The 144,179-nt window shown below is 42.9% G+C and overlaps 1 protein-coding gene across 1 annotated transcript; it reads left to right on the forward strand.

Moving 5' to 3' along the window:
* Nucleotides 1-4,108: 4,108 nt before the first annotated feature.
* Nucleotides 4,109-98,550, forward strand: TRPA1 (transient receptor potential cation channel subfamily A member 1). The gene is made up of 27 exons (XM_088471572.1): nucleotides 4,109-4,449; nucleotides 8,135-8,297; nucleotides 11,553-11,734; nucleotides 17,411-17,518; nucleotides 19,940-20,048; nucleotides 20,130-20,278; nucleotides 23,157-23,293; nucleotides 31,386-31,434; nucleotides 46,624-46,723; nucleotides 55,283-55,383; nucleotides 55,474-55,643; nucleotides 58,020-58,184; nucleotides 61,830-61,944; nucleotides 67,046-67,212; nucleotides 69,729-69,819; nucleotides 74,563-74,622; nucleotides 76,242-76,340; nucleotides 77,613-77,683; nucleotides 78,437-78,578; nucleotides 79,986-80,075; nucleotides 82,189-82,364; nucleotides 85,328-85,457; nucleotides 89,616-89,798; nucleotides 90,914-90,982; nucleotides 93,282-93,401; nucleotides 94,241-94,338; nucleotides 98,084-98,550. The coding sequence occupies exons 1-27, from the start codon at nucleotides 4,324-4,326 to the stop codon at nucleotides 98,286-98,288; spliced, it is 3,375 nt and encodes a 1,124-aa protein (XP_088327698.1). The 5' UTR covers nucleotides 4,109-4,323; the 3' UTR covers nucleotides 98,289-98,550.
* Nucleotides 98,551-144,179: the final 45,629 nt, after the last annotated feature.

Here is a 144,179-nt window from a genome sequence, read left to right on the forward strand (position 1 = left end):
TGCCAGCGAGAGCATTGGTGCCCCCCCCTCCATTTTTTTATATAGGGACATAAGATAGTGCACCTGAAGAAGGGCCATGGCCTCTTGGGGAAGGGCCAGGGAAGAGATGGGGTACTCCTGGGGCAGCCAGGAGATGCTGGGGATAAAAGAAGAGGAAGTAGCAAGTGAGAATGCTAATAAACAGGAAAAGTGTTAGGGCCAAATAGCGCCCCCTGCCCTGCGGTGCCCTGTTCCATGGCAATGGTCGCACTACCCTAGTAATGGCCCTGGTTTTACTTATGTGGTTTTCCCACTGCTGTCCCTCTCCCACCTGCTTACTCTCATCTCTGCTCCGTGGCATCATCAGCTCTCCCCTCACATCGGTTCCAACTGTCACTCCTCAAACTGCTGTTATGTTTTTGTATTTAAATAAACTTTATTCAAAATAGCACTGGCCTCTATGTCCTTCTACAGAATAGTCTTATTTTAACGGGATATCACAGGTGCATACCTCCCAACATGACCCTCTCCAGGAGGGACACAATGCTCTGGTCCTGGACTTCCCTGGTAAGAGGTGGGGCTGCAGCACAGTTCAAAATTCAAATAGGGGAGCCACACCAACTGTCATTTCACACGCTGCCAAACATCACTGGCTGGGACTCACTGGCAGTTGGTGTGACTCCCCTATTTGACTTTTGGACTGTACTGCAGCCCCACCCCTGGAGCCACCACCAATCATAAATTACCAGGGAAGTCCAGGACCAGAGCATTGTGTCCCTCCTGGAAAGGGTCATGTTGGGAGGTATGCAGGTGCAAGATATGAGTCTCCACCAGGTAGCTCAGAATTTTGAACACAAAGGGGTCTATTTACTAAGCAGTGTTAGGAGACAGAATGAAAAGTGATAAGGTGCCAGCCAATCAGCTCCCAACTGTCATTTTTCAAACACAGCCTGTGAGATGACAGTTAGAAGCTGATTGGCTGGCACCTTATCACTTTTCATTATATCTCCTAACACTGCTTAGTAAATAGACCCCAAAGTTTTAACCGGCGTCAGCAATTCAATAGCAAAATTAACTTGTTGAAGGACAAGAAGCATCTAGTCCCCATTCTGGGTACTACCCATAGGCATCTTTATATTGGCTGCAAGGTGTGCGGTGCCCACAGGCCCCTGGGTCCAGGAGGGCCCACACCGCACACCCTGCACCCATAAGTAATTATACTTACCTCTCCACCAATCCCGAAGTGCAAACACTCACTGGGAAAATGCCGGCGACCATTTTCCCAGTGATCTGCGCATGCGCAGAAAAGGTGTCCCCAGGAAAGTAGCCGTGGGAGCCATTTACCCAGAGACCCGCGCATGCGCATTAGATTCTGGCAGGAAGCGTCAGTGCGTTGAGGCGAGCCGCTGACACTTTTTGTTCTGATACAAAGTCTACAGTCCTTGCACAGCTGAGGACTCTCCTCACTGTAATTAATCAGCAATCCAGGCACACGAGTCCCTCCTGTCACCAACTAACTGGAATCTATAGCAGACTTTTCACTAAGCTTTTGATGGCAAAGGTCCTGATTTAGATATGTGCGCTAATGCCGCTGCCGCTGCTGTGAATGTGTATGCAGTGGCTGTGCGAAAATATGCAAATGTTGCAGCCACCGGGATATGTATTGAGACGCCCATCGGTGGCTTTGCAAATCCAAGTGACTTTGTATAAAGAGGTAGCATTGGTCAGAGGTCATTTATTGGACTTCAATGGTCGCGGAGAATGGCTGCCGGAATTGAGATGCTGGAGCCATTTTTACTTTGTACGGGGCCACAGTCGCGACACACCTGCATTTGAGCTGACACCCCCGTTACCACCCACAAACGTTTTCTGCCTGTCAATCACATTGCAAATAAATCCTCACTGCAAATGACTTTCATAAAACAAGACACATGCGCAAAACACGATAATCGCTCAACTGCGTAAATATCGAAATTGCATCCATCTTTGAAAAAGGCCCCAAATCCAGTTATTCTGAGACAGACCGTTTGTTTATCTGGCCTCCCATTTCTTAGCTTTCCTGCCTTTTGCTGGACACACCACAGCTCCTCCACTGAGCTCCCCACTGAGCTGCTAATTATGGTCAGACACCTCTTCACTCCTACGGAGGAGGTTCCCGAACTCCAGAACCTAAACAGGTGGGAAACTAGCGCCACCTATCAGCAGTAATACGCATTGCTGAATGCATTTTAATATAGCAGAAAAGGCATCACTAGGATGTACTGTGTGCTTGTGCAGACGTAGCCAGAGCTTCACGCATGCTCACAAAAGCTGAGCTGCGGCACCACTTCCAGATGTCTACAGATGAATTTAAACTGTCAGCCATCGGATGGGCATCAGTAGCAGCATCCGCAGGCTGACAACCATTGCAAACACGCTATTCGATGGAAAAAGTACTTCCATCAAATCAAGAACATTGATGGTTGCTAACCATTGTTTTATGATGTCCATCTCTAGGCTTCACATTAGGTAGTGAATGTGAACATTATATTACATGTTTATTTACAAAAAAACAATAATTGCACAGAAATGCAAATATATTTATAGAATGAATTTGCAATGACATATAAAGCTCATAATTAGCTTTAATAATTAAGATAATTACTATTGTATTAGGTATATATGAAACATTACTTACTAAGGGGTCATGTTACAGGCTGTGTTTGAAAAATTACAGTTAGGAGCTGATTGGTTGGTACTCTATCTCCGTCACCTTTATCGCTCTCTGAAAAGCTTTGTTTATTTGGAATCTAGTACATAGGGGTCAGACCACAGTCCCCATTGATATTAATGAGGACTGCTGCGATATGCTGTGCTAATTAGCACTTTGCCGGAGATTTCTGTGAAAGTGCTAATTGCGTCCCTGGAGAGAAACCCGACGAACTCCAGACAGCCTGAAACAGAGACTCCAACATACAGGTACCCCCGCACTTGTGTTACCCCACACAGTGCAATCATCCTCTTTATACCCATCGCTTCACTTGTTGAAGAAGTGACTGAAAAGGATCAACTCAGGTTGGGACGCCACCTGTTTACTTCCTCTACTATATCAGTATAACCACGTTACCAGTTTTACTTATCACGTGCACTGGGATTCACCTTCCATATTACTGTACCCATATTTTAGTTACCCCCATTGTGACTTTGACTAGCAACAGTATAACCTATTGTATTTTGTTGTGGTTGTTTTACTACATTAAATGCTGTGTACTTTCACTATCTCTAGTCCATAGTGTGTGTGACACATCACCAGGTCACATGGTATTACGCCCACTGTGCTGTACATATTACTCGAGAATCATCAGTCATATACTCCTTAAAATACAGTAGACAACACCAGTACAGCACCAGGGGGAGCGCATTAGATTATTATTGTTTATTGTATTTAACCCCAGAGGGATTGGCACCCTCATATCTAAGTGCTGCATACCCCATCAGATATAATCCAGTGCGCAGGAATACCGAATCTCTGTTTGTCATAAAGTTTCCAACCCTTTACAAGTGCTACATGTACATATATTTTGCTGATTTACGCTAACAGAGTAACAGAGCCCGATGCATACATTATTTTAAGTAACCCATTCCATAAACGTTAAGTATTAATATTTTCATATCACGGAGTGTGTGTCTCCGGTATCCCCAGGTCCTTGTTTCATGTACTGTATGCTGTTTTCCCCAGTGACCACTGCTGGAGAGCACAGTGGCGCCTTACAAATGGACTGTAATAATAATAAAATAGATAAGTAGGTGAAGCTTTAGAGTGAAATGTGCACGATAATTTGGACTAGTCACACTAATGTGTAGTAGTTACTTATCAGTAGTTGCAATGAGGTCCGGTGAAGAGCATATAAGTCCCAGCACATAAGACACAGAGCCTGTCTGTACTTGCTTCTGAAGTACTGTAGCTCACAGCCTGATGTGTTTATTTCCTCTCTCCTCACGTCTTGCCATCTAGGCGGGGATATTGCAAGGAGTGTTTCTGTAATGTAACCTCCCATTCAGCCCATTAAAATATATACAATAGCATGCATTGTACGTTTTACATCCAAACAGAAACCACATGGCCACTTGAAAAGATTTCCACAGTTTTTTTCCTGCTTGCAGTGTCCCCAGGTCTCAGAAGGTGGAAGGTCAAGTACAAAAACACTAAGGAATATAAATAAACCATTGGTATCAGTTCCAGGCTGTTTGCAGACACACGCCAAGAGTGCTGGGCATGATTTTATAAGCTTGACTTCAGCTGTGACCCTGCTTGTTTTCTTGCAGAAAGAACAAAAATACCATTTCCTGATCTACGGTACAAATATGAAGAAATCTATTAGACGAATGTTTCAACCTGCAGGGGATAAGGACGACGGACCATATGATGGAGTAATCCTGCGCTCTGACAGTTGCACCTCAGTGCAGGATGACCCACAGTTCATTTTCAAGGTATGTGATTAGAAAGTGACACTGACAGGTGTGTGTATGTACATGCTGTATAACAATTACAGAGTGTAATTTCCTGTTCACAGATTGTAATGAATCACTAACTACAGTGCAAGTTTATTTATATAATATCTGCATGGCGCTAACAACTTTTACAAATATACAGTATGTGTGAATGAGCCAGAGCCTAATGGTACACATGATCAGATTTTCTGGAAGAGTTGAATGATAACGATTGTAAAAATCGTTACATTGTTCATATCGTTGACATGTTTGGTATGTATCGATGAACGATGCGTGTGCCCGCATGTCAGATAACGATATCTGAAATCGACTGTGTTTGCACTATATCATTCATTTAAATGCTGTCAGAAATCGTTCATCGTTCATGAAATCATTTATTAAAATCGTTCAAATAGTTCTTCGTTGATCTAGCAAGTCTGACTGTGTGTATTCACCATAAGCTGTTATGAGGACATTTTCACTAAACATATTTTACTAAGCAGTAGATTTACAAAGTCCTTGATTTTTACAGATTTTGCCTGCCAGATTTAAAAGGGCAATAATACTTAATGCAAAACAAGCCTGATTTTGCATTTATTATTATTGCCCTTCAAGCAATATACTGTAGGTACAAATCAAGGGGTTTGTAAATCCACTGCTTAGTCATACCCATTTTACATCAAATTCCCGGGTACACTCCAGGTCCCTAAATTTCATGATTTCATGACATATCACAGCGACTTGAAACCCATCATCTCCAAGTGCCGGTGAGCCAGCACTCTAATAGGGCGTTAATGGGACCCAGGTCGGACGACCTGGGTCACTCGTTTGCACTGCAGGGTTACACAGGTCGTTCCCATGTTCAACCCTGCTCACTACCCGGGTTGGATTGCCGGGTCACTCAACCCGGGAAATCATCCCTGGTCACTTTTACATTGAGCAGCGACCTGGCTTGACACAGCAATAACCAGGATTATTTGGCCAGTGTAATACTCCTTTCACACAATAAAACAGATACCGGGTTATACACTTTTACCCGGTAATTTTCTGATCAACACGGGTATTTTTTCTGTGTGAAAGGGTCACCCCGGGATGTAATTCCTGGGACCTTGACCCCTTTTTTACAATGGAACCTAAAGTGAATAAATGGGAGCACACTACAATGGAACCTAAACCGAATAAATGGTAGCACACTACAATGGAACCTAAACCGAATAAATGGTAGCACACTACAATGGAACCTAAACCGAATAAATGGTAGAACACTACAATGGAACCTACAATGGAACCACCTGTACATACGTTTGTTATTAGTGTACTATTTTTAAATGGCTCATTATGAAAATGCAGATTGTGCCTGTTTTATATAAATTTCAAAACAAGACAGAACAAAAAAATTATACATAAAATGATAAATCTATCACCTATATATGCATATTGTTTTTTATGCTTTATATACTGTAAATATGCTTACTTACCTATCACAGGGCCCAATTCAGACTTGTAAGCAAACCTGATGGTTTGTGTACAAGTCCGATGGTGGGTGTACTGCGCTTGCGCCGAAGGCCGCAGTGCACGTGCTGCGATGCCACAAAGACCCTGGTAGGAATGGGCGATGATGGGGGCATTTCCCAAAACAGAGGTCTGCGTCGTTCAATGCAGATTTACTGGCCCCGGCAGAGGAGTTGCTTCACCCATTCTCAGTACGCTTAGCTTACTCAAGGATTGAGATTGGTGATCCAATGCTCCATCTTCAGGCACAGCGCTCGGATCTGCGATGCTGACAGGAGGCATTTTCAGGCGACTTCTGCAGCATTAGCATATTTTAACATCGCTGCTGCATCCAAAGACGCAGGCCCCTAGTCCCAGGTTGTTTCACTGAAAAGTTTAAAGAGCACATCACATAGAGTACACACAGTGATGGCAACAATTTTATTGGTGAAATGTTATTCATGAGACTACAACCCAAAACTTTGCCAGGAAATAGTGTCTTATGCATACTTATTATGATATGCCACAATGATGTCACTGGGTCTTAAACAAGTACATTGATTGCGCGCTCATGAATACAGGTAGCTCACACAGTTACTGCTTCCAGCTATTTTTCCTGTGCCTTTGTTTGGCAATTATTTATTTATTTATTATTTATTTATTAACAGTTATTTATATAGCGCACACATATTCCGCAGCGCTTTTACAGAGAATAGTTGGCCATTCACATCAGTCCCTGCCCCAGTGGCACTTACAATCTATGTTCCCTATCACATGCACACACACATACACACTAGGGTTAAATTTTTTTTTGGGAGCCAATTAACCTACCAGTATATTTTTGGAATGTGGGAGGAAACCGGAGTACCCGGAGGAAACCCACGCAAGCACAGGGAGAATATACAAACTCCACACAGTTAGGGCCATTGTGGGAATTGAACCCATGACATCAGTGCTGTGAGGCAGTAATGCTACCATTACACCATCTGTGCTGCCCTAGATAGACTCCCAGATAAAGAGATCGCCTAGCATGTATAGAATGCCTTATTCTACAAAACCAACCAACCTGCTCTACTGCAGCACAGTACATCAGTTCTATACACTAATAAGTAGAAGAGTATGTGTACAGCTGGAGAGATACTATATATATGTACATTGTTTCCGATTGTCTGGTTAAGAGCCTGACAGTACTACTTATTAGTAAGAGTTAAAAATACCATAAACAAATGTGTTCATAGTATAACAAATCAGTAAACGGATTAGTATTGATGCTGGTTTCAAAAATCCTTCAAGACTGTAAATCAACATAAAGGTATTAATCTAATTGGATAAGAAGACTGTGCTTTGCTTTTTCCCATATAAATGTAACATTCTACCATTTATCTGTATATCTGTCTGGTCCCACACACAGTCCCGGTTAGGTCGCCATTGACCAATGTTTTGGGGACTGTGCAGTGCACATGTGCCGCAATGCTGCTGCAGCTCCAGTCGCTGTGTGATGGAAGCCGCAGTCCGATTGACAGACTGCGGCCATCTGGGGGCAGCGACGAGGAGGAGCATCTAAAACGCAAGCTCGTCTCCAGCATTTTAGGGGTGTATCGAAGCCAGCAACTGGGTTATGGGACACAACCTCACTGGTCTTGGCAGCTGGACATTAAGCAACCTTAGGGTTACGCAGATGTCCAGTGGTCCAGACGTTGGTAGCAATGGTAATATGATGCTGTGTCTTCGGACACCTGCAGTGGATTGGAGAAGCCGGCAGTGAGTGTCTTCTTACAAAAGACGCTTCGTGCTACATTACCATAACTTCTCAGAGCCGCTGCGGCTGAAGACACAGCACCGATTACTCCTGCGGCCATCTCTGAATCCTCTATTCGTTCACAAAAGATGAAAGTCATTACACTGTATCTGCATATCGTTATATATCTCTATTATTGTCATATAAATGTAATAGGTAAATAAATACTAACACAACAGAGATTTCAAATATAAACAGTAATGATGACACAGCAGTTATAGGACTGTTCGTCTTATTACAGTACTGCAAATATACTCGTCCAAATTGGAATATTACTTCAAAGAATTATGTAGAACAGAATATTAATACAACAGTTTATGTAAATGCATCTTAAACTGTATATAACATAAGTATTATTATTACTATAACATAAGCGTAATTGTTGTTTTAACCCAGATTATTCAAGAAGGTAATGTGAACCGTGCTCGGAGTTTCATATTGAAGAATCCTACAAGTCTGACAGCTAAAGATGAGATAGAGGGGACCCCACTTCATTATGCTTCAAAACGTGGCCACTTGGAGCTGATGTTGATGATTATCAATGAAACGTCTGATGACGGTAATACATGAACATTATATTACATAAAGCTATTACCATTATGTACAGTATATAGTGAATAATTTTGTAATACATGGTAGACAATAATCAATATATAGATTTATGTGCATTAAATATGTAATAGTGAACTGTGTTGTTGGAACTTAATAATAACATTATTTTGTATGTTGATGCTTCACTATACAGCTGCCAAGGTGCTCCTGAAATCTGGGATAGTGTTTTGCTTTGACTGATTATTGTGGGTTCAGGGCCCTGTTTAGAATTTCGTGTAAACCCAGCCAGAGAAGTTAGATTTAAAATGTGTGGTCAGATTCAGAGTTTGTGGTGCGTGTCCTAATTTAATTCTAAATATGCAAAAGCTAACAGTATTTTCCCTGTATTGGGAAGAAAACGCATGTGAGCTCCTTGTTTTGTAACATGGTTTTCAGAGTGCAAAATTTGCAACCTTTATCTTAGCAACCTGATAAACTTTAAGGGCCACACACACAACTTTCTAACTTTCCAAAGAGCCGCATATTATTCCTTAAGTTTGGTAATATTTCAAGATTGGCTTACTGACTTTCAAAGCTCTACATTACCAGGGTCCAAGGTACCTGAAGCAGCTTCTGATTCCTTACTGCCCGGCACACTTAGTGCCATTGTAGATGAAGGACTAGTAGCAGTACACTATATAGAATCTCCCTTATTACATTTGGGAGTCATGCTTTTAACTTTGTGGCTCCGACTCTATGGAATCCCTCAAAACCAAACTCAAGGCTTACCTGCAGAGCCTGATTATGTACAAATCGATACAGGTGGCTGCCTAGGGGAAGTTCAGACACGATCAGGGAAGGGGTGCCCGGCTGTGAGTGCAGGGTTTAAGCAACAATTGGGGGAGGGGATGACCATGAGTGGGGTGCCCGCAGCAGCAGTCTGATTGTGCCGCTCACAGACAGTCTCAGAATCTCAGTCTGGGCTCTGGTGGCAGGGAAACAGTGGGAGTGGTGTTGCATTACTGGGTAAATCCCATCAGACGCTATAGTTGGGTCAGAGAAGTATGTGATGATCTCTGATTGGAGGAGCCAAACACTTGTTCCTCTGATCCATGGAGAACATCACTCAGTAGCAGCCTCATGAGAGAAACACAGGGGTAAATGTACTAAGCCTTGGAGAGAGATAGAGTGGAGGGAGATGACGTACCAACCAATCAGCTCTGTCAATTTTCATATACAGCCTGTAACAAGGCAGTTAGCTCATTTGATCTTGATTTTCAGTATGAATACAGACTGCGAAAGTGGGGGCTCACGATCCTTCTGACTTTTTGGGTTTTAAACAGGAGGAGTCAGAAAATTACTTTCCACTTTATCTCTCTCCAAGGCTTAGCACATCTCCCGCTAAGTGATAACAGAATACTATCAGGCAAGTTGAGCTGGGAAGGGGGAGGGGGTGTGGGAGAAGGGGGTGAATTGTCTTTCTGTGTAAATTGAAGATCAGCTGTTTCGTGGTGGAAAGGAAAGTCCACAGCTTTTATTTTCATAAATAATTTTTATAGTTGGTCTTTAGGGTAATTAAATATAGTTACAGGATATAATCAAATATCTAGATGCTCATCTGCTATATGGACATCATGAATATTGCACCTCCTGTCACTGTGCAGGCCAACACTTTCGTCACACCTTCCCATGCTTTACCAGTCAGTGGCTGACATGGTGAGAGGAGTAAGGGTAGGATAGGAAGAAACACTTTAACGCCCTCTTATGTCCCTACACCTTTCATGCTATTGTCATCACACTCGCTCCTGAAGTGTGCGACCTGCCAGTAATGTGATTGGTAGGTAGGGAAGACCATATTGGGGTTCATGAGAGTAAGGGGAGAGCAGGGCTGGTGCAAGGCTTCTAGGTATCCTAGGAATATATTCTGCCTGCGGACCCCCCCGCCTCCCCAACTAAACGCGACATTTGCGGGTACTGCAGCCGGTGGGTATACTGCAGCATTAGCATAAACTCAGGCTTGCGCTCTATAAGGTGATGACCCCTGCACTGGCTGACACTGGACAATCGCAGAGGCCAGCAAAATTTGAATCGCAGCCAATGTAGACCTGCCTGCAGCTCAGAGCCAGTCTGTTACCCAGGCTGATGCCAGCCAGTGCCCAACCAGGAACCCACCACCAGCACCACCACTGCAATGCTCAGAGTCTGCACTTGCCTGCACGTCTCCCTAGAAGTAGACCACATGGTGCAGCTGCTGCCCTCTCCTCCGTGGTGGGCACAGCAATATGTTGTTACACCTGCTGGGCTCAACACTGGCCACTGCTAGCAGCGGGATGGGCTCCGGGGCAGCGCTCACCCCCCCCCACATACGCTCATCACCCCGGTCACGGCCTGGAGCAGCAGACGGCGGGCAGTACGCAGGGTTGGGAGTAAGGTGCACATCCTAAGTGACCAGGAGGACAGGGTAGGTGGAATGCAGTCAGTGAATGGCATAATCACGCCGGAACCACGGTCCACTTACCATGGTAAAGGGCAACTCTCCGGATGGCTTTGAAACTTGGACGTATTGATGGGTGACATTACGCGGAGGGAGCGAAGCACCGGCGCTCAGCTATTGGTTCCACACACTGATGTTCCTCCCCCTCTTCTCTGCTCTTAGCCCAGTATCTGGTGTTCTGCAGTCATGGGGGGGTGGAAGCAGGAGTAGAGAGGCGGCCGCCGCCAGGGTAGGCAGTTTTTCCCAGGTCTCTCAGCTAGCAGGAGTGGCTTCCAGGAGAGAGGCAAGACCATGTTCCCTCTCCAAGGCAGCCTCAGCGGGCCAGTCGTCAGGTCCCGACGCACTTAGGCAGCTGCCTAATGGAAGCGCTGGCCCTGGGTGAGAGTCCCAAGGAGGAAGCAATATGAGCAGGTGCCCCTTATCAGACAATCCCACCACCAGGCTTAGTGTTTATACTCTTCTTATACATTTTTCAGACATGATACTTGATTTTCATTTTTACCTCTTAGGTGTTCCTCCCTAAGTTTTTTCCTCCTCTTTCTTCCTTTAGGAGTCTAGTGGAGGACACATAATTGTAATTTATTTGCCCCTATTTTAACATATCTATTACAATCTCTCTCTCTCTACACACACACATTCAAAGTATAAATAAATATTGACATATATACCCATATATCTAGATATATAACTACATATACATATACTCACACATATATATCTTCCTCTTCCAATAGATACTATCAGATATGTTGATATAGCAAATAATAACATTGTCCATATTGTTTTTAGCCATAGTCCTCAATGCTTTGGATTATAAAGGCTGTACACCGCTGCACTGGGCTGTGCAGAAAAACCAGCTGGAGAGCGTGAAAGTCCTCCTGAGCAGAGGAGCGGACCCCAACATACTGAACTACTACAGGATGTCTGCGCTGCACTTGGCCGTTCACTTGCATCATAACAGCATTGTTGAGGTAGTAAATATAGTCATACTAGGAAGCACACATTTTCTAGTGTTGGGTTTAGCCATATTGGTTCCTATATCAAAGGAGTTGCAAAGGGTTAAGAAATAAATGTTATTATCTGTGCTCAAAAGATAAAACATTGTGTGGGAGATTTATCAAATCTTGGAGAGAGATTCAGTGGAGACGTTGCTCATAGCAACCAATCGCTTCTGTCATTTTTTCTAGCACAGCCTGTAAAATGTCAGTTAGAAGCTGATTGGTTTGTACTTTATCTCTCTCCACTTTATCTCTCTCCAAGATTTGATAAATCTCCCCCTGTGTATGTGAGAAAGCCAGCAGTTTAGGTCGGACACTGTCCTCATGTTACCAAAATAAAGGTAAAATCTAGAAAATCATTGCAGTGGCATAAACAAATGTAAAAAAAATTCTGTTTATCATGGATTGAAATAAATAAAATGATTCTATTTTTAGATCCAATAAGAAAGAGTAGAATGATGTGCCTTGCCTATGGTGGTGCGAGGAGCTATGAACTACTGTAACTGCTGTTATGTGCGCAGCGCACATCAAGTGAGCCTGCACATGTGTAATTGAAGCTGCTTCATAATATCAATACAAAGCAAAAGGATCATAAAAACTTAAAAAGACATAAACCAGAACAAAATATATAATAGCAAATAATCAAAGTAAAGGTTGTTTGTTGGTCTTCAGGAGTGATTGGGAACCAGGTAGGACCAGGATCAATAAGGTCACTATATACATTTAGCAAATTACAAAAAATACTGACCATAAAGAGTAGAAACAACATGACATTTGCCTGTAACCATTCAACATACCAAAACAAGAAGTGTTGCTAACCATTACCATGCATATCATATTTTTGTTAAGATTATTTGGTAAATTCAGCTGTGTGGTATTTTTACAAAACATACTATGGGATGTTTTTGGAAAACTTATTTTATTTCTCCCATCAGGCGCCATTGCCTCTAAGCTGCACCCAGTAAAAATCTATTTTGCAGGGTTGCAGTTGACAGTAGATTCTTAGTTACTTTCATGGAGAAGTTCTCTTAAGGTTAAATAAACTCTTTAATTTCCAGATTGCTCAGTTTAGAGGGAGCATGCACACTTTTCAACATCAATAATTTTAATAATATTTTTAGAAAATATGGGTACCCATAAGATTATGGGTACACAAAAGAAGAATGGGAAATGGGTACAGAAGCATAAATAGGGGAGGTGGTACAAAAGAAGATGACACTTCACAATAAATTACATAGAACTCAACTAGCACAATATCACGGTTAAGCTCCTATAGAGGATGTTCAAACTGTCCTATAAGTTAGGTTTAAATTGAGACAATTGGGATAGCTGACTCACAGTCAGTGATTGGAATGCTACTCAGGCAGGAGGATGCTTGGCTGGGGCTCCAGGGCCTTCAGTGACATATTCGCAGCATTTGGAACCATTGCATGAAGGGTGAGGATGCCAAGGATGAGTAAGGCATGCCTGTAGTCTCCATTTCAAAACTGAATTGTATTCAGCAACAATTCTGGAGAGAGGTGGAGGTATTGGGTTTTCCAACCTTGGGCGATGGCCGTCCTAGCTGGATATATCTGGTACTTTTAGGCACCTGACCTGGATGTAAATGCAGGAGTGTCAATTCTGGAGTGGGAGTTAGATTTAGGTCCAGGACTAAGTTAATCATAGCATTTCTGCCCAAAGTGTTTGTATATGGGGCCAAAAAACATGCATGATGTCACATGGGAGACTTGTACCAACAAAATTTAGAATGTGCCAGCCACATCTTTTGCAATCTGGTTTGAGTTAAATACAGGCATGTAACAGCTTGAGCATCATTTCCATGTGATAAAAACACTTAGAAATACGATGGCTGACTATTTTGTATAGAGGTCAGTTTCCCATTTGGGCAGGAAATTTCAGGGGGAAAGATGAGGAAATTATACATCTAAACAAAAAGGTATTCCCTTACGTCCTGTTTCCAGAAGTTAATTGGTGCAAATTATATTTGCGGGAGATAGTTAGGTTTAGTGAGGGATATTACCCAGTATTTGTAAATATTTGTAATATTTTTTAGGGGGTAGGACCGTAGGACATATTGGGGTTGAAGATCGATGAAAGACTTCAGACCAGTAGAGTAAAACAGGTCACTAAGGGTGACTATAATTTTAGTGCTCCGTGTGAGGAGGTTAATATCTGGGATTAGGTGAGACAGCCCTTTAATAGACAGTTGTCTGTGGTAGGGTGAATCCTGCAAGGGATGCCACTGTTCCTTCACCATGCTGTCAGGGAACTGGAAGTTATTGGAGAGAAAAGTTAAGAGGCTGGTCTCAAGGACTTGGGTATCCATAATAAATCACCAACGGAAAATCTGGATTAAGGGCTTCTCTAGATCCACCCAAAGATTTAGTGTAAGAAAGGAGTGACCTGTCAATAAGCCCTGCAATTACAGATGTATTGTGGTATTTAAATAAATGGGGGAGTGACAATCCTCAAAATCTTTTGGGAAGAGTCATCCTACTATATGCTATCTTGAGGGGTCTTGTTTTCCAAATGTAAGATAACATGACAAACTGGAGTTTGTACAATACTTCCTGGGTATAGTTAGTGGTATCGTACGGAATATATACATCAATTTTGGCAAAAGTTACATTTTAAACATTGGTAACTGGTCCAGCCAGGAGATCTCAAGCTTCGTCTGATTATTAGTTAAATTTGCTAGGTGTATTATGAGGGAGGAAGTGTTGATATTAAAGGTGTTCTCTATATTCACAGGAATCTGTATGCCCAAATAGGCTATGCTGGTGATCTTCTATACATAATTATATCTACTCTTCAGAAGGTGAAATAATTGTGGAGGAAGATTGATCAGCAAGGCCTCAGATTTAGCTATATTCAATATATAATTGGGAGATTTACTGAATTGATTAGGATGTCATGCAGGGAGGGGAGTGAGAGCACTGGGCTTGTTACAAAGAGAAGATTTTCATCTGCAAATAAACATAGTTTATTTATGGTACCTTTAAGTTGCAATACTGAATAGGAAGGGGAATTTTGGATGAGTTCCACCAACACCTTGACATCAAGAACGAATATTAGAAGAGGCCCACTAAATCTAAAATACAAATTGACTTATAAAATACATTTACAAATATATATGAAGAGGTTTTGACATCTATCATAACACAACATATAGTAATTGAGATCAATTTAGGATCATGGCAGAGAATAACAAGCATTCCAATTGAAAGACAAATACAATCAGCCAGTTTTAGGAAACTTTTGGAAAATATTGTTTATTTTCCTTAAACACAACAATATGACTAGACTATAGGGGAATAATAATTTTAATGCTTATACAGTGGGGGAATCAGAGCACTTTAGTAAATCTACACTAGTGACCAATATTAGATTAATTTGCCTTCCTGTTCTTAAACTATTTAGTAGGGCTTCCTCAAAATGTAAATCTGAAATTGTATGTAATAAAGTTAGCATAGTTCTTATGGGACCAAGACAAAATGGACAGTTAGGACAAATTTTCAAATAGGCATGAAAGATACAGACATTGTATTTTCTGTCAAAACAGAATTAAGTATGCTATTTTAATATACAATTAGTGTTTTTTTTGCTTTATTTTACATAAGTCTAATATGATCAATAGTATTTGCACTGAAGATTCTGTATCTTAATCACATGAATTCCAGCACATACCGTACATTCTGTTTCATGTCAGTGGGAAACATACAGTAGTGATTATATTTGCCGATACATTTGCATGCAAAAGTTTCATTTCGGCTAAATGTACAAAACATATAAGAAAAGGAAAAAATAAAATATAGAAGAGATCTCATATGTCATGGGTCTTATTTCCTTTATTTTTAAAGTGCATACATGTGTTGAAAATGTAGTATTCTTTGGTATTATCCTAAATAACAAATATTCATGAATTTGTGGAAGTTCCTGGTCTGTAATGGAAGCACCTAGGGGTAAATTTTCTAAAGTGAGAGTTTTTAGAAGTGGAGATGTTGCCCATAGCAACCAATCAGATTCTAACTATTATCTTCTAGAAGGTGCTAGTTAAATGTTAAGTAGAATCTGATTGGTTGCTATGGGCAACATCTCCACTTCTAAAAACTCTCACTTTAGTAAATATACCCCCAAGTGTCTATGGTAGCAGATGTATCATTGCACATAAACACACTGTTTAGACAATAAAGATTCCATATGCTACTAATGAGGTAAAAGTCACAATTGGCTCCTCAACAAAATCAATGTATCTACACTAACCAGCACAAATCCAGATACTTAATTTGTCTAATCCTATAGGACTGTACAATATGCACAGTCACTCAAAATCCCTGTCAATTTACCTATGTCTTAAGTACTGTATCACTCTACAATATAGTATGCTTACCAAGCCAGTGTACACTTAAATGTTTATGCCAAATACCAGTTAAAAAAAAAGGTTATAATGACTTATGCCGATTTGTTATGATACTCTTGGGCTGATTCTGAATCATAGATAAATATTCTAACTGTAAAACATTTAGGGGTCTGTGTACTAAGCAGTGATAAGATACAGAGTGAAAAGTGATAAGTAAGTGATAAGGTGCCAGCCAATCAGCTCCCAACTGTCATCTAACAGGCTGTGTTTGAAAAATGACAGTTGGGAGCTGATTGGCTGGCACCTTATCACTTTTTTATCACTTTTCACTCTGTCTCCTAACACTGCTTAGTACATAGACCCCTAAGTGCCAAAAATTTCACATAACTTTATTGAAACTATAAAACACAGATTGACCCTATTTCATTATAAAAATGGGGAGGATAAATAATAATGTACTAGGGGTAGGAGAAGAGCAAAGCCTTTTTTTGATTAGCAGGGCATTGAAAGCTTTTCCATCATGTACAAACAAGAGTTTACTACCACCTAAGAATTTTTATTGTCTACTTCCATTATTTAGATGTTCAGTCCTAGACATCATTGCAAGTTCAAAGGGTGCACAAAACTAGAGATGTGCGCGAACCTCCATGTTTTGGTTTTGGCAAAACCACCCTCAAATGTTATGGTTTTGGGAAAACCACCCTTAAGTGTTTTGGCTCCAATTCGGTTTTGGTTTGCTTTGAAAATTGATAAAACAGTTAAAATCTTGTAATTTGAACTTGTTTTCATGAAATCCACAACCCAGATTCGGTTTTTAAATCAGAGTTCCGAACTTACAGCAGACCAGAGCCGGGACTCGATTAGACTTGTAACACTTAAGTTCGGTTGTGTTTGTTTTTCAGGAAAACGGAACCGCACAGCTCTAAACAAAACTATCAGGGATAAATCAAATCCAGATTTAGGGGGAGATTTATCAAAGCTTAGAGAGATAAAGTGGCGAGATATACAGTACCAACCAATCAGCTTCTTACTGACATTTTACAGGCTGTGTTTGAAAAATGACAGCAGCTGATTAGTTGGTATTTTTTCTCTCTCCACTTTATCTCTCTCCAAGCTTTGATAAATCTCCCTCTTAATAGTGCTGAACAATAGGCTTTACATTACATTGGGCTGTCAAGCTTTAAGTGGGTCATATTGGTTATTCTGTGATATATATTAAATATGGTCTTTTTATGTGGGTGCAAATTTGTTTGCATTCATAGCAGTAATGGTATGTTCTATTTTAGACATTACTCAACCATAGCACTACAGATGTCAATCTGGAAGGTGACCTTGGGAATACACCAATAATGCAAGCGTGCGCTAAAGATAATTCAGAAGCCTTACTAATGCTGGTAAGTTTACAGAGCTCATGGAATGTTATGTATACATAGTTATATATTCAATCATTTTAAGTCCTGTGTCTGACAATAAATGTAAAACAGATTCAAGAGATATGTGACATACAATAGAACATACATAATGTATATATTAATATATATGTCATGGATTGTATGGGATTAATTAATGTATCTATCTCTTTTGGAGCCAACCTTGAACATCTTAGTTACTACAGTATATTGCTGCCTGGCAATGTTATGGAGTAAGTAATTATTCTATAACGAGCTTGCCACATTGATCCTTCCTGTTCCCGATCTTTTCCTAATTTATGATAATTGCTTCACTACATATCAAACAATAAATCACAATGCACATTAGTAATAGAAGGCAAACACACAGAACTACTACTAATTTCATTATTAACGCTTATTTTACTAACATATTACACAGCACTATGTTTCATCAGTCACATCAGTCCTTTCTCGAGTGGAGTTAACAAATGTGTCCTTATGCACCTATCGTTTTTGTTCTATATGGCACAAGGCACTTGGCACATTTAGACGCTCTGCCACAGGTAGCAATTCCCATGCTTGCATCTATTTTCCTGAATTTAGCATCTCAATTCACTAATAGTGTACTAAATAATTCAGAGTACTTTTTTCATTGCAAAGGAATTGTTACAAAGTAGCAAATGCAGCCTAACGATGTGGGGAACTAGTCACTCCTATACTGTATCTATTCTGTCTTTTTTTTTTTTTCTGTCTCAGAGATTGCAGACTTTTTCCTGAAGTTTGCATATCACTAACAGTACTAAGTACTCAAAATTAGTATTTTTGAAATGTAGGTAGGGATTTTTCATGCATGGAACTTGTCTATTATAAATGATTAACTGTGTATTTTGCCGCAGATGCCTTTAATTAACAGTTCCTTGAAAAAAATAACAGGGAAGACGTACCTTACAGACTAGGGGCCTCTTTCAGGGATGGACGCTAATGTGGTTTTTACACAGATCGACTGATTGTTTACCATTGTGCATGCGTATGAGCGGTACTTACCACACGCTGCGATTGTCTTTGCGGTCGCAAAGTGAGTGACAGGTAATCAGCATTTGGGGGAGGTAATGGTAAGGGGGTCATTAAAATGCAGGCGTGTCTGACCGCTTAAACGCCGTTACATGGGTGTGCATAAATTATCCCTTGCGATCTCCTACGCATCATGAGAGCCCTCTACGTGTCAGGACAGCTGCCGAGTCTGCGGCTGGTCAGACCTGCTGCAAGGTCAAGATGGTTGGTCGATGTGCATCAATGTTACCAATATTTACGCAGGTAAGCGACGTTGTACGCATATGAGAAGACAGTGGAGGTCGTCCATATGCTCAGGTAAGCTTTGGAACTATGAGCATTTTTTTGCACAGTAGCTGCGATCGCATTAACTTCCATCTCTGAATCAGGCCATAGGATAAGGGGTATATTCTTCAACGTTACGTCTATGGGCCTCATTCATAGTTTACACATCTTTGGATGCAGCAGTGATGCTAAAATATGCTAATGTTAAGGGAGGCTTCTTGGGCAAGTGACGGCTTCTGCTGGCTTCAAGACGCAGCCATCAAATCACTTGCGTAAACATCGGCCAACAATCTTGCAGACAGTGATCTGTGCATGCTCCAATCCCAACATCGAAGTTGTATGCAAATCATTGTGTTTGCGTACAACTCTGAATCAGGCCCTAAGTTGCAGGTTAATTGTTTTGATTGATTTGTTCAGGCTTTTGCATAAAAAATAAAAAAAAACACGTCTCTATACCCATCATTTTAATAAAAAGGAGCTTCTTGGTTTTGGCAATTATTTTATTTATTTATTTATTAACAGTTTCTTATATAGCGCAGTATATTCGGTTGCGCTTTACAATTGGAGACATAAATAGAACAAAACTGGGTAATAACAGACAGATATATAGGTAGGAAGGCCCTGCTCGTAAGTTTACAATCTATAGGGAAATAGGCATTGATACACAAGGGTACTGTAGGTGCTATATATTGCATTTGGATCCAACTAGAATTAGAATGTTAATTAGGCTGTTTTGCATGCTAATCGGCCTAGCTAACATGCTAAATAGCCGATCCAGGTCAATATGATCTTGTTCGCTGCCATCCACTAAAACAGATTACTGCCCGTTATGCTATTACTAATCTGATCCTCAGATAGGCAAATCTGGGAGAGGAGGAGGACATTTCATTAGCGTTTTCTAATATGCTATGCATGACTAAAGAGGGACTGTAATAAAGATTATTTATCTAGGAACTTGGCAGTAACCATCAGAAGATTGTAATGCAATAAAGTTTATAATGTACACAACACACAGCCTTTTTTATGTACTTATTACAAGTCATATAATCCATGTTTAAAGTATCCTAAGTGTTTGATTTTGTCTTACAGTTTAATCATGGGGGAAAGCTGTGTAAGAGAAATAAGATAGGCTGCTTCCCAATACACATGACGACCTTCGCTGGGTCTTTAAAGTGCATGGACCTGGTTTTAAAGAAAGGTATTTGTTTATGGCTATTAGCTATGTATTAGCTGTAGTTGGCAACATCCATGATGTTTTCATTCATCATTTTCTTTTCAGGTGAAGAGATTGGATTTAGCATTGAAGATCACATAAATTTTACAGACAATGAGAAAAGCAGTCCGCTTCATGTGGCAGTCCAGAATGGACGCTTGGAAATTGTGAAGGCTTGCATCGGATATGGAGCAAAAATCGACCTCAAACAGGTAGTTGATATTTGTTCCCAAATACGCTTAAAAGATTAATGGGTAGATGTACTAAGCCTTGGAGAGAGATAAAGTGGATTCAGATAAAGTACCAACCAATCAGCTCCTTGCTGTCACTTTGCAGGTTGTGTTTGAAAAATGACACCTAGGAGCTGATTGGTTGGTACTTTATATCTGTCCACTTAATCTTTCTCCAAGGCTTAGTACATAGATCCCTAAATAAAATATGATCATTCATAGAAGAGAATAGTTTTGCATTACTAGATTTTGCCAAAAGTGTTTATCTAGTTCCAGGTCATAGTTATTTCTAAAGTATCAGCTGACAGTCAGTCAGCAAATCATAATCAGCAAAGTGATGCTATAGATGGAGCGGGATTTATGTGAGTGAATGGTGGTCCAGGGGTTAAAAGGAAGACCCACACTGTCTTGAGACAGATTTCCGGTAGGGTAAGCTTTAGAATAGTCTGTCATAGTTGAGTTAACTGTAATAATCTTGCTGTGCCATTGTGTGCCCTTTGCTATAATAAAGTACTATACATTGGCTCATTCATGATAATGCTGTCAGATAGGACACTTCGTTAAATTCAGAAGAGTAGAGGTTCAGGGCTGGACTAAATGTTTGTGGAGGCCCCAGGGCAACTCACTTGTGGGTCTCCTACAAATAAAATTGTCAAAATGATATATTATTATTATCATTATTATCATTTATTTATATGGCTCCACAAGTGTTCCGCAGCGCCTTACATAGTACATGAACAAATTGTAGACAAGTGACTTACAGAACAATACAATACAGGACCAGGACATGGATAATATACATAGCTACATTAGCGACCATAATACCCAGATAAGCGACAGAGCATAAGCAACCAAGTGTTAGGTGCCCTAGTGGTGAGTAAGAAGTAGATGAAACTAAAGTAGGGAGAAGCACAAGAGGGTAGAGGGCCCTGCTCATAAGAGCTTACATTCTAAAAGGGAGGGGAAGACAAACAGGTTTGACACAGATGGGATAGATGGGAAGGAAGGAGCATGTAGCAGGGAGTTAGAATGATAGCTGGAAGGCTTTGATGAAGTAGTGGGTCTTGAGAGCCCGTTTGAAGTATTGCAAAAAGGTGGAGAGTCTGATGGGGAGTGGGAGAGAGTTCCAGAGGTGGGGAGCAGTGCGGGCAAAATCTTGGAGGCAGGAGTGGGAGGAAGTAATCAGCTGGCATGAAAGGCGGCGTGCATTAGCTGAACGAAGAGAGCGGAGAGGAGAGTGAAAGGAGATGAGATCAGAGATGAATATGGGAGAAGATTGGGTGAGGGCTTTGTAAGTGAGTGTGAGAACCTTAAATTGGGTTCTAAAAGGGAAGGGGAGCCAGTGGAGGGCTTGTAGGAGAGGGGAGGCAGATGTAGAGCATTTGGAGAGTAAGATAAGCCATGCAGCAGCATTAAGGATAGGCTGGAGAGGAGAGAAATGGGATTTTGGGTTGTGGTTTGAAGGAGAGGGATGAGTCCAGGATAACTCCAAGACAGAGCACCTTGGGACTAGATGAGATAGTTATTCCATCAATTGATAAAGAAATAGTGGGAAGTGAAGTTATGTGGGAGGGTGGGAAGACGATCAGCTCTGTCTTAGACATATTAAGTTTAAGAAATCGCTGGGACATCCAGGAAGAGAAGGCAGAGAGACAGTTGGAGATACGAGGCAGCAGAGAGGGGGAGAGATCAGGGAAGGAAAGGTAAATTTGAGTATCATCAGCATAGAGATGATAATGGAGGTCAAAAGAGCTTATGAGTTCACCTAGAGAGGAAGTATAGAGGGAGAATAGGAGAGCTCCAAGAACAGAACCTTAGGGAACACCTACTGTAGGAGGCTGTGGGGGGGGGAGAGGAGTCATGAGAGGAAACTGAAAAATATCGGTCAGATAGGTAGGACGACAGCCAGGAGAGGGCAGTGTCATGTAGACCAAGGGAGTGAAGGATATGCAGCAGGAGAGGGTGGTCCACAGTGTCAAAAGCAGCAGAGACATCAAGGAGAATGAGAAGAGAGTAGAGACCTTTGGATTTGGCAGCAAGGAGGTCTTTGCTGCTGACTTTTGTGAGGGCAGTTTCAGTGGAGTGGAGATGTTATCAAAATATATAATATAGTAAATACTTGGAGGCACCTTAATTTTTTAAACACACTGTATTGCCCCCAGGTTACTTTATGCCACACTATAATGCCTTCAGTTCACATTATAACATAACTTGCCTCCAGTTGACATTTTGACACACTGTGCTCCCAGTTCACATTATTACTCACAGTACCCCAGTTCACATTATTACACAGTGCTCTCAGTTCACATTATTACATACAGTGCCCACCAGTTCACATGAACTCACATATATTCCACAGTTCACATTATACCACACAGTGACCGTAGTACTCACCTCCCTGTGTGTTTCGGGTTCTAGCTGACTCCTTCTTCTTGATCTAATATCTTGGAACCTGCAAATTGCAACAGGACCTTTGAAGAAGCCTCTGCTACACCATACTACTTAACGGCTATTCTTGTTCCTCCTCCTTACTCCTTCCAGCTCAGCTCCTCATGATTATGCTGGAACTGTTGCAGCATCATCTGTTGATGTCCTTGGCTTCTTAAAGCTAGTGCAAAAATTTAGCATACAGTATCTTGTCACTTTAAACTGATGAAATACAGTAAGTCAAGTCCCAGCTTAGTACTCTGGTTATACCAAATAGGTGAAATAATTGTCTGACTTTAATAGCATATTGGGGTCACAGCAGGACTGCAGTGTGACTGCTACATATGCCATCCCTGATCTTATACCACTGTTGACAGAATAAAATAACTTGCATTTTGTTTTCACTGAATCTCCAGTTACAAGTTTTATGTTGCAGAATGACAACGCCACTGCGCTTCATTTTGCCGCTACGCAAGGAGCAACTGAAATTGTCAAGGTAATGGTCTCAACTTACACTGGGGAGAAGATAATTGTGGATCTCCCAGATGGAAATAATGAAACACCACTTCATAAGTAAGGAAGCATATTTTTACAAATTGCATATAACAGATATAAATTTTTAATTATTAAATATTTTCCGTAGGCAATCTACTATTTCTTACAAAATATTGCCGGAAAGTGTTGCAGCTGTTTCTAATTATCTTTCTGGTTTTTCCTCCTTATTATACAAGTTAATTGAATTTAATTTCTGATTTGGTATATACAGTTCTTAAAATGATTGTGAAGTATCTTTTTTTTGGTAAAAATCTAATAATTGTTGGTTTGTCAGATTATTTGCAAATAAATGTAAATAAAATTACTAAAAGCTGTACTTTAAACAAAACATTATATAGCTACTGAGTGATAATAGACTGCTAAATAATGTATCCAAGGGTATATTTGTTTCTAATAAATGTTTTACTAAACACAACATATTGTAAGTATTTATATTTATCATAAATGTATCTTTATAGTTTCCCATTAAGGCTCTTTCAGTAAATAAATAATAATAATAGAAAAAAATTATAGCAATAAAAACAACACGATAGATAGATAGATAGATAGATAGATAGATAGATAGATAGATAGATAGATAGATAGATAGAGCAAACCTTGAAAAACAATAGTACAGAAATCCTTGAAAAATAATAGTATTATGCTGACCATAAATACTAGTTCCAGCCAATTACTGTACTGATTTCATATATCCACCTGGTTTCCACCATTGTAAAAATGTTTGTTAATTTCAACCTATAAACCATTAACTTTATTGACTGTACTCATAAAGATCTGAGTAAATTTAATTAAGTAATTAACTTTATGGTTTAACTTCTCATAATTTGCATTTCCATTTCCATGCTAACCATCTGTTTCTTTTATCCAGTCATTTATGATTATACGTGTAATCTCAAATCAGCTGTTTTGTTCTTAAATTGAAGGCGTTATTGCTCTTGGTTTGTATATTGTATTACTGTACACTTCATTGAGCTTGTTAAAGTGAACCTGACACCCATTACTGTGTAATATTCATAAAACCAGACTAGTATTCATGAGCGTCCTAGTGAATTGATAGGTTACAGTCTTATGAATATTAGATAAGCTCACAAAATTTATGAGCATTTCACTTTAAGGAGCAGGTTTAACAATGGAACAATATACATGCAATACACTAATGCATGCACATAGTCTGTTGTAGTACACTTTAAATGGAATACAGTGAGGCAAGCAGAGTTGGAAAAGAACTTGGGGCACTACCTGTAGAGTGATGTTAAGACCTTTAGAACAGCTTCACAAGATCTTCACCCACAGCAAGCTGCCTCTCCCATAAAGATGTACTTGGATGCCCTAGGTCTTCAATTCCAGCTAGTGAAGACTAACAGGGCAGTAGCTGGCAAATTCTACAGTAAATGGTAAACAATATGAGCTTGCAAACAAAAGAACTGATAGCAGGTATATAGTATAGTACAAGTATACTATCCAATTTTAAATATATATATATATATTAGGGATGTGCAGGCTCGGTTCTACTCGGTTCCGTTCGGTTCTTTTTACCGAATCTTATTGGCTATCCAAAACTCGTGACAGCTGAAACCCAATAAGATCCGGTAAAAAGAACCGAACGGAACCGAGTAGAACCGAGCCTGCACATCCCTAATATATATACACAGGGTATATATACACACACAATCCAAGGTCAGGGCTGGTGGCAGACAAGCTATAGCTAATACCCTGATCAGGTTCAGGGTTGGCAGTAATCAGGCTTAAAAAAAACTACAATCCAAAATTAGGACTGGCAGTAGGCAAGAGACGTAGTCAAAAGGTCAGGACAGTAGAGAGCAGCAAGATCCAAAACAAAACCGAGTCAGAAACTTGATACTGTACAGGGTACAGGAACACAGGTTCATATTGTAGCAATGCAGAAACTATCACCAGCACAGATAAAACAACCTAATAGCTATATAAATCTCCAACAGCCAATTAGATAAGAGCTAAAGGCAAGCCCACTCACTACCAATGAGCATAACACTTAGGGGTCTATTCATTATCACTTGATTTCTACAAAAGCAGATGAAAATGAACATTTTCACCTACTTTTGAAGAAATTAAATTTTGGGGCTATTCATCATAAAGGTAATGAAGGAGGTATCACAGATATTTCTTACCTTTCTCTCCCGATGTGGCCCGCTGTCCCCATACACTACTAGTACAGGGACCTAAATTCATCAAGCATCGAAAATACAATATTTTCAGAGCTTCACTGCAGAGCATTCGCCAGTTGCAGATGGCGTTTGCTCCCGCACATTCGCTCCTCCCTATGGGAAGAAGTCGCAGCTTGCGAAGAGGGTCCATTTGGATCCCTCTGCTTCTGTCTGGCTCCTACTGCCGGAAGCTGGAGCTTTGTGTGCTGCTTGAACTCTAGTTGATGCAGATGCACTAAAGGAGCAGTGAAAACATTCAGGGTGACAGCTGATTTTTGGATCAGCTGTCTCCACGCTTGATCAATGATGAATTGCTCCGACGCTCGCCATGAGTTAGAATACTCTTGGGGTCCTTCTGGACCTGGTAATTAAGATAATGAATAGACCACTTGAAGAGAGAGAGGCTGCCCAATGGAAGAAAAGAACCATGCATGGCTCTCCTTTGCCCAGCAAAGTCTGCATAGAAAACACCAGCATCTGTAACTAAGAGTCAGCACAGGGCGAGCACAGTCACTAATTCTAACACTTCAAATACTAATTGACAGAGAACCGAGTTGCAGTATACAGTGCCAGACTGTGCCAGCAATAGTGAATAAACTCATTGGATGCGTAAAAAGAGGGATAAATGCACCTTATGCAAACCTAGTATTACTAATCTATAAGTTTCTAGTAAGACCAGATCTTATGGGTGAAATAAATAATTAGTATTTATATATTTGATCTAAACATTTGTCTACTCAACTCCTCATGTACAAAGACGAGGACAATGAGATGACTTTCTTAAAGGAAATGGCATACAGTATGTATCTAGAATTAGAAGACAAAATTATTTTAATTGATAGATTTCAGGAATATATTTGACTGATATTTTTGGTAACAAGAGCAATGTTTTTTCTCTCCTTTGAGACTAAGTTGATAGCTGTCACACCAGTGGTTGTATGCTGCCTTTCTCTGGACAAACACAAGTTCAAATTATGAAAAGTTGAACTTGATGGTCCTGTGTTTTTTTTTCATCATTAATGGAAGGAAGAGCATGTGAGAGGCACATTGCAGGGGATGCTCTCCATGTCTGGGGCAAAATGTAATCCCATGGACTAACATCAATGTCCATCCACCACAGCCATCACGCTTTACTAGGACTAATGTAGAGGTTGGTCATCATAGCTACCTTTATAGTAGACCTTGAACTAGGATAATCAGAAAATGTAAAGAACCTTTGACAATGCAGAGTGCAAGGGAATATTACTGTATCTCATGTAACACGCAAAAGTTGCAGAGCAACAAATATAATGAGTTTGAATAGCCTGTGACTTGGATGATAGATGTGCAATATTCTACTCTGTCAAAATATTAAAGGACTGATCCATTTTTTAAATTGCACTAAAATATTGTTGCTCAGTTTTTGTTTTCACCCACAGATTACCCATGTTAAAATATAATTTGTTACAGTGTGTTGATTTAAGTTTAATTTGCTGAGAAATATGAGAATGAAAAATACATTTGGTTCCTTACTTTGGTGTAAACGTAATGCCCTATTCATCTGCTGGTATCGATCTGCTAGCACCCATGTGTCATTATAGTGCATGGGAAGGATTCTGCACCACCATTAAAGGTTGTAAATTGCCTCCTTTCTGGCTAATATGCAATAAGAGCTTGTCATATGAGTGCAGTTCAATTTTTTATTTGCAGGGCTTTAATTGTAAAATGATGACAACCTACCAGGATGATGAGCAGCTACTTATGTTAGGATCAAATGAGACAACTCTAGATATTTTATAACTTGTACACATGACCAAACAAGTCTATCAGTTGGAGTACCGCAAAGCTCAGTCCTAGGTCCTCTGATTTTCTCATTCTATACCACGTCTCTTGGCAAACTTATCAGCTCTTTCGGATAACAGTAACATCAGTATGTGGATGATACTCAAATATACCTATCCTCCGCAGATTTGTCACTATCTCTATTGGTCAGTGCTACTAAATGTCTTTCTGCCATTACATCTTGGATGTCTTCTCAACACCTCAAACTTAATCTATCCAAAACAGAATTAATAATATTTCCACCATCTTATAGTAGTTACCAACCTGATATCTCTAGCACTGTTGATAACTCAACCCTACCCCACATGCTCGCTGCCTAGGTGTCACTCTTGAATCTGAACTGTCCTTTGTCCCTCACATTAAATTTGTTTCTAAATAAAAATGTCCAGAATACGACCATATCAAACAGAAGATACTGCATAAACTCTAATTCATGCACTCATTATCTCCCTGTTATGGACTGGGGAACTTGGAGTTGTGTACCCGAACTGGGTTGTAAGACAGAGACACCTAAATCAATAGGTAGTTTGAAACTGGATGGTTTAATGTAGTTTCTGCTCATACAGTAATAGAGTAGACTGTGATATAAGATGTTATAATATAGTCATCTGTGCAGAGATAAAGCAACCGGAAGAAACTGAATAAAACTGTAAAACAAGAGTCTCTGAATAGTCACTGAACTTTGATATTAACTGTAGGAAGAAACTGTAGACTTGGAACTGAATGAATTTGAAGAATTTTGAATTAGACTCTGGACTGGAGCAACATGGATTGAATTAGAAGAACTTAGAATTTGACTCCTGGACTGGAGTAGTGAGGATTGAACTTGAAGAACTTAGAACTTGACTCCTGGACTGGAGTAGTGGAATGAACTTGTGGAACTTGGAATATGACTCCGGACTGGAGTAACGTGGAATGAACTTGAGGAACTTGGAATATGACTCCGGACTGGAGTAACGTGGAATGAACTTGAAGAACTTGGAATATGACTCCGGACTGGAGTAACGCTGGTAACACACTGGGAACTCAGGAACATAGAGAGGATCAGAGAATCAGCCTTGCTATGCTAGGAAGCATAGGTATCACAATGGGAGCTCAGGAACAAAGGTCATGCAGCAGCAATGGACATTGCTGCACTGGCAACCAGCATGTGTTACAAGAAGGTCTTTTATACCATCAGGCTGAAGCAACTTAAGACAGCTGCTGACTGGATGCACGAGTATCACCTGACCTGGCCCAAGATGGCTGCACCCATGTACTGGGAAACTTGCATACTGGTGTGCCGTGCGTGCATGAATCTGCAGCAGAGGGGCACAGGCAACAGCAGGGATGCTGCAGACGATCCACAAACAGAGGCCCCGCATCGGAGATCACTGAAACAGCAGGTCGATTGCTCAGAGGACAGCAATGGCACAGACGCATGGGTAGATGCAGGGGCTTAGGACGGAGGTCTCTAGCACAGTTTGTGACACTCCCACATTGATTATTGCAATAGTCTCCTTATTAGTGTTCTCTAAAAACAGATTTACACCTCTAGAATCCATTTTGAAAGTAGCTGTGAGGCTGATCTTCCTTGCAAAATGTTCATCTTCTGCTGCTCCACTCTGTTAATTCCTCCATTGGTTGACTTCTCCGAACAGCACAAGATCTGCGTCTCTCATCCACGCTCATTACCTGCTCCCATGCACAGTTACAGGACTTTTTCGGGCTGCACCCACTCTGTGGCATGCCCTCCCATGCACAATAGTCTACAGACCTTCAAGCCTTCCCTGAAAACTCACCTCTTCAGGCAACTCATCAAATTCCAGAACCACCTACATAACCTCCATAAACTTTCCTACCCAGTTACATCCCCTCTTTACAATCCATACATAATCAATGCCTATTCCCTATAGGTTGTAAGCTATTGAGCAGGGCCCTCTTACCTTTATGTCTGTCTGTTATTACTCATTCTTGTTTTATTACTATTTTTATCCCAATTGTAACAAAAGTAACTGTTATAATAATAATAATGATAACTAATAATAATAATAATAATAATAAATACTGTAATAATAAGAGCATACTTGCCTACCCTCCCGGAACAGCTGGGAGACTACCAAAAATCGGGTGCTGCCTCCGGCTGCCCGGGAAGGCATACAAGTATCCCACAGTGCCCCCTGTGCGCCCAGTGCTGCCCACTTTCCTCAGTAAAGTGGGCGGGTGATTAATGATGATGCGATTCACACTAAATGGTGTCATCATAGCCACGCCCCCAACTTTACAATACCATTATTATCGGCAGTGTATAGCGGGGGTGTGGCCACGGTGATGCGATCATACCAGCATGCCCCAGCACCACTCACCTATGCCGCACCACACTCCCTCACTCTCCCCCGCTGTGCCAGAATGTCGGTAAGTATGAGTTAGAGGCAGGTTTTTAAGATCAGTACATATTCATATTATTATTTGTGATAACTTCTAATGAAGCAGCAATGGGGTCATAAAACATGTTCCTGTCTTATTTGAGGCTTTTATACTGATAATTTGAAATCACCATTTGAAGCACCTAGTGCTCTATAGAAAGAATAAAGTAATCAGATTGTGGTCTGCAGCAAAGCAGGGAGGACAAAAGATTAATATTAGTCATAATACATGCTTATAATCAAATATATATTTTGTATATATATATATCTAGAGAGAGTAGTTTATGTGATTTATTTTCATTGTTTCTGTTGAAGTTTCATGTGCATGTAGTCTTGGTCATAAAGGAGCAGCTGACCATGGCATATTAGGGCTTCAGGCATTTTTGGGGATTATGCTATTGACTGTTGACCAAGAAACACTATTGTATGCTATAATTTGAGGATAGTGAGTTTCAGGGACTGGGGCTGTACATAACGCCCCCCTCTCTTCCCGGTCCACTGCCGCCACCCCTTCCCTCCCCCGGAGCTAATACAATGTTTCTGGCAGAGTTGGGTGGAGGCCCTGGTGAGTTTTATTACCTAACAGAAGCCAACCAACCTGCAATTACCTTTGAACTTTCTCATGCAAATAAAGGGGCCAATACATCAGCAATCAGAGAGCAACGATTCTGTTTTTTTTCCACGATTCACAATTCTCCAATCCATCAATATTCATCCATCCATTGCTGATATGTACCAGCGATTCGCAGATCATTTTCAGCAAATCACAGATCTGCCAATCAGGAAAGGCCCATTATTTTGCTTGTAATGGTCAGCAAATCGGCTGATCGTTACCATACACTAGCAATTTATAGCTCCGATTTGTTGGTGAAATTTAACATGTTGGAGAATATGATTTACCAATTCCGATCACTTTTTATTCAGAATCGGCAATCGGTAAATCACATACATTGACAATATTTTTACACAATCATGTATGGGCCTCTTGAGACAATGAAAGCAAAGGTCTGGTTGCTTTGGATATTTCACTTTGTTAGTAAACATTTTTTGAAGTTATCTATAGGGGCTCAGATCATGGTCATCTATGACTAATACTAGATGTTATGTTGCAAATAGACATTTTGATAGAACCGCTTATATTAGCTGATGGATATATGCATTTTGTATTCCGAATAACTTAGTTTTATAACGCATTGACAAACAAATGGTGTATATCAGTAGGTGTAAATTGTTACACAGGTGTTAAAACAAGCCTATACCATTTTACAAAAATGACTGAATAAAATATAAATCCACTGTAATGCCACTATAACATGTACCCATCACTGGTACAGAGTGGGGCTTTTAGTCTATTTTGTGAGCACAACCAGTAGTCATGGCAATACAGCATCTTTGTTTATTGAGAACTCATCAAATGAGGCCATTTGTTGATTGATAGGCTTTACTTATGAATATTAGTTCTGCCAACAAAATGGCTGCCTCCACTGTATTCAGGTAATAGTCATTACTTTCTGTCTCCTTAAAATTAAACAATGCCTATTTTTTCAATCTATGAAAAAATATGAGACGTAATATTCAGTTTAAATTTTGGGAATAAACTTTATTATGCATTGTTTTTAAGTTTTTTCTTTAATTATTATTACCTTTTGTTTATCAATTATATTGTTTGTGCTGATATTCATTCTGTTTTTCACCCATCAGATCATCATTGTTTGATCATGCAGACCTGGCAGAGTATTTGATATCAATGGTAAATACAATCTTTCTTCATTACACATAGTGAACAAATACTGATATTGCAACTGCTCAAAAAATGTTAATAAGTAGCTTTATGTGATTATAGTACAATAAATGAATGGATCAATAATGGTTTTAATATTAATATGTTAAGACCTTTAAGGGAACTAAAGCAGTAATCAAAGTTTGCATTTTATAAAAGCATGAGATCATTCACCCAAACCAATTTTGTTATATGAACAGGTCTGTTCTCTCACAATTTTTTGTTGTCTCATTATGGTTCAATGTTGTACAGATGTGCCCAGCTAGTTTGTTGTTCATGGCGCGTCATTCAGGCCTTTGTGTCGCGCCATGGAACATTACGTGATGGCTGGACCTTGGGTACCGTGGTATTCTACAACTAAGGATACGCTACGGCATGTAATACAGCGCTTAACCGCTGGGTGGCGAGTGCTCCACTGTTGTAATTTGTACTGAATACCATACTGTTAAATTGAATGGATATATTAACTTCATGCACTGTACAGTATTTACATGTTCGCACAAGCAATCATTTTAATATCACATACATAAGCTCTTCGAATGGGATGCAGATCAGTACACATACTGTAAATAACTGTACAGTAGTGTAGTTGCCTCAGTTGTTATGACGGTATAACCGATACTTTAGATTAATGAGATGCACACACAGCTTTCAATGAGATGGGGTGAATTATTCTCTAATGGTGGAGTACTGTGTATATATGTACTAGTATAATATTTTGAAAGGAAGACACATTTTTTTATTATTAAAAACAGCAGCGGGTGGGTGGAGTGCACAAGGATGAGCCTGCTATGTGCGGTTGTTAATATACAGTAGCTGGCTTGTGGGCTAGTGGTTAGGTGATCGCTTTGCAACAGTTCTTGTCCTGGCTTCGAGCCCTGGAAAAGAATAATTTTTTTTGGCACTGTCTGCTCTGGACACTATTGGGCTGTTTAAAAGTGAGGCATTACAAACTGACTGGGCGTTTAAAACCGCAATCTTGCGCCAATGTCGGCACATCTGCGCTGTGGTGGCTGTCAGCTCTGAGGGGTTACAATGGGATCTCTGGCGCATGCCCAGTGGAACCACTCCATACACCATTTTCAGGAAAACTGAACTGCACATCTCTACTTGTAACCCACATGGGGTCTCTTCATCAAAAATAAATGAATTAACAAATATTAGATAACCACCAGCAAGTAAACCGAGCATAACTTAGATGTTAGTGAGTACAAATGTGTCCACATACAGCTTACTTCCTTGTGCTTTAAACAGCCCCTCTAGTCGCACCATGCTGTAGTATGACTCAGTAGCGCAGAGCTTTTTTTTTCACCTTCAAATGTGACTTATTAAAAAAGTGATGTGAATAGTACACACAAGCAGCTGCTGATTAAAATGATATGCGGCATGCTTTTATTCTGTGTGCGACTGCAGCTGTATCTGCATGCGAAATGCTACGTTACAGTGTCACATCCGCTGACACTGTAACGTAGCATTTCGCATGCAGATACACCTGCAGTTGCACACAGAATATAGGCATGCCACATATCATTTTAATCAGCAGGAGCTATTTGTGCATCCTGTTCACATCACTTTGCAAATAAGACATACTTGAAGGTACAAAGTCACACAAAAAAATGATTGGCGGTACTGAGTTGCATGGAGCTCACACCTTATGTTTAATGCATCTTGTAGGGCACGTAGGGAAGATGTATGTGAAAACATCTGTATATTACTCCAGTGTTCAGCAAGTACATAAACTATACACTTAACCCTACCGTACTTATAGAATCCATTTGGTTTAGGTGGTAACCATTAATTGCATATTAAACCTGATGAACTATCTCAAGTCAAATCATTATTATTATTGCAAATGCCAAGAGTTAATCTCTGTTTGAGGTTATACAATTTTCTAAAGACAACTTTGCCATGTAACATAATCTAACTTAAGGAAGGTAGAGTTGTTTTCAAAGATCTTTCGATTCTCTTAAGACAAAGAGTTGAACTCTTCTGTGTCACAATGTTCGTTATGTTTGTTAACAGAATTCTTATCTGCTAGTAGAAGAGAGCTTTGGTCCATGTTCTTAACCTCAGAAAAGGATTTCTTCAGAATCCAGTCTGGATAACCCTGATCTAAAAAGGCCTTATATATATCCATTGATTGTCTGTTAAATTCTTCCTCGGTGGAACAGTTCCTCTTAAGTTATAGGAACTAGCCCTTCAGTATAACCTACTGTATGGAGCAGTGATTTTCTACCTTTTTCATCCCGGGGCACACTACACCATTGTTAAAGACTGCCAAGGCACACCATCCGGCGATGCGGAGTGCGTGACCAGTGAAAAATATACACATTGGCTCCCACATAAAAAAATACATACACATTGGTCTCCACAGGAATAAAACACACTACAATGGCCTCCTCACGACAAAAACACATTACAGTACAAGTGCGCTGAGCTGACTGCCGCGATACACTTGACAACCGCTCACAGTACACTAGTGTGCCACAGCATAGTGGTTGAAAAACGCTGGTATAGAGCATGCGCAGGTCTCCAGTAACATGGTTACTACAACTGTGCATGCGCAAATCTACAGGAAAATGGCCACCATGGCATTTTCCCTGTGGTTTGTGCTGCTGCTGCAGCATCGAAGTGGGACTCCTAAAAAGTCAGTGTTCAAGATAGGTGCATGGTGTGCAGTGTGTACCCCCCTGGACCCAGGGGACCGTGTGCACCACATACACTGCACCCATAATCGATACACCCTAATGAATCTGCTGCAGTCCGTATTTTTTATTTTTTTGTATTTATATGTACTGTTTCTACCGCATTCTACCTTTGTATAGAAGACATTTGTCAATAGGGAGCTGTTGTTCCAGGATCAGAGTTTCAGCAAAACATTTTTCAAGTATGAATACATGGGCCATATTTTGAGAATTTTCAGATTAAGATGGACATCTTCTTCTGCCTGATTATTGGTAAAATATTTTCCAGAAAAATAAATTGTCTGTGGGACATTACTGACCCAATAAATGGTGTTGCCAGGGAATTCCTCTAGTACCACTCCAGCAGGGATTGTTGATCCAACCTTTGCAGCACTAACAAGGAGAAGAATGCAAAAATTTCAACAAGCCAGGTGTGATGAGATCCAGTTAGGGATACACAGTCCTTGCTTCTCAAAAATCATTGTCGTATTGTCCCCGTATGCCTTGCTTGGCATACTGATTGGTTGCCTCTATTATTAATTGTAAAAAATAACTGAAAGTTGCCCAAAATTTTACTTTCCAATGATCCCACATGTAGTTTGACTGTAATGCCCGTAAAATTGAAAACGCAGTGGTGCCGGGCCACGTTACTGCTTGTCTAATACCCAAAATTGGCAACATTTCCAAATCTGTGTCTTCTTTAGAAGACTAATCTTTAAAGCTCAAACATATCTTCTTAAGCTGGCCACACATCTAAAGATTATCTGTCCAACCAGCCAACTAGGTGATTGGTTGGAATAAAAATCTGGTAAGGTATGGGAGTAAATGATGATCAGCAATTTGCTCCTACATGCCAGAAAACAGATGAAAATGGTCGTCAGACAAGTTTGTTAAATGTTTGATCTAAACAATTTGTTCAAATAAGTTTTTGTGTCAATTTTCCGGTGTTTGGGAGCAAATTGGTGATTGTCATTTGCTGTCATACCTTACCAGGTTTTCAATCAACCAGCCAACCAATCAACTAGTTGGCTGGTTGGACAGATAATCTTTAGATGTGTATGCAGCTTTACTGGAATTGATATTTCTTCCACAATTGGCATTGTCTGAAAGGGAACACACAAAGAGAAGAGAATTCTTCTCAGCATGGAGAAGTAAATCTTGTTAGATTAGATTTTAAACTGAATGTATTATTATTTATGTTTGAAGTCTATTTTAATTCTAATAAACACTTTTCCCTTGTAACTGTACTGTATACTAGCGCTTTTTCTTGCACTAGATCACATTATACAATAAGGTCCTGCCTTCACCGATGTTGGGCTGAGAAGCGAGCATGGGATGCGACTGGATCTCTGAAAGCCCGGCTGCCTGTGGTCGCATCTCATGTATCTATGCCAGGCAAGGGGTTAATTTTTAGGTAATGCTGTATGAAGTCTTTCTCTAGCCATTGTATATGAAACATTCCAGTGCTCCATAACAGGGTTGAGGAATATGTTTGCTCAAATTACATCATATAAATTCTCCATCTGGACACCCCACAAGATGCGCTTATTATCAAATGGGAATAGATGTAGCACTAGTAAACTAATGACTATTTGAACATGCACATTGTGTTTTATGTTTATTATGGACATAGCTACATCTGAAGTGACAAGGCCTGCTGAGAGCAGCGGCAGGCCCGGATAAAAAAGGGGGCATGGCCTAATCATGAGAGGCGTGGCCAATCCCCCTTCGAGGGAAAAAAAACAAAAAAGTTTTGCAGCGCTGGGGAAGGGGGCGCTCTCAGCTTGATCGCTCCCCCCACAGGCATAGGAGACTGCTGTAGCTGCTTCTTAGCTGCTTCTTGTGCTGGGCTGCTGTGATGTAAAAGGGGGGAAGCAGTGCCGGACCCGGGCCCCTCCAGCAAGCCCGGGCCCAGGTAATTTGTACTCCCCTGCCCTTCTCGGCGCCCCTGGCAGTGACTACTTATATTATCACTTGAAGATGTACATAGGCATACTGTACAGTATGTATGTGTATGTTGTACTAAGTCTGTATACTGTAAAATATGGTTACATCTTGACTTTATTCTTCATGGTCTTTTTTTTATGCCTTTTCCACTACTCGTTCCTAAACATCCCAAAATTGTAAAGTTTAAGGCAGTGGTTCCCAAACCTTTTCAAATCACGGCGCCCTAGAGTATCAGTATTTTTTCCCAAGGCACTCCTGTGCCAAAAGTTTCTTATTGAGATATTCAGCAATAATTAAATAAAGTAAATTATGTCATCCTTAGGTTCAGTTATGTGATGATTGACAGGGCTGCACTTCTTCTACATATTGTTTGATTGGCAGCCATTAGCATGGGTTTTGCCTATCACACTGAGTTTGTTTGGGAACCACTGGTTTAAGGTATTGCTAATCTGGCAAATCGGCAACTGCCACAACGCTTAATCTAAACACTATTTGACCAAGACAAACTGTTAACATTTGTGGAATTTGAGGAATAAAAACTCTTCTGTCTGCAAATTGCTCAATATTATCATTTTCAGTTTTTATGGTTTAGTAAATCCAAATCAGATACCAACAATGATAGTGTGGGTGAGGGGTGGAAGAAATGTACAGTATGATATTATCCGTCTGCACCAGGGAGGATCTGTATTTTCAGTATCTCTTGTGCTCGCCAGGCCCTTATATTTTATAGGAAATAATTTTTTTTATTTGCACAAATTTCAATGTTATAAAAAATATCAACACGTTCACATGTAATACCTAAAATAGAGACAGCCCCATTGTTCTCTAATAATGAATTAATGAGGGTATTGTAGGAGACAATTAAATATTAAAAGTTGCAATTAAGTGGATAAAGAGGATGGGGGTTGTCAGAAATCCAGCCAAAGCGGTTGCACGTGGCTAAGCAAAAGATAAAGTGGACAATACTAGAATAATCAATAGAATATTATAGCATTGAAATTGTAACCGCATTACTGAGAAATGGTTTGAGGATGATTGGACTAGGCCAAGGTGTAACCAAAATGGTCATCTCTAACAACAGCTCAGAGTTGGTGATGAGATGTAGGACTTCTGCACACTGGACATAATAACCAACACTCAGAACTTGACTTTAAAACACTAATTAGATATGATTAGCCACACAATGTCATAGAAATGGCACTTTAAAAAAAAACATATAGAAAAATAAACATATTCACACATATATCAAATATATATATATATATATATATATATTTATATATAGTATATATTTATATTATACCACAACGACATGTGTTCAGTTTATTGCATATATTCTTACATGACTGGGTCTATAAGCATTGACGTGTTTCTGTGACCAATGACACTTTTCTCATGAAGGTATCCAGGATAGTATTATATGTTTAATGATTTAATAGCCAATGAAAAAGTCCTTCTCACAGACATGAGAGAAGGACTTTTTATTTGGTAATAGAGCCTTAAATATATTTATTTTCCACTCTCCTTGATACCGTATCTTCTGAAGAAACTTTCATTTTACACAGAAATGAGCTAAGGGCCCTAACAGAATACTGCAACATTTGTACAGGCTCGCATTAATCCTATATTCTTATCAAGAGTGCCTGCAGCTTATGGACTTCTGCTGAAACAGCACAGAGCAGACTAAACGGACACTGATTGACAGCACTCCCTGAATGAAGCCAAGTTTGAATTAAACTACAGCCCGCCGAGATCAACTCTGCTTTTACAAAGCTAATCTCTAGACAGGAACAACATCTGTGCCATAATACTGTTTCATTATTTCTACCTTTCAGCTCTGCAATTATAGTTGTTGGCTATTGGATTATCAATCTGACAACTTGCTCAATATGATCCTGCTTCATATAAAGTACAGGAACTTTATGTTTGACAGCCTGGATAAGAACAAGAATAAGAAACCTAGTTATATAAGAATGTCTAGAGCCACACTCATGATATTGTGCTAATGCATTAACTGTTTATGCTTTTTATACTAGATGGATATAGAGGTGAATGATTTTTTTAAAAACCTTTGAAATGCTACAATTTCTGCAATAATCTAATTAGTGTTTAAAGTCAAATTGTAAATGCCAGTTATTATTTGCTTTTTTTTTTAATACAGGGGGAGATGTATCAAGCAGTAAAAAGAGTGGATAAGTGGACAAATGGAAAAGTTGTCCATTTAGCAACCAATTAGCTTCTACCTATCATTTTATAGAATGTATAGATTGGTTGCTATGGGCAACTTCTAAACTTGTCTACTTCTCCACCTTTTTTTTACTGCTTGATACATCTTCCTGATGATCTCACAACCAGCTACTATATTGTCTTTAGAATTAATCATTTGTGTGTAAACTTTGTTTTTGAGATGAATACCACCCATGGTAAGAGGATTTGTTGTTCTGTTTACCAATCTGAGAATATTGTTATGTCAAACAGTCAAATCATCATCTGCAATTTGCTCTATTTATTTGTCACAATGGGTTGGGGTCCAAGGTATGGATGTGACCGGGACTCAGTGGTGCATGTATGGCTTAGGCAAGATAAAGTTTCATATGTAATAACTTCATGCCTGATCAGTTAACATCCCCAAATTGCTGTATTATGTGTCCATATTTCCCTGTGAAGCTCATTAAATTTTTTGCATTGTTCATATTTGCAATTCAAATGTTTATATTTTCATTTGGTATAGAAGAATCATTGAAACATTACCTAGCGTACAGCTGCCAGTGATGAATATTATTGTCAAATTTGCAAAATGTCTTACCTGCTCCAGCTTCATAATAATGACAAAGAAGATGACAGTAAAATATCTCATATAAGCTAAGACCAGTGTATTAGCACTCATCCATTTTTTGTAATAAATAAGGTAGACTTACTGCACTATGGGGGGAATTCAATTAGCAGCTGTACTTTCCCGCCGGCTAATTGATCCCCTGGGCAAATTCAATTAGCACCGAAGTCCGAACTTATCATGAGGCGTGGCCTAATCACGGAAGGCGTGGTCACACCCACATTACAAAAAAAAAGAAAAAACGGTACTGCGCTTTGAGGAGGGGGCATTGTGAGCCCCTCAGCCAGGGGCACATCTAGGTGGGCCATCATCAGTGTGATTACACCCCCCCACCCCAGCAGAGGAGACTGCTGCTGCTGCTCAGTGACAGCAGTCCCCCTGGTCCCACTGCAGCCCAGCAAACAGCAGCGTGTGCTGGGCTGCTGACAGGAAGCTGGCACTTATCGGGAATTTTTGTTCACCTGCTTGGCGCTGGTGAAAAAAATGCCAAAAGGCCAGCCCCAAAAACACATACGTCCGTGTGTTAGCGTGGATCCTAAGTGTTTTTACAACCCGGAAAATATTTTTTCAGGTGGAAAAAGGGAACCAATTGAATTGGGCGTTAAACAAACAAACAAAAAATATTAGGTCTATTTCAATTCCCCCCTATATGTGAATGTGAACTAAGCATAAATAAAATTAAACAACGTTATTGGTCATTTGTTAAAGTCTCTCAGACTAGACTATGTGACAGTGAAAGTGATGCATCACTACCAAAACCAGTCATGTTGAATATGATTTTGGCTCACAACATGCCCCTCACCTGCACACCTATGCCCCTCACCTGCACACCTATGCCCATCACCTGCACACCTATGCCACTCACCTGCACACCTATGCAGCTGCCTAGAACTCTCAACTTTCTCAATCAAATCAGCAAACTGACAGCAGACGTAGACTCCGGGCACTAGTCTGTGCCCGGAGTCTACCGTGCCAATTTCCCATCGATTTCCCTACTACGCATGTGCAAAATCCAGGAAAACGGCCGCAGTGACCATTTCCAGGCGGTTTGTGTAGGGCTACTCCGGCTGACGTGGGACTTTGGAGAGGTAAGTATAAAAAGTATGGGTGCAGGGTGTGCGGTGTGGGGCCCCCTGGACCCAGGTGCCTGTGTGCACCGCACACCCTGCACCCATTATAGATACGTCCCCGGAAGGTGAAATAATGTGAAGTATTGTCTCATCCCTTTTGCTAACACACAGAGACTATACACAGTGGATAACACCATTTTATGGGTTGAACCAATACTAATGAGAATGCACTAGGAATTTGTGACATTAGTCAGCTTGCCTTGATTGCTTGTTGTGGGTTGTTGCACTTTGTGTGCTTTTGCATCTATGTAACAAAATATCTCTCATTCATTATTTTCATCTTTCCAGATAAAGTGGCAGATGTTAGCTTCAGTTTAAGGAGGGTATTCATGAAAGCTTGGAGATAGATAAAATTGTGAGAGATAAAGTACCAACCAATCAGCTCCTAACGGTCATTGCACAGGCTGTGTTTGAAAAAGGAGCTGATTAGCTGCCACTTGGTATTTCACAATTTTATCTCTCTCCAAGCTTTCATGAATAACCCCTAAAAAACAAAATCTCTATATCAAGTCTAAAACACTGCAGATTTTTTAAAACATACTGTAGGGGTCTATGTACTAAGCCTTGGAGAGAGATAAAGTACCAACCAATCAGCTCCTAACTGTCACTTTTCAAACAGTCTGTAAAGTGACAGATAGGAGCTGAATGGTTGGTTCATTTTATCTCCCTCCAAGGCTTAGTACATAGACCTCATAATCACTATCAGCAGTACATACATGTAAAATATCTTATCAGCTTTACAAGTACAGTACAATTCCGGAGCTGGCATTATGGGTGTAATAGACATACAGTATACTAATATCTACTAACATTTATTGCTTGATGATATCCCTGAATGTTCTGTTTGGAAAAAAACTAAAAATAAACAACTACTCCAACACTGTTCCCTTAACCACTTAACTGATGATTTTTCCAGCAAAACCGGTCAGAAATTGCTGGGTCCGCAGGAGAGTCCTGGAGTCAGAGGAGATCCATTCTGTACATGTGTAGAACATATTTCCTCTTCAAAATCATAGACGGGCGGTGCAGTCGAAGCTTGTAAGCTGAAGCACAGCTTCTGCATTCGCATCCCATACGACCACGTCAGTTAAGTGGTTAATGGAACCCTGATGGAGTTTTATATGTAGTATTACAGAAATGTATCCTATCTTCCAAAAGACCTGTAGGAAATGATAATGTTACATTATGTGCATCTGGAAAAATACAGTATATATATATATATATATATATATATACATATATACACATAGCTAGATAAAGATAAGGAGGCTTAGTCCAGCCATTTACTTACAAGTGGTTGTTCCGACCTGGATTTTCCAGACTGGGAACTTGTTACTGTGTCCCCTGAGTCTATCACCTTCTAATTGCCTCATTGGTAAAGAGTAGGTGACCTAGAGCTCCTGTTACTCTTTTCCAAGTCTGTGAGTACAAAGAAGGAGGACCTGGGCAGAGAGAGGGAGAGATGCCAGCCTCTCAGTGTAACTAGGAATCATGTTCCTGTCATTATAATGTGATCACTTCCCTGGTAAACTATTAGTTGCATGTTTACAAACAAAGTTGCACACTCAGGGTCTCATTCAGACCCGCTCGCAAGTGCTGAGCGCTCGCAAGCGGGTCGATGTTGAGGTCCTGCGCAGGCGCAGCGGCCGCACTGTGCATGCGCAAGCCCCGGAGTGAGAAATTCTCTTGCTCCGGGGCTCACTACAAAAGGGGCGGCTGTCGATGGTGATTGACAGCTCGCACCGTTTTGTAGGCATGGTGTGGGGGGGGTGGCTGGCCAAATGGAGGCGTTCCTGAAGGAACGCCTGCCGTTTGGGGGCGGCCCCACTGACATCACTCGTGATGTCAGTGGTGAGCTTCCGGCTCTATTAGAGCCGAAAGCCCACTGGGGCTTGCGGCAGACGAGACCTTACCACAAGGGTCTCATCGCAAGCCCCGATGGTCGTGATGGTCTTGACCATCGTGACAATCAACCTGGCCGCTCGCTAAAGCTGTGAGTGTGATGTTCCAACATGCATAGAAGCTCCATTGAACATAGATAAGTAGTGTAGGTGGATGAACACCTTCAAGAACATATCTTTGGTGGTTTCAATTGTTATATTGCTGTACTAACACTGAAAGGTTGTTACATACAGTACATCATTGCTCTCCCAATCAAACTTGTCTCTTCACCTGATATATACTCCCCCTGAAATGAACTGAATGAGAAATTAACTTAATAAGACTTATATCTCTAGCTATAACAATCTTTAAAGTTATATTAAAAATTAAAGGCAAATGAATACAAAATTTATATGATGGTTTATTGGCAAGGTACATGTCAAGGTTTTGGCAAGGTGTAAATTTGCTCAGTTTTTGCTCCTTTGTGATCGTTTTGCACCTAAAGGTGCTCCATTATCGATATCGTCTAGTGTGTCCCGGCAGGGTGTGCTCAATGTCGTTCATGACATTGAGCACAGCCGCTGAACGATATCATTAACGATAACGTTCAGCGACGGGCTCTCTCCCCCATTCCCCAACATGTAGCAACCTGACGATATCATCAGATTGGCCTGCATGTTATCCCAATGAACAATGAAGACGAACGACCTGCGGGAATGCGCAACGTCGTTATCGTTCATTGCTTTGGTGTTAAAAATGGACTATATAGTGTACGGCTGAACGATATCGTTATCGTTCAGTCGTCCACTTTATCGCCCAGTGTGTACGCACCTTAACTCTCAATATACAGACCCTTAATGTATTAGACCCTTAATGCTCAATATACAGTAAGGCAAGACTAGAAGTAGGCATCACGCTCTCAAATTGTTGCCATCTTAATATTGGATTAGCGTCTTTATTACTTAGGGGGAGATTTATGAAAGCTTGGAGAGCAATAAAGTGGACATAGATAAAGTACCAACCAATAAGTTTCTAACTGTCATTTTTCAAACACAAACTGTAAAATGACAGTTATGCCGCGTACACACTAGACGATAAAAGTGAACGATATGAACATTAACAATATCATTCAACGATATATCGTTCATATCGTCTAGTGTGTATGGTCCGAACGACCAACGATGCGTGCTCCTGCAGGTCGTTAAACGATATCCCCAGTCGGTTGTACATGCAGCTCAATCTGGGGATATCGTTAACAATGTCATGCTGCCGAATGCAGCATGGCCCCATCTCCCCCTGCCATCGTTCATCATTGCCGGCATCGGCAAGTGTGTATGCACGATGCCAGCACCCCCGCTGGGTCCGTCACTGATGACGTTGGCTCATACTCAAATCGTCTAGTGTGTATGAGTCTTTAGGAGGTGATTGGTTGGTATTATATCTTCATTTTATTTCTCCAATATTTGATAAATCTCCCCCTAAAGCATATTAAGGCATTATTAAGGTTTATAGTTAAGCCCTGTAATGTTAATTTCAATTGTATCATTAATGTTACAAAGTAAACAAAACAAAGTCACTCTGGGGGAGATGTACTAAGCTCTAGAAAGTAATAACTTGGAGAGCGTTAAACTATCATCCACTCAAGGGCTCATTTAACAACGAGTTTTATCATTCGCAACCAGCCAATCAGCTCACAACTGTCATCTGTTTGGAAAATGACAGTTGGGAGCTGATTGGTTGGTAGTTTACCACTCTCCAATTTATCACTTTCCAGAGTACATCCCGCCTTTTATATTATATATAAGTTACACATGTTGATTATTGCATTGAATGTATTAATGCAATAAATTTGTTTTATTTTACTTACCATGAAGCATGTTAATCATCTGATTTAATAGGTTTTAATTTCACTGCAGAATATGTGTAAATCGGCAATTCGATTGAAAAAAATATATTGTGCTTTTATTTTCATGATAAATTTCTTTGGCAGATTACAAGAAAACTGTTGGTATTTAATTTCATCTTTCCTTGGTTTGTTTCTTCAGCATGCTATTATGATTTATAAGTCTTCTCAGTGTAATTCTTCTTAATGCAACCAGAGCCACATGGCACATGATGTAGTGAGTAGAAAGGCTTTTGGAACTTCTCTCTGAGCCTGATTCAGAGCCGTACGCTATTTGCGGACGGTCGTTCTGAAAAAGGGGCTGGCTATGAAGTGCTCGCTCTTTGCAGTCTGTTGACGCCTCTAAGTCTGAACAAGCAAACAAAACCTGCGGCCTCTATTTTGATAAAAACGCCACCTGGCCGCTCGCATCATACATCATCTCCGGTATTTATTAGATTAATCGAGTACATCGAACGGCGTCTGAACTGCTCGCTATTCTTGTGGTAGCATTTTCCTACCGCAATCACTGCGAGCAGTTCTGGTTAAAAGACAACCAAGTGACGTGGTCAATGACGCTGCTTTGTTAATTATGCACTCCCATTAAACGCCCGTTTTGACCGTTTGGCACGCCTGCGTTCGGATCTCCACTCCCCCGTTTTCAAGCACCTTCCCCTGTTACCACCCACAAACTCCTCATCCTGTCACTCAAATTAGCAGGCATTCGCTATTTTGCGAGCACATGAATTTCGACCGCACTGACTGGTTCGCGCATGCGTATTACAAACCGTACGCATGCGCAGTTGTGCGAACATCGCTTGGAACGAACTAGCGGCCGCTGACGAGCGGCTCTGAATCAGGCCCTCTGTCTGCTTTGTCACATGTAAGATCCTCCTAGCCCATCAGCCTTCACATGACATGCAGAGAATTTTTTCAACCGCCAGCGATTTTTAAAAAAAAATAATAATGATTTGTAGAAAGAGCTCAGATAAAGGCTTAAAAAGGATCTAACTTGCTGTTTAAAAAATGACAAAACATAACAAACATTCTATGTGGTATTGCTGCATGCATTACTTCTTTTTTTAATCTCTTTTTTTTGTAATGGCAATTGGTTGGCAGATAAAAAGAGACAGATAATAAACAGAGCAGAACATATAAAGTTTTGCGTAAGTTATAAACAAACAACTCAACAAATGGGTAATTAGCCACAGAAAATAAAAAATAAAAACTCAAAATGTAAGTTTACATAGTCAATGGATCTATTCATTATATTAATTATCTGGGTCCTGGTCATTATAACTCACGACGATTGCCGGAGCAATTCAAAATTGCTCTGGTGCAGAGACAGCTGATCCAAGAATCAGCTGTCTCCATGAAAGTTTTCACTGCTCCTTTAGTAGCAGTGAAACTTAGCTCTGCCGAGTCTGACTCTGCAGTGCAAGTGCGATTGCATGAACTAGAGCTTCCGCAGGTGCACAAGAGCCCCGGGAGAGGTGTGGAGATCCTTTCACAACCCGGAACTCCTTCCCATAGGGAAGGAGCGGGTTCCGGGAGCAAACGTCATCTGAAAATGGTGAATGCTCCCACAGACAAGCGCCGAAAATATAATATTTTCAGAGCTTGATGAATTTAGGTCCACATACTAGTGTATGGGGACAGCAGGCCACATCGGGAGAGAAAGGTAAGCAGGAGGTATCTGTGATATATCCTGAATTACCTTTATGATGAATTGCCCCAAAACTTAATTTCTCCAAAAGCAGGTGAAAATGTTTATTTTAACTAGAGATGTGCGGTTCGGTTTTAGTCGGATTTACTCGGATATGTCCGGATCTCAAAAACGGCATCATATTGGCTATACGGAGGTCACGTGTTTTGGATAGTCAATAATAGAAATCCGAACTAATCCGAACTTATGATAATTTGGCGATAAGAACCGAGTAAAGCCGAACCCGCACATCTCTAATTTTAACCTGCTTTTGTAGAAATTAAGTGATAATGAATAGATACCTTAGTTATAAATAGATAAAGCAATGTTTATTTTAATGCTTTATTCTCTTTTACATCCTTTAGAACTCAAAATTGGACAATGAAATCTTATATTGCAACCAAGTCCTGCATTTACTTTGGAATTTTGATCTTAAAGATTTATAGTACATTTAAAGTTTGTCTCAAATCCAAATTTCATATTCCAAGGAGTTTTGCTGCAAAAGATAAATAGTTAATGTTTTCAAAGTTCAGAGTGAATATTAAATTGTATAAATCAGATTCATTATCCTTAATTTAAATAACCAAATTAGAGTTCAGTTTCAGTTTGTGATTTGGCAGGATTCAATATTTGACCATATCCTGAAATATATATTTGGTAAAATTTTCACATGTACACTAGTAGTTTTTGTAAAAAAATATTATAATCTTAATTGTAGTTAAGTAAGATCTGTAAAATTGAATGCTCAAACAGATGGAGTAAAGTGCAATGCCTCCTGAGTATATTGCAAATGACCTTTATGCATTAATTTAATTACCGTTCAATAAATTGCCTGCAGAGTATATATAATTGTATCTCTTTACTTAATTATTAGATGATCTTGATGTTCTAAATTTTCCATAAACATTATTGATTGCATATCTATAAGATTCAACGAACACAACAGAGCATATTTGTGTAGTATAGCTTGCAACCATTAGTCCATTAGTGACAACAGGTTATAGCTTTTCAATTGAGATGCTGGAAACTTTTTATTGGTTGTGTGTTTTATCTGAATGTTTCTCCAATGTATGCTCACCAAGTTCTTTTATTTACAGGGAGCAAATATTGACAGTGTGGATAAAGAGTTACGCACGCCCCTCCTTTTAGCCACTTCATGTTCTGCTTGGAAAACTGTTAATTTACTTCTTGAAAAAGGTACGGTTCAACACTTCCAATGTCATTGTGCTAAGTTTCACTTTGTAAATACCATTTTGTGTAATTCCCCTCATCAGTTCGAACATCTTGAATCAACATTAACAGCATTAAGTCATCTTTACTTTTTCAACTCACACAGATTTACTGAATGAGGTGTGCAGCATGGAACCAATAGCTAATAGCTAATCCGGAAAGAGGCACTTAGCAACTATTAGATTTCATAATTTGCCTATAGCAGCCAACCATTAAAAAAAGTCTGTATTTTGTTAAAAGACAAAGGGGTCTATTTACTAAGCAGTGTTAGGAGAGAGTGGAAAGTGATAAGAAAGTGATAAGGTGCCAGCCAATAAGCTCCCAACTGTCATTTTTCAAACACAGCCTTTGAGATGACAGTTGGGAGCTGATTGGCTAGACCCCCAAGTAGGGTTTGCTAAAACCAAGCAATCAAGCAATCAGCAAAGATTCGGTCGGTTCTGAAATTTGGTGTGGCTCTCCAATTTGAATTTTGGACTGCGCTGCCGCCCCACCTCTGGAGCCACCACTGGTAGTAGTATCACTTAGACTTTGAAGACAATATGTCAGGTCTTAGTAATGGTGAAAATAAAATAGGCCTACATCTGTAAATACAATTAAATGCCAGTTCTTGCTCATATCACTTTGCTGAAGAGCTCAGTGAGACAGTAGTACTGTACCTCAATGTAGTATCCATCCTCAGAGGGGTAATGAGGATGGATATTTACTTTTATTCCATGCTCAAAGGCGCTCATCTGAAAATCCAAATGTACTACCTAAATAAACCTTAGGGGCCTATTCATTACCCCTTATTTTCTACAAAAGGAGATTAAAATTAACATTTGTGCCTACTTTTGCAGAAATTAAGTAGAAATTATGTATCAGGGCCATTTTTTTTTTTTTACAAATGAATGCATTAGATTACGGTTATCTCATGCTTAACCTTCATTCCTGATCTGGCCTGAAATCCCGTATTATACTGTGGGGGCCTAAATTCATCTTTAGATGGCATTGGTTCCCAATGTCTGCTCCTTCCTTTTAGATCTCACCTGATTTTTGGATCAGCTGTGCCTGCACTGTAGCAATGTAGAATTGCTTTGGTTATTTAGTACCTACTGTTTCAACTTGCAGTGAGCCGGATACTAAATTAGCACTGCTGCCATTGTGCTGGCAGTGATGAATACACTTCTAAATCTGGCATGGACAAAAAGTGTACTCAGACAACCCCACATCGCTAAGTACAAGAAATGATTTGTACGAGAATAGATTATCCAATTGATAGAGATTTAGTGTAAAGCAATTGTCGTTTGCGTGCATGCAAAGCTACTGTATTTGTGTTTTCAAATTCTGGTAACATAACCTCATGAGATAAAATTACATTAGACACCTTATTATCATAAACTGTATACGATATGGTTTCAAGGTGATAGAAACAGTCATGCACTACTAGATCAGTGGTTCTCAAACTCGGTCCTCAGGACCCCACACAGGTCACGTTTTCCAGATCACCCAGCTGGTGCACAGGTGTTGTCATTACTGACTGACACATTTTAAAAGATCCACAGATGGAGCTAATTATTTAACTTTTGATTCTGTGAGGAGTTTGGGGTCCTGAGGACCGAGTTTGAGAACCTGTGCACTAGATGCAGCTGCCCTTTAGCAGTCATATAATAACATGTTACAGCCTTCTATATCTTGTGAAGACAAACTAGATTAGGAACTCTCATTGCAGGGAATACCCAATGTTCCATATTTCCATTATCACTACATTTATTGCATTTCTTTACATTTCTCTGAGTGACAGGTTGTAAGTGTTTGGGGTGGTGACGGGGGAGTGTATGGAGAAACGCAGGCGTGCCTGTCCGTTTGAACGCCGTTACATGAGCGTGCATAAATTAGCCGCTGTGACGGCATACATAGCTTGAGTACTCACTGCGTGTGACGAGGTTAGCAATATCAGAGTAAGGTCTGACCTGTTGTAATTGTGCATGAGGGGCCGATGTTACTCGATGTTCCCAATGTATATACTGTACTGTATTACAGATGTGAGATAGTGGTAGTGGGAGGTAGTGGGTGTGTCTATGCTGGCTATGCGATGGCAGTCGTTAGCATATTCTCGCAGCAGAACAGCGTACGTAATCGCAGCCACCATCGCAATAGCAATCCGTGGTGAATCAGGCTCAGTGTTCTCCTTTTTCTGCCAACAGGTTGAAAATAATTAGTGATTTCGGCAGGGCACTATTACTTAGCTTACAGGCAAGCTACCCCCATGCCCGGCATATCACACATTAGAAGGCAGAACTAAAATGGGTTTATGTTATATTTTTTATACTTTAATATTCTCTTTTAGCTGCATTAGTTTTTTTTTTTTTAACCAAACATCCATTTTCCTAGTAACAGTGGGCAGATATTTTTTGGTTTAGAGCGGAGGTAAGGTACGTGCGGCATTTCAGCTGCTGTGGAACTACATAGCCCAACACGTCCTGGCACAATATTGCTGATAAGGCATACTAAAACCTTCCTAAATGTTCATCTTGTACCACAACAAAGATAGACATGTAGTAGCCAATGTTACACTGCAGTAATGCTTCAAAGCGAGAACTCCCTGAGAGCTACTCACATCTTTCTTATTTGACCAGACCTTTACTGTTACCGGTACATGTCAATCATGATGTGAACACAAAGTACCAATTTAGCCACTATGTATTGTTGTAATTACATACAAACTATTCTCTCTTATCATTATACTGTAATAACATAATTTTGAGATCATAGACAGTATTGTACAAAGAAATCCTTAAATAATACACTAACAGGGGTATTCAATATGGGTGCGATAACATTGTTTTTGCGTTAATATCGGAGGTATGACGTCATTATCGCAGGTTTTAGTGTTACACCGTATTCAATTTAAAAGACTTATCGCAGTTTTGAAAAGTCTTTGTTAAAAAACGGGGATAAGTTTTCACCATTGAATAGGTGTCGAAAAAAAGTGCAGAATTGGGGTTTAGGGGTGCAGGCTTAAAAAAAATAGCCTGCACCCCTGGGACTGACATTTAAAAAAGAACTGTGTCAAAAAAAGTTTTAAAAAAAAAAAGGGACACCCCAAAAAATTTATTTAAAAATTGGGATAAAAAAAAAAAATATGCGGCAGATGTTTTCTAGAATAGAATTATAGCGGCAGGTGCACAAATGCAGAATTTTTAAAAACTTTCTTTAGGGACATAAAAATATGCTAGTACCCATTTTCATGTACCCCAAATTTGATGGGACCACTTAAAAAAACGAAAAAAAAAACCTAAGTGCTCTTCTGCATCACTTCTTCAATGTCGGAAAAAAACACCTGCTGCGGCTATTTAAATCTCCGACTTTCAATTAAAGGCTAAAACGGGGTTACCCATAGTGATCCCCCATGTTTTTACTACTTTAGGGGGGTCTTACAATTTTTTTAAGGAAAAATTCGTAACTTTACGCAAATCCAACCTCGGAGTTTCCCGTTTTCGTTAATTTTATATTGAATACGGGTATAAGCGGGAGCGCGCCCGATACTTTAACGCAGGTAAAAACTCTGATATGAAACATTAACTTCGACAGTGAAGTTAACGTTTCATATTGAATACCCCTCTAAGAGGGCTATTCCATTAGCCAAGGGACTTACTGCAGGGTTTTAGCTCTCAGGTTAATTGCACGGCGCTCACTGGTGTAACTGTAGAGGGTGCAAGGGGGGCACTTGCTATGGGGTCCGGTGGCTTAGGGGACCCGTTGGCCCAGCAACCAACCCACTGCACCGTGTAGACTTTTAAAAAAAATGTTCTCTGTTATCCTTTATTAAAACTTAATGAGTTCCGGGCAGCAGCGGACTGCTGGTGGGCATGATATGGGTATGGGGGGGGGGGTACCAGGACTCTGTGGTCACTTACTGATTACTGTGCTTCCACCAGCCGCGCCGCTGAAGAGCTACACCCTACCCTACGACATCACCCTACATCATCTCAAAAGTCTCTCTCTTCATTGGGCTCCGCGGGAGGACAGGGAGGGATGTGCTGTAGTGCAGCAGCAGTCAGGTGCATGGCTCAAGTCGTCGGAACGGAGTTTGAGGGAAGACTCTGTGGGGTATATTTACTAAAGTGAGAGATTTTAGAAGTGGAGATGTTGCCCATAGCAACCAATCAGATGTTAGCTATTATCTTCTGGAAGGTACTAGTTAAATGGTAAGTAGAATCTGATTGGTTGCTTTGGGCAACATTTCCACTTCTAAAAACTATCACTTTAGTAAATATACCCCTATGATTGAAACTGTGGGCAGCAAAAGTGAAAGTGATTTATAATTTCTTCATAAATATAATATGTTCATCTTAAATAAAAATATATAAATATATATATATATATATATATATATACCCATTTACATGTATATGGATATGATACATATACTGTATACATGTGTGTATACATATAATTTTTTTTTCTAATTTTTTTTTGATCGCCTAACTATGTCGGCTGAACCTCACCATGGGGGGGGGGGAGCTGCGTGCACCTTTGCTATGGGGCCCCCAAAAAGCTAGTTACGCCCCTGCAGGGCTATTCAATTACAGCATGTGGTAAATCAGCGCAGGGGCGGATTGTGATTAAAAACCTTCCCAGGAAATTTCTGGAAGTAACCTTAATGGGGGTGGGGTCTGTTGAGGGGACAGGATACTCCATTTTCATAAGGCCTGATTCTGAGTCAGACGCAGTGGTGGCCTTCCTTGCATTGTTTGCTGCAGTTGTGTCTGCGACTTTATGCAAAAGGTGGAATGGGGAGAGTGTCTGGAAAGGCTGGGAGTCTGACCAAGGATGGGAATCGGCCAGTGGTGTTCTAGGAGGTGGTTCAGTGTTGAGAGGTCCTGGGGAGATAAGGGAAGGCACTGGACTTAGTGTGGTGGGAGCAGTAGGATGAGAGTAAAGAAGTGATTAAGTGTGGAGGGGGAAGAAGGGGGTATAAAAAAAGGCAGGAAACTGGGGTGAGAGAGTGAGAGAAGACTAGGTGGAAGAGGAAGGTGACATAGCAGGAGGTAGAAGAAAAGCTGGCGTGTGTGGAGTGGGTGGCACGGTGTTTAGGGGGACATGATGTGGATGAGGGGAGGAGAAATAGTAAAAGCAATGGTGATGGCAATGAGATGTTACAGCAAAGGTAAAAATGACAGTGCAGGTATAATTGTATGCTAATCACTAAATTTTCCCAAAGGCAAAGGAAAATAAAAAGGTACAAGATACATGCTGTAGCGTTAAATTGTCTAGAATAAATATATAGGGGTCTATTTATTAAGCAGTGTTAGGAGAAGTGAAAGTGAAGAGTGAAAAGTGATAAGGTGGCAGCCAATCAGCTCCCAACTATCATTTTTCAAATACAGCCTGTGAGATGACAGTTGGGAGCTGGGCACCTTATCACTTTTCACTTCTCCTAACACTGCTTAGTAAATAGACCCCATAGTCCTCAAATCTGAACATGTATTTCTCTGTTATCTAAGTGCTGAGCCGCCAAATATGTCTATCAGGGAGCTGTTTATTAACAGCCCTCCCTCTCTTTCAGGGGCATTTCTAGAGAGGAGAGGGCCCATGTGCAATCTCCGAAATGGGCCCCCTCCTCTCTGTCCGGCAGCGCACTGAGTTGTGCGTGGCCAGTGCCGGAGTTATAGACTCTGGGCACTACAGTGCGCCCAGAGTCTATAGAGGATGCGCTGGTCACCGGGAAAATGCCCGTGGTGGCCATTTTCCCTGTACTGCGCATGCGCAAACGACGGGAAAATGGCAGTGGTGGCCATTTTCCCATCGTTTTTACATCGCCAGACCCCCGCGCCGCCGTAGGACACCGGAGAAGTAAGTAATTCTATGGGTGCAGGGTGTGCGATGCAGGGTCCCCCTGGACCCAGCAGCCCATGTTCCCTGCACACCTGCACCCATTATAGATATGCCCCTACTCTCTTTCCCTCCTCCCTGAATTCATACCTAAATACTACATTTTCTGAACTTTACAGCGAGAACAGATGGCCATTCGTCAGATGGCTTTCGTTCCTGGACCCATGCTCCTTCCTGTTGGTCTGGGTTATGAAAAGGGACCCCCTCCGCCCTTGGGCTAATCCCTCCACACAGTGGCGGAACTTGTGAGTGGTGGGCCCAGGTGAAAAAATTTGGTTTGGGCCACCCTCCACCGCCCTACTGCAAGTTCAAACTGCAGTGAAGTGGCAGAGAGAGGTAGAGGGTGATAGGGAGAGGCAAGAGGTAGACAAAGAGAGGCAAGAAGGTGACAAGGAGAGGGTGTCAGGGAGAAGCAGTGGATGACAGGGAGAGATAACAGGCAGTGGGTGACAGAGAGAGGGAAGAGGCAGTGGGTGACAGGGAGAGGGTGATAGGGAGGAGGTGACAGGCAGGGGGTGACAGGGAGAAAAGCACAGTTTTTTTTTATCAAAGACTTGTCAAAACTGCGATAAGTCTTTGAAATTGAATAGGGTGTAAAAGTAAAACCTGCGATAACAACGTCATAATTGCGATATTAACGCAAAAACGATGTTATCGCACCCATATTGAATACCCCTATTACAGGAGTATTCAATGTGGGTGCGATAACATCGTTTTTGCGTTAATATCGGAGGTATGACGTCATTATCGCAGGTTTTAGTTTTACACCGTATTCAATTTCAAAGACTTATCGCAGTTTTGAAAAGTCTTTGATAAAAAACGGGGATAAGTTTTCACCATTGAATAGGTGTCGAAAAAAAGTGCAGAATTGGGGTTTAGTGGTGCAGGTTAAAAAAAAATTGCCTGCACCCCTGGGAATGACATTTAAAACAGAACTGTGTCAAAAAGTTTAAAAAAAAAATAGGGACACCCCAAAAAAGTTATAAAAATATTGGGGTAAAAAAAAAATGGGAAAAAATTGTTTAACAATAGGGAAATAGGTTCAGGGCTATTCTGCAAGTATGCGGCAGATGTTTTCTAAAATAGAATTATAGCGGCAGGTTCACAAATGCAGAATTTTTAAAAACTTACTTTAGGGACATAAAAATATGCTAGTACCCATTTTCATGTACCCCAAATTTGATGGGACCACTTAAAAAAACGAAAAAAATAACCTAAGTGCTCTTCTGCATCACTTCTTCAATGTCGGAAAAAAACACCTGCTGCGGCTATTTAAATCCCCGACTTTCAATTAAAGGCTAAAACGGGGGTACCCATATTGATCCCCCATGTTTTTACTACTTTAGGGGGGTCTTACAATTTTTTTAAGGAAAAATTCGTAACTTTACGCAAATTCAACTTCGGAGTTTCCCGTTTTCGTTAATTTTATATTGAATACGGGTATAAGCGGGAGCGCGCCCGATACTTTAACGCAGGTAAAAGCTCCGATATGAAACTTTAACTTCGACAGTGAAGTTAACGTTTCATATTGAATACCCCTTTGCTGCTAAAGGACCATTCCAGCAGCAACATCACTGGTCACCTCTGCAGCCCTGGGGTTACCCAACATACTAACAGGCTTATAGTACATAGCATACTGCTTTACTTGTTCGCTGCAAGTTGGTAGAAGCTGCACTTCTTCCAGGGGCCAGATCCAATTTTTATTCCTGCTCCTCTCTCCCTCACTGCTGGTGCATATAACTTGGAGAGAGGATAAGCCTTTGCCGCCAGGTCAGCACATCCGGCTGCCAGCCAGTTCTCTCTTCTCATTTGGCTGTTTCGCTGTGTGCAGGGGCCACCACCAAGTCAGTGCCTGGCCCGGCTGCTGGGAAGAGGAGCTGTGATAGGTGGTGTCGCCACCCCTTGCTCCGCTGCCGCTTGGCCTGACTGTAAGAGGTCGGCAGCTGTATATGAGTCGGCTCGGTGTGGGGGTGGGGTGGTGAGGCAATACGCTGAGAAATGTACACGTTCCTTCACAAATATCAGAGTGCATGGTACATAAGTAAATCGCACAATGCAAAGAGAGCCAGTGCATCTTATTAAATAATGAAAATGATTCTGTATTTCAAATACAATAAAAGCACTGCAGAAACCAAACATGCGAACTAAAATAAAAAGCATGAATGCACTTATCATAATAGATGTCAGGGTGGTCATATAGCAACTATTCTGTTAAATAGTATCCTCGCCCTGGCGGTAAGTATGTCTAATCTTAACCTCTAACCCTTACTTTCTCCCTATTGCCTAACCCGTGCAGAATGTCAACATTTCAATTGTTGACACTGTGACCATGTTGACCTTCTACACATGCCGACATGTTTAATGTCCACATTTCAACAATGTCAACATCGTAGCTGCTTTACACAATTACATATCTATTTATACTGTGACCTCTCATTTACCACCAGGTACAGTATATTTTCTGCACGGGATTGCCATTATACATTGGCCTCATTATAACCACCATCCTTGTATAGCACCAATGTTTTTTTTTATAAATTTGAAGTTAGCACGGTAAAGATTGAACATTATCCATCATGTTTATATATACACATATTTCCCACTACACCTGGCTGAATAACTCACTTTATAATAAATCTCACATTTTAGAAGCCGATGTGAAGCTGACAGATAACTTTGGGAGGAATTTTCTCCATCTCACAGTATTGCAGCCTGGGGGCTTGAACAATATTAAAGAGAACTTCCTGCAGGTATGTTACATTATGTAACTCATGACATCTGGTAATGCATATTTTGCTGAATGAAATACTACTTAGTTGTTTCCCAATGTTATATGCTAGAGGAAGGACATCAAGGAACTTGTAAGCGATGAAGACGCAGATGGCTGCACCCCTCTACATTATGCCTGTCGCCATGGTGTCCCAAATTCTGTGAACAACCTGCTTGGTCTCAATGTGTCTCTGTATTCCAAGAGCAAGGATAAAAGATCAGCTTTGCATTTTGCTGCTTGGTGAGTTTTACTGTATTGGAAATGAACGTAACAGCAGATAGCATTGGTAGGCAGTGGTGACCATTCTAAGAAAGGATATCAGGATATCACTGAAACGCGTTATGGTGCATACACTAGGTCAGATTAGTTGTATTAGAAGGAGTTTCAAATTAAAACCGCTGCTGCACTGAGTTTTTAATCCATCTGTCTTGAAGAGATCCTGGGACCTAAAGGTGCCCACACACATACCGACTTGCTCAGCCGATGTACACGATTTCCCCTGAACTCTCCCTGAACTCTCCCCAGGCAGTCGTGGTCACGATTTGGAGTTGAAAAATGTCCAATCTGACTTAAGATCTATCTTGCAGCCAGTGCATTGTGTCCCAGATTGGCAAATCTGCCCTACAGCATGACAGATCTGAAGATGCGAGGTACAGCGAGCGAAGACGAGCATTGGCATCGTGATCAAGAGTAGAAACTCACGATTTGGCCATTTTTTACATGATCTGTAGTCACGATTCGTCAAAATCGGCCAAATTGGATGAAAAGTCGGTATATGTGTGTGGGCACCTTAAGAGATACTACACTTGTTAAAGGCGCTATTTCTGTTTACTTCTTGCTTCTCCCCTTGTGAGGTAATTATTGTATATTTTTTTAATGTAGTTCAGGGTTTGTTTGTAATTAATTTGTTTTATGCAAAAACACATGATTTTTTTCGTAAACAAAAAACCAGGAGGCACCTGGTAATTACAGACTTGTGATGAGTGTGATTTGAATATATAAATGTGAGTGCAACTGAGAAGGTTGTTTCTATATTTATCTGTCATTCTACACCGTGGAGGCTGATTTTTTCTTTTTCTGTGCAAAAAAAAGAAGGTGCCTTTGAATACACATAATGCTGAGAAAAGTTGGGTGATTACCCTGCAAACTTTATTCTTAAAAGGAGAAGTGTCATTTAGATAAATAATATCCATTCTACATCCTTGTGAATAAATCCAGCAATTACTACATTAAGGGGTAAATTTACTAACAATCGTTTCTGGCCCGTGTTTGTCCGAAATTAAACACAGGTAGGAATGGTCGTACACAGGTTTTTTTTTTTAAAAGAAATATGGAAATTTACTAAGCTCCCGTGTTTGACGGGATTGTGTTTTCCGATGTTGTACAGTATGTGATTGTTCCTACCCGTGTTTCCTACCTGTGTTCCCCTAGCCTAAACCTCCCGAATAAGCAGCCTACACATACTGTATCAATGAGATATACGTGCAGGCTGCTTGTGTGTTTTAATGTGTTATTAAAGTGTTCATTTAAGGAAGCCAGGGCTGGTTATGCTTTTGGACGGGAACCCCACGCCGTGCTTTTCTTAATTTTATACTTTATTTTAATCATTAGACCCAGAAACATACACGGATCACACTGATCTGTGATCTGTGAGTTTGCTTAAATTACACCCGTGATTATAATTACGATTCTAGGTAAATTCTCGAGTTGTATTCCTGTCTATGGATAGTACTGCCGTGTTTAGACGATGGTGTATTTATTTCTATTTGTGTTTTCATCCGTGTTTTGCAGAGAGTTACATGATATCTCACCCAAGTGTGCCTTTAGTAAATTTATGAGTGGTAAAAAATGGCCAAACACACCCGTGATTGAAATCTCGGGCCAACACGAATCTTAGTAAATTTACCCCATAGAATCAGTTCAGTCTGCTGGCAATTGGAGATCATCTCCAAGCATAGAAAAATCTGGACCTCTGCATCCTGTAAAAGGGACTCGAATCGGACAATCCGTTTACACCACAAGTGTTAAACCCTGCAAACTACCCTGGTTGGATTGCTGGGTCACTTGACCCGGGAATCCAGCCCTGGCCCCTTTTACACAAAGCAGCAACCAGGTTTTAGCTGTGGTGTAAAAGGGACGTTAGTAGGTAAACCATACATAGGGACCATGAAGTAAGACTCATACATTTAGTCTAAAAACAGTCATAAAGTATATCATAATATGGCAATAGACATTAACAATAAGCCAATAAAAGACTATTTACCCGAGCAATGCATTTTCCACGGTCAGTGATGTTCTAGTTAGGAGGTTGTTACCACCTACACAAGGTGATGACCAGTCAGATGATTTTTAGCCGGATCAAATGATCATTTGGGGAGCACACTATTATCTTATGCCAGTTTTATAAAATCTAAGGCCAGATTTTCCAACTGGACTGTACATGTTCTTATTACATTATCATTTACAAGAGAGGGATTTATTTCAAATGACCTATATGTTCTTGAGTTATATTAGTTCCTTTGATCATTACCATATATTCATAAAGAACATTCACTAAATAAAATAAAGGTAGCACGCAGAATGCATGTACACTCATACTTCCTTTCATTAATAAAGCTACGGACGTTACAACACCTGTGAGCGGCTCCTGAGGTTTGTGCCGGACGCCAGGCTACTCAATGATGGAGATGCTAAAGGACTGACACCGCTGCACCTGGCTGCACAAAATGGTCATGACAAAATTGTGTTCCTTCTGCTGAAAAAGGGAGCCCTTCTTTTAAGGTAAAAAAGACCCAACTTTCTGCTTCAAATAAGACATTAGTTTTGAGTACCACAATTAAGCTACATTTTCATCAGTAGAGTTAAGCAAAGCCACCAGAAAACATGATTTTATACCCGTAATGCAATGTAAGACACTGTAGCCTGATAATGTCAACTAGAAAACAACTGACATAGAATAGTATACATAAAAGGCACTCACTGAAATGTCTACTCTTTAGTGGTGTACCTTACACAGAGACCTGGGTTGTATGGATGAGGAGTGGGAGCAGTGCCTGCTACAGCAGCCTAGGCCAGTGCAATCCCATCAGTACAAATCTATGGCTTGGGTAAAAGTAAAACAGTCCTGATTCTGTGAGGTTCTGAATTTTTTGTGGACCCGGGGTGGTGATAGGAGCAGACACAGAAGCAGACTTAAATTAAAAAGTGGAGTTTTTAATAAGTGACTTAGAAGACATGGGAATGGCAAATAAAAAATCCAGGTATAGCACTAAAGTGCACTTGATAACTGTAGTGGGGTTAATGGGAAATGTCCAGATAATGACAGGCAGTAAACAAATATGGTGAACTGTAACAGAATGCAGATATGATGGGCTGTAACTGAATACAGGTATGATGAACTGTAACTGAATGCAGGTTTGGTGAGCTGTAACAAATGCAGGCTGAGGTAATGAAGTCCAGCTGGGAGTGAAGGGAGGCAAGGTGCAGGGAACAGCAGGTTCAGGTACTCAGGCAGGTGAAAGGTATGTGGAGGGTGCAGGGTAAATCCAGCAGGTTGGAGCAGGCAAGGTTCAGGCTAGTAGCATAACAGACAGGCAGACAGATAAGGCACAGGTACTCTCTATCAGCCGCAGCTGAGAAACACGTTGCACTGGCAAAGGAAGGAAGGCTCTGGACCTTCCTAAATCCTCAGTGCCATGCTGTGACTGGCTGGAATGAGCACATGACCTACCAGGATTGGACAGCCGGAATCACATGGCCGCAGGCAAGATGGCGGCGCCCATGCCAATGGAACGGAAACACCGCCAGACCTCACCAGGCCTAGTGACAATGTGCCTGCACAGAACCACGCGCAGCTAATGCCCCTCGCCAAACACCAGCACCACTGCCAGAGACCCACCGCCATAACGACCTCACAGGTAATACCCGGTGACTACCATGCCAAGAAACCCTGGCCGTGACAGATTCTTTCCAACAACTATTATCCTTACATACGTAATGTAAATTATGTCTGGATTTTAACTTTGGCTTGAAAAAAATTATAATAACTATACATTAATTGGCAACACCTTGCACTTCTCATGAGGTGCGAATCGTGTTCAACAGGTGTCCAAACCTAACCGCGGCCATAAGGTATCTTTGATCACAAGCACATAATGTCCAAATTTACTTGTTTTGCAGGTTTCATAATAGGTTACATACTAGAGTGCATTATTTTTATTTAAATTAGATACTTCTAGGTTATATTTCTGCATGTATTATCTTAAGTGCTTTGGTAGAGTGGTTTACGGTACAGGCAAAGATGGTGTGTTTGTTGGTGATGACTAAAAGAGGGCCAAATGTAAGTCCTGGCATCTTTGGGCATCCATAGATTTAAATAACAGGGAAAAGGGAAATGGAATAACGGGTCGCACCAAGACTGTACACGCAGAACTACCCTGTTATTAATCTATATGTGTCTCAATACTACATAACCTTCAGGGGTGCAACTCAGGGATATGATGTAGCATATCACAAAAAGAATTACTATTTCTTGCCAATATCCACATAAAATATAACTTTTATTAAATATTCTTTTAATTTCCACTTGAGTGGTAAAGTTAAAAACACAACAAAATATACATAAAAATAAAAAATAAAATAGTACGTATGATACTATCAAGTGCTCAGTCATGTGTGTCCTAACTATAAATACTCAATCGTATGCCAAATGTTAGTTACAACAGACATGTAAAGGTGCCTTATATAGTAAATTCAATCAATATTATAGATAAATGGGCAACCAGTTCAGACGTCAGTGTCGACGGTCCCTGCAACAAGTGTACAGGCGGACAGCCGGTCACCCATACACACATGCAGATGCACCAATACATCTTTAAGATATATCAGCATCAGCTGTGCTGCAGGGCTGACCTGATATGTCTGTGAAAAATGTCATTCCCAGATCTATCATTTGCACACACTCACCGGTCCACTACCAATATATCGCTCGTCGATCGAACATGCAATATATAGACAAGTATGAGCTTGTATGTACCCAGCATTAGCAGCTGATCACTCCTTCTAATACTCCAGCCTGTGCACTCCCCAACTATTATCCCATCTCCTTCTATGTATCCACCCATGCTCCTTTAGAATGCTAGTACCTGAAAACAGTGCTTCTTTCCTTTTGTGGTCTTGATGTAATAATGTGTGTATGTAAAGTTGTGATCTTGTCTTTTATTGGGGTTGGGTATATTTTGTCAACATTTTCTCATTCATTGTGGTCTATGGTCATAATGCCAACATGCTTACCATGTCAACATTGACCAGGTCGACAGTCATCATGTCGACACTGATGAAATGTTGACATGATTCGAATATCAACAAAGTGTTCCTGGTGGTCCTTTGGTTTGGCAGGTCTGACGGCTACAGAGGTATCTTCCTACTGATCCTGCGGTGGTTCCAGCGGGGAGTATTGCTAACCTTTAACCTTACAGTGCTGCCTGCAGCCTGACCCTAACCTTCCCTCCCACAGCCTAATCCTAACCCTCTCCCTAGTGCCTAACCCTATCCCGTCCCTCCTGCAGCCAAACCCTCCACCAGGTCCTCCAGCAGCGAAACATTAATTGCTGGCGTTCTGAGAATGTTGGCATCCCATATGTTAATACTATGAACATGAACTACAGGTGCCAGCATGCCTGCACTTTGGCACTTGTGGAACTACAAGTGCCAGCAGGCGGCCGGCACCCGTAAGCTGGGGTGCACGTAAGGTGCGACGTGTGTGCATATTCCACAGCCGTGATAACCTACAGTAGTTTGTTTGTATCAGTCTACAATTTTATATTATCAATGCTTGTATCAGTCTACAATTTTATATTATCAATGCTTCACTGTGTATGTAGCTGTTTCTTTCTGGTCTGTTACCAAGAAGTGCTGAATGGAAGGAACAGAATCACATATTGGGCCCTGCCATTGTTCTAATTAATAACCGTTATGTATATAGCACCAACATATATTATGCAGCACTTACAGAGAATGTTTAAGCATACCATCTGTCCCTGCCTCAGAATTCTCTATTACACACACTAGGATTAGTTTTATATGAAGCCAAACTGTTTTTGGACTGTGGGAGAGATGGAGAGAAACCGGAGCATATGGGTGAAACACAGCTAAACAATGGGAAAACATACAAACTTCACACATAATATAGAATCAATAGTCCCAGCACTGTGAGCCAAAAGTGTTATCTTCTGTGTCACTATAGGAATTTATTGAGGTTTTCATTACAATTCTACTACAGTGGAGATGCTGTTACCAGTTCATAGTATTACCATGCCTTTGAGTATTGGATAATTGTAAACGTTTGATTCAGTGAAAATTAACATTATAAATTGCACATTTGCTATACTAACGCCTTCTTTCCTTCTTTGGGTCATTGCATAAAAGTGACCATCGTGGATGGACAGGCTTACACTATGCTGCCTTTGGTGGCTATACTCGTACAATCAAGACTCTTTTGGATACCTCTACTTCCATTATGGATAAACCAGACAAAGAAAAGGTAAACCATTTATTCTGTGTCATTTCTGTGAGTTATCAGACTATTTGATCTTAAGAAAATATCAGCCAATAGCCTTATGTTTGTCTGTTGTTTTATTTAGTACTGTGAAGAAAACTTTATGGGTATTTCTGTGTCAGCATCAGTTTTTTGCCTGTTCATGTTCTCAAACAGCAGTCCTAGTAGAGGTAGAGCAGCCTACAGTGACATCACACAACTCCCAAAGTCCAATGACGCCAACCCCAAGGTGCCTGCAGTCTGTTTGCCAGCTAGTGTTTGAATTCTCAAAAGAGCTAGCACATGCAGAGAAGGCAATTTAACTGTCGATTACCTTGCCTAGACTGAATCATATTTGCTTACAACAGACCAGACATTGAGTATTTTCTAAGCTAATGTAGGTATCATGTTGTATTTTCAAATGGGTATGTGTCATAAATGCAAGCAATGTATTTGAAAGGTTTAACTGGGTTGGGTATGGGATCCCGGCTGTTGGGAAGCTGGCTAGCGGCATCCCGACAGTCACAATACTAACATGTAAGTTCTCTAACGCTAACCCTTACCCCTAACCCTACTTGCCTGGTGCCTGAAACTAACCTTCCCCCTAGTGCCTAAACCTAACCTCCCCCTCCCTGCCCCCTAACCCTCCCCCTAGTGCCTAACCCTAACCCTCCCCCTAGTGCCTAACCCCTAAAACCCCTTAGTGCCTAAACCTAACCCTCCCCCTAGTGCCTAATCTTAACCCTCCCCTAACCCCCGCTTCTGACGGGATGCTGACTACATCCCCCTTTAACCTTACCATCCTTTAACCTTACCAACCTTGCATTCTTTATCCTTACCAGTGTGTATACATGCTCATTATCCACACTGTTCTGGGAGAGGCTAGTGGCCTCCAAGCAGCTCCCGGAGTGCTGAACAAGCCCCCAGCATGACGAAAACGGGTCATGATGCACAATCACACCCCCAAAATGACACAAATCAGGGTGCGTGGCCTCATCCCCTTTCATTCATGCCGGGTGTCATCATCCATTGTGATGCCTCTGAATAAAAGGAGCTTTACAGTATCTGACCATGGCCATGCATTATTTACTTATTTTGAAATATCAATTGCTATTTTAATCTCTTTTCCTTATTGCTAAGTGTTTATATAGAATAAAGATCTGTTGTTTAAAGTGTGAACTGTGGGCCTGATTTAGCAGGCAGCCATCGAATTCCCGGTATTCGATGAAAAAAATACTTCAATTGAATCGGAAACATTGGTGGTTGCTGGCCATCGGCTTCCGATGTCCATCTCTACATTTTTGTAGGATTTCACAGCACTGTCACTTCTTCAAGTGCCAGGTGACAGTGGGGCTGATTCTGCGTTGGGAGTAAAGGCAAACATCAGCACATACCCCACTGTAGGAGTGCTGATAGAACTTGCGCTGCTGCCTCATGAAAATGCAGCGGGAGGAAACACACACACACACACACAGCAGGCACAGCAAGGGGGTGGTGCTGACAACAGGGGGAGGGCGCCCATCTTAAGTCCCCCAGGCTCCCAGCAGACTCAGTCCAGTCCTGACCATGCTGATGCACTTAATTTATACATCTTGTGAGAGTATCGGGACTGTAATTGGCGTGTAACCTAAATTCCGTGCTTGTTTGTAACGTGCAGATAGGAGTAAAGCTGCCCATCCACTTCTAGATGCGGGGACGATGGCACGATCACGACGCCGTCGTATCCCGCGGGGTGAAGTGCATACACTGAATGTTCAGACATTCAGTGTATGCAGATCAATCATCCCCGAACATGGCAACCTGACGGCGGTTGTCAGGTTGACTGTCTTGTTCGGGAGATGATTGATGTTAAAAACGACCAGTGGGCGCACACATCGCTGGTCGTTTTTAACATGTTACTGCCCGATTTGCAGGTGATTACCAAGCGATTGAGCGATAACGATGGTCGTTATCGCTCAATCGCTAGGTTTAATCGCCTAGTGGATGGGCAGCATTAGACTGCTTGTTTCAGATGAATATTTTGCACCCAGCCTGGAGTAGTGCTGATACTAATGAAGACAGCTGAAATGGCGAACCGCATGAAGACAGGCAGATACTCCCATTAGCATAAGGTAGTAATCAGGCAACTGTGGCCATATGGAAAAGTAGCAGAATTAGACCCAAAATCTACAAATGACAGCTCATATAATGCATGTAGCCATTAGGTGGATACTGTACATGAAGATAAATCAAATACTGTATACTGTACAGGTTCCAAGAGTAATAGGAATCCTTAGGAAAGATCCTGATTAGTACTCTATATAAATGTGGTATGAATGAGCAATAATGTTACTGATACCAAGGGGTAAATTTACTAAGAATCAAGAATGGTTTAGTTTTTTTTCATCTCGATTTGCATCGCCGAATCTCGGGTGATTTTCCCATTTTTCATCTCGCATATTTACTAAGAAGTGAGTTTAGCTGAAAGTGAGTTTGCTGATGGTGAAGCAGATTGAGATATCTCCCCGGAGTTGTAAGTGAAGGGGAGATTACTCACCCGAGATTGCAGTGTTTTGTCTCTGCAAATCTCTCCCAAGCTAGCAGCCTGCACATATCAGTGAGATATGTGTAAACTGCTTTAGTGTTAAGACTTGTAAAAAACGGGTTAATGTTATTTAAAAAAAATGACGTGAGTTCCCCCCCTAAAGCATAACTTGCCAGCCAGTCCTGGTTCTTAAAATTACAGGGAAAAAATGTGTAGGGTTCCACTGTAATTTAAGAACCAGCACCAGGTAGCAGGGCCAGACCTGGTTTTAAATATAGGGAGAAAAATATTTGCATGAGGTTCCCCCTATATTTAAAACTAGCTCTGGACCCTCTCTAGCGGGGGACTGATGCCACACTGGCCCCCCCAGCCGCAGCATCAGCCCAGGCCAGGGATCCCTGGGGAGTTGGGGTCCACCTCTCCAGGGCACCCCTGGCCTAGGCTGATAGCCCGGGGTTATCCCACCACCCCTGAGCATTAAGTGGCGGGTTGATAGTGTATGTAGTGTATAAAAATTAGAATTAACAACATTGTCTTTACAGTAGAACCCAGCCTGACGTTACAAGGGAGGCGTGCCATGCCGGCACGCCCCCAAATAACATCACATAGGAGGCGTGGCCTTTGGTAATTAGGCCATGCTCCCAGTTTTGATTACATCTTTCCGGCACAGGGCGCGGCTACCCCTGGGGCTGGCCCTGCATACTACACCAGGTGTGTAGCATATCTTGCATGAATTCGCACTGCACATGTCCAGAATGCAAACAAATGTGTTTATGCAGACCCAAATGTATTTTGCTTGCAACTAACCTTATGCTCATAGAGTCAGAACGTTTGGGTTGGGAAGAAGCTTTCTCACACAGGCAAAGTTCTGAGAGAGAGTTCTAATGTAAATATGGATGATGCAGATCAGCAATTATGCTCATATGCGACTGTTAGGCAGTGTACCTATTGCACCTACTAAAGGGCAGCTGCAAGATTGGTTGCTAAGGGCAACATCTACACTTCTAAAAACTCCCACTTTAGTAAATATACCCCCTGAACACAACCAAACATTGGGTGGAAGCACCCTCCAGCTATGCCCATGAATGGTCCCCATCCTATGCAGGGCCGCAACTAGGGGGGCTAAAAAGGCACATGACCCAGGTGCCGGACTTGAGGGGGTGCCGTTGAGAGGCTGCCGGGAGGCTAGGTTGCTGCTCTTGTGTGTTTGGAGACGCATCCTGGCCTTGAGAGGCACACAGTCAGTTTAATGTGGTGCCGGTCACAAGCCAATCAGTGCTCGCAGACCGCCAGCCAATCAGCAGAGGCTGCCGGTCCGTGAGCTCCAATTGGTTCGAGAGCGGTGCCACATTAGAATGATGGCAGTACTGGCAGTTCCCCAGCGTGTGGCAGTCTGGTCCCTTGCCACCCCAAGCTCACCCACTGCACGGTTTTGGCAGGTAAGAGAAGGGAGATGGGGCCTTACAATGGCTTAATGTAAAGGAGGCCTTACTGTGGCATAATGTATATGGGGCATTACTGTGGCATAATGAATAAGGGGCATTACTGTCACTGTGGCAGAATGTGTTGTTATGGGCATTACTGTGTAGCATCATGTGTTATAAGGGACATTACTGTGTGGCATAATGTGTTGTAAGGGGCATTACTGTGGCATAATGTGTTATAAGGGTCAATAATGTATGGCATGATGTGTTATAAGGGGAATTACTGTGCACAAAACCGCACACCCTTTTCGTCCTCTATGTTGTATTTTTTTTGGGGGGGCGCCAAAGTAAGGCCTTGCCCCGGGTGACAATAATCATAGTTTCAGCCCTGATCCTATGTGCTGGATCATTCATCCAGTCATTTCATGTACTCAGTGACCCCAGGCAGCCGTGTTTCCTCTGTTTTGTTCCATAGCCTTATGTTAAAGATACTCCTAGCTAGCCAACTCATGCAGTGGCATTACTAGGGGGGTGCAGGGGATGCGGACTGCACTGGTTGTCACCCTCCGAGGGGGTAACAACAGAGTACCGGCTCCTCCTCCATGACGGGGAGCTGCACTGTGATGTTATTGTGCAGCTTCCAGCTCCTGGTCACGATGAAGAGCTGGCAGTGCGGGGAGAGTCTCTGGGGGCAGCCATGAATCTCCTGGAGTGCTGGGCATGCCCCCAGAGTGATGAATAGGGGGAGTGCTGTGAGGCCACACCCCTTCCGATGAGGTCATGCCCCCTTTTTTAGCAGACACTTTGTCGCACTGTGTGACACTGATCCCACTGACGCCACTGAACCCATGTACATCCAACCAGATCACACACCCTCCTATATGTCAGATGCTCCCAAACAGGCAGCCACATTCTGTAACAGATGAACATTAACCATGAACTTATTAGTGTGCATGTTAATTTAGCAGACCTAGAGCTACTAGTGGGAACATACACATGGATGACACATGGTTTTATGTATGTCTTACAATGACTGCACTCCAAGCAAAACTCAATGCTTAACTGTGAAGCTGATCAGATGAATTTTTGAAGTACTGTATTACAGTATTTGTTTAGTTTACCTGTTCTGACCACACATTTTACCCATTGTCCAATTAAGAACACAGGCCTTCATCTAGCCGCCCAAGAGGGACATTCCAAAGCAGTTAGTCTTCTGCTGGAACATGGGGCAGCCATCATGTTAAATGCAAAAGAGGCTTCGTTCATTCATGAGGCAATTCGTGCAGGAAGAAAAGAAGTGGTTTTTGCTGCAATCCAGAGTGAAAGGTAAAATAAATCTGAAATTCTGTTCTGCGTGTTTCTAAATCATATCACATGAATGATTGACTATATATTAGCACTGCGAAAGTCACCTCTGCTAGGCACCACGCTATACGCCGTCTCAGACAAGCCTTGCAATGATACATTAGATTATATGGCATTAGTAAGAGCACTGATGAGATCTTTAAACAGTCTCTAACCTAAAAGAACTACCCAATACCTCTGGAAATATGGTCTCCATAAGAACCTGATCCAGTTACTCTTGATGTAATACTGGAGCCCATCTGTAGTGTGTGTCAGTAAATTGGGCCTAATGCTGCTGCTGTCTGGTAATAAAATTTAACTTTACTATATGACCTAATCATTTACAGTATATATTCAAATTTGATTTGCAAACGAGGGGGTTTAATTAAGTTTAATGGTGTAAAAGCTCCATAAATCATCAACTGTTATCGTCGATATACACAACGATAACAAAGGAATTTCAGACCTACAGATATGTCCTCATACAGTGAGCATCTTTGTGTCATACGGCGTGAGACACATTGCGCGACAGCAGGGCCGGATTAAGGGCAGGGCGACAGGGGCGGTTGTCCAGGGGCCCCCACACACATAGGGGGCCCCCACACACTGTCCCCGACCCCTGGCCACATGCCCGGCGAAAAGGTTGATCGCGATCTACTGGAAGCTCGCAGAGCTCCCGCCCGTAGATCGCGATCAACTAAGGTAAGTGGAAACGTTTGCCTCTGAATACTGATCGCTTCAGAGGCCATCGTTCCCAGTGATGCATTGACGTCACCCGCGCACTGTAGAGGAGAGGAGCAAGCACGCCTCTATTGGATCCAGTTAGATCCAGCATACAGCGGCAGCAGCAATAGCAGTGATGGCAGGACTCGGGAGCCGTGACAGCGTGGAGCGAAGACAGGTAAGTTTCTTTAACAGGGGTGTGGGAGGGGAGGGAGAGCTACTGGGGGCACTACTTTACGGAGGACATCTACAGGGGGCATTTAAGAAGAGGCACAACTACTAGGGGCATTGCAAGGAGCACAACTACTAGGGGCATTTAAGAAGAGGCACAACTACTGGGGGCATTGCAAGGGGCACAACTACTGGGGGCATTTAAGAAGAGGCACAGCTACTAGGGGCATTGCAAGGGGCACAACTACTGGGGGTATTTAAGAGGCACAAATACTGGGGGCATTGCAAGGGGCACAACTACTGGGGGTATTTAAGAAGAGGCACAACTACTGGGGGCATTGCAGGGGGCACAACTACTGGAAGCATTGGAGTAGGTGCTCAACTACAAAGGGCATAAAAGAAGGGGCACAAATACTGGGGGCATTGGAGGAAAGGCACAAATACTTGGGGCATTGCAGAAGGGGCACAATTACTGGGGGCATTAAAGAAGGGGCACAACTACAGGGGGCATTGAAGGGACACAACTACAGGGGGCATTGCAGAAGGGGCACAACTGCTGGGGCCATTGCAGAAGGAGCACAACTACAGTGGGCAGGGGCACAACTACAGGGGGCACTGGACATCAGGCAGATAGACCGGTGTGTATGTGTGTGTAAGTATATATATATATATATATATATATATTTATTTATATATATAACTTATTGATGGGGGCCCCCACACGTTTGTTGCCCAGGGGCCCCCACAGACCTTAATACGGCCCTGCGCGACAGAGACACTTCAAGACCAGTAGCTAACACCATCCCCAGATGCCGGTAACTATCATAGACAAACTCAGAGATGTACACAAACCCAATTTCATACATCTCTGTCATCGGACGCAGTGTAGCTGCAGAAGTCAGGTGAGTGACAGCCTACAGTCATTTGAGGGAGGGGGGGTGCAGCGACCAGGAACATTCTACAAAATGGGGGCGTGTCAGCCACGTTTTCTAAGAGTGCTGAGGCCAGGGTCTGCGTCTTCCGATGCAGCTTCACTGGCCCCAGTAGCGTGTGAACACCAGTCATCACGAGTAACCTGAGGGTTACTCCGATGGCTGAAGTTCACAAAGATGATCCCATGCTCAATCCTCGGACGCAGCAGCGGATCACAAAAGCCTACAGTGAGGGTCTTTTTACTACAGGCTCTTCCTGCTGCTTTTAAATATTTTTGCACAGCTGCTCTGTGAACCGCGTCCATCTCTGATCAGGCCCTCTGTCTGTTTCTAAATAGCGACAATACTTAGAAATGACTCAATCACACAGAAACAGCCGTTTTAAGCTTTAAGCCCAGAAAAATAGGTTCTAGCTACAGTATATCTAAAGAAGTGCAAATTTGGTCAGCAAAAACTAAATTCAGTGATAACAAATAGCTTTCCCAGTGACACCATAAAGAGACAAAGATGGCTATTGTGGTATATAAATATAGACATAATACAACAGTTAATTTCAATGTAAGCTTTTTATAATAGGAAATCATGCCAAATGCTGGTTGTGAAGATAACTGTGCTAGTCTTTTCTTTGTATGGATGTGTATTGTTATATACTACATGTTTATTTCATTATAGGTGGGAAGAAGTGCTAGTAACATTTTCACATACCTCTGGGTACAAGTGTCCCATTCTTGAAATGGTGTATCATCTGCCAGAAAGCCTAAAGGTAAGCCTTCTACAACTCAGCACATTAAGAAGAGCTCCATGAAAATACCAGACTAAAAGTGGCATTATGTTGAGTTATTATACTTGTACAATACACCACTGTACTCTATTGTATATGTATAACATATTAAAGACTACATTTTTAGATGTGGGAACACAAAGGTCCCAATGCAGAGTTGGAAGTAAAGCTCCATAGATGTGTGCACAGGAAAAGTGTGTATATCCACCCTTATACAGAGTTGTATAACCACCCCTATGTGTACTCCTGGTTGGCTACTAGTTATCAACATTATGAGTGCGCACTTGCACTGCCTCTATACAGGTACAAAACAGGGATAATTTTGCCTGACTCTTTATAGTGCACAGTCATGTTGCCACGCCCTCACCGAAGTCTGCCTACATGAGAAAGAACGCCCCATTACGCCTCTTTTAATGTAAATGTAGATGTGATCAAAGTCAGTACAACTCTGCATCATTCATACTTGCGTGCACAACAGTTCTGGAGTTGTCTAAGGCTCTGTTGGGGGCCCAGGGAGCTGTGGAGGAGAAATTTCCCCCTCCAAGGTATGCGGCGTAAAGTTGTGGCACACACACAGTATTTGGCATTCATCATTTTTTTGTGGGCGTGAACATGCCTCCTGGATTTGGCCACACTCCCTTGTATTACCGGGACCCCCAGAACGTCTCAAAGGTCCTGATCATTAAAACTTATTAATCTACTTGTGTGAATGTCTTCTTGTACTGAGGATTAGCTAGTTTTATTTAAAGGATCAACATATAGGACATCCTTTTGCTTTTAAGAACATTACATGACATTAGTTTTGCATGATAGACAAGAAATATAAGACAGACTTGTGCATTATATTGCAGTACAGACAGTGCAAGTAATTGTAGTGGGGGTGATGCTTTTTTGTGTTTTGTTATTGTTTTACTTTTCTATTTAATATGTTGGATTATGTTGGTTCACAAACAGAAGATGATGTTTGGAGACATTGATGATTGGTTATTTACAATAATAAATTAAATGCAGTGTACAGTACAGAATCGGTACGATTTACCGCTGGCCGCATGGCTGGCGGTTCAAATCCCGACAGCAGAAGCCCAGGAGGGGTGAAAATCCCAAAGCTAGAAAAGGTAAGTATCGCTACCTTTTTTTACCCCCTAACCCTAACCCTCCCTTAGGGGTGCCTAACCCAACCTCCCCCACAAGTGCCTAACCCTAACCCCCACAGCCTAACCCTAAGTCTTACGGGGGGGTCCCTATCCTCCCCCTTCGGGAGTGCCTAACCCTAACCCCCCTTCTCCTAGCCTAACCCTAACCTCCCAGAGGGGTGCCTAACCCTAAGTCCCCCCCAGGAACCCCTAACCTAATCCTCTCCCCCCCACGCGCCTGGCGTCCGGCTTACCTTCGATCGGTAAGCGAAGTGTCGAGCTCCCGGTGTAGGTCTAATGACAGGCGTTGGGATATCGACGCCTGTCATTAGTACCTTGCCAAGATTAGACAGTCGGGAAGCCGGTGGTCGGGATTTTGTCCTTTGGCTTCCTGACTGCTTCCCGTACAGTACACTGTTCAAATTAAAAATAAAATTTAATCCCTGTGTGTTTTATTAAGTTTATTTTACTTTAGGATAGAGGTCCCATCACTTGATAGACCAACATTTTAAAACTGGCTTGTGCTTCAAATATAGTTGCAGTTCAAATTCAGTGTTTGAACAGCAGTGGATAATTTGTTTTGTAATAGGTTGCTGGCGCTAGGATGGCAGTATATAATATTGTGGTTTGTAGTAGGTTGTTGGTGCTAGGATGGCAGTGGATAACATTGTGCTGTGTAGCAGGTTGTTGGTGCTAGGATGGCAGTGGATAACATTGTGGTTTGTAGTAGGTTGTTGGTGATAGGATGGTAGTGGATAACATTGTGGTTTGTAGTAGGTTGTTGCTGATAGGATGGTAGTGGATAACATTGTGCTTTGTAACAGGTTGTTGGTTAGGATTGGGTACGGGATGCAGACGCTTGGGATCCCGGCAGTCAAAATCCTTATGCTGGGATTCCGACTAGGTTACAATCACGAAGCGTAGAGGTAAGTAAGCCTACCCTAACCCTTTACCCTACCCCTCCATCCCTGCACTCTAAACCTAATTTCCCCCCTACTGCCTAAACCTAACCCTCCCTTCCTAGTGCCTATCCCTAATCCTCCCCCTAGTGCCTAACCCTAAGCAGGCGGTAAGCACCGACATCCTGCTTGTCGGTATAATGATTACATCACATTGGTGATAGGATGGCAGTGGATAACATTGTGGTTTGTAGTAGGCTGTTGGTGCTAGAATGGCAGTGGATAACAATGTGGTGTGTAGCAGGTTGTAGTTTCTAGAATGGCAGTGGATAACATTGTGGTGTGTAGCAGGTTGTTGGTGATACCTGTGGGATGGCAGTGAATAACATTGTGGTGTGTAGTAGGCTGTTGGTGCTAGGATGGCAGTGGATAACATTGTGGTGTGTAGCAGGTTGTTGGTGCTAGGATGGCAGTGGATAACATTGTGGTGTGTAGCAGGTTGTTGGTGCTAGGATGGCAGTTGATAACATTGTGCTGTGTAGCAGGTTGTTGGTGCTAGGATGGCAGTGGATAACATTGTGGTTTGTAGCAGGTTGTTGGTGATACCTGTAGTATGGCAGTGGATAACATTGTGGTTTGTAGCAGGTTGTTGGTGATACCTGTAGTATGGCAGTGGATAACATTGTGGTGTGTAGCAGGCTGTTGGTGCTAGGATGGCAGTTGATAACATTGTGGTGTGTAGCAGGTTGTTGGTGATACCTGTGGGATGGCAGTTGATAACATTGCGGTATGTAGCAGGCTGTTGGTGCTAGGATGGCAGTAGATAACATTGTGGCTATTAGTAGGTTATTGGTACTAATATGGAAGTGAATAACATTGTGATTTGTAGCAGGTTGTTGGGGATAGGATTAAAGTGGATAACATTTTGGTTTGTAGTAGGTTGTTGGTGATAGGATGCAAATGGATAACATTGTGGCTCTTAGTAGATTGCTAGTGGCTAGAGTTGCAATGTATAATTATCAGAATGTTGCGACCCACCACCTGTGATCTGGACCCTGCCTCAACCAAGCTTCTCATAGGGTGTATGGACATGATTGGCCCTGTAATTGCAAAAATAGTTCAATGCTCTTTGCAAACAGGTATTTTTCCAGAAAGGAAGCAATTGTTAGACCACTTCTTAAAAAACCTAATTTAGACCCCGACTGCATGACCAACTATAGACCAGTATCAAACCATCCTTTTCTAGGAAAGGTCATTGAGAAAGTGGTGGCAATGCAACTGGAAACCCGCTTGTCTACTCATGATATTTATGATTCATTCCAGTCAGGATTCAGGAGAAGACATAGCACTAAAACAGCCCTGGTATGTGTGCTTAATGATCTTCTGATGGCAAGAGACAGAGGTGATTGTTCAATCTTAATCCTTCTGGATCTCTCTGCAGCATTTGATACCGTGAACCACAAGATTCTGATTGAGCTTCTGAAAAATTTCTGTGGACTGGATGGAACAGTCCTTAGATGGTTCAAATCATTTTTGACCGGCAGGTCACAGAGAGTTTCTTCTGGAGTAAATTCTTCATCACCAGTGCCACTTCCAAGCTGTGTCCCACAGGGTTCTATACTATCTCCCATGCTTTTTGCAGTATACATGCTACCATTGGGGGAAATAATCAGACATCATGGCCTGGTCTACCACGGCTATGCAGATGATACACAACTGCACATGTCCTTTGCTCCAGGTACTAAGAACCCCTTAACAACCCTAAATGGCTGCCTAGCTGAGCTCCAGGAGTGGATAAGTGTCAGTTGGCTTGCGACTGAACCCTGATAAAACAGAGGTCCTTATGATAGGACATAGGACAGGACTACAGCATAGCCAACCAACAGGACTTACGCTTGGGAGCTCAGAATTACAAAAGACTGAACATATGCAGAATCTTGGTGTTGTCCTGGATAGTGGCTTGACACTTAAACATCAGGTATCAGGAGGAACATAGCCAGAATCAAGCATTTAATTCCCTCAGAAGATCTGCCTAAAGTCAAACATGCATTTTTATAATCACGCCTAGACTACTGCAATGCCCTCTATCTTGGTCTCCCAGCAAAAGAATTGCACCGCTTGCAGATGGTACAAAACACAGCTGCCAGGCTATTAACCAACCAGCACCGTTCCAGCCACATAACACCCATTCTCTACTCCCTTCACTGGCTGCCTGTCAGATGGCGAATTGTTTTCAAAATTGGCTTACTAACTTTCACTGCTATACATGACCATGGCCCAAGGTACCTGAAGCAGCTTCTGATTCCTTACTGTCCCACTTGATTACTGTGATCTGCTGACGAAGAACTATTAACAGTACCTAGAATCTCCCGGAATTCGTCTGGGGGTTGAACTTTCAGCGTTGTGACTCCGACCATATGGAACTCACTTCCCTGCACAGTTTGAGGGGCCTCCACTCTAGAGTCCTTCAAAAATAGACTCAAGACTAACCTATTCACCCAAGCATTTCACTAATGTCCCTTGTTAAGCTTGTTTTGTATTGTGTACTGTAAAGGCAAATGTAAAGCACTTTGAGTCCTTTAGGAGAAAAGAGCTATATAAATAAAATTATTATTATTATTATTATTACATTGATGAAGTAACACATGAATGTTAGTATAATATATTATATCTATTTTTTCTTTTCCTTTTAGAATCTTTTGGATAGATGTATGATTGAATCACCTGGAGACAAGAAGAGTACAGATTTCTTTGTAAGTTGAATATATACAGCAAACACTGTACCTGCTATATAAAGTTACATTTGGCAGTTTATGCCTCAATTGCTCTTGTTGATGTCTATGCTTTCCATGTGGTGCCAGCTGTGTATTAAATAATGCACTAAGAGAACACAGTATAAACTGTACCGGAACACATTTAGGCCCTCATTCAGAGGCGGTCGGAGGATGCAAGCGGTCGCTCAGAAACTGGGCGGCCACTTGCATCCTGACCGGTCGCCTCTGTTGCGGTCGTTAGGCTGTGGGTTAACACCCAAAGCTCTAACGACCGCTCGGGTGATGGTCGCGATGGTCAGAGACCATCGCGACCATGGGGGCTTACGACGAGACCCTAGGGTAGGGTCTCACTTGTCGTAAGCCCCGGAGAGCTTCTGGCTCTGTCAGAGCCGGAAGCTCTCCACTGACATCACTAGTGATGTCAGTGGGGCCTCCCCCAAACGGCAGGCGTTCCCATGGGAACGCCTCCGTTTGGGCTGCCACCCCCCCGACCCGCCTTCCAAACGGGGCGAGCTGTCAGTCAACATTGACAGCTCGCCCCCTTTGGATCGAGACCCGCTACCACCAGCGCTGTCGGTCGTAGCGAGTCTCACGCATGCGAACGCCGGCGCCGTCGTGCGCTTGCTCTGTGGAGGGCCATCGACCCGGTCCGAGCGCATCGGCGCTAACGACCGGGTCTGAATGACCCCCTTAGTGTTTATAAAGAATAAAGTACCTCATACAGTAAATCATCAAAGTAACTTGAATTTGAAGTCACCTTGTATTTCTGTGACCTGTATAAAAGCACTTGAGCTGAGGTCTTTTGCCTGTATAATTACCTTTTCAGTTATAAGACACGGGGCCTGATTCAGAGACGGACGCTGTGAACGAGTGCTTGCTCTGAATCAGGGCGGTTTTTTTTATTTTTGTTCGGCCTCCTGGCCGCTCGCATAGCTGTGGGTGACCACCCACAGCTATTGCGAGCGGCCAGGTTGATGGTCGTGATGGTCAAGACCATCGCGACCATCGGGCTTGCAACGAGACCCTTGTGGTAGGGTCTCATGGCCACAAGCCCCAGAGAGCTTCTGGCTCTAATAGAGCCGGAAGCTCTCCCACTGACATCACTGGTGATGTCAGTGGGGCCGCCCCCAAAAGGCAGGCGTTCCTTCGGGAACGCCTCCATTTGGCCAGCCACCCCCCCTGCCCGCCTACCAAACAGGATGAGCTGTCAATCACCATCGACAGCTCGCCCCCTTTGGTGCGAGACCCGGAGCAGCGGAGCACCCGTCACTAGCCGGGTCTCGTGCATGCGCACGATGGAGCCAGCTCCGTCGTGCGCATGCCCAGTGGGCAAACATCGACCCGGTTGCGAGCGCTCAGCACTCGCTACAGGGTCTGAATCAGGCCCTCGGTTCTATATCACAGTGGTAATCTATCTATGCTAGAGGCTATTCCCATACATGCCATAATGAGCCTCCTGCTGGAGACACTGATAGTGGGATACTCAGGAACTGACGGCACCTAGTGGCAGGAGAGAATTGGGAAATACCTTTCATAAAACTATGCAAATTAAATTCATATCTAATTATTTTTATTCAATTCATTATTTTTTCTATTAGATTGAATACAACTTCCGGTATCTACAATGTCCTCTAAGCTTTAAGAAGACAAAAGAAAAGAAAAGCAAAGTCCACTATGAACCTCTAACCACGTTAAATGTAAGATAATTTGTCTAATTCTGAGTCAGACACAAAGCGCCCGCAAGCGCGGACTGCTGCCGCCAGATTTACTACCATATACTAATGCAAGTATCCATTCTCCTTCAGGAGTGGGGTCACAACGCCCACTGTTTCTCCGTCCACAGCTATTGACATTAGTATCATTAGTGTTGGGACTTATACCCTCCTCATGCTGGGTGCAAAGGTTCTGTCTAACAGGCGTCCTATCTCCATATAACAGGCAGATACTTAGTATGTGCACAGCATGATGACAATGATTTTTGTTATGTAACATTTAAGGACATATGACTGCACTGCTGACATGACATACGCAGTGCACTTCTTTCAGTGGGAAACAATCTTCTACTGTACATTGGTCCATTACAGGGCCGTAACTAGGGTGGTGCGACCTGTGCCATGGCAGGGCAGGGGGCACTGTTTGGGGCTTGTCAATTTTCCTGTTTATTATCATTCTAACTTGGGGATGCTATTATCCCCAGCATCTCCTGGCCTTTCCTATCTCTTCCCTGGCCCTTCCCAATGAGGCCATGGACCTTTTTCAGGTGCACTATCTTATGTTCCTATTTAAAAAATGGGGGTGGGCACCAATGCTCTCTCTGGTACAGGGCACCAAAAAGTCTAGTTATGGCTCTGGTCCATTATGACTGGTCCCCATTATTCAGTCCTTTATCTATGTCATCATTGTGACTGTTGATATCTTGGTGTCGACCTTATGATTTGTTATATTTTAAATGTCCTCATTTCGACTGGGTCTACATGTTGAACCTGTCGACATTTCAACCTTTTTAATAATCGTCTACATTATGTCCATGTCTGTCACTGTCGACATTTTGACTGTCTACATATTGATTGTAGACATATAGTCCATGTCGATACAGGTATTTTTGCTGTCTGCATAATGTATCTGTCGACATTATGATATCTATAGCATATTGAATATCTAAATTTTGACTATCTGAGTTATATACCACACCCATAATAGTCTTTTGTGATGTACTGTGTGTGCCTACACACAGTACATCACAACTGTTTTATGGGGAAGCACATGCATTTGCAGGCCAAAATGGCAGCATCTGTACTGATGTAAACATTTGTACTAGTCCATGGTTAGAGTTGGGAGGATCAATGGCATACGTTTAGGAATAGATTAAAGTCAGAAAGCAGATTCAATGAAGGATTTACATTCTTTCCCAACTCCAAAAGTACTTTATTTTACATAGATTTTTTTTCCCCATTTATATATATATATAGGCCATGGTTCAACACAAGCGCGTGGAGCTCCTCTCTCATCCAGTTTGTAAAGAATACTTGCTCATGAAATGGTATGTATAGGACCTGTATGTATAATGCTGCTTTAGTTAATGTTGACAAATCTCCAGTTTCCTTGGCGATGCCATCACTGATAAAATGTTTATGAAAGAAGAACCAATCTTAGTAGAAACACCCCCAGTCCACCCCCATTATAGTTCAAGCACAATATTGATTTTTCCAGCACTTTAAAAGGTGATGAAAACTGCATTGGAGCAAAATGTATTTCTATTTAAATAGCTATATTGGTATTTGGGGGCTGAGCAATGCTTACATTTCAGAAAAGACTATTCCAGCTGCTGAGCTAAGGGGTTGCAAGGGGACTTTTGTTTTTTAGTACATTAATTTATATACTGTAGAGCCAACATTCTGTGCAGTGCTTTACAATTGTTGACAGACTCAGTCATAAAAGTGATAGGAGGGTGCTCCTCCAATCCATCCATATGAGACAAATAATTGCCAGTAAGATGAAAGTAGAGCCAGTTACTGTAGTAATAGGTTATAATAACATAACATTTGAAGTAATTGCAGAGGTTTGGTGGAACTGCAGAGGTCTGATGGGATGAAAAGAGCTTATGAATGAAGATGAAAGGATGGAGTTTTGCAATTTCTCCATTATGAAACCCCAGACATTAGGTATAATGTGATGGATGGAAGTACCAATGAAAAGAAAGAAGGACATTGAGGACTTGATGTCCTTTGGGGGAACACAAACACAAAACTTGCCATTAATATCTCCAGTTTTAAAAATATTTATTTTCTTTTAGGATGGCTTATGGATTTAAGGCGCACCTTATTAACCTTGCAATTTACTCATTTGGGCTTATTCCTCTAACTCTCCTGATAATGAATGCTGTGAGACCCAGCTCCCACAATTCAACTGCAAAACCTGAGCCATTACAATTTGAGGTATTCTGTGGTGCTAAACCCCATGTTCCTATTTCTACATTGTGATGTACATATAACATGGTGTTTTAATGATGGGTACACACTGGCAGATATATTGGCCAGTGTGTACCAGCGATATGTCTGTGACCGATGTCGTGCACAAGCATATCGCGTCGGCTGTGCTGCACATATATCTGCAGATATAAGTAATCTGTCTATCGTGCTGTGTGTATGGCGAACAGCCGACCGCCCGTACACTTACAGCGGGAGTCCCAGGGGAGGTGGTCGCAGCGTGACACCCAGCTAGCGGGACCCGCTGACAGATGGCAGATGATGGTTGTTCGGTGTGTATGAACAACCATCATCTGCAGATATATCTGCTAGGTGTGTACCCAGCCTAAGTACTATTAATCAAGTTTTACCCACTAATATGTTTTCAATTTTCTGTTTATGTAGATATGACTTGAGAGCATTTATTTCATGTGATCAAAGTAAGATGAAAGGTGATAGAGAGAAGATACCAAAAGATCAAAGCATATTTAATAACAATGAGAAATATTGAGTATTGTACTTAAACATGTGGTGATAGTATTGCTGTTTTATCTCTTACCACACAGCACCATTATTAGGACAAGGATTGACCCATGAGACCATGTAACTATATATACGCGTTTCAAAATACCGATTTCATCTACACACTATTCAAGACACGGATGTATGTCCAGAATAGCCTATATTAGAAATAAATATTTTAAAGGGGTATTGGCACATGTATGTATGTACAAGCATTGAGGTATAACCCTGATCATGAGGGTGCTGCTGTTGCCTAGCTATATTCATCAGCGCCAGGGCATTCTCCTATTTTCACATATGCTACAGTGTTATTAAATATGCTTTGATCTATTGAGATCTTCTTTCTTTTTTGTTGCTCCTTATGCCCTCCGTGTTGCTTAGATGAAAAGATTATCTCACCTGTGGCAGTGAAAAATGACATTATCCAGCACCTGCCCAAGAGTTCATCAGGCAAACTGTTAATCTTTCATTCTTTCATAAGTAAAGAATGCTCTTACCGGTTTTTTTATTAGTCTGAAGGGTATATTTACTAAAGTGCAGGTTTTTAGAAGCAGAGATGTTGCCCATAGCAACCAATCAGATTCTGCAGTAGCTTTTATATTCTAGAAGGTGCTAGATAAATGTTAAGTAGAACCTGATTGGTTGCTATGGGCATCATCTCCACTTCTAAAAACCTGCACTTCAGTAAATTTACCCCTGATACAGTAAGATGACTGACACAATATATTATAGTACGTTAATTTTCTATATACATATTCTTTTTTTTTTTTTGCAGTCACTGTGTGATGTAAAATGATGATCCCACAGTTAATGAAAGCCGGTAACTTAATCCTCTATACATCTTTTTATCTGCAGGACACATATTTCACACGCGTTTGCATGGGTATTGTGATGTTCATGAGTGTTCTTGGGATTCTGAAAGAGATTGTACAGATTGGCCAACAGGTAATGTATACAATGTGATGTCTATAACAGATGTTCCTAAACTTGGTCCTCAATGCACCCTAACGGTCCAGGTTTTAAGGATAACCATGGTTGGGCACTGCAAATTCTCTCATAAAATGTGCTGAAGCTTCTTCGGGATATACTGTATAGTAAGATAATTTTCACCTCACTGGGTTATATAAGATATGCTTAGTTTATGCATTGAGATTCAAGATGACCTCATAGACAGGCTTACAGTGTCATATGCAGAACAGATTTGTGGGCATAGCTGAAAGCTATTCAGTTTTGATCAAAGCAGAATGAGAGTAAGATAATGGATAGAACAGGGTCCATCAGCATCACTGAATGCCATACCTCCTAACAGTCCTATGTTAGCAGGATGTCCCAATTCATAGAATCCAATGGAGCATTGTGATACTGTGGGATGTGTATGATAATGCTGCTTTAATTGGAGTGACAAATCTCTAGTTTCTTCAGTGGATGTTATCATTGATGTTTATTAAAGAAGAACCACTCTCAACATGCAAAGTAGAACGACCCCCCAACCACCACCACATTACAGTTTAAACACAATATCAATTATTCCAGCACTCCAAGGAGGTGGTAAAAAAATCTGCATTGGAGCAAAATTGGTATTTAAGGACTAATGGATATATTTACTAAAGAGAGAGTTTTTAGAAATGGAGACATTTAAATAGCACCTTCTAAAAGATAATAGCTAGAATCTGATTGGTTGCTATGGGCAACATTTCCACTTTTAAAAACTCTCACTTTAGTACATATGCCCCATAGTATTATCTACATTTCAGAAATGTGTAGGGACTGAAAGGTGGATTGTTAGCAGTAATATTAACATTTCCTAATTCTTCTTTGTGGGATTGCTGCTTTGGGGTTGATCTTGGTGTGGTTTTTTTTAGATCATGCGAACAGGCGGAAGTGTCAAACACACCTCTATAAGAAATACATTTTATACAAACAACATAATAATATTTCTATTGTATTTCCATAAACATAACAATGTTGCATATTATTTAATGTGTATGGTTAGAGAGATGGTGGGTGCTGTGGCTTCTACACTATTGCTGCAAAAGAAAGTAATATACAGTACTTTAAAACTGTATTCATCTGACGGAACTTCTAAATTATATCCTTATACTGTATTCTGTTGTTTAAATGACAAGGATGGAAGTGAGCATGTGATTACTAGTATTATTATTATTATTTATAAGGAGACATAAGAAATCCATAATGCCCTACAATGGTCATATACAGATACAGTGCAAACATACAGTAGATGTGAATAAAGTGCATGCAAATGACAGTGCAGAAAATGCAGAACATAGCAGACTACAGACCCCATAAGCACAAATCCAGTGCTGGTCAATGTTGCACGGGGGGAGGAGATAATGGCATGAGTAGGCTGGGTACACACGTAAAGATTTTCTGTCCAACCATCTAACTAGTTGATTAGTTGGAATGAAAGTCTGGTAACGTATGGGAGTAAATGATGATCAGCAATTTGCTCCTAAATGCCAGAAAACAGATGAAAATAGTCGTCAGATAAGTTTGTTAAATGTTTGATCTAAACAATTTGTTCAAACAACAGTTTTTGTCCATTTTCCGGCGTTTGGGAGCAAATTGCTGATCATCAGTTACTCCCATACGTTACCAGATTTTCATTCCAACCAATCAACTAGTTGGATGGTTGGACAGAAAATCTTTACGTGTGTATGCAGCTTAGGTCATAGGTTTTTTAAAAACATTTTTAAATTTGCTCTTTGGTGGCTAATCTAGCACTGGTTACTAATCTGTTGATTTTCACTGTAATTATATTGATTACTGTACATATGTTAAGGCACAGGTTCTTCAAACTTGGTTCTCAGGACCCCAAACAGTGCATGTTTTCCAGGTCTCCTCACATAATCACAAGTGAGATAATTAGCTCCACCTGTGGATCTTTTAAAAATGTGTCAGTGTGTAATGACTACACCTGTGCACTTGCTGTGTGACCTGGAAAACGTGTCCTGTGTGGGGTCCTGGGGACCTAGTTTGAGAACCACTGTGTTAGGGTATACAATTGTAACTTTGTTTTGTATGTGTTATTTTATTTTAGAGACTGAAGTACCTATTGGACAGCAGTAATGCTCTAGACTGGACAATTCATATATCAAGCATTCTCTTTGTATCTTCTGTGTGTAAAGGAAACATCTCCATGTCCTACTGGCAATGGCAAGCTGGAGCGTTTGCCGTGTTCTCATCCTGGGTCAACTTTTTGATTTACCTTCAAAGGTAATAGGCTCACTACCAGTACAGTCACTGGTGTAATTAGAACTAGCAGAGCACTACATAATCATATAAATGTCACTGCTATGTCCCCAGATATACATTACAAATTAGCATATGCAGTTACACCTTCTAAAGAGGACAAGTGGAAAGGTTGCCCATAGCAACCAATCAGCTTCTATCTATCATTTTACAGAATGTACTAAATAAATGACAGTTAGAAGCTGATTGGTTGCTATGGGCAAATTCTCCATTTCTCCTCTTTAGAAGGCTTGATACATTTCCATGGGGTAGATGTATCAAGTCTTGGTGAGAGATAAAGTGGAGAAATTGCCCAAAGCAACCAGTTAGCTTCTGTCATTTATCTATCACAGCCTTTGAAATTACAGTTAGAAGCTGGTTGGTTGTTTCGGGCAGCTTCTCTACTTTATCTCTCTCCAAAGCTTGATACGTCTCCCCTCATTTGTTTTATAATTGCTGCTCAGGACATGACTGTGGAGCTCCAAGTGAACACTAATATAATTGCTCCATCTGGACACATGGAAGATCACCTTCACTATAACCAGGGCCGGATTAAGGTCTGTGGGGGCCCCTGGGCAACAAACGTGTGGGGGCCCCTATCTATAAGTTATATATATAAAAAAATAAATAAATATATATACACACACCGGTCTATCTGCCTGATGTTCCAATGCCCCCTGTAGTTGTGCTCCTTCTGGAATGCCCCCAGTAGTTGTGCCCTTCTGCAATGCCCCCAGTATTTGTGCCTTTCTTCTAATGCCCCCAGTATTTGTGCCCCTTCAATGCCCCCAGTATTTGTGCCCCTTCAATGCCCCCAGTAGTTGTGTCCCTTCTCCAATGCCCCCAGTATTTGTGCCTTTCATCCAATGCCCCCAGTATTTGTGCCCCCTGCAATGCCCCCAATATTTGTGCCTCTTCTTAAATGCCCCCCGTAGATGTGCCCCGTAAAGTAGTATCCCCAGTAGCTCTCCCTACCCGCCCACACCCCTGTTAAAAACCTTACCTGTCTTCGCTCCACGCCGTCACACCTCCCGAGTCACGCTGTCACTGCTACTGCTGCTGCCGCTGTCTGCTGAATCTGGCGCGCAGGCTCCTCTCCTCTGCAGTACAAGGGTGACGTCATGACATCACCCGTGCACTGCATCCCTGGGAATGTTGGCCTCTGAAGCGATCAGTATTCAGAGGCCAACGTTCCCACTTACCGTAAGTTGATAGTGATCTACAGGTGGGAGCTCCGTGAGCTTCCAGTAGATCGCAATCAATCTTTTCACCGGGCATGTGGCCAGGGGTCGGGGACAGTGTGTGGGGGCCCCTGTCGCCCTGCCCTTAATCCGGCCCTCACTATAACAGAGACCTTGCCCACAATGCACAAGGTAAAACATTTTTGGACAAAGTATATGTTATGTGGTCAGGAACACCTGAGCTCAAAACTCTGGGCCTGATTCAGAGATGTACAGTATGTCTACTCCCTGAGGAAGGCCGCACGGCAGACACGCGTAGGAGCTAACCTGCTTAATCAACACGACACACCGCACCAACTGTGCCCCTCCGCCTGCCCAAGTCTCCTCCAAGATAGGTGAGTTGAGCTGCAGCCCCCTCAAGCATCAGACCACCCTGGCTAGCAAGATCTCGCGAGACGGGACCAAGCCAGTGGTTGCATCAGCAGCAACACTCACAGTACCTCCTTACTTGTGACTTGGACGTTTATATACAGTGGGGTGCGGGACGTCCACCCACTGCCTGATCACCAGGTGCCTTTTACCAATTACCCCCATTTATCTTATCCAACAAATTATTTCAGCATCCCCTTCCCCCCAACCCAATCAATCATTCTCTTCTCACTAAAATGATGTTTTAGTAGTTTATATTTACCGTCTTTTTGACCTGATTAACATCAGTAATAAAATTCAAGGATTTTTGAGAAACACACCTACGTATAAAGTCATTTTTGTATATTAGGTCATTTCTGTCTGTATACAAGCATATTACACTCTCTGACCACTGGTCAGTGGCCACTTCATGTGTCATAGGGCGCAGTCCGCCGGCATATGTAGGTTTTCACACATATATGTACTTTACTATTTAGTATGCTAACCTGATTGTTAGTGTATATCTCCGATGTTTGTGGGTCTGCGCACCTGCAGAATGGGTCCTTCGAGCTAGCTCGCAAACTCCCCTTAGCCGCAGCATGATTGACATCCTGCGGTGTTTGGGGGGGTGGAGCGGGGGGCGCTACAGGAACCGTTCTTCAATATGGGGGTATGTTGCCCCCGTTTTGGAGGCGTGCCAAGCCCAGGGCCTGTGTTGGCAGAAGCAGACTTCCTGGACCCGGCTGTCCATGTCCATCAGTGAGTAAGTCTCAGCTTACGCAGCCTGCACGGCCACCTATTATTGCGACCGATGGTCACAATGGTGATCCGAGGCAACATCTATGGACGCTCCACTCAGATCGCAAATGCAATGCATGAGGTGTCGATTTCCTACAGACACCTTCTGCTGCATTTATATTTTGTTGGACGGCTGCTTCCTTGCGGTTGTGCAATACCGTCCATTTCTGAATCAGGCCCCATATCCACTAGTGATTTGTCATATTTAGCCCTTCTGTTAAGTCAGCTCCATCATATGCAGGACAAGGAAAGGACTCACACCTACGTTCTTGAAGAGGATTGTCACCAACCATAGCAGAACTGAGCAGAAATGTTGTACTGTATGTTTATATTAATTGCATTGATTACGTAAATGTGGCATTAGTAACTATTTTGAAATATTTTATATAAATATATATATATATATATATATATATATAATGTGTGTGCGTATATATTTTTTATTTTCTTTTATATTACATTATATTTTTAACATATTGCGGTGGGGAACTAAACATGTTTGTAATGCATAAAGACAGGAATTGTGGGTAACACAGTGTTTACTTTTTACATTTTTTCTAGATTTGAAACATATGGAATCTATATTGTAATGTTTTGGGAAATTCTGAGAACTCTGGTGCGAATCGTTGTTCTATTCTTTTTTCTGATATTGGCATTCGGACTGAGCTTCTTCGTAGTTCTATATCCCCAGGTACAGTATGCTGGATTTAAATGTTGTGGTCAATGATAATTTCAGCTCTGTGGGCATGTCTCCATAGATGACAATTATTCCTATTTTCCGTACAGTATGACTTGAGTCCTACAAGCTGGTACTACTTCAATTCTAAACAGTTTGAGTGATGCTGCATGAACTAGAGAGTTGAGATGACTAATGGGGAGTATCCTACTAAGTGCTCCAGTCTGTCTGAGCTAGAGACACGTCAGAGATTTGGGAATGTAAGCTCAATAGTAACACTAATGGTGCATACACACGATCAGATTTTTCCTTCAGATATGAACGATAATGATTTTAAAATCGTTCAGTCGTTCATATCTGAAGGAAAATCGTTCATATCTGACATGCCTGAACGATGGACGATCAACGATGCGCGTTCCCGTTTGTCAGATAACGATATCTGACATCTGATGGGTTTGCAGTCAGACTTGGACGATTCCATTCATTTTAATGCAGTCAAAAATCGTTCAATCGTTCAAATCGTTCAAAACTTTGGTAAAATCGTTCAAATCGTTCAAATCGTTCAATCGTTCAGTCGTTCATCTGACAAATCTGACAAGTCTGACAAATCTGACCGTGTGTACGCTCCATTATAGGGGTATTCAGTATGGGAGCGAAAACTCAGTTTTTGTGATGTTTTCGCAGCTATGGCATCATTATTGCAGGTTTTGCTTTTACACTGTATTCAATTTCAAAGACTTTTTGCAGGTTCGAAAAGTCTTTGAAAAAAAAAACGGGGATAACTTTTCACCACTGAATAGGTGGCGAAAAAAAGTGCAGAATTGGGGTTTAGGGGTGCAGGCTTAAAAAAAAATAGCCTGCACCCCTGGGAATGACATTTTAAAAATAACTGTGTCAAAAAAAAAATAGGGACACCCCAAAAAATTAATTTAAAAATTGGGGTGAAAAAAAAAAATGGGAAAAAATTGTTTAACAGTAGGGAAATAGGTTCAGGGCTATTGTGCATGTATGCGGCAGGTGTTTTCTAGAATAGATTTATAGCGGCAGGTGCACAGCTGCAGAATTTAAAAAAAATTACTTTAGGGACATAAAAATATGCTAGTACCCATTATCATGTACCCCAAATTTGATGGGACCACTTAAAAAAACAAAAAAAAAAACCTAAGTGCTCTTCTGCAACACTTCTTCAATGTCGGGAAAAAAGCACCTGCCGCAGCTATTTAAATCCCCGACTTTCATTTGCAGGCTAAAACGGACGTACCCATAGTGATCCCCCATGTTTTTAGAGCTTTAGGGGGGTCCTACAATTTTTTTGAGGAAAATTTCGTATTTTATCGCAAATCCCACTTCGCCATGTCCCATTTTCGTAGATTTTATATTGAATACGGGGATAAAGCGGGCGCGCACCCGATACTTTATCCCAGGAAAATCTCCGATATGAAACGTAAACTTCGACAGCGAAGTTTACGTTTCATATTGAATACCCCTCTAATGGTGCATACACACGATCAGATTTTTCCTTCAGATATGAACGATAACGATTTAAAAATCGTTCAGTCGTTCATATCTGAAGGAAAATCTGACATATCTGACATGCCTGAACGATGGACGATCAACGATGCGCGTTCCCGTTTGTCAGATAACGATATCTGACATCTGATGGGTTTGCAGTCAGACTTGGACGATTCCATTCATTTTAATGCAGTCAAAAATCGTTCAATCGTTCAAATCGTTCAAATCGTTCAAAACTTTGGACAAATCGTCCAAATCGTTCAAATCGTTTAATCGTTCAGTCGTTCATCTGACAAATCTGACAAGTCTGACAAATCTGACCGTGTGTACGCTCAAGCTGCATACACACACAACGATTTTTTGAACGATTATCGTTAAACGATATCGTTTAACGATAATCGTTCAAAAAATCGTTCACTTTCTGAGTCAAGCGATGAACGATTATCGTTCATGCGCGTTCACGTTTGTAGTTGGTAGTTTGTAGTTCAGTCAGACTTGTCAACCGAATGATTTTCATTAAGGGAATATGCAAAAATCGTTTGTAGTTCTAAAAAATCGTTCATTACACTTTCAAACATCTGACAGAAAATCGTTCAGAAAATCGTTCAGAAAATCGTTCAGAAAATAGTTGGTAACAAAATCGTTGTGTGAGTATGCAGCTTAAGTGAGTAAGATAACTGTTTCTGTGTAAAGTCAGAGAAGTGAGTAAAAGTCTTGCTATGTGAGAATGTCAGCTCTTGTGTCAAGAAGATGTAAATAGTCTACTTAACTTATTTTGTTCACAACAGAAGGTCTAGTGCCCATTTGCCACTGGTATCTAATATCTATAAGCCACTACACCTGCTGTATCTGAATCACATGCACTCTGCGTATATTCATCTCACTTATGAGCGCTGTAATGCATTCTTCTGCTACCTGTGGTGGAGGTACCTGGGGTTGTGAATGTTATCTGATAGCTTTGGATAAATAACTCCTTCTCCTCTGCAAACACTACTATCTTCCACCATAAACTCGTGCTCTGTAGTGTAAACCTTAGTGCTCACAGTGCCATGTCTCAGCTGTTTTGTGTTCTGTAAGAGAAGCCGAATTATTGCTATAAGAATGAGGTAGTTTAAACCTCTAGTATGGGAGCTGGCATGGGGGCTGATCACTTGACATAGCCTGCCTATGGTGTGGCAGGTGTGTCTGTGTTGGAAGGCTTGGACTGTGGGCCAAAGCCTCTTTATTACAGTCTCAGCACCCTCCCTCCCTTATGTATTTGCTGGTTTGTGATTGATTGTTGGCTATTTTGTGGTGGAAAAGAACATTCGGGTGCAATCATTTAAATTTTAGTGCATTTTGTTGACTGGTTAGTTGGCTGACCACCTTGTTGAGGGCAGCGTCATCACACAAACAGGTGGGTAGTCAAGTTAGAAGGTCGAGTGGATACTCTTTGTTATGTTATAGTGGTGTTATAGTTGAGTTGTGCACCTTGGGCGGTATCCTGTTACAATGCATATTGTGAGTTACTATTGTGGATTGTACTGATTCTGGCCATGCTTTCTTTGCCAATATATTTTCTATTAAATATATATTTAATTGAATAAATAAATAGATAACAGTTTTCTGCCAAATTGATGTCTCTATGTCTATACTTAACAACAAATATAATATTATTATTATTATTATAAGTGATTTGCACACCTGACACACCTCATCCGATAGAAGGTTTAAAAAAGTCCAAAGACTTTCATTGCTCTGCTTATATATGGCTTAAAGCAGGGGTCTTCAACCCGTGGCCCATTTCATAAATTCGCAATGCGTATTTGGGTGAAAATATCACACCACAATCGCATTTTAAATGCAGATTGTGGTAAATAATATGCCCCATAGAAATGTGACATGTAATATAGAGAGCCTGAGCAATACTGATAAAGTACAACTGAACGGGATGGGACTGTAATGCCGGCGGCTATTTAGACGCCGGTTTAGCCTGCCTGTGAGCCCGACAGGAGGAAATCCCATCAGCGTGAGGTAAGTACCCTAACCCTCCCCTCTCCCCTCCCTAACCCTCCTTTAGGGGTGCCTAACCCAACTTCCCTCCCTAGTGCCTAACCCTAACCTCCCCCCAGGGGTGCCTAAACCTAACCCCCCTCCCCGCACCCGAAACCTAACCCTCCCGAGGGGGTGCCTAACCTTAACCTCCTCCCGGGGGTGCCTAACCCTAACCCCACCCCTTCCCCGTGCCTAACCTTCCCAGGGGGTGCCTGAACCTAACGCCCCCCCCCCCCGCGGCTAAGAGGACGGGCGCACCGTACTAGCCTCGTTTGGACCCACGTCGCCCTGGATTCCGGCGTCGGGATTATGACAGGCGTCGGTATCTCGACGCCTGTCATAAATCCCTAGCCGGCATTCTGCCGTCGGGATTGTGACCGGTGGCCGCAACATAACTACATGACCAACTGAACAATTATGTGCAAGGCGGAAAATTTGGCATGTTTCTGCAACATGAAATGCATTGTGTGTCTTCATGTTTTACATTTCATGACCATTACTGTCAGGTAACTGTGTATGTGGCACTATAAATGATTAATTGAATATTTTATGCTTGTTGCTTATCTCATGTTCAAAAAGCTTAACACTATATTGTGTGATTTCATTCTGTTTTTACCTCTTTTCTAGACAACATTTAGCAACCCTTACCTTGCCTTAATGCAGACGTTCACTATGATGCTTGGAGACATCAACTATCAAGATGGTTTCCTTCAACCTATGCTTGAAAATCAAATTGAATACCCATTTTTAACGTTTTTTCATCTAATTATATTCACTCTCTTAATTCCAATCCTGCTGATGAACTTGCTTGTAAGTTATTTCAAATATATCTTAGATTATTAAAAACTGAGCTATATCCACCAAATAACTGAATTGACGCTGGTTCCTCTGAGGTCATTCTACATTTACTTATAGACAGCAGCTTCACATTTCTGTCTGAAGTGTATTGTCAGTCTATGAGGGTCATTTACTATACTGTATTTGCTCAGAAGTGGATTAGTAAGACTATAGCTAGCAATCATATATCAACTTTTATCTTTCATCTGCAAGTATACAACAAGGCTTATAATTGCTGACTCTGCATTAAGGTCAGTCACTATTAATGTTTACTGGTTCCCATACATTTTGGAATTTTGATGGCCAATTAGGCTTATAACAACACAGTATGTATGGGCAGAAAAAAATGGTGATAGGTATAAAATTTCCATTGGTAACGATGGAAAATGTGGATGACCGATCTCTCCAACTATGTTGACCTGGCTCTAAAGTAGAGATGAGCGGTTAGGTTTTGCTTAAAAAAAGGAACACACCTTAACTTTGGGAATCCGAGTTTAACCGTGTCCGGGTTCGGATCACTTTGGGGTTCCGAGTAGAACTGAGTATCGTCTCGCATCTTGCTTCTCTCGTGGCCCGGTCTTGCCCCAGACTCGTGTATTTTTGTACACAGCTCTATGGGACTGGAAATAAAAAACACGAGTCTGACAGTACTGGAAGTGTGGCATATAGGTGCACTTACTCACAGATGTGAATAAATTGCATCTAATTAAATTGACCCCTATGACTAGTAAGTGACAGTTTCTGTGCGAGTACATGCTTGAGAATCTGTGAGTATCTTGGTGACCCTGCCAGGAAGCTCCGCATAAAATAATGTCCTTACGCGCTGCAAGACAAAATGTGTGGACAAGTCTGATAAATGTGACAAACGTCTATGTGGTACAACATATGTTTTGCATCCTAATTTAATCACAGTAAATTCGTTTTTTTTTTATAAAAGCAAATGTCTGTTTTGTTCCATGGTTTAGTGCACTGCAAATACAGTATGAACCAATGAATAAAAATCATGTATGTGAAGACTGTAACATTTTTATTAAATCTAGTATACTTTATTTATTTAATAACCATGTTATCTTTTACATATACTATAGATTGGTCTGGCTGTTGGTGACATTGCCGAAGTGCAGCGGAATGCAGCTCTTAAAAGGATTGCAATGCAGGTGAATAACCTACAGAATACTGAGTTAGAGAAGACAGGGAAAATGAGATGGTACAATACTAAAAACATGTTTTAGAAGAATGCCATGTAAGAGAGTTATATCACGTGTACACTACCGTAATGATCTATGTAAATTAAGGTACTGTGTTGCATATGTAAACAAACTCCCATGGCAACACTATCTATTAATTTAATAAGTTTACGTTTCACCAATACACTATAAACAGATGTAATCCTTTTTTTTTAGTTGTGTGTGCTTCCCTGACTGTGCTACTGTACTGAGCTGGCATTATGTGGAATGCACAGTAATGCAATGTACGGCACATGGAATGCACAGTAATGCACGGCACATGGAATGCACAGTAATGCAATGTACGGCACATGGAATGCACAGTAATGCAATGCACGGCACATGGAATGCACAGTAACGCAATGTACGGCACATGGAATGCACAGTAATGCAATGCAGGGCTAATTGAATGCACAATAATGCAATGCATGGCACAATGAATGCACAGTAATGCAATGCGCGGCACATGGAATGCACAGTAATGCACGGTACATGGAATGCACAGTAATACAATGCACGGCACATGGAATGCACAGTAATACAATGCACGGCACATGGAATGCACAGTAACGCAATGTACGGCACATGGAATGCAATGCAGGGCTAATTGAATGCACAATAATGCAATGCATGGCACAATGAATGCACAGTAATGCAATGCACGGCACATGGAATGCACAGTAATGCACGGCACATGGAATGCACAGTAATACAATGCACGGCACATGGAATGTACAGTAATACAATGCACAGCACATGGAATGCACAGTAACGCAATGTACGGCACATGGAATGCACAGTAATGCAATGCAGGGCTAATTGAATGCACAATAATGCAATGCATGGCACAATGAATGCACAGTAATGCAATGCAGGGCTAATTGAAAGCACAATAATGCAATGCATGGCACAATGAATGCACAGTAATGCAATACAGGGCTAATTGAATGCACAATAATGCAATGCATGGCACAATGAATGCACAGTAATGCAATGCACGGCACGACATATCGGGTGACCCGTACACGCTGGACGATCCGCTGCCCGACTGCCCGTTATGTCGACTCCTGCCGCATCCTGCTGCATGGTGTTGTCTGATTGGTCTGCATGTATCAGACGATGTGACTGACGACCCCACGGGAGCGGTTACCTCACGATATAGTGCGTACACCATGGACGATTTTAACGATTTGTCTTTCCGATGCGCCGGAAACGGGCAAATCGTTAAAAAAATCGTCTAGTGTGTAGTGGCCTTTAAAGATAGTTTGCAGCAAATTGACAGACTATCTTCAGGTAGATTTTGCTTTCCAGCAGTTACATCAAGTACATATGCAGCTTGTCTCTTTGCAAACATTTATTGTTGCTTTACAGAAACATTTTGGTGGTGACCCCACTTTCCTCAGGGCAGGAAAAAGTACATTCTATAAGACTATGCATAATAAAAACTCATTTAGAGATACTTTAAAATCTCGTCCACCTGGCACTGGATCCAATCAAATAACCCTTGTGTTGTGAAGGTGTGTTATTATGGGAAGTCACTGGCTTACTTAGACTTTAAGACTTAGTGATGGCTTAGTAAAGTTTGTATAATATGTACCATACAATAAGTGCACAATTGGCACTACTTTCTCATAAATCTTTTCAATATTTGGTATAAACTTCTTATGACTCTATAAGCGCAAACTCCACACACATTTTAAAATCCATCACAAATGCTTATATATGGCCTATGCTGTTTACATATTGATAAAAGTCTCTGACTTGAGGATTTGTAAGACAGATTACACTATCCTCCATAATGGGATGAAGTTGGCATCCAGGGCGCACAGAATGCCGGTGCTCTGAATCCCAGGGTCAGAATCCTGGCTCCAGAATCCCGGAGGCTGTAATCCAGAAGGTAAGTATTAGGGTTAGGGATAGGCACTAGGGAGAGGGTTAGGGTTAAGCTCCTGGAGGGGAGGGTTAGGGTTAAGGTGTATGATGTTAGGGTTAGGCTGCGGGAGGGGAGGGTTAGCATTAACCTGCGGGAAAGAGGTGGGGTTAGGGGAATGGATAAATGACTTACCTGCATGCGTTGGGATTTCCAACCTTCAGGATTCCAGCACCGGCATTGTATGCGCCGTGATCACGTACCCAACTCTCTGTAACATTGCAAAATATTTCTTTCAGATGTTACTTTAATACATTGTATATTCTGATGCTTTATTTTGTTTCTTATGTACATACTTAGGTGAGTCTCCACACAAGCTTAGAGAAAAAGCTGCCATACTGGTTCTTGAAGCGAGTGGACCAAGTCACTTTTATTGTGTACCCCAATCGTCCAAGAATCTGGGGACTTGCTATCAACTCAGTGAGTATTGTACTGATCTAATTTTGTCTTTCTATTGTTTTCTGAGAGACAAATTATTGAATGTTTTGTGACCATGACGGCATTAGCACCAGCACTAAAACCTTTGCATAGAGGAGCATTACTCACAATTCAGGTTTAAATTTAAAAAATCGAAGGTGCGCCTATATTTCTAATGAGTTACGCTGCTGAAACCCACAAACAGCGGCACAATCTGGTGCTAGTCACATGGTGCGTTCATCATTCCAAATCCATTGTGACCTGCTCACTCACATACACATTGCAGCAATGCTGCGCCCTCTGGTGCATGTCTGGTTACATGAACACTGATCCATCTGTAAATTACTACACTTCTATGTTTAGGATGCAGGTTAAGTTGCCATGTGATATGTGTATCCAGGCATTCTTGTTTAAAATAAATTAGAATACAGTATATGCTTAGGGTAGTTTTTAAAGTTTTCACTACAGGAGAACTAATAACAAAGAAATGTCATTGACCAATAGCAGCATGGCATGGTTGTGTCTTCTACAGTGTACCTGTCTGCATGTGTAGCAGAAGCAGCCAGTAACCAATGACAGTGCAGGTTACTTGCTAATAACTGCATCCTAACCATGTGGTTGTATGGTACAATTATACTGCATGTCATATAGTGGGGACTGCATGAGTTGGTAGTTTCTGAATGTATTTTATCAGTGTTTTCAACAGTATAGTAATTTCTTCAGTTTAAAACAATTATGTACAAACAGCTGTAAACATTGATGTAATTATCTTTATAGTTTACATTAATATATATATATATATATATATATATATATATATATAATTGTTTTTTCTTCTTCAGAACTTTCTTGCTTACTTCCTTGATTGTGAAGACTTCAAAGCTGAAATTCCCAACACTGATACAACAGTGGAAGTGGAACTCTGGAAGCAGAAGAACAGGTTTGTGTATATCATCTGCATCTATTCTTTTCCAATAGTCTTGATTCTGAGAATTGTCAGAAAAGGCCATTGTTGACGTCACTATCAGTTGCATAAATGTCAACTCAGTACTTTACAAAACTGCTTCTGTGCCAACAATTATTGTGGGATTGCCGTCCAAAATGGGAAAATTAAAAATGTCACTTCACACTTCTGCCTAGTGTTCCTAACACTTTATTTTTACATTTTTATCCTAAAATACTACTTGCTGGATCTTCTTTCATGCTAAGTAAGTAAAGAGACTCCATACACTGACCAACTTCTCATTCAACTGAACAACTTATCTGACCAACTAATTGATCATAAAGTAGGCTCCATACACTTAACCAACTTTCCTTCCAACTGTACGATTTTGATGTCACTGAAGTACACGGGCACTGTCTGCCTACTTCTGTATGGTAATGAGAGAATTAAAATACCTTTTTTAATAATTTGTCGGGGCCCCCACAATATTAACCAGCACGGGCACTTTCAGTCTGGTGATGATTACAACAAAATCAGGGGAAAAAAGTAATGTAGGGTCCCATCTGATTTCAAGGTAATCAGCACTGGGCATTGCCATCTTGGGATGGTGAAACCATACAGGGGAGAGTGGCAGTGCGGGGGCCAACACACCATGATTCTATCCAGCTCAATACACCCCCACCTGGGTATAGTCAAACATGGTACCAACAGCACAAAGGCTCTTCCCCATACCCTATGAGTATAGGGATAATAGTGAAAAAATAGTTAAACAGTTTGTCATTGGTAAAATACTTTTAATGGCCTGGTTGCTAAACATGGCTGCTGGGGCAAGCTGGTACTTGGAGAATCACAGATGCCAGTCTGCCCAAGCACCAGGACCAACAGGGATGTAAAAAAATGTGGTTCACAAAGGAAATATGTCACTAAAGACAGTACAACAGTTTTAGAAGAAAAATATACTTTAATAAATAAACATACAAGCACAGTGTACTTCAGCCTTTTTGCTTTAAAACTCACCTTATTCAGCTGCCCTGAAGTAGTCCAATGGGATGTGAAAAGCAACACAATCCTCCCTCCCCCCCCCACATAAAACAAATTTCAACTGTACTGTGCCAGGTGATCACCAGATAGTAAGTACTAAGGGACCCCATAATTTCTAGTGTGGGTGCCCTTTAATCTTTGGAGGCCAGATAGGGGAGATCTTCCTCCATACTTGGACTTCATGATTTTATTTGCAGTGTAGGTGATTAATGTCGGATGATCGCATTGATTATCAGACAATAAATTCTAATAGGGCACCTACTTTAGTTTGAAAGAGGGGACTCCCCTCTTTTCAAACAAGGGTGCTCCCATTTCTCTAGGTGTCATGGTGGAGGAGATATAGGGACTAACATTCCCCCTCCCATTCTCTGGCATTACTTTTCTCTTTGTCTTTTATATTTTTTTTAAAACGGAGTTGGTGCGCATGTGATACCGCTCTCATGGACTCCCCACTTGCCTTTAGAAGGTAGGTAAGTTTCTTTATAGGCCACTTTGCTGTGAACGATGAGTGGAACTAGTCCTCTGCATTTTTAAGGTACATCCGGAGGACAAGAGCCACTCATCCTCTGTAGCGAATGGGTTAATCAAGAGATGAACTGGAGTTTAAAAAGTCTTGTATTCAAGTAAACTTTAATTGAAAATTGTATGTGTGTCATGTGTTTAGGCGTACCACACTAGCCTTTAAACCAGGACACTCCTGAATTACACAGGTTCTGTGGCTGATTAAAACCAGGTGAAATGCAGGCTTGAAGGCAGCCAGCCACAGAACCTGAAAATGTGTCCAGGTTTAAAAGAATAGTATGGTAAGCCTACACTTGTGTTACTGTCTTCATATAACTGTAAGGGGCCTTGGCAACTCCCGGGGGTTTAGAAAGTGCCCCAGTGGCACTGTGGTTGGACGCCACTGGGTGAGGTGAGGCGGTATGCTGAGGTTTTGTTTTGCACCCCCTCCAATAAGACACCAGTCTGGGGCTTTTTTTTCACTATGTCTGGGAGACTTCACACGTGTGATCTCCAGTTATATTGGAGGCCAGCTCAGACTATCTAGCATTCTTGCTGTCTTTTAAAGGCTTATTAGTTTATTTTTTTAAATGATGCACCGTGTATGGAAACTGTTTTGGCTCATTAGGAGAGACATACTGTAATCTCCCTTTGTCAGCTCTGAATTGTGCAGAATTTTAGTCCTTTTCAGCAGTGTTAACAATCTTGCATGAAAAGTAACTGTCACAGTGCGCCGGACACCGGGTGTTACTTTCCAGGTCCGGAAGCACTGGGGTCCTGATCGGCGGCAGGCGGAGAGTCCTCGGTGCCGTCTGCTAGTGTCCTGCTTCCACCTTCTCCCTACCAGGCCAATGCGGCTGTAAGTGTAGGCTGCTGTGGCGTCCCCTACAGGGGTAGGCCCCCACCTACAGGCGGATTTTAAGGGCCAAGCACACTCCCTAGTGACATCACAGAAGGCGCCAAATTCAGCCTTCTCCTATATAAGGGAGACTCTGGGTGCACTCCTGTGTATAGGCTCCAAAACTCCAGATTTACAGTGTTTAATATTGCTCGTAACTGACCTTGGCTTTGTTTTGTGACCTGCTTCCTTCTCCTCCCTGGTACTGCACTCAGTATTCCAGCTTTGATCTTGGCTATCCTCCGTGACCTGCATACATCTGCTCCCTGGGCCCGTCTTTTCCATTCAGTTTTAACCCGGTTTGTCAACTACGCTGTACGTCTTCATCGTACTCCGCTCGAAATCCAGAGTACAACAGCACCTGTATTAGGGAACCAAGTCTGAGGGCCGCAACCTGCATGTCGGACGCAGCTAAGTCTAAATCTCCTTGCGGCGGTCCCTGGTGAATACTGCCAGTCCTCTGTACTAGGTCTTGCCAGTCCCAAATTACGGGCTAGCATCCACTTCCCATCCGTTAGTTGCGACAGTAACACACCTAAAAATGCACCCACACTACTCCTTTATATCTTTACAATATTCTTACTCAATATCAGTGGCAGCTCCTACCTCTTATTACCGGGGGGAGTATGCCGGACTGCAATGTGTGCATGCGCAGGATTACGATCCCGCACATGTGCACAAATTAACAAGTAGGCTTCTAGGGACTGCACTGGCTGCACCCCTAGAAACCAGGTAGGGCTGCCATTGGAATCGCTCTCTCTGCTAATTGCAGTCCAGACTGGCAGTCCCAGGGGGAGAAAACACCTCTAACAGGGAAAGCCTGTCTATCATGTGCTTAGCTGGGAGCACATCCAACGGGAAGCCACTGATACTGCTAGGCAGTCCCTGCAGGTGGCAGGTCTCACTGGGGACTGAAGTCCTGCGGCTCCTGAGTAAAATACGCCACTGACCAAAATGAAATCTTGTTTTCGGACTGTTTTGCAGATTGAGACAAACTAGTGCACTTACTCCGAACTTCGCTAGGAAAACTTTCACTCTGCCCATCTCCTTCCCTCTGCCCATCTCCTTCCCTCTGCCTGTTCAAATATCTGTCCCTCTGCAATTTCCATCTCTTCCCCTGCAAACTCATGAGCCACTGTGGATATCTACCCTCACTTGAGCAAATTGAGGCTCTTGTCTAGTTCAAAGCTGCATTTGCAGTACCAAATTGTGATTTATGCTTTATAAATAACCTCCATTGTTTATAAATGAACCCTTTATAGCCTAAGTCTTTGCTATAACATTATATCTATATACCCTTAGGCTAAAGGACCTGACCTCAGTTATGCAAAAGCAACATGAACTTATCAAGCTGATCATTCAGAAAATGGAAATTGTAGACGAGGCAGAAGATGAAGACAGTCAGGATCAACTTAAAAATAACAAACCAAAGAAACACTTGGAAAGAAAAGAAAGCAAATGGGAATGTGTAATGAAAGCCATAAAGTGCAAAAATGAAATGAATTAGTATTCATTTGTATGGAGAAACCTAGTTAAATGGCAGATGGCAACCCACATGTCGAAATGCGTTGTGTACATCTCAGTAGGGCTAAAATGTTTACACATGATCTACAGTAGTCCTTTTTTTATTGTACCCATTAGATTTATTATTATGATTTGAAGGATAGCAAAGAAAATTGAATATAAGATGCATTCTTAAATGGTACTTATCTTGCTATTTAAAGAAATATACCTTGTATGTGGGCTTGCTGCTTTAAGATCTTATTTCTCTAAATCCAAATTTACTGTGGATTTAAAAAAAGTTTTAATAATTTTAAGACAAATATATTTATCAAATATATTCTTTTGGTAAATGTGTAATATATATTGTGTCTTGAAATTTGTGTGTAAAATAATTTAATATAAAATTATATAACATTGTAAAACTGTTTGCATTAATTAGATGTTATAGAACTGGAATATACATGCCTGACTTACATTTATTACACTTTTATGTTTGTTCGTATGTATTAATTGTATCTTCATGCTCATTCTTAAAACAAGTTTCCATCTTTGATAGTTTGAGGTCAACAAAATCTACAATTACTTCAGTGAGGAGTTAGTCGCAGTCTGATTGGCATTGAAGGGTGGGTATGGGGAGGAGCTTTGAAAATGGAGGTGTGTCACCTCTGTTTTGGGGGTGTGGCAAAGCCAGAGTCTGTGTCCCCGGAAGCAGATTCTTTGACCCGGCCAGCTTAGGTGTGGCAGACATTTTCAGCAACCTTCCAGTCTGATGCATATGCTTAACTTTTAGATTACATATGTAATTGTGTTCTGTTTTTTTTCTGTATCATTTATTTTTTAAGTAATGTAGACAGTAATTTTCCTTTGTACATACAAAATGATTGTTGTAATGCAAGTAGCTGTTATCTTGTTCTAAGTATCACTCAAAGTTATCATTTTAGTAATAACGTAATATGTATTTATCATTACCTGGTACATGCTGTAAGCAGTTTCATCGTGTAGGGAAAGGCGGGGCTAGTTGTTACAGAGGCAAGTTATTACAATGAATCTAAAACCACGCCCACGTCGCTCATTCGACTGTGAACAAGTTTGAACATGTTATGGTCAGTGCTCAGCGAAACGCTAACGCAGACGTGTTTACATAATAGGTACCTAAACAAACTCGTTTTTCTTGTTCCAAAGTAATATTCTTCACCTAGATTTGAATCGTATCACAGACCATTAATGTATTTATAATCATTGTTAAAATCGTGAATTGAAGCACGGAAATCGAACTGTGGTCATCTTGGTTATCTGACATCACTTTGGGCAAGTTGTTACACAATATCGGAGGCAAGCTGTTACTTGTAACAACATGCACCACAGTCAGTGGCGGATTTCCCACTAGACACGTGAGGCACGTACCTAGGGATACCACTTGCTGGGGGTGGCACAGCAGGCTGCCCCCGCTGCATTTGAGAGGGAGAATGACTTCCCTGTGAGGGGCGGAGCTACACAGACAGAGCAGGGCAGGACTGCTGTCGAAACCTGCCTAGGAGTGGGTCCAGTGTATTGTATGAAAAGGGTGGGCTCATATTGCTTGCATAAGAGGTGATGCAGTAGCATTTACTTGCACTAATTGCAAATCAGAAATCGGCAGTGAAGACGATGAGTGATGTCTGTTATTGTCATCAGACTCAGGGGCGTATCTATAATGGGTGCAGTACACACGGGCCCCTGGGTCCAGGGGGGCCCACACCGCACACCCTGCACCTATATTTTTTTATACTTCCCTCTCCGAAGTCCCATATCGGCTGTAGCAGTGCCACATAAAACCCCTGTAAAATGGCCGGGACGAGCATTTTTCCTGCGTTTTGCGCATGTGCAGTAGGGAAATTGCTAGGAAAATGGCTGCCACACCATTTTCTCGGTGACCTGCGCATGCGCAGTAGACTCTGGGCACAGACTAGTGCCCAGAGTCTACTGCTTCGTCAGTGTACTGCCAGCCCCTGGGGAGAGAGGAGGGGGCCCCGGACGCAGAATAAACACGAGCCCCCCTCCTTTCTTAATATGCCCCTGATCAGACTATATACCAAATATATGCCAAATGTGATTTTGTGATAAAAGTACAGTTTTCTAATGAAGGCTTTTTATATTAAGATCTTGTATAGATTATTTTATTGGTAACAGATTGTTACAATTATTTGTGTTCCAAAAAATATGTTTTTCATTGTTAATAATAATTATTGGATGTAACGTACACACAATATAAATAGAAGAAAGAATACTGTTTTGTTTGTAATTTTTTTCTGCTTGATTGTGATTAAAGATTTAGGAGATATTAGAATTTCTGTATTTTTGTGACAAGTAGCCCCACCTTCCCCTACATTGAAAATAGGCCCTCATTCATACAGAATCCCCCAAAATGATGAAACATTCTGGACGAATATTTAAATGAAGACTAACTTAATATAATATATTTGCATTAGTGTAGAAGAGGGTGAAATGTATTTTATTGCCTTTCTTTGAATGTCTAAACAGATTGGTTTTCGTGGAAAATAATTTATAAGTTGTTCCATTTACATTTTCTGGGTTTGTGAAAGTCAATTTAACAGGCAGAGGGGTATGTTTACAAAGGTGAGAGTTTTTAGAAGTGGAGTTGTTGCCCATAGCAACCAATCAGATTCTACTTAACATTTATCTAGCACCTTCTAGAGGATAATAATTAGAATCTGATTGGGTGCTTTGGGCAACATCTCCATTTCTAAAAACTCTCACTTTAGTAAATATACCCCATAGAATGAACCAATGACTACACTTAACAGCTAAAGGGGTAGTAATGTCTACTACAGATTTATATCCCTTTCACACTGAGCCTCTGACCTGGGATATTGCTGGGGAAAGACGGATCCTGACTTGGTGTGAAAGGGTCAACCCAGGTAGTGTGTGTCAGGTCCGCGACCCTGGTTACGACTGGGGTTAATTCCAGGACCGATCCAGATACGCTGTGGTGTAAAAGGGGGAACCCAGGTTATTAGCGCCCAGTTTTCATGACTCATCTTTGTGAGCCTGTAATGTCCACTTTTAATGACTCTATTAGTTTTGCAGGGCAGACATGGGTGCAGCGTGCAAAGGGGTCGACACGGGAAAGACTCTGATCCAAGGTGCAGTGTTAAAGGGGTTTCATCAGCTGTGACATATCTTGAAACCATGGCCCTCATTCAGAGCCGTACGCTCTGAGCAGAGCGCACGCTCTGAATGAGGGCCGGGCTCCATTTTCATGGAGCGTCCTCCTGGACGCTCGTATAGCTGTGGGTCACCACCCACAGGCTATATGAGCGTGCATTGTGATGGTCGCGATGGTCGAGACCATCGCGACCATCGAATTTGCGAGCCGGAGCCTGCGGTTGAGGTTTTCAACCGCAAGCTCCAGAGTGATTTTGGCTCTATCAGAGCCAAAATCACTCCCACTGACATCACTAGTGATGTCAGTGGGCCGGCTTCTGACGGGAGGCGTTCCCGTGGGAACGCCCCCGTCAGGGAGGCATGCCCCCGGCACGCCCACCAAAGGGGGCGTGCTGTCAATCAACATTGACAGCACGCCCCCTTTGATCGGACACAACGAGCGAAGGACTTTCCTTCGCTCGTCGCGTCTGGCGCATGCGCACGACGGAGCTCCCTCCGTCGTGCGCATGCTCAGTCCATAACATCGACCCACTTGCGAGCGGACAGCCGCTCGCGAGTGGGTCTGAATCAGGCCCCATGTTTATTAACCCGGATCGGACCTGGGATTTAGGTGTGAAATAGGTATAAGAGACTTGTTTGGACAATGTGCAAACTATGAATGCCAGTAAGATTATATCTGTCATCTTTAGCACAGATTACATCTGATTGGTCATTACGGGTAGTAAATTTGTACCTGTTTGCATACAGCATGTACAGCGTTTGCATTATAAAAGTATAGTAACACCCACTTAGATAGATGTCATCGCGGCAGCTTCCTACTATCAAAACAGATTTATGGTCATACAATGTGGTCATCAGACACAACCATATCTTTTGGGAAGACACATTTGACTGATCTGGCTCACAGTGAGTAATCGTATCATTACACCCCGCCCCTTACATGAGGACCCGCGATCACACGGAAATTCCCCCCCGTTGCGGGAGAGGTGCCTACCCTTCCGGAGGGTTACCCGAAAAATCCGGAGCCTCCCGCACAAACTGGGAGGGTAGGCATGTATGAGTTATACCACATAACCAAATGAGTGCATACAAATTAACACACTTTATTTACATGTAACAAACAAACAATTAACATACAACATACAAAGTATACAGTATACTCAACTTTTGTCTATGTATTCAGACAATACCGGTGATTCATCATTTTCTTCATAAGACTTAGTTCATCTGGGGACTTAGTTCATCTGGGGAACCCTCGATAAACAACAAAGGTCATTCAATATACATTGTAGGCACTCTACTGCAGTCTCAAGTCCATACACGAGCCTAAGAACCTTTGTCTAGGTCTTGATTTATATACCATAGTCTGGGTGTTGGCTTTCCGAATATTAAGCCCATATTAGTTACATACTGGGTATCAAGCACTGATTGGTAAAACATAGCATGGACCATTCTTATCTCTTGCACATGCTTTGTAAGCACTAAGATATACTCGGACAAAGAAATACAGTTATGATGTATTCTAGAATGTCTGGAGTTACACTCTGTTTCAAAGCAACTTTGTGTAGAATATAGACATCACTATCAGTAACCCATAATGCTTAGCATCTCTACACATCTTACAATGATCACCCCACTGGAATGTGGCTCACTGTCTACAACTAACACCATATAAGGTCTTAAGGGCTCATTATACATCTCTGCTAATGACAGGTACAAGAAGGCCCCTCAATATATGTCATGTTTGACCCTAAAGGTGAATCTGACTAGTCTATGCATAGACTGCATGAATACAATCTCTTTTCAAACGTTAATGGGGCCTAGCACAGGTTGTGTGTTACAATTTATGTGTTTATGCATAAATTAATTATTTAACCAACTGGTTACATTTAGGTAGAAGTTTTTATTCAGCACACCACACCACACGGAAATCCCTACTCATGCCCCACCCACACCACATTCAGGAGCAGAATGGACTGTCATCCCAGATTAATCTGCAGACAATTTCCATATAAAGCTAACTTTGCAGTGTGGAATAGGCAGAATAGGAAAACAAAAGCAGGACTTCAAGATTATACAGTGGGAACTTTCCATCTCTGTAACAGTGCTCCACTGGGAAATTCGATTTAAACAAAATTCCACCGAAACTTCGCTCACTTCTAATTATAATCCGGATCTGTTAACTTGTCATATAATACAGAATGTAGTGTAAATTAAGATGAGACAACTACAGTATGTCACTCAGGGCTGGATTAAGGTTTGTCAGGCCCCAGAGCAACAAACTTGTGAGGGCCCCATACCAAATAGAACACCTGCCTACCACCACCACCGCCCAAGCCCACCACATACACTTACTGTGTGGACGCTTGTCACTGGAGACACTTAAGCAAGCGGTGGACACGTCCTCTGCCAGCCTGGGAGACATTGAGTGCTTCTTGTATCCTATCCTGATAACTTTGCCTGACACCAAAGGGGCTTTAGTGTAGGGCAAACCTGAAGGCATTCTGTGGCTTGTAGTTTCACAATACCTGTAGAAGCACAGCTAGCTTGTCCAGAATTGGTACGGAATTAGCATTTGTGCACTAGAATTCCATGTCATTCAATTCATTCAATTCATTAATTAATACAATCTCAATAAAGTGTGACAATTGTGCAAATCACCCATACTGAAAGTAAAATGTGGTGTACAGGGGCCTAATACTGGAACAATAGGGATATTCCAAAGAACATACTTTGCCAGCATGAAATCTATAAGGTCTTTGTATTTCTCTGAAAGGGAGAACTTCTGTGTACAGAACGCTCTACCCGGTCTTACAGCAGAGCCTCACAGTCACTAGATCTCTCAGATAATGGTATACATGAAGGGAAGCAGATTGCCCATTATATACACTAACACTACTGCCAGGGTAGTGAGTGACTAGAGCCCGTCCACATAGCTAATTTTATACATTGCTGCCTGTGAGACACCAAGGGGGAGATGAACTAAGTCAGGAGTGGCCAACCAGTCAGACCCAAAAAGCCCCAAAATATCTGTAGGTATGTCATAAAGCCAAGATCATCCGCGCGCTGCAGGCGCACATAGAAAAAGGGGTGTGGCCTTGTGCCTGCTAGGCCATGCCCCTGGTATGATTTTGTAAGAGCATGTAAACGCTCAATCACCGTGGAGGCTAACTATTAAAGGGAAAGAAACAGCCAGAACAATATAAAAAACATTGAAAAAACAGATCCGCATAAAATACACAGAAACAAGCCAGATCTACTGAAAAAGCTGCATCCACATAAAATACACAGAAAAAGCCACATCCACAAAAAATATATTGAAAACAAAACCAGATTCACATAATACAATCCAGCCTCCCATGTGTCACTCCAGCCCCCACATGTCACTCCAGCCCTCCATATGCCACTCCAGTCCCCCCTCATGTGTCACTTCAGCCCCCATGTGTCACTCCAGCCCCCACATGCCACTCCAGTCCCCCTCATGTGTCACTTCAGCAGCCTCCCATGTGTCACTCCAGCCCCCACATGTCACTCCAGCCCTCCATATGCCACTCCAGTCCCCCACATGTGTCACTTCAGCCCCCATGTGTCACTCAAGCAACCCCCTATGTGTAACTTCAGCAACGCGCTTGTGTCACTTCAGCAGCCCCTTATGTGTCACTCCAGGCCATCATGTGTCACTCCAGCCCCCTATTTGTCACTCCAGCAGACCCTCATGTGCCACTCCAGTCCAGCCACTTTCCCTCACACTCCCTCCCACTCCAAGGGCCACTCCAGCCCATCACATGTCACAAATAAAATAAAAAAACAAATAAAAAACCCTTACAGCTCTTGTTGCAAACTGTCTGTGTCACATAGGTAGGCTCTGGAACCTGTGACCGCGTCCTCCACGTGGCTGCAGGTCCAGTCACAAGTTGAGCTCCGCCTCCTGTTTGCAGCGTGATGTCACCACATCGCCCATACATGCCTCCAGAGCAGAGCAGACTGCTGCAACAAAGGATGAGTCTCCTCTGAACAGCTATGCACCTATCAGAGGAGGCAGTCAGTGTCAGTCAGGGGAGCCGCATCAGGAGAATGGAAGAGCTGCATGTGACTCAAGAGCCACAGGTTGGCCACCGCTATACTAAGCCTTAGAGAGTGATAAATTGAATGGAGATAAAGTACCAACCATTCAGCTCCTGTCATTTTTCAAACAGTCTGTGTAAAGGGAATGTGTATGAATTCCCGGCAGTCAGGATGCCTGCCGTCAATATACCGACAGCAGTATCCCGTTGCTCAAGATCCCTCCTCCCTTCTCCCCCTAACCCTCTGTTTCTACATCCTAACACCAACCCTCCCCCCACCCCATCCTAACCCTCCCTGTTAGTGCCTAAACCTAATCCTCCACCCTTGTTGCCTAAACCTAGCCCTCCCCAGTGGTGTCAAACCCTAAGCCATCCCCAGTGTTACCTAACCCTAACCTCTCCCTCCCCTAGCCTAACCGTAACCCCCCCATGATGCCTAAACCTAACCCCCCCCCCCAGCTGGTACTTTATATCCGTTCACTTTATCTCCATCGAAAGGCTTAGTAAATAGACCCCAAGGTACCACCCAATCAGCTCCTAACTGTCACTTTCCAGGCTGTGTTTGAAAAGTGACAGTTAGGAACCGATTGGTTGATACTTTATCTCCATCCACTTTATCACTCTCCAAGGCTTAGTATATCTCCCCTCAAGGCCCATGTAACCTATTTTATATTCTCTGTCTCTCCTTATACAGTCCCCGGAGCACACTGTAACAGATGTTGCCAGTAACCCCAATCTGAGGAGGTCTCAAACATTATTACTGCCCTGTGACCCTTTCATGCCTATTCCACAACTGATTAGCACTAATTAATACAAATGAATTAAAGCAAATGTGGTCACTTATTTTTGCCTTATAATAATTATTGCTTTCTGTTTTCAGGCAACTCAGTGGACATATATGTCAGACTTACAATGTCACATACTGTAATAGCAGTTTAACTGATACATTTTGGTATTCTATGAGTGTAATGTCTAAAGATGCGTATCCACTAGGCCAGTGGTTCTCAAATTCGGTCCTCAGGACCCCACACAGGTCACGTTTTCCAGGTCACCCAGCAGGTGCACAGGTGTATTCATTACTCACTGACACATTTTGAAAGATCCACAGGTGAAGCTAATTATTTAATTTGTGATTGTTAGTAAACCTGGAAAACATGCACTGTGTGGGGTCCTGAGGACCGAGTTTGAGAACCTGTGCACTAGGGGCCTGATTCAGAGCCGGACGCTCTGACCAGAGCGCTTGCTCTGAATCAGGGCCCTCCTACCTAAACTTGGAGCGGCCTCTTGGACGCTCGCATAGCTGTGGGTTACCACCCACAGCTTATGTGAGCGTCCATGATGATGGTCGCGATGGTCCAGACCATCGCGACCATCGGGCTTGCGACGAGACCCTGCAGTAGGGTCTCGCTGCCACAAGCCCTGGAGTGATTTTGGCTCTATCAGAGCCAAAATCACTCCCACTGACATCACTAGCGATGTCAGTGGGGCCGGACCCAGACGGTAGGCGTTCCCATGGGAACGCCTCCGTCTGGCAGGCACGCCCCCGGCACGCCCACCAAAGGGGGCGTGCTGTCACTCACCATCGACAGCACGCCCCCTTTGGTGCGAGACCCAGAGCGACGGCTACCCCGTCGCTCGCCGGGTCTCGCGAATGCACACGACGGAGCTCCCTCCGTCGTGCGCATGCACATTTGGGTACCATCGACCCGCTTGCGAGCGTCCTGCGCTCGCGAGCGGGTCTGAATGAGACCCTAGGCGATTAAACAGGCCAATTGAACTATAACGGCTTGCTAATCGTCCGCAAATCGGCCATGTAAATGTCATAACCGACCAACGATGCACGTGCCCGCTGGTCGTTTTTGACATCTGTCATCGCCCGTACATACTGGTCAACCTGAACGGGGATGATGGATGTGCCTACACTGAATGTTCAGTGCACAGAAGGCACATCGCAGACGGAGAAACAACTGCGCGATTACAATGTCGTAATCTTGCTCTCATTTCACAGTCGGGAATTGGATACGCACCACTCTAAACTATACTTGACTGTGATGTATCTTTACATAGCTGCTACAACATTAATGGTACAGTAAGCAGTTGACATAAAGTCATGTACTATATATACAAACTCAAAGTATTGTGAAAAGTTACATGAAAATAAAAAGTCAGTTTTGGACCAAATTTTGGTTTTCTTCTGTGAAAATCTTTGTAAAAAAAATGTTTTATCTTTGTCAAAAATTTCTGTGTAAAACATTTCAGATTAGAGATGTGAACCTCATTTTTGGGGAGATGTATCAAGTCTTGGAGAGATCTAAAGTGCAGTAGTTGCCCATCAGCTTCTAACATCATTTTAAAGACTGTGGGCCTGATTCAGAGATGGACGCTAATGCGATTTCCACGCAGATCGAGCGATTTTTGCCATTGTGCATGCATACAAGCCACACGTCTGCAGCGATCACACTGCTATTATGGACACAATTCGGAATCCATTGCAGATTGAGTGACAGGCTGTCAGCGCTTGGGGATGGTGACGGGGGAGTGGTCCGAAAAAATGCAGGCGTGTCTGTCCGTCTGAACGCTGTTACATGATAGTGCATAAATTAGCCACTGCGATTGCATACGCAGCTTTCCATGTAGAAAAGCTCCCAAGGCTGCGGCAGGTCTGACCTGCCACAAGGGCAAGATGGCCGAAATGTATGCATCGATGTTACCGAAATGTATCCATCGTCCAGTGACGTTCGGTGAGGTAGATGGCTGGGGAGGCACTGGCTAGAATCAGAGCCAGATTTACAGGTACATATATGAACACGAGGGTTCATGTGGGCATTATACAAAGGTGCAGCAGTATATAGTGCTGGAAATTTGGTGCGTTTTCATCAGGGAAATTAGGTATTTTTAATATATTCTTAAAATTTTTCTTAAAATTGTTATAGTCGAAACTCTGAAGTACAGTATACCCAAATATGACAGGAACGGCTCTGCCTCACCGTCGCACACAGGTAAGAAGGCAGCAGTGGGTGTCTTTATGCTTGGGTGATCTTTGCAAACATTAGCATATTTTCGCAGATGCTTTACGTAGGAGATTGCAGCTGCGATTACATTAGCGTACATCTCTGAATGAGGCCCTGTGTTAGATAAATGACAGGGCTTGATACATTGCCCACTATATCCTATGCAGTATATGTATAATTTGTATAATTAACCTAATTTCTAGTTTTACATGAAACAGCGAGGGTACAAAAAAGAACTGGGTACAAGGTCGTAAGGAGGAGTGTGAAACCGGTGCCACCATTAAAAAATCTCTTAAATAAACTTCTTTTCTGCAGTAGTCCAATTGGAACTGTCATTTTAGTCATGTGAATAGGCAGCCATGACATCATATAATACAGCTCTAATATTATAAGTACTATCAGCTGGAGGGGTCAATATGCAATCAGCCAATCAGAAGTGTCAGATAGTGCTGCTGATAGTCATCATTGAACTAGCACTCCAGCACACACAAGAGATACTGTACACCAGCTAAAAAGACATCTGTAGATGCGCCCATGTCTAATTGTTTTGCCGCTACATGGACAAGACTTTACTGTACTTGGCCTACACTTGCTTTACCCTCTCTGCTACAATTGTGGAGTCATAGGTGTTGGTATATGGAGTACACTACGGTGCTGTATCCACAATGCTCCTGTACTGAAGCATCAGTCCTTTACTAAGATGGCCACCGACAGTGCTGCTGCGTATGCACAGTGCCATCTTGTCACTGTGTTGTAGCGCCACAGTACTACACAGACGTGCACTGCAATTCACCCAAACTCCTCATTAAGTCTCACTGCCTGGTTTGCCTCAGTTCTGATTCCGTTGGTGTTTACTATTGTTCACCTTGTGTATACCACATGATAGTACACACATATTAACAATAGAAAGGCAGCAACCAAAGGAACTTCAATGTGTATATGGATGGACTGATGCAGACGGAGCACTGAAAAAAACACACATATATCTGACTGTAAGTGATCCCCATAGTATGTACAGTATTCACTAAGCAATGTCCAATACCGCTAATCTTCTCCTGCGCAGATACAAATACAGTATCTTCTTTCTTCACCTTATTCATCACCGTGCCGATCACCTGCACAAGTGACAAGTGCAATATGTTTTCTCTCTGAGGGCGAGATGTACTACACATTGCATTATGGATGCGGTACATCCCACCACTTATTGGTTACATACCAGCGTTAATAATGACATTATGTACCAAATATTGCGATTAAAACTGCAAAAGACAGCTCTTCCAAAAAGAGCTGTCCTTTGCTATGACAGGACTTGCTGTATTATGACCCGGTAGTGCTATCTGCGCATGTGCGGCTAATGCGCGCCACAGAGGACACTGGGAGGGATCTGATTGGATCCCTCTCAGCGAACATTGACAAGAGAAGCCCATAGACTTCAATTAGGCGGCTTGCCCAACAGATTAAAGCTCCAGAAAGTATCGCATTCGGGGGCTTGGTACGGGATGCTGTTAAATTACCGCCGCCCGGAATGGTTATAGCTGCGGGGGGGGTTAGATTAAGACACTCCCAGGGGTACTTATGGTTAGGCCTCCCCCGGGAGGGTTAGGTTTAGAGTGCGGGAAAGGGGGGTTAGGTTTAGGCACCCCCAAGGTGGAGGTTAGGGTTAGGCACCCCTAAGGGTGGATTAGGATTAGGGGAGGAGAAGGGTGGGTTAGACTACTCACCAGCTGCTGATGGGATGTCCTCCTTTCAGGCTTCCAGCATCGGTATGAGAATCGGTTGCTATTCAGCCGTCAGTATTTCGTACCGATTCCCTTAGTACATATGGGGAATGCAGCCAGAACTCCAAAAATGGCAGATTTCTGAGTTGTGGTCTCATTTTAGCCATAGTACATCCCACCCTGACACCTCTAAGATACTCTCTTAGGTGTAAATTAACAGTAAGTGGCACTTCAGAGCCGCTGTTTCTTTGATACTTTCAGCTGCTGGATTTAAATGGGCAATGATATTAAATTCAAAATACACTTGGTTTTGTTTATTTAAATGCAGCTAAAGCACTGCTTAGTAAAATTATCCATTGGCCTTATACTAGGCTTGGCCTTGCCTAAGCTACATTGAAATGTACATACTCTGTAACACCAAGAATGCAGATTGGAAGCTCACCAACGGGGACTGCAAGGGAAATATGTTTCTCTGCATAGATGAGTAATGTGATGAACCTCCTTATGAGGGAATATACAGCAGGGTGCCAGGTTCTCACATATTTCTTTGACCATATATCAATTACAGATATGTTAAATAATTCTCTTTTCTAAAAATTCGGCGATTGTCACTCACTTTCACTGAAATAAAAATTCTTTCTTTGATATGACTCATTTGTAATAGTGAATTGTGTATTGATACATGACAAGCATTTTTTCACATCTTTTTCTTTTTCTCTTGAAATTGAATTTATATAGTCTGCATACTCACTTATGCAATGTATGTCATGTGTTTTTTGTTTGTGTAATATTTGTACTATTCTTATATACATTACTCCTTGGATTTTCTTAAATCCTACATATTTTATAGGCTTTAGAATAAAGCAGGGGTTCTCAAACTTTTTTGCTCTGGGGCCCAGTCTAATGATATAAATTATTACAGGACCCCAGCTAGTTACCGTAGAATGGCCGCCAGACATGCATGGTCAGCAGACCATGCATTCACAGTAGCACTGGGGAGGACACAAAATCTAAATTAAGTGATGCTAATTCATTTCTTACACACCGCAGGGACGACTCCTTTTGAAGTCCCTGTCCCTGCAAGGAGAGACAGTTGGTGACTGGGGAGGCAAAGGGTGATGTAGAAGGCAGTGGGTGACAGGGAGAAACAGAGGGTGACAGGGGAGGCAGTGGGAGGAAGCAGGAGGCAGAGGGTGACATGGGAAGGCAGTGGGTGATGGGGAAGCAGAGGGTGGCAGGGAGAGACAGAGGGTAGCGGGGAGAGGCAGAGGGTGACGTGGAGGCAGTGGGAGGAAGCAGAAGGCAGAGGGTGATAGGGAGGCAGTATGTGGCGGGGAGATTCAGAGGCTGGCAATGGGTGACTATGGAAAGCAGTGGGTTGCAGGGGAGGCAGTGGGTGATGGGGAGGCAGTGGATGAAAGGGGGAGGCAGTGGGTGGCAGGGAGTGAGTGGATGAAAGGGGGGGGGGCAGTGGGTGACAGGGATGAAGTGGGTGAACCAATCATAAATGTGTTTTTTTCTGTTCCCCTCAACATCCCACAGTGTGCTCCCCTGTTCCCCCATAGGGTCTGTTCTCCGTGCTCCCCTCCTTGCTCCACATGCTCCCCTCCTGCTGTTTCTTCCCTCTCCACAGCAATCATGCAATCATCACACATTCTGTGTCCCCTCACCCCAGGCTGCACTTACGTAAAAGCATCTTCACAGAGAGTATAGCAACTGACTCCTCTGAGTCTGTACGTTGCTGGTGCTGGCTGCCTGTGTGTCAGCTTCTGCTGCGAACTGCTGCGGGTGGGAGGACAGGAGACGCTGAGCACTGGGGTGGGGGCGGTACTGCTGACTACTGCGGAGATGCTGGGCACTGGGGTGGGGTTCCCTGATGACTCCTTGGATCTCATAGTGATCCAAGGAGTGTGAAGTAACACATTTCAACAGATTTCAGACTCCTTGGATAACTGGCTAAATAATCCAAGGAGTCATCACCCTGACCCTATGTGAGTCAAGACCCCAAGCTGAGATGGCCACGACCCACTTTGGGGTCACGACCCACAGTTTGAGAATTGCTGGAATAAAGGTTATATTTTAACATTACTCAGAATCCTGTACCGCTTTATAAGAGTACCCCCAACAACGAGTCTTCTTTTCTCTTTCAATATTTACTTGACTCTCTGACTCGGGGGAGCACCACCAACCAACTATTTATACACAACTGTTGGTGTTTAATACTACCTCAAGTTGGTTTTGACTATGCAAACATCCCTACTGTAGTTAGTGTTAATAACTTAGGGATATTATTCTATGTTTATCCTGTGCGAGCTCTAATCTTTGTCTTTCTCTGCCAGCCACCAATCACAGGCTCCAGCAGTATAGTGTGTCTAGCATGAACCTGGACGTAAATGGAGCAGAATTGTGTTGCAGATACAGAAGTGGTGGAAAATAAAAAGCACCACATAACCCATGTCTCAGATCTGCAATTCCCGGCCCTGGGTATATGTTCCTGATATCATATGGACAATTGGTAATGCTGTAGTTGCACAGGCAGAATGCTGGGTAGTGACACCTGGCATACACGGTTTCCTTGCCAAATGAGAAGCACTTTAAAGACATTTAGCTGCCACAACATTGCATGCATTTATCATTTACCTGCATGCAGTTTTGACAACTCAAGCACTTTTTACTATGCAAACCTGAGATCCCTTTCGTTTCTTGCTGCAAAATGTATCAAACCTTCCAAAAAGGAGGTGAAGGTGTTGCCTATAGCAAACAGTCTAGCTGTCATATATCTAGTACACTAGTAAATGCTAGCTTCAACCTGATTACTTGTTGTGGGCCACAACTCAACTTTGTTTTTAGAAGGTTTGATGTACAGGTAGGCTTTTTAGATGAAGATTGATTGTTTGTTCCTATACAGAGGCGTTGATGCAGGGGCATAACCAGAAGTATGGGGGCCTTATAGCAAAATTTATTCGAGGCCCACATAGGTCTACCTATGGAATGTAGTCATCCGACCACCAGCTTCCCGACTGTCTAATCCCGGCAAGGTACTAATGACAGGCGTCGAAATCCCGACGCCTGTCATTACACCTATGCCGGGAGTCTGATGCCCTATATACCGAATGAAGGTAAGCCGGGCACGGACAGCCACGGGGGAGAGGGTTAGGTTCTAGGGCTCCCGGGGGAATTTAGGGTTAGGCACTCCCATGGGAGGGTTAGGTTTAAGCTAGGGTGAAGGGGGGGTTAGGGTTTGGCACCCCGGGGGGAGGTTAGGGTTAGGCACCCCCCTGGTAGACTTAGGTTTAGGCTGCGGGGAAGGGGGGGCTAGGTTTAGGCACTTAGAGGGGAGTTAGGGTTAGGCACTTGGGGGGGAGGTTAGGGTTAGGCAACCCTAAAGGAGGGTTAGGGTAGGGAATTAGGTTAGCGATACTTACCTAATTAGCAGTCGGGATCTTCACCTCTGCCAGGCTTCCGCTGTCAGGATTTCCATACCTACTACACCCCTACCTATGCACCAACTACCCCACCCGCCCACACCCACCCACCCACTACCGCTCTACTTACTGCCTCTTGAGCCCGGTGCGCCGCTCTATCTCTCCTCACTAAACTTTACTGAGGCTGGGATGAGGCGTGACTATGGTCCAGGGATGTAATCATAGCCACGCCTCCTCCCAGCTTCTAAGAGAGCCAATGTAATTTTTAATCAGGCGCCGGTCGCAAGCCAATCAGAACTTTATGCCCATTTACAAGATGTACCATGGTTTCACAGTAGGAATGGCTATCGGAGGGTTAGTCATCAATGGTGCCATCCGTGCTTAACATCAATGGCATGAAACCATCAACAGGAAACCACAGATGATTTCACCCATCGAGACATAGCTTGTCTTAAGGAGCGGTTAGTGGGCCAATCAGTGGCAGTGGCCCCATCCCTAATTACCTCTGAACATGCTCCGAATTTGTGTGAGCGCTAGTTTTGACCATGCAGAGTTGTACACATTTTTATTGTATCCGCACTTAAAGAGGCAGAACTGGGGTGTGACAGAGCATTCCCACATAGCCATAGGTAAGAGAAGGCTATACAGACCTGGACATAAGTGAAAGTAAGCTTTTTTGGAGGCATGATATTTGCAGCTAGCATGATTATGATTACTTGTAGCAAACCAGTTTCATATGGTACAGATTCCAGCGCAACTAGGGATGTGAACATCTCTGCATAAGGATGAACATGCAGTTTTTTTCCCCCATGTACACTTCTTTTGAACAATGTGCATCCAATTTTCTGCCAGCTATCCAGAATGTTTCCTTTTACACCTAATTCAAACAGAGCATGATTTGTGTGGGGTAAATGCAGGGCCGGCGACAGAATTCTCGGGGCCCGGTACACTGATGTCTCTGGGGGCCCCACCTTCTTACCACCACGCCCTATCCCGCACATCCCTCCCCTGCATGTGTGATATGTGAAGTCTGATGGTAACTGAAAGATATGCCAGCCTTTACATAAAGTAAAAATGCATTATGACTTACCACACTGTCTCTCTTTCACTGATGATGCAGGCTGTAGTTCTTGTCCTCCATCTCTTGCAAGGTCTTCTTGATGATAGTGCTGTGGATGCCTCAAGTGTAGGAGGGATGGTGTCTGCAGCCAGCTATTCTCAGTCCCTCATCACCTTCCTCAAATTCAGCCTCTCATCACCATCCTCAGCTCAGAAGCCCCCATCACCTTTCTCTGCCCCCAGCCCCCATCACCTTCCTCTGCCCCAGCCCATGTCACTTTCTGCCCCCAGCCCCCTTCACCTTCCTCATCCCCCAGCCCATGTCACCTTCTGCACCTAGCCCCATCATCTTCCTCTGCCCTTTCATATTCCTCTATCCCTAGCCCCATCACCTTCTTCTGCCCCAACCCATGTTACCTTCTGCCCGAGCCCCCTTCATCTTCCTCTGCCCCCAGCCCATGTTACCTTCTGCCCCATCATCTTCCTCTGTCCCCAGCCCATGTCACCTTCTACCTCCAGCTCCCATCACCTTCCTCTGCCCCCTGCCCATGTCACCTTCTACCTCCAGCACCCATTACCTTCCTCTGCCCCCAGCCCATGTCACCTTCTGCCCCAGCCCATGTCACCTTCTGCCCCCATCCCCATCACCTTCCTCTGCCCCATCATCTTCCTCTATCCCCAGTCCCCACCACCTTCCTCTGTCCCAGCCCCCTTCACCTTCCTTATCCCCCAGCCCATGTCACCTTCTGCCTCCATCATCTTTCTCTGCCCCCAGCCCGTGTCACCTTCTACCTCCAGCTCCCTTTACCCTCCTCTGCCCCCAGCCCACGTCACCTTCTGCCTCCAGCTCCCATCACCTTCCTCTGCCCCAGCCCATGTCACCTTCTACCTCCAGCTCCCATTATCTTCCTCTGCTCCCAGCCCATGTCACCTTCTACCTCCAGCTCCCATCACCTTCCTCTGCCCCCGGCCCATGTCACCTTCTACCTCCAGCACCCATTACCTTCCTCTGCCCCCAGCCCATGTCACATGCCCCAGCCCATGTCACCTTCTGCCCCCATCCCCATCACCTTCCTCTGCCCCATCATCTTCCTCTATCCCCAGTCCCCACCACCTTCCTCTGTCCCAGCCCCCTTCACCTTCCTTATCCCCCAGCCCATGTCACCTTCTGCCTCCATCATCTTTCTCTGCCCCCAGCCCGTGTCACCTTCTACCTCCAGCTCCCTTTACCCTCCTCTGCCCCCAGCCCACGTCACCTTCTGCCTCCAGCTCCCATCACCTTCCTCTGCCCCCAGCCCATGTCACCTTCTACCTCCAGCCCCTATCAGTTTCTTATGCCCCCAGCCCCTATCAGCTTCCTATGCCCTCTTCACCTTCTTCCGTATCAGGTCCCATCATCTTCCCCTTCCTTAGCCCCTATTCCTCTACCATCCCATACACACCACAGCTTGCCTGACGTGTGGCGACATGACCTATGACGTCACACCTGGGCCGCAGCTGAGCCACCTGGAAGAGCCCAGAGTTGCCCGGGCCAGACTACAAGGGACTTGGAGCTAAGACTGGGTGGCCGCTATGGGGCCCGCCGGCTGGAACAGCATCCGCGGCCCCGTTTTGTGAGCGACCGGTCCTCGGGGCCAATCTAGACCTCGGAGCTCGGTGCGGGTGTCTGCTTAGTCCCCCCTGTCGCCGGGCCTGGGTAAATTATCCAATCTGGTACTACCTAAACTGAAGGGCACATGTCAGACTGTATGGGAAAGATTTCTGGACTGCACACCCTGAATATATATATAATGGGAGGTGCTACCTGATGAGACAAATTGCAGGGACAAAAACAGACAAATCTCAGGTGCACAACTCCAAAATATTAATAATATATAAATGCAATACAATTTTGCAATCAATAGAGGTTTTTAGCATAATCTTGGCCAAGGTTATGGGCCTACCCACCATATCCAGATAACCTCTGTAGGGTAGGTCCCTAACATACTACGATTCAAATCCAGAGCGCAGGACACCCCCAAACTAGCCCAGCTAAGCCACCCCAGAGCACCGCCATAGTAAGAAAAGTGCAGTGTGAAAGAGATAGTTAGGAGCAGCTACTGCTGCATATAAAGTAGTGAAGGGTTAAAATGTGTTATAAAAGAAAAATGTATATTTTATATATATTTATATATATATATAACACATTTTTCTTTTATAACACATTTTAACCCTTCACTGTTTGTTTATTATATATGTACCTCACTTTTTATTTTCATTCTTTATATGCAGCAGTAGCTGCTCCTAACTATCTCTTTCACACTGCACTTTTCTTACTATGGCGGTGCCCTCGGGTGGCTTAGCTGGGCTAGTTTGGGGGTGTCCTGCGCTCTGGAATTGAACGGTAGTATGTTAGGGACCTACCCTACAGAGGTTACCTGGATATGGTGGGTAGGCCCATAACCTTGGCCAAGATTATGCTAAAAACCTCTATTGATTGCAAAATTGTATTGCATTTATATATTATTAATAATTTGGAGTTGTGCACCTGAAATTTGTCTGTTTTTGTCCCTGCAATTTGTCTCATCAGGTGGCACCTCCCATTATATATATATTCAGGGTGTGCAGTCCAGAAATCTTTCCCATATACTCTATTTAATGTGCTTTATTGCACACCTGAGGGAAAGGAGACGCCCTCAGTCTGGATTAGCACCCCTACCTTATTGGTTTAAAAGCATGGAGTCTTGTAATGAATATGCACACAAGTAATAGGCACAATTCTAGGTAAGTCCTACAAGTTTAATATGCTGTAGTGCAACTTTGGTTCATTTTTGGGGCATGGGTCCCCCTGGATTGCCTTTATTGATCTGTTTCAGGGCACCACATTATAACACATTTTTCTTTTATAACACATTTTAACCCTTCACTGTTTGTTTATTATACATGTACCTCACTTTTTATTTTCATTCTTTATATGCAGCAGTAGCTGCTCCTAACTATCTCTTTCACACTGCACTTTTCTTACTATGGCGGTGCCCTCGGGTGGCTTAGCTGGGCTAGTTTGGGGGTGTCCTGCGCTCTGGATTTGAATCGTAGTATGTTAGGGACCTACCCTACAGAGGTTACCTGGATATGGTGGGTAGGCCCATAACCTTGGCCAAGATTATGCTAAAAACCTCTATTGATTGCAAAATTGTATTGCATTTATATATTATTAATAATTTGGAGTTGTGCACCTGAGATTTGTCTGTTTTTGTCCCAACATGTCAGACTGCACTGATCTGAACCTGCACAGTCCATAGATAAACTACAGACTGCACTGTTCTAGACAATTAACGCAAAAGATATGTTAAGTGACAGAGGCTGGATTGCGCTGTTTACCCCACAGCCGGTGTGTAGTCAGACTTATAACAATTTACATGCACTAGTCTAAATGGCTAATGCCTGGGGAATCTTGCACCATGGGTAATGGAAAAATCACATATCAGCGTAAATGCAAATTACTGTAGAACATTTCAATATGTAGTTTATTACTTTTTTTTTTTAGTAAATCATTTTCTTCTGTTCAGACTGACTAAGAATGTAGAATAGCATATACATTATTATAACACAAGAATTTAAATGATGATAACAGATTATACTCTGTATCTCAATATAATTTAATTGTTATTTTAGTGAATGTCCTGTTGCATATACAGTACGTATAATACAATAGTTCAAGACTAACACAAGGTGGCAGTATTACACACAACTATTCTGTTACTGTTGTCATGATTATTTGTATCACCACAAAATCAACGCTAAAGGTTGTATAAAGATATCAATGCTAATACTTTCCTTTAAAATAAGTACTGAATGGACCATTGATATTCTGCAAACTAACAAGGTAACTTGTTTTTTGGCACATGCATTTTGATATGCATGTTCATTGCACATTTGTGCCAACCAATTAGTTTTTGGCACTAAGCTGGAAAATGGATGAGTTGAAAAAGGATTGCGTATGATAAATGGGGCTCAAGCCAATCAGCTCCTAACTGTCATTTTTCAAACAGATGACAGTTGGGAGCTGATTGGCTGGAGCACCATTTATCATAGACAACGAGTTTTATCACTCGTTGTGTATGATAAAACTTGTTGATAAATGAGGCCCATAGAGCACAATGAACATAAAGATGCCTATCAGCACGGATCAACAAATACCATGTGTCAGCCTTGTAAAAGGAAAGTACAGCACTCAGTGTACCTCAATTATTCTATGGGAGAACTAATGACAGTGAATGCTACTATTAGTGATTGTACTTGTGATGTGAGCTGTGATTCATCAGTGGCCTGATCTCTGTTCTATGCACACATTGTAAATGTGTTTTCCACTAAATTCTCTAGTTACAACAAAACCTAGAAGTTAGTTTGATTGTACAGTATAAAGATGACCAATACCTAATCAGTGTTATCTTTTTTAACAAAGGTGTACCTGTAGCTGCTTTAAACACTGACACAAAAAACCCCCCCAGAGTATTTCAACCCTCCCTTACTTTAATTTGCTGAGTTGTTCTATTTGCTGCTTAACAGATGAAAGGCGGGATGCATCAATGCGGACCTGGCCAACCCGTGGCTCTCCAGCTCTACACAAACACAATAGGTGTGAACAAGTGGCGCTGTCTTTTATATAACAAGTGAGGTGCTCAAGGAAAAAAATACTTATCTCCTGATGGTACAGATAGTATTTCGTTGGTATGTCTCTTTATGTTCCTCTTTCCGTTCTTCCGACCCAGTTCATATGTACATATATAAAATTAAAATACAAAAGACAAGAGATGTTTCTCCAAGCTGTTGTTTCTTAAATACATAGATAGTCACTATTAAAAATTGTGATGGATATTCATCCCCTATATATCTGGGGTGTAGGTCTGTCACATCTATAAGTATTTGAAAGTGACATACCAACAAAATACTATCTGTACCATCAGGAGATAAGTATTTTTTTCCTTGAGCACCTCACTTATTATATAAAAGACAGCGCCACTTGTTCACACCTATTGTGTTTGTGTAGATTTATGGTTAGGCCTTGAGGGATAGGCCATTTTGGTGTGGATAGGCTGAAGTCTTTTTTGCAGCGCCATTTTTTTCTCCTACTATCCTGCTTCCTATGTGGCTCTCCAGCTGTTGTGAAACTACAAGTCCCAGCATGCCCTGACAGTCTTTCTATTAGGGAATGCAGCTGGAGAGCCACAGATTGGCCAGGCCTGCATCAATGTATATTTTTGCAGTGAAACCTCCGAAAAATTAATTTTCATAGGTTTGGCCACTTACCGCATATGCACCAGGCTCCGGAATGCAATTCATTCTGGAGCTTGGATGCATTGGGCAACAGTTACCCAATAGAAGCCTATGGACTTTTATTCGCATTTCCCCTGAGAGAGGTCCAATCAGATTCCATCCAGCACCCCCGTGGCATGTGCGGCACTCAACGCATGAGTATAAGGTCTCCCAGGTCCTAAATCCAGGAATCCTTCTATCACAAAGGGAAGCTCTTACCGGGAGAGCTGTCCTTAGTGATTTTCTTCAATCATACAGCGTTAGTATGTTTGCGATGAATGGTTGCATTCATCGCATTTAAAATGCAATGTGTCATGCATCCCGCCTGAAATCATATATGAAGAACAAAGGGTGTGTTCTAGATCCAATGTGCGCTGAGTTAATTGCAAATAAGCCTACATTTTCCCTATAATGTATAGGTATATGCAGCAAGATGGCTGCATTTGTGGAGGATGAGCAATTTGAAGAAGCAGAAGGAAGTAGCACAGGAAGGATGGATGGAGCAAAGGCGATCCTAGTATGGAGTAAAGGCGCTCCTAGTATGGAGTAAAGGCGTTACTAGTATGGAATAAAGGCGATCCTAGTATGGAGCAAAGGTGATCCTAGTATGGAGCAAAGGTGTTCCTAGTATGGAGCAAAGGTGTTCCTAGTATGGAGTAAAGGCGTTCCTAGTATGGAGTAAAGGCGTACCTAGTATGGAGTAAATGCGTTTCTAGTATGGCGAAAAGGCGATCCTAGTATGGAGCAAAGGCGTTCCTAGTATGGAGTAAAGGCGTTCCTAGCATGGAGCAAAGGCGTTCCTAGTATGGAGTAAAGGCGATCCTAGTATGGAGTAAAGGCGTTCCTAGTATGGAGCAAAGGCGTTCCTAGTATGGAGCAAAGGTGATCCTAGTATGAAGTTCCTAGTATGGAGTAAAGGCGTTCCTAGTATGGAGTAAAGGCGATCCTAGTATGGAGTAAAGGCTTTATTCCTAGTATGGAGTAAAGGCGTTCCTAGTATGGAGCAAAGGCGATCCTATTATGGAGCAAAGGCGTCCCTAGTATGGAGCAAAGGCGTTCCTAGTGTGGAGTAAAGGCATTCCTACTGTGGAGTAAAGGCGTTCCTAGAGTCGAGCAAAGGCGATCCTAGTATGGAGTAAAGGCGATCCTAGTATGGAGTAAAGGCGTTCCTAGTATGGCGCAAAGGCGAATGGAGTAAAGGCATTCCTAGTATGGAATAAAGGCGATCCTAGTATGGAGCAAAGGCGTCCCTAGTATGGAGTAAAGGCGTTTCTAGTATGGCGAAAAGGCGATCCTAGTATGGAGCAAAGGCGTTCCTAGTATGGAGTAAAGGCGTTCCTAGCATGGAGCAAAGGCGTTCCTAGTATGGAGTAAAGGCGATCCTAGTATGGAGTAAAGGCGTTCCTAGTATGGAGCAAAGGCGTTCCTAGTATGGAGCAAAGGTGATCCAAGTATGGAGTTCCTAGTATGGAGTAAAGGCGTTCCTAGTATGGAGTAAAGGCGATCCTAGTATGGAGTAAAGGCTTTATTCCTAGTATGGAGTAAAGGCGTTCCTAGTATGGAGCAAAGGCGATCCTATTATGGAGCAAAGGCGTCCCTAGTATGGAGCAAAGGCGTTCCTAGTGTGGAGTAAAGGCATTCCTACTGTGGAGTAAAGGCATTCCTAGAGTCGAGCAAAGGCGATCCTAGAATGGAGTAAAGGCGATCCTAGAATGGAGTAAAGGCATTCCTAGTATGGAGCAAAGGCAATGTTAGTATGGAGCAAAGACGTTCCTAGTATGGAGTAAAGGCAGTCCTAGTATGGAGTAAAGGCGTTCCTAGTATGGAGTAAAGGTGTTCCTAGTATGGAGTAAAGGCGTTCCTAGTGTGGAGTAAAGGCATTCCTAGTGTGGAGTAAAGGCGATCCTAGTATGGAGTAAAGACGTTCCTAGTATGGAGTAAAGGCGTTCCTAGTATGGAGCAAAGGTGATCCTAGTATGGAGTAAAAGCATTCCTAGTATGGAGTAAAGGCGATCCTAGTATGGAGTAAAGGCGTTCCTAGTATGGAGTAAAGGTGATCCTAGTGTGGAGTAAAGGCGTTCCTAGTGTGGAGTAAAGGCGTTCTTAGTATGGAGTAAAGGCGTTCCTAGTGTGGAGTAAAGGCGTTCCTAGTATGGCGCAAAGGCGAATGGAGTAAAGGCGTTCCTATAATGGAGCAAAGGTGATCCTAGTATGGAGCAAAGGCGTTCCTACTATGGAGTAAAGGCGTTCCTAGTGTGGAGTAGGTGCACCGGAGCCTCTCATTTTGTAAACTAGTGCAGATATAAGGTTTCATGTTACTGTACAAGATAAGTACAATATGATAAAGGTGTGCAGAGGGCACATTGTCATGGATGTTCCCTACCTTGCCCAGACAGTCCCTTGTGCAGGGTTGAATTCTCCACCATCTCAGAGCTGTGCAGATCGTATCTGGATCTATGCATCTAATGGAATAACACATTCACATGCCCAGTGCTCTGTTTAAAAGATGAAAGGAAAATAGACAACTGAAAAACAAGTAGCATGTGCCCTAATTGTGGAGATTGGAATAATTATCAGGATTGGGGCTGTGGTACAGTGATCCTACTATAATTAGGGATGTGCGCCGGACCATTTTTGCCGGATTTGGTTCTAATTCGTTGTCCGGCTTTGGATTTGCCAAACTGCGGTGACTGGCTTTGGAATTGGATTTGGATTTTTTGCCAAAATTGGCAAAAAAATATAAAATGACATAAATTGGGCTTTTTTTTCTTCCTAGAGTGTTATTTACCTCAATAACATTAATTTCCAGTCATTTACAGTCAATTTAGACCACCTCACAGCTTAAATTATTGTTTTCACCATTATTGGCTAAGGTTTGTAGTGAGCTGACTGGTTACCAAGCGTCAGAGCAGCGGCGCAGTGGCACAGACACCACAGTTTAAAGCACATCTATGAAACTATGCCACACAGCAGTGGCAGAAATGAAAGGTAGTGCTAAATGGTATTGTCCTTGGTATATGTTGGATCTTAAAATGGACATCCACACTTTAACAAACGAAGCATTTCAGCGACAGGTACTGCCACTTTGTGGCTGAAGTGCTTGGTCTGTTTGGGCCACCACAAAAAAAACTTCCAATCTACTAAAGGCAACAGGTCTACAGTGGCATGATGTCACCATCATTGCCATCCTCACCCTCATCAGTGTGTACATCATCCGATTCCTCACACAATATCAGTTCATCCTCGCTGGAATCCACCATTACAGAAGTATCTGTACTGTGACATGATTGGCGGGAAAGGTTTTCCTCGTCAAATTTCCAGTTCATTTTAATGAACATAATTTTTTCTACATTTTGTGGAAGTAGCCTCCTTCGTCGTTCGCTCACAAGGTTCCCGGCTGTACTGAAAACTCTCTCCGAGTACACACTGGAAGGTGGGCAGCTTAAGTAATGCAAAGCCAGTTTATACAATGGTCTCCAAATTGCCTTTTTTTTCTTCCAATATTCGAAGGGACTCTGTGACATGTCTACGTGTACGGTTTCCTGAAAATAATCCTCCACCATTCTTTGGTTGGTAATCGTATTAGATGGAGTTACGGTAGAGGTGTCACTGGTGTTGGACAAATCTTTTAGACCCGACCAGATGTTAAAATGTTGACTTGACTTATCTGCATCACCACTGGAAAAGGTGAAATTTTTTCTGGCTGCTGCTGGAGAAACCGAAGGAGGAGACGTCATCGTAGTGCCATGTGTCACTTCAGCTGCCAACTTGCTCACCAGGAGCGCTTTGGTTCTTTTAAGATCTGAGTAAGTTGTAAAGAAAGACACAGCATACGACTTGAACCTAGGATCAAGCATGGTTGCTAAAATATAATGATCAGATTTCAAGATCTTGGCCACCCGTGGATCCTGGTGAAGCGAACAAAGGACTTGATCTATCAGTCCAGCATACTTTGCGGAATCACTTTGTTTAATCTCATCCTTCAATTTCTCCAGCAGCTTTTCCAAAAGCAAAATCAGGGGAATCAACTTACTCAAGCTAGCAGTGTCAGCACTCACTTCACAAGTGGCAACTTCAAATGGTTTGAGCACCTTGCACAAGACAGAAAGTACTCTCCACTGTGCTGGGCTAACGTACATTCCCCCTCCTCTCCCAATGTCATGGCTTGTCGTATAGCTATGGATGGCTTTTTGCTGCTCCTCCATCTGCTGAAGCATATACAGGGTTGAGTTCCACCTCGTTACCACTTCTTGCTTCTGTTGATGGTAGGGCAAATTATACTGCTCTTGCAGGTGCTGCAATCTCCTGCACGCTGTTGCTGAATGCCCCTGTCGTTTTTAAAAAAACCCTGCACCACTAAGTTTATTGTGTCAGCAAAACAGGGGATGTGTTGGAATTCACCCAGATGTAATGCTTTCACTATATTTGTAGCATTGTCAGAAATCACAAATCCTGAGGAGAGTCCAAGTGGGGTAAGCCATGTTTCTATGACATCTCTTAGTTTTTCTAAGAGGTTGTCAGCGGTATGCCTCTTATTGAATCCGGTGATGCACAGGGTTGCCTGCCTCTGAATGAGCTGGTGTTGTTTGTTAGATACTGCTGCTGCTGAAGGCGATTCACCCACCCAGTGGGCCGTCACAGTCATGTAATCTTTAGTTTGTCCACTACCGCTTGTCCACATATATGTGGTTAAGTGGACAGTGGGTACAATAGCATTTTGCAGGCCAATAATTAGGTTCTGTTTAACGTCCTGGTACAGGAGTGGCTTTTCGGGTAAAATAAAACCGAGATGGAATTTGGTACCGGGGACACATGACCTCAATTAACTGTGTAAATCCCACTGCATTAATTGCGGATATTGGACGCAGATCTAATATTAGCATAGCTGTCATGGCATCAGTGATCTGCTGTGCGACAGGGTGAGAGCAGTCATACTTGCTTCCCCTTGCAAGAGATTCTTTAACAGTCAATTGTTTTTTTGGTATACTACTAGTAGTCTTCTTGGTCCACTTCTGGGATGAAGATCCACCAGCAACAGCAGCAGCAGGCCTAGTGCTCAAAGATTCAGTTTCTTCTGAAGTGTCCTGGAAAGTGGAGGAGCCACCGTGACTTAGCATCAACAAATTGGATGCTGTACTACCACTGATCATTCCTGAGGATATTGAGGAGGAAGGTGTTGTCGGCGGAGATTGCAGGTGCTGGGATTTAGTAGAGAGAAGGCATCTAGCTAATGCTGGACTGCTTGTTGTTATTTTTTTAGCAGTAGTTTCTGTTATCAAACACCTGTCATGAGCTCGCTGCAGATGACGTAATAGCGTGGAGGTTCCTAGATGTTTAATGTCCCTATCTCTACTAACTGTGGTCCCACAGTGGCTACAAATGGCTTGACAAACGTTGTCAGGGTTTGGGTAAGAGTCATTCCACACAAAAGATGTGGATTTGTTGGTTCTATGCCCAGGCATGACAATGGCCTTCTTATCTTGGCCAAGAGCTGCTTCCACTGGTGCCTGACTTATACAAATAATATCCTCATCCTCAACATCCTTATTAGTGCCAGCGTCAGCAGCACATATATTCCTCTCATCCTCTTGCAATTCCATGGTGGCATCCTCAATGTCTATGTCCTCGGCAATACTGCTCATCCCCACAACTACAGATGGAAAAGAAACTGTGGAGGGCGGCTTCTCTGAAAGGTCAGGCTTACACATAGCAATGCCACTCGTGGACCCACTTAGACTCTCCTCAGGGATTTCTGACATTTGTGTTTCAAAAAACACAGTTTGATCTACTGCCTTATTGGTTTTAAATTTTTTCACACTTCTATAGTCTGATTGAAAATGTCTTTAATCGTTATGAGAGGCACAAGATGCCTCACTGATAGTTGCAGAACCACCACTCAGAAATAACGGGTAAAGCCTGAGTCTTTCCTTGCTGCTACGTGTGGTGAATGGTATGTTGCCAATTTTCTGTTTTTCTGCAATAGTGGTAGTCTTTAGAGGTTTTTTTCTTGTCTTTACCCCTGTGAAATCTAAATTTTTTGATTTCCGGTTCCCTAAGTTTTTAAAGCCTCTACGCCCTTGAGCATCAGCTTTAGATGAAAGTGATGGACTTCCAGCCGCTGCAGTGCTAGCATTTGCTTGTTGTTTCTGCTCTCCTCTTGGTTCATTCTCGTGATCCATATTAATTCATCACTATGAACTGGAGTCACGGAGCTTGTATACTCACAGAGGGCTTATGCCCTGTCACGGAGCTTGTAGAATAGACACAGTGGACTATGCCCTTTCACGGAGCTTGTATACACTCAGTGGGCTATGCCCTGTCACGGAGCTTGTAGAATAGACACAGTGGACTATGCCCTTTCACGGAGCTTGTATACACTCAGTGGGCTATGCTCTGTCACGGAGCTTGTATAATACACTCAGTGGGCTTATGCCCTTTCACGGAGCTTGTAGAATAGACACAGTGCACTATGCCCTTTCACGGAGCTTGTATGCACTCACTGGACTTATGCCCTTTCACGGAGCTTGTATAATACACACAGGTGACTATGCTCTGTCACGGAGCTTGTATAATACACTCAGTGGGCTTATGCCCTTTCACGGAGCTTGTAGAATAGACACAGTGGACTATGCCCTTTCACGGAGCTTGTATGCACTCACTGGGCTTATGCCCTTTCACGGAGCTTGTATAATACACACAGTGGGCTATGCCCTGTCACGGAGCTTGTATAAAACACACACAGTGGGCTTATGCCCTGTCACGGAGCTTGTATAATACACTCAGTGGGCTTATGCCCTTTCACGGAGCTTGTAGAATAGACACAGTGGACTATGCCCTTTCACGGAGCTTGTATGCACTCACTGGGCTTATGCCCTTTCACGGAGCTTGTATAATACACACAGTGGGCTATGCCCTGTCACGGAGCTTGTATAAAACACACACAGTGGGCTTATGCCCTTTCACGGAGCTTGTAGAATAGATACAGTGGACTATGCCCTTTCACGGAGCTTGTATAATACACTCAGTGGGCTATGCCCTGTCACAGAGCTTGTAGAATAGACACAGTGGACTATGCCCTTTCACAGAGCTTGTATAATACACACAGTGGGCTTATGCGCTGTCACGGAACTTGTAGAATAGACACAGTGGACTATGCCCTTTCACGGAGCTTGTATAATACACTCAGTGGGCTATGCCCTGTCATGGACCTTGTATACACACAGTGGGTTATGCCCTTTCACGGAGCTTGTATGCACTCACTGGGCTTATGCCCTTTCACGGAGCTTGTATTATACACACAGTAGGCTAAGGGCCTGATTCAGAGCCGGACGCTCTGACCAGAGCGCTCGCTCTGAATCAGGGTCCTCCTCCATTAAAATGGAGCGTCTTCCTGGACGCTCGTATAGCTGTGGGTCACCACCCACAGCATATACAAGCGTCCAAAAAGATGGTCGCGATGGTCTTGACCATCGCGACCATCGGACTTGCGAGGGAAACCCTGCGGTCGGGTTTCCCAGCCACAAGCCCTGGAGTGATTTTGGCTCTATCAGAGCCAAAATCACTCCCATTGACATCACTAGTGATGTCAGTGGGGCCGGCTTCAGACGGTAGGCGTTCCCATGGGAACGCCTCCATCAGGCAGGCACGCCCCCGGCACGCACACCAAAGGGGGCGTGCTGTCAATCAACATCGACAGCACGCCCCCTTTGGTGCGAGACCCGGAGCGATGGGAAGCCCGTCGGTCGCCGGGTCTCGCGCATGCGCACGACGGAGCTCCCTCCGTCATGCGCATGCGCAGTGGGGAACATCAACCCACTTGCGAGCGTACTGCCGCTCGCGAGTGGGTCTGAATGACCCCATAAGTCCAGTCACGGAGCTTGTATAATATACACACAGTGGGCTAAGCCCAGTCATGGAGCTTGTATAATATACACACAGTGGGCTAAGCCCAGTCACGGAGTTTGTATAATACACTTAGTGGGCTAAGCCCAGTCACAGAGCTTGTATAATATAAATAATACACTCAGTGGGCTAAGTCCAGTCACGGAGCTTGTATAATATACACACAGTGGGCTAAGCCCAGTCACGGAGTTTTTATAATACACTTAGTGGGCTAAGCCCAGTCACGGAGCTTGTATAATATAAATAATACACTCAGTGGGCTAAGCCCAGTCATGGAGCTTGTATAATACAGTCAGTGGGCTAAGCCCACTCACGGAGCTTGTATAATACACAGTGCACACAGTTGGCTAAGTCCAGTCACGGAGCTTGTATAATATACACACAGTGGGCTAAGCCCAGTCACGGAGTTTGCATAATACACTCAGTGGGCTAAGCCCAGTCACGGAGCTTGTATAATATAAATAATATACTCAGTGGGCTAAGCCCAGTCACAGAGCTTGTATAATATAACCACCTGCTACTATCTGTGCACAAGATTTTGCCTCCTATTTTAGGGACAAGATTGATGAGATCCGAAATGAAATGGTATGCTCTTCCTCAGCTAGTGACCTGCTCAATTCGCTACCTGTATCCTCTGGCACATTCTCTTCATTTGATCTCACAAATGAAGATGAAGTATCTTCCCTCTTCTCATCCTCCTACTCTATTACCTCTCCTCTAGATCCTATACCCTCACAAATCAGTAAAGCTCTGTCTCCTGTGCTTATCCCAACCCTAACTAAAATCTGTAATCTCTCTCTCTCTCTACTGGCATCTTTCCATCACTGTTCAAGCATGCAGTGATTACTCCTATTCTGAAAAAACAAAACTCTGACCCCAACACTCTCTCAAATTACCGTCCTATCTCCCAGCTCCCATGCCCCTCCAAGCTACTTGAGAGACTTGTCTACACCCGCCTCACACACTTTCTTAACTCACACAACCTATTGGACCCACTTCAGTCTGGCTTCCGTTCCCAACACTCCACAGAGACAGCACTGACTAATGTAGTAAATGATCTGGTCACTGCCAAGGCTAAAGGCCATTACTCACTCCTAATTCTTCTAGATCTCTCTGCTGCTTTTGACACTGTTGACCACTCTCTTCTCATACAAACACTACAATCCCTGGGTTTTAAGGACACTGCTCTTTCTTGGTTCTCTTCCTACCTATCTGATCGCTCTTTCACTGTTCGTTTTTCTGATTCTGCCTCCTCTTCGCTACCTCTATCAGTTGGAGTACCTCAAGGCTCTGTGTTAGGGCCTCTGTTATTCTCAATCTATACAACCTCTCTTGGCAAACTAATCAGCTCTTTTGGATTTCAGTACCATCTGTATGCGGATGATACTCAAATCTACCTATCTTCCCCAGATTTATCTCCATCTGTATTGGTCCGTGTCACTGAATGTCTTTCTGCCATTTCATCTTGGATGTCATCTAGCCACCTGAAACTTAATATTTCTAAAACAGAATTAATTATATTTCCACCAGCCAACAACAGTTACCAACCTGATCTCTCTATCACAGTTGATAAGTCGACAATCCACCCTGCCCCACAAGCTCGCTGCCTTGGTGTCATCCTTGACTCTGAACTGTCCTTTGTTCCCCACATTCAATCTGTCTCTAAATACATCTAAAAAACATATCCAAAATTCGACCATATCTCACACAAGACACTGCAAAAACTCTAATCCATGCACTTATTATTTCCCGCCTTGACTATTGCAATAGTCTCCTTACTGGTCTTCCCAAAAACAGGCTATCGCCATTACAATCAATTATGAATGCAGCTGCAAGGCTTATCTTCCTTGCCAAACGTTCCTCGTCTGCTGCCCTGCTCTGTCACTCCCTCCATTGGTTGCCGGTTTTCTACTGTATTCAATACAAAATACTCTTACTTACACATAAGGCTATTAACCAATCCACACTAACATACATCTCTTCATTCATCTCAAAATATCACCCTACCCGACCTCTCCGCTCAGCACAAGATCTGCGTCTCTCATCCCTATGCATTACTTGCTCCCACTCACGGTTACAGGACTTTCTTCGGGCTGCACCCACTCTATGGAATGCCTTACCACGCACAATATGACTTTCCTATAGTCTCCAATCCTTCAAGCGATCCCTGAAAACTCACCTCTTCAGGCAAGCTTATCAGATCCCAGAACCGCCCACACAACCTTCATAGTTTCCATATCTAATTACATCCCCTTTTACAGTCCACACACAACCTCACACATCGTTTTTCTCTCACATCCTCATGACATTTGGCCGACATTCCTGTGTGACTGGATCATGCAGCCAACCAAGAAACTGTGCATTGTGGCTGGACCAAGATGCAATATATAGCACCTATCCTTGTGTATTACTGCCTATTTCCCTATAGATTGTAAGCTTGCAAGCAGGGCCTTCCTACCTGTCTGTTATTACCCAGTTTTGTTCTATCAATGTTGACAATTGTAAAGCGCAACGGAATATGCTGCGCTATATAAGAAACTGTTAATAAATAAATTAAATAAATAAAATATAAATAATACACTCAGTGGGCTAAGCCCAGTCACGGAGCTTGTATAATACACTCAGTGGGCTAAGTCCAGTCACGGAGCTTGTATAATACACAGTGCACACAGTTGGCTAAGTCCAGTCACGGAGAACACAGTGGCAAGAAGTAGAACTACTCTCTCTAACTAAGCTAACTCTAGTCTCGCTTTTCCCCTCTCTATCACTACCTAACTAAGCGTGACTGTTCCGTCTGGATACAGTCACGCGAAATGGCGCTGACAGCCAGGCGCCGCCCTTTTTATAGAGGCTGAAATTCACCCGGCTCTCGAGAGGTGTCGCGAAAAGTAGTAGACCCCCCTATGCAGTGCCCCCAGTAGTGGTCCCCCCTATGCAATACCCCCAGTCCCCCCTATGCAGTGCCCCCAGTAGTGCCCCTTATATAGTGCCCCCAGTAATAGTCCCCCCTATGAAGTGCCCCAAGCAGTGGTCCCCCCTATGCAGTGCCCCCAGTGGTGCCCCTTATATTGTGCCACAGTAGTAGTCCATCATATGCAGTGTCCCTTATATAGTGCCCCCAGTAGAAGTCCCCCTTATGCAGTGCTCCCAGTAGTGCCCATTATACAGTGCCCCAGGTGTGCCTCCCCCTATGCAATGCCCCTTATACAGTGCCCCTGTAGTAGTCCCTCCTATGCAGTTCCCCCAGTAGTGGTCCCCCCTATGCATTGCCCCTTATATAGTGCCACCAGTAGTAGTCCTCCCTATGCAGTGCCCCCAGTAGTGCCCTTTATATAATGCCCCCAGTCCCCATTATGCAATGCCCCCAGTAAGGCCCCTTATATAGTGCCCCCAGTAGTAGTCTTCCCTATGCAGTGCCCCAAGTACTGCTCCTTATATAGTGCCCCCAGTAGTAGTCCCCCCTATGCAGTGCCCCTAGTAGTGGTCCCCCCTATGCAGTGCCCCTTATATAATGCCCCCAGTAGTAGTCTCCTCCTATGCAGTGCCCCCAGTATGGTCCCCCCTATGCAGTGCCCCTTATATAGTGCCCCCAGTAGAAGCCCCCCCATATGCAGTGACCCTAGTAGTGGTCCCCCCTATACAGTGCCCTTTATATAATCCCCCCAGTAGTAGTCCCCCCTATGCAGTGCCCCCAGTAGTGGTCCCTCCTATGCAGTGCCCCCAGTATGGTCCCCCCTATGCAGTGCCCCTTATATAGTGCCCCCAGTAGAAGTCCCCCATATGCAGTGCCCCCAGTAGTGGTCCCCCCTATGCAGTTCCCCCAGTAGGGCCCCTTATATAGTGCCCCCAGTAGTAGTCCACCCTAAGCAGTGCCCCTAGTAGTGTCCCCCTAGCACTACTAGACAAAGACACACACAAAAACCCCCCACTTATCTGAATCCCCCGCTCCTGCGCCTGCCTCCGTTTGCTTCTCCATCCTCCCGGGCCGGCCCGCTCTGCACTATGGGAGAGTCACCATGATGTCTGTCCCATCACCCACTGTGGGAGCTGGAAGATGGAGCTCACAAGTGAGCTCCAGCCTGGCAGTGAGCGCAACAATCAATGAGAGTCTGTCTGATTCTCACTGGCTACCAAAACAAACACACTGCCGCTGGGTAATATGAGTGTACTAGCTGGCGGTGGTGTTAGTTACTGTATAGAGCAGACCACACTCCATGTGGTCAGCACTACACTGACCAGTTTCCTGGACCGCGGCTGCCTGCGCCGCAGGTCCAATGGTGCCCAGGGCACGAGCCCTGCTCGACCCCCCCTAGATATGCCACTGGCTAACAGACAGGCCAATCAGAGGCCTGGCTGTTGATTGACAGCTAGGCCACTCACAACCAATCAGCGGCTGCTTACTATAGTGGTGGCCGATGACTGGCTTAACAGCCCAGCAAGTGCAGGAAACCTCGTGGGTCCTGTCACTTGCGGGGAAGAGCTGTATGTGTAAACACATACAGCTCTCCTGTCCGGTCTGGCTCGGGACACAGCATTTAGAGACCAACCTGCACCAAGGGGTAGGTGAGTATTTAATTTATTTTTGTTTTACCAACAGCAGGATTCTACTGGTCAAGAGTACCAAACACCAGGGACAAGGTGAGTATATAGTGTGAGTGTGAATGCATGTAATACAATTTTACTTTCTACAGTGTGTGTGCATTGTGGTTATTTTAATATTTCTTTTACAGGAGGACTGCAGGCACCAGTGGGCCCTTAATGAGCTGCATGCTGGTAGTTGTAGTTCCACAAGTATTGGCATGCAGGGGAGGCTTGCTGGGACCTCTAGTCCTCCTGTAAAAGACCATATTAGTTTAACAAAATTAATTAACACTATCAACCCTGCATCCACTGCCAGGGATGCAGAGGATAGCCCTGGGCTTCAGCCCAGGTTTGGGGTGCACAGGAGCGGGGTGACCCCTTTATTGGGGGGTCCACCTCCCCTGGATCACTATGGATCGCTATTCTGCTTATACGCACGCCCCACAGTTGCTAATATCAGCGGTGATATTTAAATATTTGCATTCACATTGCAATCACATCCTAACATAAGATCGCCCACTTCCCCTTACTCACATCCGTATACATGGGGAACATAGCGAAACAATCGGTAACATCGAACCCATATGCACACTTGCACAAGCCCTGACCTTACTCAGAAATTGGTACTAGCCACGCACGCTATCAGTGCTTTGGCTGCTTATGGCCACACAGTGGATAATTTATGCACGCCCCTGCAACGGCGTTGAAGCGCACTGGCACGCCTGCGTTTGCCCGACCACCCCAGTCACCACCCACAAACGGCACTTCCTGTCAATCACTGTGCTCTGGGTCTGCGTAGCCTCAGCAAGCACAGTTACCATCGCAATTGCTAGTTCGCGCATCCACACTGCGATGCATACACATGCACAGAATGCAACAATCGACCGATTGCGTGCGTATTAGCAACTGCGTTCCTTGCTGAATCAGGCCCATAGTCCAGTACAGGGTATTTATAAAGTATGACTCCTGTCTATAATCTACATTAGTATATTCCCTCATTCAAATAATCCTTGATCAGCCTCTTGTGATAATTTATACACAATATAATATGTGCAAAATAATACTTGTATAGGGTTACATCAAATAGCAGGTTTTATTAATATCATTATTAGTATAACACATTTGAGGTATTGGGTGTGTGATACTGATTACATGTGGTTACAGTATGTAAATAACAGAATTGGAATATACAGTAAATACAATGTTGCTATGATAAGTGAACATTGTAGCTACCTAGCATTCTATTACTATCCTTGTCAGCACACTGGGTGATATATTGTTTGTACAGTACGATGATATATCGTCCCGACTGTCAGATGATGTGTACACAGCGACGTTCACAGATATATTGCAGCATGGCAGATGTGATTTATTTTTAGATATATTGTGCACATCTGCCTGTGTGTATGGGCGACCGACCGACCCATATGCTAGCCCCCAGGAACGAAGGATAACGACGTCACAACTGGTTCCTGCGGCCAGACTTATCGATTGGGAAGTGTGCCACATACTTAGCAACTTGGTCGGTCAATTGGCCAGCTGGCCGGCAGATTCATCTTCCCAGTGTGCACCTCACATAAATAAGCCATAGCTGCAAACCAGAATGTACCCACACAGTGCCCTGCCCTTAATATAACAAAACAAACATGGGGAAGTTAAACAGTCAATGGGCCTGATTCAGACCCACTCGCGAGCGGCTATCCGCTCGCAAGTGGGTCGATGTTCTGCCCTGAGCATGCGCACGACGGAGGGAGCTCCGTCGTGCGCATGCGCCAGACGCGACGAGCGAAGGATTTTCCTTCGCTCGTAGTGTCTCTTCAAAGGGGGCTTGCTGTCGATGTTGACTGACAGCACGCCCCCTTTGGTGGGCGTGCCGGGGGCGTGCCTCCCTGACGGGGGCGTTCCCACGGGAACGCCTCCCGTCAGAAGCCGGCCCACTGACATCACTAGTGATGTCAGTGGGAGTGATTTTGGCTCTGATAGAGCCAAAATCACTCCGAGCCTTGTGGTTGAAAAACTTAACCACAGGCTTTTGTACGCAGTTTCGATGGTCGCGATGGTCAAGACCATCGCGGCCATCAAACTGCACGCTCGTATAGCCTGTGGGTGGTGACCCACAGCTATACGAGCGTCCAGGAGGACGCTCCATTTTCATGGAGGGCGGCCCTCATTCAGAGCGTGCGCTCTGCTCAGAGTGTATGGCTCTGAATGAGGGCCAATGTCTCAGACACCTCTACCACCTTGCGTTATATTAGCATCCCTGTCAGTGTATCTGCTGATATCACAGGCTGACAGACAGAAATGTTTATTTAAACATGGCAGCTATACATTCTAATAGGTTATAGGGGCCGATTCAGCATTGCATGCAAGTGCAATGCTTAATGCACATTCTTGATTATCGGAAACCTGCACGTGCCCAGTTTTGAACAAAATAACGTATGTATTTTTTATGACCAAATAAACATATAGTACTTTTTTATTATTGGAAATGTGTATAAACACAAATAATGCCACTGATAGACATACAGTCAGGTCCATAAATATTGGGACATTGACAGAATTTTCAGATTTTGGCCTCTATTCACCACCACAATGGTTTTGCAATGAAACAAACAAGATGTGCTTTAACTGCAGACTTTCAGATTTAATTTGAGGGTAATTACATCCAAATCGGGTGAACGGTGTAGGAATTACAACAGTTTCAATATGTGCCTCCCACTTTTTAAGGGACCAAAAGTAATGGGACTATCAACTCAAAAGCTATTTCATGGACAGGTGTGGGCTATTCCCTCATTATTTCATTATCAATTAAGCATGTAAAAGGTCTGGAGTTGATTCTAGGTGTGACATTTGCATTTGGAATCAGTTGCTATCAACTCTCAATATGAGATCGAAAGAGCTGTCAGTATCAGTGAAGCAAGCCATCATTAGGCTGAAAAATCAAAACAAACCCATCAGAGATAGCAAAAACATTAGGTGTGGCCAAATCAACTGTTTGGAACATTCTTAAAAAGAAAGAACGCACCGGAGAGTTCAGCAACACTAAAAGACCTGGAAGACTACGGAAAACAACTGTGGTGGATGACAAAAGAATTATTTCCCTGGTGAAGAAAAACCACTTCACAACAGTTGGCCAAATCAAGAACACTCTCCAGGAGGTAGATGTATATGTGTCAAAGTCAACAATCAAGAGAAGACTTCACAAGAGTGAATATAGAGGGTTCACCACAAGATGCAAACCATTGGTGAGCCACAAAAACAGGAAGACCAGATTAGAGTTTGCCAAACAACATCTAAAAAAGCCAGTACAGTTCTGGAACAACATCCTATGGACAGATGAGACAAAGATCAACTTGTACCAGAGTGATGGGAAGAGAAGAGTATGGAGAAGGAAAGGAACTGCTCGTGATCCAAAACATACCACCTCATAAGTGAAGCATGGTGGTGGTAGTGTCATGGCATGGGCATGTATGGCTGCCAAAGGAACTGGTTCCCTTGTATTTATTGATGATGTGACTGCTGACAAAAGCAGCAGAATGTATTCTGAAGTTTTTCGGGCAATATTATATGCTCATATTCAGTCAAATGCTTCAGAACTCTTTGGACGGTGCTTCATAGTGCAGATGGACAATGACTCGAAGCATACTGCAAAAGCAACCAAAGAGTTTTTTAAGGCTAAAAAGTGGAATGTTATGCAATGGCCAAGTCAATCCCCTGACCTGAATCCGATTGAGCATGCATTTCACTTGATGAAGACAAAACTGAAGGGAAAATGCCCCAAGAACAAGCAGGAACTGAAGACATTTGCAGTAGAGGCCTGGCAGAGCATCACCAGGGATGAAACCCAGCGTCTGGTGATGGCTATGCGTTCCAGACTTCAGGCTGTAATTGCCTGCAAAGGATTTGCAACAAAGGATTAAAAAGTGAAAGTTAGATTTAAAATTGTTTAGTTTGTCCCATTACTTTTGGCCCCTTAAAAAGTGGAAGGCACATATAGAAACCATTGTAATTTCTACACAGTTCACCTGATTTGGATGTAATTACCCTCAAATTAAATCTGAAAGTCTGCAGTTAAATCACATCTTGTTTGTTTAATTTCAAAGCCATTGTGGTGGTGAATAGAGGCCAAAATATGAAAATTCTGTCAATGTCCCAATATTTATGGACCTGACTGTATGTTAATATCAAGTTAGTATTGAAGTTAGAAGGTGCCAGTAAGAAACAAGTGACCACGAAGGGTGCGAATTCCATTGCCACGGTGTTTAAACTCCGGCAACGGCAGCCCTTCTCGCACCCTTCGCACAGTCAGCCGAATGCCCAATTTGCTCAAAAGTGCTCACTACCCTATGGGGTAGCGAACACTTTTGAGCGAGATCCCGCTGCCTTAAAGTGCGGCAGCTGCCGCACAGATTCGTCCGGGCGAATGTATTCGCTCTTAATTGAATTCCCTTCATTGTACCAAGATGTCTATATGTTATATGGCGTCATTTTAACCATGTCAAAATGTCGACATTCAATAAATTGTTAACTACGCATACAGTAGTTTAACCTGCAGACAAAATATAGGTGTGTTCACATTTAACGGTCGACATAGACATGTTGAAAATGTTGACATTCATAATATAGGCATGTCTGTATTTTCCATATCAAAATGTCAACAATTATCGACGTTTAAAATATAGGTCACTGCACATAGTTTAAAACATAAACAGTAAAGTCCTAGCGCTTCCTTCTAGGCAAATATAAAATGTAGTTCCCTCCTGTAGGTTCTTTTGAATGAAAGTCCCTTTATAAGAGGTTCTTCTTTTCTTTTTCCACGTTAATTGCCACCAGGCATATATTTCAGATGTATATAAAAGAAAAAAAGATTGCCAAATATAGTGAAGTACAATCTTTTTATTTGAACAACAATTATCCTCCAGCACTTAGGGGTCTAGGTAACGTACCAGATGGAGAGGTGTATCCGTACACCAGCAAACACATGCGAATCAGGACGCAATCCCGGAAAAGCCCCTGTCTTCACGATCACTGATGCACCCAAACAGCTCCTCACGTCAGTGTTTGTACCATCCCCTTTAACCCCAACGCGTTTCAACAATTGTAGTCTTTGTCAAGGTGTGCTGGTGTGATGGATATCCCACTCTAATATACCCCACCTTTCTCTCCCATTGGTTAATGACAGGAAGTGGGTAAAAAACCTTCTGTGTTTCACGTGTGTGTGACCTCTATTTTTTGTCCTAGCTGCATCCAATATTGAAGCGCACTGTTATATATATAATTTTTTGACTGCACATAGTTTAACCTGCAGTCAAAATATATATAGGCGTGCCGTTTATTTATTGCAACTATGAATTAGCACAACTGCCGCAATATATGTATGTTGCGGCACATAATGGCCAGGCAGTTCGTCTGTGCGCAGTTCTCTAGCAGAAGTGGTGACAATGATTTGTATTATGTGACATTTAGGGAAATATGACTCTATGGTTGACATGATCAGGGTCGGCACTACCATTAGGCAGCTGCCCAGGGGTGCCGGAACCTGGGGGGGGCGCTGCCGAGTCCACCTAGCACTATAATGTCCTTATTCTACATAGTGCTGGAGCTGGTCCCCCCCCCCCCTTCACCTGAAATGGCTGCATGTGGCAGCTGGCTGTGTTGAGTGTGAGTCAGTCACAGTGTACGTCACTGCTGCTGCAGCTGTGTTCAGGAACCCAGGCATTGGAGTGCTTACCTGCTTCGCCCACTCTCTCCCTCCCTCTCTCCCTCCCTCACTGAGGGGCAAATTTACTAAGATGAGAGTTTTTAAAAATGGAGATGTTGCCCATAGCAACCAATCAGATTCTACTTAACATTTAACTAGCACCTTCTAGAAGATAATAGCTAGAATCTGATTGGTTGCTATGGGCAACATCTCCATTTCTAAAAACTCTCATCTTATGGTGCATACACACGGTCAGATTTCTTATCAGATATGAACGATAACGATTGTAAAATCGTTCAATCGTTCATATCTTTGACATGTAGGGCATGCATCGACGAATGATGCGCGTTTCCGCATGTCAGATAACGATCTCTGACATCGACTGTGTTTGTAGTCAGATTTTGAAAATTTCATTAATTTTATTACTGTCAGAAATCGTTCGATTGTTCATCGTTGATGAAATCGTTCAAATCGTTGTAAAAATCGTTCATCGTTCATCAAATCCGACCGTGTGTATGCACCATTAGTAAATTTACTCCTGAGTCACTCCCAGCCAGCAGTGACTCAGTGAAGCTCCACTCCCTCAGAGGAGGAGCTGAAGATGAGCTGCTCTGCTGCAGGAAGAAAGAATACTACTGCAGTGCAGGACACCTACAAATCAGCAAGTAATCTTTTTGTATATATGTGTAGCTCTTATGTAATTTGTATTAAAATTTTATAATTAGTGCAGCCCTTTGTCTCAATCTCAGGCATATTTGTCTCTTTATCATTGTTTTTATTGCCCAGAAATGCCCCACAAAATGAAATACACCTCCTATCATTTAGGAGGATGGGTTTGGATGTCATGTGAGCGCCAAAGGAACATGTGCAGAAATGTGCCCTGGCTCCCTGGAATGCAAAGCCATGCCAACATAGTGTCATTTAAGCGGCCATCTCAGGTAATGCTGCATACATGCTTGTTACACTGGCTCTCTCAGCTCTGTGTGTGTGCAGTATCCATTCAGTGCATAGCGGAATTTGACAGGGACCGTGCCCCCTACTGCCCCTCCCCCACTTGCGGGATACTGGCCCACAGGTGAGACAGTGGGAAAGTGCACAAAAGTGGGTCTGTCCTGCCAATATCAGGAAAATTTTGGGGTATGTATTAAGGACTCTATTCAAGAATGAACCATAACTTCATTAGCACTCGCTAAAGATATTCTGACCACTGCTGTTGGTGACTGTACCACTTGCACCATCTATAGATGGCATTAGCGGTACACTCCCCAATGCTGGCAGTGAGTAAACAGCAAAAGTATTTCCATCTACAGAGAACCTTTTCAGGCATTGCTGTGACTCCACTGGTTTGAAGCACAGTGCACTTGTCATCAACCCACAGCTGGAAGCGGTAGGCTGCTGGCAAATCAGCTGAAGATACCTTCGAGGAGGTGGACACTGCTGGACCTCGCCGGACAGGTATGTAATGTTAATTATCAGTGGCATACTCATTTCATTGTGATACTAAAATGATATATACAGTACAACCTGCGAGAAGTAATGTTCAATGGAGCCCTAAGTAACACATTAGCTGTAAAAGTAAACAGTCTTTTTCATTTAAAATATATTTTACATTAAAAAATCCTTATTAGGATTAAGACATTTGGGTCTTTGTGTACCAGACAGAAGACAGCCACACGGAGAGAAAACCTTTAATATGTAGTATCCTAATCCTATTAAACATTCCTTATATACTTTATGTTCTCCTTCTACTAGAGATGACTGGCTTGTTTTTATCCGGTTATGTACTCTCAAAAATGTCATCACATTGGCTATCCGACTCTCACGTGTTTTGGATAGCCAATAAAATAAATCCAAACTTGCGCTAATTTGGCGAATCGAACCAAAACCGAGTCCATCTCATCTTTTGGCGAGTCAAAACCAAACCGCTCCATCTCTACCTTATACTATACTATATACTATAAATTTTCTTTCACTGCAACTGTCTTTGTCTTTTACACAGTGAAGCATTAATGCCAGTAAGCTATTTTTTATTCAAAATGCTATATTCTGATATAGAGATGTAAGGAAAAATGCTTGGTTTATTATATATCTTCAGTGCACCTGTGTGACTCGGAAAAGCCGTGTCATACATGTGCGGAAAATACCCTGATTGGCCTGCAATGATGCCTGTATCGCAGGGGAGCTGACGCATCACTTTGTTCCAAATCATAAAATTTCTACTCCCCTCCCCAACTAGAAAATCTGCATGAGAACCTGGGCATCAGAAGAGCCTGAACAGAGTATTGCACCATTCAGTACATCATTGTATCTGGACTGCAGCCTCACCAGCCAGTCAGGAACAGGAAAGATTTATTATTTTTATTTTACAAAAGACAAGTGTACAAGGCATTGGGAAGTGTGTGGATTAGTGTATGCAGGGGCGGTAGCCTAGAGCTTTGCCTAGGGCGGGGTGAAACCTTGCACCGGCCCTGGACATGATAGGATGACTGTTTGACCCCTGTAATGGTGCCTCCTTATGCAGGCCTCCAGTAGTGCCCCCAGCAGTGATCCCCCCTATGCAGTGCCACTTATACAGTGCCCCCAGTAGCGGTCCCCCCTGTGAAAATGCCCCTTGTGCCCCCAGTAGTAAGCCCCTTATATAGTGCCCCCAGTAGTGGTCCCCCCTGTGCAGTGCCTCTTGAGCCCCCAGTAGTAAGCCCCTTATATAGTGCCCCCAGTAGTGGTACCTCCTATGAAGTGTCCCTTATATAGTGCCCCCAGTAGCAGTACACCCCCCATGCAGTGCAACCAATAGTGGTAACCCTTATGCAGTTGTAGTCTCCCCCCTATGCAGTACCCCCAGTATTGCCCTTTATATAGAGCCCCCAGCAGTGGTCCCCCGATGCAGTGCCCCCAGTGGTAGTCCCCCCCTCCTATGCAGTGCCCCTAGTAGTAGTCCCCTCCCCTTGTAGTGCCCCTAGTAGTAGTCCCCCCCTTGTAGTGCCCCTAGTAGTAGTCCCCCCCTGTAGTGCCCCTAGTAGTAGTCCCCCCCTTGTAGTGCCCCTAGTAGTAGTCCCCCCCTTGTAGTGCCCCCAGTAGTGATCTCCCCCTTGTAGTGCCCCACCTTGTAGTTCCCCCAGTAGTGGTCTCCCCTCTTGTAGGGCCCCCAGTAGTGGTCTACCCCCTTGTAGTGGCCTCCCCCCCAGTAAACACACGTAATAAAAAAACAAACAAACCACTTACCTGAATCCCCGCTCCCGCCGCCGCCATCCGCTCCTCCGTCTGTCCTCCCAGGCTGGCCCGCTCTGCATTATGGGAGAGACGTCATGGCCTCTCTCCCATTACCCACTGCAGGAGCCGGAAGATGGAGCGGCTCCTGCAGTGAGCGCAGCAGCAGTCAGTGAGAGTCTGACAGACTCTCATTGGATGCCACTCAAAACAAACACACAGCTGCCGGCGCCGGCGGCTGTGTGTTTGTCAGTCACTGTGTAGCGCTGACCGAACTCCGGCATCCTGCCCCCCGGCCCAGCCCGCCTCTGCATACCAGCATGCCTTAGAGTTTCAGCATATCCTAATAGCAAATCTGTGGCAGGGCATGCTGGCATGTGTAGTTCCACAGCAGCTGGAGAGAAATGGGATGCAGTCTGGAAGCCGACAGTCGAAATGCCGACCACCAGCTTACCAACTGTCAAATCCCGGCAAGGCACTAATGACAGGCGTCGAAATCCTGACACCTGTCCTTAGACCTACGCCGGGAGCCTGACACCCGGCATACCGAACGAAGGTAAAACGGGCACGGACAGCTGTGGGGGGGGGGGGGGAGGGTTAGGTTTTAGGGCTCCCGGGGGTACTTAGGGTTAGGGACACCCCCCCGGCATGGCAAATATAATATAAACCTAAGGATGACAGGTAGCACAATTCACTTCACTGTACTAAATTTTTTTCTGAATTTCTCAATAACAAATGTTTGGCTTAGGGGTGCCGTGAAAACAATGCTGATGATCTAGGGCGCCGTGATTTAAAAAAGTTTGGAAACCACTGTCCTACCTGCATCACTGTGTCCTCTTTCGATGCTGATGACTGAGCTCCGATTTCTAAACACTGAAGTGCACTTCCTAGTCACATAACACATCCAAGGTGCTCATCAGTGCTCAAGGCACGCACCCCGTACTCAGAGTCATGCCTCTATTAGCTCTCTTTCTGTGCAGTTTACTGCCCGTGTTGTGGCCCCGGGAGGCTGAGCTGTGGCTTCCTCATCTCTAGTCTCCCTGCAGTTGCAGGGAGCTCCACAAAGCTGGTAAGTGTTAACTATAAAAATTATTACAATAAACAAAAAACATGTTTATAACTTATAAATATATAATTCTAATCATTTTTACATCAAATCTCAGGAGTATGACAGGAGAGGCTCTGTCTCCCCCGACTGCACATCCCTGGTATGTATTATCTGTGTTTTAAAATGTTTTCACAGCATCTCCTTATTTATACAGTATACCTGATTTTAGCATTTGAATTTATTTGTTTATAAAACCGGACCCTGAGGCAGCTGCCCTGCTCACTTAATCCTGTCACTGTATAAATGTGGAACATAACCGAAGGAGGTTCAGCTGCTATGGGGGTGCTGTATCAGTATGTAAAATATGGGGATTTCAAAGTGTAGATGGGCCACCACAGCTGTGGGCCTAATCTAGCTGCACACCTGCTACCATGGTAGTTACAATTTTTCCCAAACTCCTCCTTCCTGCAAAAAGGAATCGGTATGAGATGCCGGCGCTCGGGATCCCGGCTGTTAGAATACTGACACCGGCATCTCGGAAGGGTTAATATGCAGACACTTATTGGTCGGTGTGATAACCCTTCCCCTCTCTCTACCCTAACCACTCCTCTTTGGTGCCTAACCCTAACCTCCCCCCCAGTGCCTGAACCTAACCTCCCGCTCCCCAGTGCCTAACCCTAACCCTCCCCCTTAGTGCCTAACCCTCTCCCTAGTGCCTAACTCTGCACTCTAACCTCAATACTTACCTTCGGTATCCCAGCAGTCGGGATGGCGGAGCAGGGCTTCTGACCGGCATCGGGATTTCGGCGCCAGTAATCGGAGCATCGGCATCTAGATCCGAGCGCATACCAATAGATTACTAGACAGGTACATGCCTTAAGATTACAGTTTAAATCGTGACATGTTGCCAATTACTTAATATTGCCCATAGTGAGAGACAGTGTACTGATTGTCATTGATGTTCCCGGTGACAGACAGGGGCGTAGGGAGGGCGGTTCCAGTGGAGCGCAAGCTTCAGGCGCCAAAGGTGTCCGGAGGTGCCGCCCGCTGTGTACCAAGGGGAGGGGACTACTACTAGGGGCACTGCATAGGGGGGGGAGACTAACACTGGTGGCACTGCATCGGGTGACCACTACTGGGGGCTCTATATAAAAGGCAATACTGGGAGCACTGCATAGGGGGGGACTACAACTGGGGCCACTATTTAAAGGGCACTACATAAGGGTTACTACTATTGGGGGCACTGCATGGGGGGGATTACTACTGGGGGCACTATATAAGGGGCACTGCATAGGGAGTACCACTACTGGGGGCACTATATAAGGGGCTTATTACTGGGGGCACAAGGAGCACTGCACAGGGAGGGCGCTGTATAAGGGGCACTGCATAGGGGGGGATCACTACTGGAGGCCTGCATAAGGGGGATCTCTCCTTGGGCACAAGGGGCACTGCATATGGGCACCACTAAAGGGGGCATTGCATAAGGGCTCAACTACAGGGGGCACTGCATATGGGCACCACTACAGGGGGCACTTCATATGGGCACCACTAGAGGGGACATTGCATATGGGCACCACTACAGGGGGCACTGCATATGGGCACCACTACATGGGGCACTGCATATGGGCACCACTACAGGGGGCTGCCCCTGATTTTTACTTCTCTTTACTTTAATCCCATATGGCCCGCCTCCTCCCTGGAACACTTGAGGGGGGGGGC

This window comes from Taudactylus pleione, unplaced genomic scaffold, assembly GCF_031769625.1.
Source record: "Taudactylus pleione unplaced genomic scaffold, aTauple2 ptg000114l, whole genome shotgun sequence".
NCBI classification, from domain to species: domain Eukaryota; kingdom Metazoa; phylum Chordata; class Amphibia; order Anura; family Myobatrachidae; genus Taudactylus; species Taudactylus pleione.

What these genes read in the sequence shown, in the direction of transcription:
- TRPA1 (XM_088471572.1), top strand. Translation starts at nt 4,324, where the DNA reads ATGAAGAAATCTATTAGACGAATGTTTCAACCTGCAGGGGATAAGGAC. An exon ending in TTAAAGAGAACTTCCTGCAG is followed by an intron (nt 55,384 to 55,473) that starts GTATGTTACATT and finishes GTTATATGCTAG; the next exon opens with AGGAAGGACATCAAGGAACT. An exon ending in TCCTGCTGATGAACTTGCTT is followed by an intron (nt 89,799 to 90,913) that starts GTAAGTTATTTC and finishes CATATACTATAG; the next exon opens with ATTGGTCTGGCTGTTGGTGA.